Genomic DNA, 144,179 nt, shown 5'->3' with positions numbered 1-144,179 from the left:
ATCACCAGAGAAAACCAAAACCGATGCACGTGAACTCAGCATAAAGGGAAAGATGAAAGATAATTTCAGTAATACACACTCTGTAGAATTAGTACCAGTATATTCCCTTTAGTTACGGTGGATGCCTTTGTTGTTTCATTCATTGTCCTTGTCTAACGTGGCTCCGAGTCTCCAACAATCTGAGCTTAGTTCTCCTATCTACAAGCAACGATCCTACCCACATCTATTACACTATAACTGTACATTTCGAGTATCTTCCGTATTTACATATAATCATTTATGAGTAGAAGATATTCTCAAATCGCTGTGGAGAGTGGTAGTTCACAACCCCAGAGAAATATCCTAAAATAGTTTTGGCTAATGGATTCGATTCAGAACTTACAACAGTCAACAGCTTTCTATAAGCTGCCATGTCTAATGAGGAAACTTCACCCGTTTAATAATGATGCTAGAGTAGAGATAAAAGAGAACAGAACGTTGGACGGTTGGACCGGAATCCCAGTTCCATTTGCTTGTGATTGTTGGGTCGTTGATTAGATCAAGCATTAAGGTGGTGTTCATTGAATCTAAATCGTTTGTAAATTGTCATTTGGGTGCCCAGGTGGGCATATTAACTTTTTAATTTTTATATTATAATAAATTATAAATATATAATATGGATCCAATTATAATATAAAAATATGATACTGAAAAAATTTATGACCAATCAAGTGGTATTGATCAAAATTCATGGGAGTGCTTTAATTGATTAAATCTCTTCCTACCGTATCTTTCTTCAATTATAATATAAACATCCCCTTATTGTTTCTATTAGACTTAAACCTTCCCTGTCAAAATCATAAACCGTTTTTTGTAACTGAAGAATTAAAATGACTAATACAGCCCTGTATTAAATTTAGAGAAAAAACCCCATCACCTTCAACATTAGAATAGTGAAAACTTGACTGATGTTTATATTATTGCTGGGTTTCTCTTACCAAAGATGGATTATTATCAGTTCTTTTACTAGGAAATCATATGGAAAAATCAGAAATTGTTCTGATTTTTTTTTTTAGTTTTCAAAAAAATAAAAAATCAGTTCTTTATGTATGAGGAAATCGGAATATGTTCTGGGTGTGACTATATTTTGATTGTTTTTGTAAATTTTGCCTAAAAAGAAAGTTGGGGAATTAGCTGTATATCCGCATCTATAGAGTGCTAGTCAGTCTGACCATGGATGATGTCAATCGGCATCTTTGGTCATTATCTTGTCTTTCTTTTTACATTTTTTATAGAAGAAGGTGTAGGAAAGGAGAGGTTTTTGCTCACATTAGACATAAGTCACACACTGAAATGAAAAGGGGAAAGTTTTCTCTAAGGACAAAATTGAACTTTTTAGAAAACTTAAACCACACATAATTTCATATGCTAAAAGAAATGAATGGAGCAACCAAACGGATGGAAGGTTTTTATGTGATGACATCACTCATAGTGGAGGTTCCAATTTAAAAAATTTGAAGATGTTTCAGTATTTAAGTGAAATGTTAGGGGTAGGGTGTTACCTGTATTCGAAAATCTAATCGGTTGAATTTGGATATGACGTGATTTGTTTTGATAAATATTCGAATTTGATTGATTATTTAATTATTATATATAATATTTAAAAATTTTATATAAATTATATAAATAATTTATATATTTATATATTTTATATAAATAAAATATTTATTTTATATATTTATTAATTACTTAAAATAATTAACTAGTTAAAAATTGAATATTCAAATATTAAATTAAATTTAAATTTAAATATTAATTTTTAATATTCATCCGATCGAATCTAATTCGAATAACAAATTTTTGAATCAGATTCGAATTCGATTAATTTACACCCGTAATTTGGAGAGGTTTATTCTTTTATCCAATATGATAGATCAGGTGGTATTGATCAAAATTGATGGGAGTGATTTGATTGAACAAACTCTTCCCACCGTGTCTTTCTTTTTTTGGTAACACTGCCGTGTCTTTCAGATATCATAAATTTTTCGATATTATAAATGATTGGTTCAGTTAATCAATTTGCTTTTCCGGTTTTTTATTCTCATGGAATTGTGGGAACTTTTATTTGTATTTTATGGGCGACGTGGCTTTGTTATCAACTGTCTAAAGAGCATTCCTTCCTTTTTTCAAAAGTTGATCATACATGTCGTGTTTGCAGACACCGTATCATCGGAACTCCTGTTGGGCTTCCAGAGAAAGCCGGTAACCAACTGCCGTTAACTGACGGCATAAAATAATCCAAACGGTGTTTGCATGCCGTTAGATTTCCGTCAAGTGTAAGTGCCAGTCTGTGTACTTTACGACTTTATGTTGCAGAAGATGCCAAGAAGCCCAGTCCCAGACAGAAAAATAAGGGAAAAAAATAAAATAATAATTTAAAACTATTTTAATATTTCCCTTATTCCTTTTAATGTTTTTATACTTGGCTAGTTAACTGAGCACTTCATTGATTATTCCTCTGTGATCCTTTATTTTATTAATTGTAGTTTTATTTTATCTCACTAATTTTGGTGGATTCTTGAGCTCAGCTTCTACTCCAACACAAGATCCTTAGCTTCATTCCTACAACAAATGCGCTTTTAACAGATCTCTTTAAGCTTCCTTGGTGTTTTCTGTGTTTTGGTTTCTCAAAGCTCTGCTTCTCCCTCTTTTGAGTGTCAGTTAATAGCTCTGCTCTTGAAGGTATCAGCTGGTTCAAAACCCAACTCGACTCTCAGCACCTTTACAAAATCCAAACTTGGCGTCCTTTTCCCTCCCCCTTCCCCACTCCCACTTCTCTTCAGCTTCTTGTGTTTATTGGCTGGTTTTAAACCGTAGAACAAAATTCAAGTGGTCTTGCTTTTTCATATTTCCTATAAGAAGTTTTCTTTTCTTTTTTTCTTTTTTTTTAATTGTTCTTTCTATATATGCATTTTCGTCCACCTTGCACCATCTGAGATGTGGGTATCGTCCTGCTTTGAAGTTCAGAGTCTGTTTGTCACTTGTTTTCCTTGCCTAGCTCAGCCTTAGCTTCCGACCTTACTTCAGTTATCTTTAATTTGTTGCTCACTTACTTGCTGCCGAATCAATAAGTAGATTTGAGACCATCTTCTCTGGCTGTTAGAGGTATACTTTGGTGGTAATCCAAGGACAGAGACGAGAAGGGCTAGGTCTTGTTTGGATATAAGTTGTAAGTTAAACCCACTTTGGTGCCTACTTGGTTTCCACGCTGCAGTGAAGCTGTTTTGGAGTTGGAGGTGGGTTTCAGGGATTATTATGGGGTGTGTATCTCTGGTGTTTGGGGTGGTTTCCTTGTTATCTTTGGTTGTGTCAGTGAGTGGTATTGGTGCTAACTGGGGTACACAGTCAACCCACCCTTTGCCGCCTGAAACGGTTGTGAGGCTGCTCAGGGATAATGGATTTCAGAAGGTGAAGCTCTTTGATGCAGATTCAGGGGCACTGAAAGCTCTTGGTAAGAGTGGGATTGAGGTGATGGTGGGGATACCCAATGACATGTTGGCCACTATTGCTGGCAGTATGAAGGCAGCTGAGAAATGGGTGTCCAAGAATATCTCTTCCCCCATCTCCAACTATGGTGTAAACATCAGGTGAACTTCTGAACTTTCATATCTTCTCCTTTTTCTTTCTTGCCTTCTATTTCTCTTTTTTGTTTTTGGATGGCTTTGAAATGGGTTGAAGTGATTTATGTGATTCAGCATTCCTTAGAGAATAGTTCTTATTGTGAGTTCATGTCCATAAAATCTACATTATCTATTGTAGAGAAAGAGTTGCAATTAGCTTGAATCCTTCTTGAAAGAGTTATGGTTTAATTAGAAAAACATAGAACTGATATTCTTTATATGCCGTTAATGTTTGTGAAATAAGTTACTTATTATCCCAAAAAGAATCTTTGTGAAATAGGTTATACTTTGTGGGTAGAAGGATAATGGAAGTATAACTTTAGTTGCCATTGGCAGACTTTTTCCCATTCTCTACTCTGGTGCTTGATTTTTGTTCACTAATTGATAGGGTTTTTTTAGGAATTTTAGAAATTTATTGCGTTTGGATATGATTATTGGTATGGAATGTCTTTGATGTCTGCCACTTACTTGTGTTCACGTGTTACTTTTTCTTTTCCTGTAGTTCAGGCTTTTCCTGTCAATTAGCTGTTGGAGATTGGGCTTAAACGGGAATCATCATCATCATCATCCCCAAGCCTTATCCCAATTATATGGGGTCGGCTACATGAATCCTCTTTCACCATTCCTGCCAATCCCAATCCCGGGTAAAGGAGGGTTTAATCAAGTTGGCAGTTGGCATTTAAAACTTTGCCAAACTCTAATGATCATGGGCCTAGACAGGAATATCTACCATAAATTGGTATTAACTTGGTTGATTTTCCTCTTATGATAGTCCAAGTATTTTAGAGCGTCAAATTAAATATTCTATCTGGGGGGCCATTGCTTGGTGTGATGGTGAAATCTCAGGTTGACAAGTGTGGAACATGGATTTGAGCTATAAGCAGCCACATTGTGGCAGAAAAAATGCCAAATGTTAGGTCTATATCCAGTCGACCCCTCCCAAGACCCCATATAGCTGGGACCAACATTGGGTAACGGCCATCTGAGAATCGGTCTTAACTAATTTATTTGAAATTCTTTGACTGTAGAATGTAAATTGGTTTTAAAAATGCAGGAAAAAAGTTGCAGAATCTAGCCCTAGGTGCTGGCAAGATTTATAGCAAATATACATGATTAATTAAGCTCTACAGATTTTTTCCATGTCATATGCACTTTGCTTTATATGTATTTTCCATTAGTATTTTTCTACATCAGAGTATACAAAATATGGGCAAGCCATCTAGCACTAATTGCATTACTTTTCTGTAGGTTTAGCTGTTAGATTCAAAGTTGTCATATCTGCACCATCACTGTGGGGAAAAAACACATGGGTTTAAGGGGAGTAAAGAGAGAGATATAGGAAATAAGGAGAAAATAATCCCTAATTTTGGGTGTTTTATATTATTGCCTTCCAAAATTCCCTTTCCATATGTTAAGGGAAGGTGTTGTATACGAATTTCTAAAAGTAGAGCAAGTCATTGCAATATATGATGCATATTGAGTATTGACAATACACAACAATACACATCAATACATCGCATGTTTCTTAGGGAAGTTGCTTGAGGGGGTATGTTTCCCCCTCCTCTCTATCTTTCCACCTCCCTCCACCCCTGGAAAAAAGAATAAAAACTTCATGCTGATGTGGAATTCCCTTCTTTATAACATTTGAGTATTTTTTTAATACTATTCACTACTTTTGAGTGTTTGTGCCCTTTGGGTTCCTAATGCAGGAAAATAGATCATGAGAAAAAGCTTTTGCATTTGTTGAGTCCTGAAGCATATTCTAAAACGATGCTTGTTTATTGTTATAAAATGTGCTGGAATATTTTAAAGGAAGATAAAATTACCATATCAAAGGGTTGTATTTGGTGATTACAATTAGCATCACAGTTTTGATGTACTTCTACTGCATGAGTATGTTAAGTGTTTCTATTTCTGGTCTAAGTTGTGTTGCCAGAACCAAATTAAACTATTTTCAAAAGATAGTTAGGTAATGCAGAATACTATTCCAAGTATAAAAATAACATTGTATTAATTACACTCTCTTTCTTGAGTCTGCTAGATGATGTACCAAGTACACTTTCTAATTCTCAGGCCTTCTGTATAAACATAAATTTCTTAGGTTCATAACACTGAGGCTTGTTTATAGAATTAATACCACGTAACTTTAGCAAAGTAGCATCATACTTGTGTTGGTTACTTTTACAATTAAATGACTTGGATATCCAACTCCGTGCTTTCAGTCCATTTGGAGATAAGACATGGTATGGTCATACATTTACTAGCAATATGCAAGTTTATTCTTGCCATTTTACTTGGTTTATTCATAAATTTACTAGTAATATCATACATCAACTACGCATTTAAATTTTATTTGCGGAAAAGCCATGGAGTCGTTGAGATGGCAATAGAAGATCTTCTGTGGCTGAATCTGCTTTTAGTTGGGATGTTGAGATGGGTTATGCTTCATACTGGATTATAGTCTTATGTTTCACAAAACATTAATGTATTGGAATCTTATATCTTATTTCATAGGATCTAAATACCTGATGCTAGAGTTTTAATATATATCCTATCAGTGCCTGATGATAGCAGTCCCATCCTAAACTTATATACTAAGGTCAGCTCAGCCCTTAATGTCTTGAAGAGGATGACAAGCAAGAAAAACTGAAAAACCAAACCGAAAATTTTGGTTAACCATTTCGGTATTTTTTGAAAAATTGAAGCTACCGGTTCAGTTTCGCTTAACCAATATAAAAAACTGGCGGTTAACTGAACCGACTGGTATATATTATACATATATTTATGTATATTATATATTTTATTATTTATAATATATAACATATTTATTTATTATTTATAAAATGGAACTTTATATGTATTTCTAATTTTTATTATATATTTATTTAAAATATATTTTATAAAGTTAAAAAATTAAAAACACCGACGGTTAACCGAACTGATCAACTGTTTAACTGATCTGCTTTGGTTCGGTTTTGGTTACCAGTTTTCCAAAAACCGGTACTACCGGTCTGTTTGGAATTTAGGTTCACGGTTCAGTTGCACCGCTCATGACATCATGATACTGAGGAAAGCTGTTGTCGTAATCATGTTTCTTTTCTAGTTTTCTTATTGAACTTTTTAAGTGTAGGTTGATAGAAAAGTAGGATAACTATTCAATAGACATGTTCTAAAACATAAGTGATTTACCCAAGCTCTGCCATGGCTAAATTGGCTGCATTTTGAGTAATTTTGCAGAAAAAACTTCATGTGGGAAAACTTGGCAACCTTAAGACTGGGGATGTTTAGTTCGCAAATTTTCTGTTGTTTATGCTTCAATTTTGATTCTTTGTAAATGCTTGGAATTTCATTTTAAACTATTGGCTTGATGAGTCACTGGTTATACTCTAGGATGACTTCTTGATCTATTTGGGTAATTATAATCAGTCTTATTTGGTACTGTTGTTTTTTTTCCTGCTGCTTTGTGCAATGGCTAAATCTCTAGCTGGCAAGTCTGAAAACTTCGGTTCTGAGAACAGCCACTTTGCAAAAAATGGCATAGGTGGGCCCCTTGTCCATTCTACCCCTTCCAAGACCCCAGAGCCAGGGCCAACAATGGTTAATGGCCTAATTGTTCTTATTATTTAGACTGTATTGTGAGTAGAAGGGCTTGTCTGTGATCATTTTGTTGGACCTCGTTTTGGCGTTAAGAAGACCAATTAGTCAAGGGAACCCCTCTCAAGTATGGGCTTCAGGTAATGTTATCAGGGTTACAATGTCATCTAAAATGATGCTATACTGCTTCATGACCATTAGTTCCGTCATATCCCACCTCAACTCAAAGATCTTGGTGCTATATCTGAACATTGATTTGTGGTGGAAAAGTAGCAACTTTTCCCTATTTGTTCTGTCTTTTCTTTTTACAGGTGAACACCTGGAATAAATTTCTATTCTGATGATTTGAATATGATGTTCTTGATCTTTTTACTATGAAATGTTGTTTTTAATCCTCTCCTTACCTCCTAGTCTTTCTGTTTGCTTTCAAAGGTATGTTGCAGTTGGAAATGAACCTTTCCTACAGACATACAATGGCAGCTTCCTTACAACAACCTTCCCTGCTCTCCAAAACATCCAGTCAGCCCTCATAAAAGCTGGCCTGAGCAACCAGGTGAAGGTCACTGTCCCTCTGAATGCTGATGTATACCAAAGCTCAACTGGGGCGCCCTCAGGTGGGGATTTCCGGACTGATATCCATGACCTGATGCTCACCATTGTGAAGTTTTTGAGTGATAATGGAGGTCCTTTTACTGTCAACATCTACCCCTTCTTGGGCCTCTATACGGACTCTGCCTTCCCTGTGGACTATGCCTTCTTCGACAGCGACTCTGCCCGTGTAAATGATAATGGGAATGCCTACTACAACATGTTCGATGCAAACCTTGACACCCTTGTATGGGCCCTGCAGAAGAATGGGTATGGTAATTTACCCGTCATAGTTGGAGAAATTGGCTGGCCTACTGATGGAGACAAGAATGCAAACCTGGGATATGCCCAGAAGTTCAACCAGGGATTCATGGATCACATATCAGCTGGAAAAGGGACACCAATGAGACCAGGGCCTGTTGACGCCTACCTATTTAGCTTGATTGATGAGGATGCCAAGAGCATCGCACCAGGCAATTTTGAGCGGCACTGGGGAATATTTTACTATGATGGGTTGCCTAAGTACCAGATTAATCTTAGGACGACCAACTCTGGAGCCTTGGTTCCTGCTAAGAACGTCCAGTATCTGGAAAAGAAGTGGTGTGTTATGTCACCTTCGGTCAGCCTCGATGATCCACAAGTGGCGCCCAGTGTGAGCTATGCATGCTCATTAGGTGACTGCACTAGCCTTGGCTATGGAACTTCATGTGCAGAATTGGATGCACGCGGGAACATTTCATATGCATTTAACAACTATTACCAGAAGAATAATCAGCTTGAAGGTGCCTGCAAATTTCCAAATCAACTTTCAATGATCACAAAAGCAGATCCATCAACAGGAAATTGTAAATTTGCGACCATGATCCAACCTTATACTGGAGGTAGTGAGCAGAGAACTGGGTGCCTCCGAAACAAGGTTAATTTGGTTTTGTTTATGTTCCTTGTTTTGTTGACAATTCTGTAATGTTTTAGTTTCCAATTTATGAGGAATTTCACTTTCTTGATTCTTTCAGGTGTTTCATTTTTTCACTTTGTTTTATTTGTTTTTGGGAAGCAAAATAAAGTGGTCTCCACCACTTTATATAAAAGAGAATAGAAATTGGTGGGTTTTTGGTTTGAGAGTGTGGAAGGAAGCAAGATGAGGTGGTCAACTGGTCATCATTTTATGGCTTTGTTGTAAATGGGGGCAGGTAATTTGTTTAGCATGAGAGTTGACCAATTCACTCGTGCTTCGGCATTAGTGAATCTCGTGGATAACTTTGAGATCGGATCTACTCCTCACACAGGGCGTCTCACACCGACCTCAGGCGCATTCCACCATGCATGGGGTATTTATATGTTATTATTCGCGGGAGATATTCTCAGTGCATGTGAGGCCGGTGTGAGGACATCATTCCCCTTCAATAATGACACTTTCATGGATAAAAGAGCGTTGTTTAATTTTACTTAGAAAAAAAATAAAAAAGCATTTGTTTCGACAAGTGCATTTCTTCAGGGTGCTGTTTGGCAAGTCTTTTTTGGGTTCGTCTTTAGAGATAAAGACTGTTTGGCATATGGCTAAGTTTATCAGGCTTTTAAAAATGCATTTGGAAGTTATTTATCACAGGGAAAGACCAAAGAACTTCATTTGAAGCCTTCCAAAATTTGACATATTTGGTCTTTTCGGGCCTTTATGTGCATGTATATTCTTGTTTTATCAACTTTTGGTTAATAAAAACAAAAATTTTCGGTCTTTTGTGCTTGTTGAAACTCAACAGACTACCTAGAATGACTTGTCAAATTCCACTTAGGTAAATGACTTTATGAAAAACGAAATAAGCCTATATCTATACTACTTTAATAGCATTCATTGAATCTTATTCTTGACTAGAATATCCCTATTTTTGAATTTGGTATCTCCAATTTTGAGGGCATAACATGTAATTTGAACTATTACATTTCTCATCATTCAATTTACTCTCATTAAGTCTCATATTTAGGGTATTAACTCCCATTCATCAACTCTTATATTACTTGACCATATTAAAAAAACTAAGTGTGACAAAGAATAATTGTTTTTATTGGTGATAAATTAAATTTAAAATCAACCCAAAACTGAGTTGTTTTATTATTTGATAACAAGTCAACGATTCAACATTTCAGGTTAAATGTGTAAACCCTTGATGTCATAATTAAATAATAATAAAAATTAAAAAAGATGAAAACAAACAAAATATAAAAAATACAAAAAATGTAGAAGACATTTGGACACATTTTTAATATTGTATATTTATCATATTAAACAAAAATAAGTGTGATAAATAAGAATAGAATTATAAAAAATTTTAGAAACATATTATTTAATATCATAATTATCAGCATCATTAAAAATTGTCACACGTGTACACTATTTACTAGTAAAAGAAAACTGAGGCACCTGCTAGAGAATTGATGCAAAATTTAAAATATCAAGGTTTTTAAAACCGAACCGATCAAGGGTCTGGTTCTTGGGTCAAACAGTTTGACCGTTTGAACCGAATGGACTGCCCACTAAAACCGTTGAATGGTTTGAATGGTTTGACCGGATGGGTCAGCGATTTATTAACCAAATCAACAGTTTTTGACGATATAATAGTTTTGACCAATCACCTAACCGGTTCCCGGGTTTTTAGGTCTGACCGTCCGATTCGATCCGGTTTTGAAAACCATGCAAAATATCCACTGCTAATTAATGATTGCAAATGAGACAAAAACAAGTTTTGTATAGGACTTATAAGGTAAGAGTGTAAATGATAGTTTGTAACAGATTCATATTTATACCACAAACAAACAGTGTCATTCTAATTGATGGGCCACCACTTGGCCGATGGGGAATTATCTTAACCAGGAATTAAAACTGGTACAGCCACGTAGCGACATTTGGTTCAGAACGGACGGAATCCTCCCGGCGAGACGACGAAGGCCACACCTCAGCTCTCCTTCCAGTCTTGCGAATGGCTTTTATCACCCCTGAAAATTGTAAATGAAAACCCATTCAACCGCTGCTTCAGAATAAGCTTTTCAACCCAGAAATTTGATTGCAAAAATCCCAGCGCAATTTGTAAATCAATGGTTTCAATTGCACTGTTTGTTTTGGATGAAGTTGAAAATTATGCATGTCTAACTTGAACCTAATTTTTTTCTAGTACATTAGCTTCTGGCTTTCCAGAGTGGGTCTCATATGCATAGCCTATAAGTTATATTTGGCGACAAATAAAAAAAATCCAGAAAACCCAAATAGGCTGCCAACCAGTCATTTGAAGGGGTGTCCCCTTGAGCTTGTTTAAAAGGTCTATTTGGAGCGCTGCTGCTACGCACGAGACATGACAACTGCACATTGGGAATTTTCCTTGTCATTCATGGGGAGATGTTCCCTATACATGGTGGTGGTACTCTGTGGGTATGGATATATGTGGAAACAACTTGTGGGTAGTAGATCCCGAGTCACTTTAAAGCAATGCAACCAGCTTAGCTGAATCTTCCGTTCATCCTCCCAAATGGGCCCTTTCAACAGGTATCCCAAGGGAGTTCAGATCTGTTCTTCACACTGATCGACCTCACAACATGTTCCAGCTGTACATCGAGAACATCTCCTATACTTTATATGTTATTATTCATGGGAGATGTTCTTAATACACAATGGTATGTGGCTGTGAGATCGGTGTAAAGAGTTGTGCGAGGAGCAGATCCCAATTCATTCCAAGGGCTCACAATCATCTTTGGGTTCGATGTTCTCAATTTCAATCCGAGCTCTTTGAAAAATAAAACAAACGGCCCATTTGGGAAGGCTTCAGTATATATATTTTTTTCAGCTTTCTGATTTTTTCACCAAACATAGTGCTAAATATCTATCAGCTGGTCATGTAGAAAAACCTTTGATCTTCCACAAGGCCTTGCGGACGGCCTTTTCACAAGCTTTGCAATGGAGACGTACCTTCAGCACGATCATCTGAAGAACATAGCACAAACCAAAACCAAACATTATTGGCTAAAGCTAGCAAATTGCCAACTACAAATTAAAACAGAAGAGAAAAATTAGTAACCTCCATTGGAAGAAAATAAGAGAAAAAGATGCAAGTATCGTGAAAGTGAAATGGGTTTTATAAGATCGACAAAAATCAATTTAATTTGCATAAAGTAGCGCAGATGACTAGATGATAGCGTGAAGAAGGCAAAAGTGCATGAAATGAAATGATACAAACCAATTTATGTCATAAAGTAGTGCAAATAAGCGTGAAGAAAGTTAAAGTGCATGAAATGATGTACAATAACAGAAATAATGTATTTTTACAGAGCTTGATACTTTGACAAATGATAACCAAAGATGGGTAACTATCGATGTTCAGCAGAAAATAAATAACCATGCATCATTAAAATTAATAATTAAGGTTCAAAATTTTAATATGATATTAGGCATATTGTATTCTATCCTATCATTAGTTTTTCGAAATTGTAAATAGAGGGTGTTTTAGAATTTTGGCATTTTCAGGGAGTAGGCAAGCCTAAAACGACCCCCTGAAACATTTTTAAGAAAAATTAGAATAAAAAAAGTTATAAAGTATCGAAACACCCAATACATCTGTTTATCCATACTTTAAACCATGGGAATAATATAAAACTAGCATTGCTCCAGTTTTATACTATTGCAAGGTTTCTTTCCTCTTTTTATTTTTTTTTTCTTTTGAAAAAATACTGCAAGATTTCTGAAATGATCAAAATTTAGCATTTCTTTGTGTAAAATTTGGATGTTCTTTCGGCTTTTGACAAGTAAATTCTTCTTGCATTTGCTCTTTTTTCTTAGTGCATCTATGTGTGCTATTAGTTGGTTCTTGGATCTCTGTTTTTCTTTTCCTCTCTTGATTGCAATGTTTAGCTTTTTATAAAAGTTTATCAAAAGAATCTAATCGTAAAGGTTTAAACCAGTGAAACTCAAGGAAGAGTTCGGTCTTTCAAATCCTATAGAGCAGATATGATCCTTAGAGTATATGCCTTTTCTGCAATGTCAGATGCGAGATCAACCCTTGGAACTAAGATTAGTGGGTAGGTGCCTAATGATCACACAAGCTATTTTTAATGCAAAGATTACGCTTGAAAGAAAAGACCCAATTTCTGACCCTTGGAATTAAGATTATGCTTTAGAACTAGTTTATGGTAGCTTTCATCGAAAAAATTGGAAGGGCACAATCACTCAAATCTCTCAGCTATGTCTGTGGAAAAAGGATTTGACTTTAGAGGGGGAAATTAAAAGTGACAAAAAAAAAATGATAGTTGGTTTTGATTTTAGCCAATGATTCATAAATAATATTAGATGATATCAATTCACATGTCACTTAATGGCTGGTTAATGATACAGACATATTTTTAAAGTTTAGATATTGAATTATCGCATTTTAAAGTTTGGGGACCAAAGTAACACTAGGCCTAAAGTATAATAAGGGCAAATTACTTAAACTATATCCTATTGTTTTAGTATTGTCTTAAATGCCGTTTCTAACAATAGTCGTCATTAAACCATAATGGAAACACAAGAAAAGTCGTTTTTACCCTTGTGTTAAGAAAGGGCGCCAAATAGTATATTACTATTTTGACCCTATATTTAATAGGCGTGGAGTGGAGAACATCATTGCTTGCAATGACAACTGCTGCAACTTCCGTCCGGTGGTGCGACGGTGAGTCATCATCGTTGTCTCTCCAAATTAGAATTTAGAAATCCTGTCGTCAGTATTGCCAATCTTGAATGGTCTGTTCACACGGCCTTATCTCCGTCGGGATTTGGATTGTTCAAATAGAAGGCGTCGCTGCCTTCTTCTCCGGTGTTTTGGCTACTGTCCTATGGCAAATACTATGCTCCACCATGGTTTGACAAGGGACGAGTACTACATCGCAGTTGACATCATACAATCGATCCTGGGACATGGTTCAAACAAAAGGCATCATTACCCTCTTCTATGGCATTTTGGCTACTGTTTGCGGCAAACACTATATACTCCACGATTTGATGAGGGATGGGTACTGTATCCCAGCTAGAATCATACGATCAATCTTGGGACACAGTCTGATGTGGGACAAGTAGGAATGAGTGAGGAAGGGATAACTAGAGAGAGAAATGATAGAGAGGAGAAGAAAGTGAGATACGCATTTAAATCCGCTACTACAAATTGCAAAGGTAGTGATGAAATAGGGGGAACGGAAAGAGAGAGGACGAAGGGGAGAGAAGAACAGAATCGAGAGGGAAGGATAAGAGATAATGGTAGGGAGAAAAACATAAGAAAAATGAACAAAGAAATGCTTGTCGATGGTGATGACGGAGAAGACTAAGAGGAAGGAGAGAGAGAGAGAGAGAGAGAGAGGAGGATGATGGAAGGTTAATCGCCACCACTGATTTGAGTAGAGAAGATGGTGATCTTCACTTAAAAGAAAATCAAAGATGGATAGACCCTTGCTAACAACAACATTTAGAAATAGTCTATATTGCATCTGGTTTGTTAGACAATTTATGCCATTAGCTCCAATCAGAGTTATGTACATGAACATTTATTTGTAAATGAATAAAGTATATTATTATTTCATGTTTATATTGATGTGTTTTCTGTGTATTATCTCTTAAATTAGACATTTATGAGATTCGTGTTAATTTAGAATGTTCTCAGTTATTGGATGGATTTGGGGAGTTTATCTTGACAATGTTAACAATGGTGTACTGCCAAATAGTTGGAGCAGCTTGTCCTACCTACTAGGGTTACATCTAAAGTATAGGCAGTGGGTGTTTTGAAGAAACACTGAGTCAAACCAATTTCTAGTTATGCTCTGGGCCTTAGAAATAGATAAACAAAACTGGAAAGCTACACTTTACCTTAGACTTGATTATGATACTGGGCTAGGTGTTTGACTGAGCTGTTTTTGATATGCCAACTAATGAGATCCATCAAGGGTCAAATATCTGGGCATGTTGAGTCATTTTGGGAAATCACTTGAGTGGGTGATTATAGTGATAGGATTGGCCCATTTGTCGGACAAAGTAAATATTAGGGTTTGCACTCTCTTTGATGGAAACCTAAATTGCCAATAATGGATTTCACTTGTGTTTGAAATTTGGTTTTGCAAAATATACTTATGTACTATATTATTATTTTATAAAAAAAGTTTGCAAAATGTTTTAATCCAAGATCAATCTGAGAAGAGAGTGTGTCATTGCACCTTACAACCGGGGGAGAGGCCATTCCCTGTCGGATAGTATTATGATCATTATGGTTTAAGAGTTTAAGTGTAAGAGACCATTATAGGGACGATTACCTAATGAGCTTTATCCCACATAAATTCATTATTCTTAGGTCTTTATAGGGTGGTTGAATCCAATGATTATTTAGGTGTAAATGTTGGGCTTAGACTGAACCCATGTTAATTTGCTCAGGGGTTCACTGCCCTAAGTAGTGAATTTGGCCCAATCTCTTTCAAAGGTGGGACCGAACCCTCATGGACTTATGTGAGACATTTTTGGAATCCCACACCATACAATATTAGGTCCAAAGTGGCTATGCAACACTTAGGAACGTGAGCCTTTAAGAGAAATGGGCCTAAGGCTCATTAGTAATATGATTAATTAAGCTATCACATTACAAATTGGGTTTGGATTTGGGTATAAAACATCTATGCTTTCAAGAGGATAATGTTTATGAAGAAGATAGGTTTTGATCCAAATTAGATTTGGATCACCTCCTAATTAGATTGGGAGTCTTGCTCCATAAAGAGATAAAGAGAGAAGAGAGTGAACCAATCTTGTATGCTTCACATTTTTGCTTTCTCTTCTTCTCGCTTATCTCTCAAGAAACCCATCATGACCTAGCCTTTTCAAGTACTAATTTCTATTAGTTTTTGCAAAAACATGGAAGAAATTTAGGCTCACTCATCTCATTCGATCTAAGTCAGTTGGATAGCAGATTTATTGAAATTAGAGTTGTTGAATTGGTTTCTCTTGTACACTGCGACATCTTTAGTTGGAGGTTGATTTTGGGATTGGTATTGAGCATGAACTTTCACCTTGGGAGCTGCGATTTGTGGTCTCCATATCAGGTATAATCTCCTTTCAATTTGGTTTCAAATCTGGTATGGTTTAGTGCAAGATCAATAAAAAAAAATTAGTTTTCAAATTAATTGGGAAATCGGTTCTTGAAAGGGTTAGAATTTTTTTTTTTAAATTTCACCAGCCATTTAACATGGTTCAACCATCCTTATGATTGTTCTAATCCTTCTAACTTGGTTTTGAGGCTTCATGGAGGAATCATCAAGATGATTTGTAGGGAATGCTACACAATTTGCACCCCAAGGGACGTGCAGTAATTGTCAAAGGGTATTTTGGGTATAATTTAGCATTAAATCAAGCATGTGAAGTCATGTGTAAACAGTCTGTGATAGAGATTTTAGGAAGGGAGCTGTGCGGTAATTGTCAAAAACAATAGGGATACTTTAAGACAATACTAAAATAGTAGAAGTATAGTTAGTTAATTTCCTAAACAATAGGGATAGTTTAAGACAATAGGGACTCACTCCATTCATCCAAGATTGTTAAGTGGTGGGTCAAGGAATTCATAACTACGACTCTAAAGTATAACTTCGAGATGGCATTAGGGCATCTTCGAGGGGAGGTGGATTGGTGGTGGGCTTGATATTAAGGATAATAACTCATGAGAGTTCTCAATCCATAATAATGGTCCACGTGCAACTTTGCTTTATTTTCTCTCTCCACCAATCAATTCATGCAAAACAACCGTAGTACACCTTGACTAATCAACACAAGCCTTTGTTACCTTAATGTTTAACAATATCTTAATCATCTTTATTTGTAATTGTAATTTATAAGTGCTGCCAATTGTATATGGTATCATTATTATATAAATACCATATGTTCAAAGCTCTCTATTTGTTTTGTCTTGGTATCAGAGTCTTCTCGGACTCACGTGCACTATGTCATCAACCTCCACAGCCACTTCCACCGCCAACACCAATGGTAGATCCATCTCCACCTTTGTAATCCTGAACTTACCTCCTAAAGTTACTCATTTCTTTCCAATCAAACTTGACAATACAAACTATATTTATATGGCATTCTCAATTAATTATATTATTGAAGTAGGGATGCAAATAGATTGGATCGGATTTGGTATGGGAATATTCGATTTGATCCGTTAAGAAAATCTGACTGATTTGAATTCGATAAAGATCTATTGGATTTTCAAAAGCATGATTTAAATTCGAATTTGAATGTATTATCAGATATCCGATTCGATTAGAATTATATTTATATTATGTAATATAAATAATATATTATATTATTTTTATAATATAATAATATATTAAATATAAAATATAATATATAATATATGATACATAATTATATAAATAATATGTAGAATATACATATTTAACATCTAAATAATATATAGTATATCATATTTCATAATTAATGGATCAGGTTGGGTCACAGTAGATCCGATCAGCCAATATCCGAATTCGATCTGTTAAGTTAATAGATCGACTTTTCCAATCCGATCCGATCAAGAGGGATATTCAAATCTGCCTCTTAACGGATTAGATGTGATCCGACTTATTTGCAGCCCTAACTCCCCCCCCCCCCCCGGCACACACACTCTCTTTTTCTTTTATTGTTAATCCTGATTTTCTACTTTGGGAGCAACAAGATCAATTGTTCCTCATTGGATACCTTCTTCACTCACAAAAAAGTACTTGCCTAGGTTATTAGGCACTCCTCAAAAGCAAACAATTTGGGATGCTTTATGTTCATTGTTTGCTTCTAAATCCCATTAATGGATTATGCAGCTACGGCTTGAATTGTCTCACTTGAAAAGACCAACCAATCTATTGATGATTGCCTTTAGAAAGCAAGACTACTTGCAGATAGTCTTTCCTTAATTGGTTTCTAACTTTGAATTCATTCAAGCAATCATCAAAGGGCTTGGTCTAGACTCTGAAGCACTCGTCACCACATTTTTGGTTCGTTTTGAACCATATACATTTGAAGAGGTTCAAGCCTTGCTTTTAAGCCATGAATTACGCCTTGAGCACTCTAGGACTCTTTTTTGGATCATACCAGACTCAAGCCCATTATGCATCCAATACATGGTGTTCCTCATTCAATAAGAAAGGTGCTCCCACTCCCAAACAAAAACAAGGTGACAACAAGGCCAGTAAGCTCAATCCATATTATGTTGTTAAGTGTCAAATGTGCCCCAAAGTGAACCATACGGCCTACAAATGTAGGGCATGGTTTGACAAGAATTTCAAGCTTGAAACTTTAACTCCATCAGCCTATGTTGCATCTACAGGACCTCATAATAACAACAGTTGGTTTCCTGACTCCGATGCAAGCCATCACATGACACCTATTTATCTACTCTCTCTTCACTCTAATTATTTGGGTTCAGATCAAATCAAGATAAGCAAAGGTGTAGGTTTGCATATTAAACATCCATTTCTACATCTTCTAATTCTCTTATTTTGAAAGATGTGCTTCATGTTCCTCACATCATGAAAAATCTTCTCTCAATCCATAAATTCACTAAGAATAAGAATTGTTTCTTTGAATTTCAGCCTCATGGTTTTCTTGTGAAGGATCACGTGACAAAGAATGTGCTCCTTGAAGGCCCAAGTAAGAATGTAGGTTTCATTGGAGAGTGTATGTCCATTGACAAGTGGCATCAGTGCTTACGACATCCTTCTCCAAGACTCGTTCAACATGTGGTTGATCACAATAAGTTGCCTCTCTCAACTAATAAACGACTATCTTTCTGCCATGTGTGTCCTCTTGGCAAGGCACATAAGCTACCATTCCCATCTAGTTTTCCTTAGTATGGTTCTCCTATAGAACTGTTTTTCACAGACCTTTGGGGACCATCCTTAGTAGCTTCTTCTCATGGATTTAAATGCTTTATTATCTTTGTAGATGCCTATAGTCAATTTTGTTGGATTTATCCTTTGGTTAATAAATCTGATGTATTGGATATTAGAATTGTTTCAATTACTTTAAAATGGCTCAGTTGAATAGTGTTACTGCCAAATTGTAGAAACGAGGCTGACATTATTATCCTAATCTTTGTTGCATCACTCAATGTTACTGGCGGAAGCCTTTTCACGCGGTTGTGTATTTGGCCAATTGTCTTCCCATACTTGTGCTACAAACGAAATCACAATTTGAGGTGTTCTTGTTTACCATACACTAGGCTGCACAACTCCAACAAACTTCAATATTGATCTTAACAGTGCATATTTCTTGGTTAGTGTGACGAACAAAAAGGTTATCATTGCTATCATAGTGCCACTGGACGTACATATATTTCACGACATATTCTTTTTGATGAAGCTTCTTTTCCTAGAATTCCCATTGGTTGTTCATCTCGGCCATGTCCTCAGCCCACACGCATTAGGGTCCACCCCTTATTATTTACCCAGCTAGTTCGTGCAATGACTCCATGTATCATCTCTCTCAAGTGGACCAACATCACTCTCCTAAGCTTCAATCAGCACGTGATCATGGTATTCTTCCTTACATGGGAACTCTTAACCAATCCACGTGAATGATTTTTTTTGGTGGGCCCTCATTGTCCATTCATGGCACGAGTCCATCTTCTCATACATCTCCATTGTTTAATTCTTCTAATGGGTTTTTTATTGAATCTACTTCAATACCATCTAATCTAATTCCAGTAGTGGACCCCATTGAGGAACCAACAACAATTGCTACTTTATCTCCCATTACCGATGTTCCCTCCGTGAGCATACACCTTATGGTGACTAGGAGCAAAAATGACTTATTTAAACTCAAAGTCTATCTTGTTGTTATTGATCACCTATTAAACCACTTGTTTTTCCGAGGCCAACAAGGATGAAAATTGGAGACAAGCCATGGGAGCCAAATTTGGTGCATTACATCGGAACAATACTTGGAAACTTGTACCCTACAAATCCAAGATTAATGTAGTGGGTTGTAAGTGGGTCTTTCTTTTAGTGGCCAAAGAATTTCATCAATGAGAGGGGTGGATTTCAAGAAGACTTTCAACCTAGTAATTAAACCAACTACTATTAGAGTGATTCTTTCACTTACTCTCTCATGTAAGTGGCATATTTGTCAAGTTGACATTCAAAATGCCTTTTTGCATGGTGACTTTCATGAAACCATCTACATGAAGCAGCTACTAGGGTTTATTCATCTTGATTTCCCATATCGTGTTTACAAGTTACAAAATTGTTACATGAGCTAAAGCAAGCCTCATGGGATTGGTACCACAAACTCATGGGCTTTCTTATATAGGATGGCTTTGTTGCATTGAGGTCTGATGTCTTTCTCTTCATTAAACAATAGGATAGCCACATCCTCTTAGTTCTCATTTATGTAGATGACATGCTTGTCACTGGATCTAACCCGGGTCCATCACTTCTCTCATTCACTTCATGACTCTGCTTTTGCGGTTAAGGACTTGGGTGATCTTCGTCACTTTCTTGGTTTAAAAGTCCATCGCAATTGTGATGGCCTTTTTCTTTCCCAACGATGATATACCATGGATCTCTTATGTTGTGCCAAGATGGATGGTGCCAAACCCGCATTCACCCCCATGTCTTCTTCTTGCAAACTTAGTAAGTTCTTTAATTAGTGATCATGTCTCTGATCTCTCATTATTTCATAGTGTTATAGGTACCTTGCAATATCTTACATTCACAATGCCAAACATTGCCTTTGTTGTAAGCAAATTATGTCAATTCTTGCATAATCTTTTCTTAGAATATTAGATGGCAGTAGGGCGGATCTTACGATATCTAAAAGGTATTCTCTCCTTTGGCCTTCACTTTTCTCCATTAGATACATTATGGTTACATGCCATTTTTTATGTAGATTGGACCAGGTGCCCAGATGACGACATTCTCAATGTGGATTTTGCATATTCATGGGATGTGACCTCATCTCTTGGGCATCTTGTAATCAATCTATAATTTCCCATTTTACAACTGAATTAGAATATTAGTGATTAGCCACTTGTGCCTTTGAATTGGTCTGGCTCCACTTTCTTTTTATTGAACTTAGAGTCTCCTTTAGCCTGCCACCTATTCTTTGGTGTGACAACTTGGGTGCCACTTATCTCATTACCAACCCAATGTTCCACGATCGCATCAAGAAAGGACCAGACTTTAATGCTCTTACTAAGCTGCTTTTGCTTACTACTTTCCAAGTTGAAGGTTGTTGCAACTCCCTTCAACTTGCAGGAGGGTATTAAGCATAGCAGCTCATGAGAGTCCTCATTCCATAATAATGGTCTACGCACAACTTTGCTTCATTCTCTCTCTCCATTGATCAACTAATGCAAAGTAGCCGTAACACACCTTGACTCATCATGATAAGCCATAAGCCTCTATTTTCTCAATATGTAACAATATCCTAGGTCATCTTTGTTTGTAATTATAACCCATAAGTATTACTTGGTATTTGTAACTACACAAACAAACCAAATGCTACCTATATAGTATCATTATTATATGAATAACATATGCTTAAAGCTCAAAACCATCGAGCTAGAGTTTTTTGGAGGAAGAAAATGATAAATAATGTCTTCTTCTAAAGGGTGATTTTGGGATTTTGAATGTTTTAAATTGTATGTGGCATTACATGTGTCAATAACTAGTAGAATGCTAAAGCAGGGCCTATAATGGTAGTCATGGGAGTTTAGATAACATAGTGGCATGTTTTGAAGTTTGGGTATTAAAGTGTCAATTTGGAAGGAGTATAAATACAAATATGTAAAGTGGAAAACCTAGCATTTTGTATTATTTTGTATGCATTTGTACTGTACATATTTGTATTTGTACTCCTTACAAAATGAGCCAAAGTAAGATTACTCCAAAGTGTAGGGTACTAAAATGCAATTTCCCCTAATTAAATATTTGACAGAATTACATATAGATATCCTATACTTTGAGGGTAGTGACACATAAGGGCCTCAAGTTTCAACTATAACAACCAAGGCCAAGTGTTTAGTTATTGTAAGCACTAGATGTCATGTGTCTCTTAAAACATTTTAAAATTCCAAAAGTACCCTTTTCTTCAACCTCTTGTCCAATTAGAGCAATGGTGGTTGGTTGAGCTTCTTTTTCTTTAAAAACTTGATGAATATGGTCAACACTAGTTGCTTGTAATGTATCGACAATTCTTATTCAACTTCTCGTCTTTCTAGTCAAAACAACCATGATGTATCTCTTTAACTTCAAGATAATCTTGATAGAGGGTTTGCAACACGGGTAATATTTTAAATTTTGTTAAAAAACCCACTCTTGGCATGATGTTGTTGTATTGGTTTATAAATCTTCTTAGTTGTTCATATATGGATGAAATCACAATGGAGTGATGTTAGAAATAGGTTTACAATCACAGCATAATCCACGGTTTTCAAGTTTAGAAGTATGCATTTTGATTATCATCCGTCAATTAGATTGAATTTGAAAGGGGAGAAGTCAGTCTTGAAAACTTGCAAGGAAAAAACAAAGAAGTTAATCCATTTGGTATCATTTCATAGTCTATTCAACTGTAGGAAAAAAAGAAATTAGAGCATCGACTTGTTGTAAGATAAGGTTGAATGGTATCCAATGATTTGAATTCGAATTCAAAATTGATCCTATTAAGGGTGATCTGATATAATCTGATTAAGTTTCATATATATATATATATATATATATATATATATATATATATATATATTGCTTAAATATACATTATATCTATTACCAAGTTGGTTTGAATGTTGTATTTTCACTAAATTTTCATAGGCTCAAGTTTTGTACAAATAATTTTCAATTCATTTTGTCTATAAAAATATAGTATTAAAGTCATTTTTAATTCATTTATTAATAATATATAATATTTTGATAATTTTTAATCTAATTTATTATCTAATTCAATTTAAATCCGCTTGGCAAGCCTTTTCATCAAAGGATGTCCCTTACATTTGGGTAGGTATTCTAAAGTGCAAAAATGTGATAAAAAGAAGGAGCTTTATGGCTTATTGGAGATGGTTGGTCTGTGGACTTTCTACATGCCTTGTGGATTGCACAAGGGGTCCTTCTTTCTTAGCTATTATCATCATCTTTTGATTTGGGCAGTGGCAAATTATATTGATCTCACCACAAAATGTTGGAGATTGAACCACATCTTTCAACATCTGTCTATTGCAGTAAGAAACTTAGGGGTCGTTGGTCACTGGGATTTTGGTTCCTATTAACCAAGAATCCCTTGTTATTTTTTTTCAAATTTATGTGGGGACTAGGGAAAGTTTGTTTTCCTGCGTAAATAACTTTCCCACCTGAGGGAAAAGTTGCCAACACTTAAATGAGAAAAAAATGCCCCTTCTAATAATAGATTTTTATGGCTAAAATGGTCTGGTCATTGCGCTATTTACTTGGGAAATAAAAGAATATGGGTAAATGCACTTAGTTGGGTAAGTGTTTCCCAGGAAAAACTTACCCAGGTGATTGCATTTACCTGGGTGAGTAACCTTCCGAAGAGCGAATGGGGCCTTAGTGGAACAAGTTGAACTCTTCCACCCAACTGTTCAGGCTTCCGACTGGTTGGTCTAGGTGTTCATACATTTAGGTCAATTCACCACTTCATCATTTACAATACAAACTTTTGGCATCAATTTCATCGTGCGGCTCCACATCGAGTTTCCTACATAGAGACATGAACTAGAAACATTATGCAAGTAGAAACTTGTCCCTCCCTTGACTGAGATATTTGTGTGGAAATCTTTATTTAATATGTTGCCTATAAAGGACAACCTTGAAAAACACTCTTATTTGGTTGATAATACTTGCCCTATTTGTTCGGAACATTCAGAAATAGCTTTACACATTCTTCTTCAATGCTTATTAGTGCAAACAATATGGTTTGGCTCAAGCTTACAATTTTGGCCCAATCAGTGCCATTATAATGACATTGCTGATTATATTTATTTGTGGCGGTCACAAGATAGAGATTCTCACAATGGCGACGACGGTTGGCTCCTTCGAGTTTCCTTCTAATATGCAACATTTGGCTTGCCCAAAATTCACTCATATTCAATAATGTAGTGTTGACCCTACTTAAGTTATCCATCATTTGCACTCCCACTTGAACACTATTCTCTCATCCATGGAAACCTCCTCATTGACTACCTCTCCCCTACTCCAAGTGCCCACTTTGTCTCATGATTGGTTATGACCTCCTCTAGGCTTATTGAAGATCAATGTTGATGCTGCTATAGGGGCAACTTTGGCCTTTGTTGGTCTAATTGTTCGAGATCACTTGGGCAACTTTCTCTTTGCTCAAGCTTGAAAAATTGTAAGTGTGATCCATTATTTGTAGGCGCCTCAACCTTCTTAGAGGGTCTATGTATTGCTCAGGCTTTGCTTCGTTCCCATTGCATTCTTAAAGGTGATGCTCTAACTATTGTCAACCTTCTGTCAAGGGAAGACAGAGACCCACGGGTGAAAACTTCACAAGGTGATAGTCACCTCTAAGGATTTTTTATCACTTATGCCTCTTTGATCGGTTAGATATGTCCATCGAAGCACAAACAACTCCACTCATTGTATTGTTACACATGGTCTGTGCTTGAGTCAATATTGTAGTTGAACTTTTCCTCTTGAGTTTCTCTTGTAAACAATTTATATACCAAGTAAAGTTGAATGGATTTGCCTTCAAGGCTATTAAATCCTCTATAAATCTAGTGAATATGATGGAATTTGAATTCAAATGTAAAGGAATCAAATTTGAATATACATAATGGTGTGCGATCTGGTGCTCCCTACTGGAGGACAGCTTGGACATTTGTCTGACGAGGTCGATTGGTTGGGTTTAAAGAAACTAGTTAGAGTACCTAGGGTGGGCACTCCAATGTTGAAGTTAGCGAAGAGCTTTGAGAGAGATAGAAAGTGAGAGACCAAAAGAGTTCTGAGAGCTAAGTCATGCGTACCTCCTTTGGATGAAGAGGCACCTATATATAGGTGTAGGTGTTGAAGTTAGTGAAGAGCTTTGAGAGAAATAGAAAGCGAGAGACCAAAAGAGTTATGAGAGCTAAGTCATGCGTACCTCCTTTGGATGAAGAGGCACCTATATATAGGTGTAGGTAGTTGTGAGCTTCATGTAACGCGTCCGAGATCACCGTGATGACTTGGCTTACCAAGCCATCTTGTTGGGAGGTGGTTTACACAGATAGCAATAAGGGTTGTTTGGTTATCTGTGAAGTGGGCAGCGCGGAAGTAAGCCTCCTTGGTTGGGATCGTGATCCCGAAGGACTCGAAGACAATAAGTTGAACGAATGAAAATTGGTCACCACGTCATGTGCACCACTACCTCAATCTCGATTATGTCGGTTAGTCTTCAGAGGGAGGTTGCCTCTCTTGTTAGGGTTCGTGGTTAGATCCACTGGGGCGCATATGCCTCCCAAAGCCATCTATAGCTGAGATGTCAAGGTGATGCTAGGCATTTGAAGATGTTCCGAGGTGAATCCAGTTGGCTAGGTGCAGACATGTCGTTACCTACGTGACACTTAAGTGTTATACAACGGTTTGATAGTGCCACATGGTGTAATATCAGTATTGGGCCAAATCGTTCCTCATCAATTGCCCCCACTCCCGAGTTTGAGGTGACAGGCGCGATGAGGGAGTAGTCTAATCCAAGGTGATTTTGGCCCAAGTTCTGACATTGACTATGGTCCGGACGATAGTTCGAGATTGAATCAATTCACTCGGTTTGGTTAAACTAACAAGTCATGTCCCTGGAACTCGCGAATTTCATGCGAACATTAAGTCCAACAGATGTAAAAATGTGCTAAGTTCTTTTTGCTTCGAAATATGAACCATCATGCCCTTCAGGACCATTGGATCCGATTGATCTCAACCATTCATAGCCTGAGTTAGTCATCTATAAATAGGGTCCTTGGGGCTCCATTTCACTTGTCCTTGAGTTTAGGGTTGTTCACAAACAATGCCAAACCAACCAATCTAGCCCAACCTAACCCGATTTAGCTAGTTTTTATTCACCATCTGTCAGTTTTGGGTTGTAAAGATGGGTAAATTGGTAATTTGGTTTGGTTTCGGTTTTCATGTGGTTTTCACACATGAAAACCGAAATCGAATTGAACCAAGTTATCTAACTAGGTTATCTCTATCCTAATTATTTCTGGTTACTTATTTAGTTACTTATTTTTAGCATTAATTTTTTAGTTATTTCTTTCTAGTTACTTATTAACTTAGTAACCTATTCTTTCTTGTCTTTAGGATTGGCATTAATGGCAAGCATTGCAAGGCAAGCAAAATCCCTAGTCCCTACTCCCTACACACCTTTAGAAAGATTGGCTTCTTGCATTTTTGGAAAGATTAAAGGTCCTTAGAGAGTAGGGAACCTTTACACCAAATAGGCAAATAGGATTCCTTTCTTTCCTTGAATAGAGGTTCTCTACCCTCTAAGCATTGCAAGCCATAGTCTTCTTCCAAATTTCATTCTTCTTTGACTCTTTCTTTCCTGGTCCGCCTCCTCATTAATTCACTTGGCTCTCCCATCTTCTCAAATCTCAACTCTCATTCTCCCAACTCTCAAGTTTCAACTTCTCAAGACGTAAGCATCACATTCATAGGTTAGTATTTTTTATTTAACATTTTAAAAATTTAATGCATGTTAAGAGTTTATATATTTTATTTGTGTTTTTTTAAGCTTTAATAAAAGATGGTTATTTATGATATATTTGCAAAAAAAAAAATCTCAGTTTTGTATGAAAATCCTAATCTATTTAAATATATATTTTGATTTGAACTTATATATATATATATATATATATATATATATATATATATATATATATATATATATATATATATTATAAAACTATTAAATATAGATATTTTGGTTTTGCATAAAAGTCGGAATATCTAAAAAATATATTTTTTTGAAAAAAAATCTGTTAAATATAGATATTTCAGTTTTAAATAATAAATATATATTTGAAATATATCAAATATATATTTCTAGAAAATATAGATTCCAATATATTTGTATATATATGGCTGAAAATTGAAATGATGTTCAATAACTTCACTGTGGTGCATTTGTAGGTTTTTTTAGTAGTTAAATCGACCCAAACCGACTAGGTGGGTTTTGCTTAATAGAGGGTTGGTTTCGGTTTACTCTTTAGGTAACCCAACCAGGTCGGGTCGGTTCAAAAAACTAATAAACCGACCCAACCTAAACCGTGAACCGCCAACCTAAGTTTGAAGAGGAGTTAGTGCATTTGAGGTCTTTTCGTCTTTGGTGAGTCGTTCCACCCCCCCCCCCCCAACTTGTTTTTCCTTCTTTTAGATTATGTTTGATATTGAGTTTGGGGTAGAGAGGGATCATGTTGACCAGTTCAAGGAGGGGACCTTAGCTCAAGAACGACGAGGTTTCCATAAAGGGGCCTCATCCTCTTGCCAACCACACAAGACTAAATCTGAGTTCAGTCCCACAGAATTGATCACTGGGGATGCTTACAAGCTCAAAGCTCAGTATAGGATCCTAGATCAGTTCAGTTATTCCCTTCCTTTGGGGTTGTATCCCTGGGAACACTATGAGGACAATGTCACTGTCTTCGAGGAGGCTCTAAATGTAGGTCTCTGGTGCCCTCTTCATCCATTCATCCTGAGGTGCTAAATTACTATAATATCACCTTGGGCTAGCTTCACTTGAACACTATTAGGGCCCTGGTTGGCACCATTTTTTTCTTGGCTTCCCCTAAATGTTTAGACCTTTGCCAACACATGCTAGTTGAAAATGAATCCAATTGAGAAGTATAGTTACTATTTGTCCTACCACTCTGGTTGTAAGCTGCTAGGCAGATTCCCTTCCAAGGTCCATGACTAGAAGAGGAAGTATTTCTTCTTGGATCTCAATGTCGGATGGTCGTTCTCTATGACATGGAGGGAAGGCACCAGGGATGTCGGGGAGGAGATCTTAAGTGAGTGCTTGCAGGTGAGTGAATTCTTTGTTGAGGAGAAGCTGATCCTGTTCTAGTTGAGTCCTTCGGGTAGGTGATGCTAGACTTAGGCATTCTATTTCTTTGATTTTCCAACTCTACATTCTGGTTCACTCAGTTTTCTTGTGCAGGAGACATGTCGGGCGTACCTACATCTGTGTTTTTCCAAGCCATGAAGAGGAAGAAGAGGAAGGTGGCTCCTTAGGTGTCCCCTCACATTGTTGCTCCCAAGCTTACTAGGCAGAGCACTACTAAGGCTGTGTTGGTGGTTGACCTAGTAGAGGAAGATCAGTTAAAAGGGAATGCATCAGGGTTTGGTGTTTTTTGGGCTACCAAGGAGGAGCAACCACCCCACGAGGCAGAGGTGATTGCCACATTAGAGGCGGAGGCTAGGGTCATGGAGAGGCACTCCCTAATGGACTTTTAGACGGATTTGGAGAAGAGCCAGTATACCTTCTTTCCTAAAGAGATTGAGGAGATTCTTGAGTCATGCCCCGTCCAGATTGCTAGAAGAGCCAGCACTACCTCATGGTGGTAAGGGTTTAACTGCCTCCTTTATACTTAGCATGCTTATCATTCCTTACTGATTCCCGATCTTTCTTCTTCTTTCTCAGGAAAACACCATAACACACACCTTGCTAGGGCAAGCCGAGGCGGATATGGAGAAGGCGGAGGCCTTGGAGAATGAGGTAGAAGAGTGTAGAGCTCGCCTTGAACGGGCCATCAAACTTATCACCGACTTGAAAGCTGAGCTTGTACAAGAGTGAGGTAAGAGCAGTAATTTAGCAGCAATGATCAAAAAGTTGTCTAGTGAGCTAGAACAAAAACGTTGCGAGTTGGAAGGAAAAAGAAGCCAAGCTCGTGGAGCAAAGGTCAAAGTTTGCTGAAGACGCTTGTGCTGCTAAGGTCCATGCAGTTCTAGAATTCCAAGCTTCTCCAGAATTTCAAAAGGACAGAGAAGAGTTTGGTATCAGTGCCTTTCACTAAGTATTCAAGCTATGTCGGATGCTCGTGGCCTCAGTATGTCCGCAATTCTACCTAGGGAAGCTGAAGTGCTCGGCATGCACCAATGAGAGGATGACCAAGGTTGACCAGGAGCTCGACTTCGAGGAGGGGTAGGACGACAAAGCTGAAGGCGATGCAGGGGATGGTGTCAGCATTGAGAGAGTGAACTCTAAGGGCAACAATGAGCCCCAAAATGTTTGATCTCATTGCCTCTTTTCTTGGACCTCCCGTACATATGCTATGTATCCTGAGCCTCCAAGCTTGGTTCATATTTTTCCCGACGTGTCGAGTTCCCCTTTGTGCCTTTTTATTTTCCAACTTAGAAAATTGGCTAAGCCAAAACGTTTGCTGAGGTGTCGAGGTGTTTAAGTGATGCCAAGGTGCACACAACATAGGTTAGTCACCTATTGCTGACATGTTGTGAATAGGTCGGCATGAGGTTTCCTTCGAGCTGAGAGGGGTTAGGATTCTTGTTCAGTTTTAGTTGAAGCACATAGCACGGGCCAGCTCGACCAGGTCTCCAAAGTGGGTGGTCAGGTTGCCGAGGTGGCATCAGGGCCTTGCCCCTTTTGGTGTTGAGAGATGTGTAATTCTTTGTCTTTATTGTGAGAGTCTGGGAATGTTGACTAGACAACCTACTACTGCGTTGTGGGGAGGATATGTTTCTGTGGCAAGGAGACCTTTTTTGGGGCGACTTGCTTCTCTTTTTGTGCTTGCTGCTAGCACCTTGATCATCATCTGACCTCCTTCTCTTCCTGCTCAGCTTGTTCTTGGAACTAAGTGCCTCTTCAACTTTGATGTGCTTGCCTACCTCTTTGAAGAAGTCCTCTATGTTGGTCGGAGGGTTCAACTTGACTTTCCAACGCAGGACAAGATGATGGATGCCATTAATTTCTATGTGAGCTGAAAGGCGGAGTTGAGGTTTGGAACTTGCAACATCTCTAGATTGAATCACTTGATGTAGTCTCTTAGTGAGTCATTGCTGCATTGTACCACATTCATCAGGCTTGTGGCAGACTTAGGGCAACACTTATTGGTGGCAAAGTGTGTGATGAAGAGATCTGCGAACTGCTTCCAAGATTAGATTGAGCCTGCAGCCAGCCCGGAATTCCACATCTGGGTTGTACCTCGAAAGGTGGTCGAGAAGGCCATGCATAGACTCGCATATGAGGCCCCATATAGCTGCATCAAGGCTTGAAAGCTTTCAACATGGTCCACCAAGTCACCGGTGCCATCATACGACTCAAGAGTGGGGGCCTTGAAGTCCTTGGGTCTAGGGGCTGCAAGAATCTTGACTGACAACGGAGATGTGTGGGAGACATACAGGGCGGACGATGTGGCAGTCTGATTGACTTGTTCCTTTTTTTTGCTTTTTCCATATCTTTTGGAGCGGAGCATCTTTTCCTAGGGTCACGATGGGTGCGTCTATGACATCTCCTTCGATACCCCTCAGTAGAGCCAGTGTTGGTCAGTCCAACCAAGGAGGTAGCCTGGTTGATTTCTTCACTTGGGACGTAGGTGGATTCCTAGGCTTCCGAGGTGCTAGTCCTCTCCAGGTCAGCAATCTCAGGTGCTCGCATGTTGTTGGTGCTTGGGATGTTGTGGCTTTTGTTCTGATCGTCGGGTTACTGGTTCAAGCTCATTGTCAACACAGGGATCTGACCATGATCTGCTGAAGCTGTTGTGGTGGCTACGACATTTGGAGGGCGGGCATGTAGTGTTGCTATGGCTTTCCAAGTTTTGCATCTGTAGGTCAATGCCGCAGTTGTATTGCACCAACTCCTAAAACTGCTAGTCGTTGACCCCAATAGGAACCATGGATGGCTCGACCTACGGGGAAGTCACAATTGAAATGGGCAATGAAGGGAGGCTCGGCCTTGGCAACATTGTGATGGTGGGTAGTGTTAGGGGGATGGAGATCTGCCCTATCTGGATGTTCTGAGTTGTCGCATTTTGGATAGACTGGCTCTGCCCCCAGTTGAGGTGCCTTGAATATGAATGTTGTTGAAATTGTTGATGTTGTTGTTGCTAAGTAAGGCTATTGCTTAATGCTTAGAAAGTTGGTGAGAAATTAGCTTTTGTGCAGCGATTCCCATAGATGACACCAATTGATGGTGTGCAATTTGGTGCTCCCTGCTGGATGACAACTCGGACGCTTGTTTGATGAGGTTGGCTGGCTAGCTTGCAAGAAGACAATTAGAGTACGTAGGGTGAGAATCTGATGCTTAAGTTAGCAAAGAACTTTAAGAGAGATAGAAAGTGAAAAATAAATCTTGTGTACCTTTTCTGGTTGAAGGGGGTGCCTATATACATGCACAGGTAATTCTGGGCTTCACGTAACACATTCCAGATTCCCAAGAGGATGTGGCTTACTGGCCTGCCTCTCTCGAAGGTGGCTTACACGAATAGCGATAAGGTTTATTTGGTTATCTCTAAAACAGGCGGTGTGTGAGTCAGTCTCCTTGGTTGGGCGTCGTGATCCCAGAGGATTGGAGACGATAAATCATATGAACGGAAATTAGTCACCACGTCATATGGGCCACCACCTTGATCTCGATCAAGTCAGTTAGTCTTCGGAGCGAGGTTGCCCCTCTTGCCGGCGTCTGTGGTAAGATCCGCTGAGGCGTATGCGTCTCCAAAAGCCATCCTTAGCCAAGATGTCGAGGTGATGAGGGGCATCCCAATGCTTCGACGTGAATCCAGTTAGCTATGTGTAGACATGTCGCTGCCTACGTCACACCGAGATGCTATACAATGGTTAGATAGTGCTACGTGGTTGAGGGCCAAATCATCCCTCATGAATGGAAAGCTTGCGGCCCTAGTTACGGAATACCAATCGAAAGCACGGCAAGGATTAAAGCTCAAATTTGGAGTTGAGGGACGGCAGCGTAGTTACTTATGGCATTTATTCTTAAATAAATCAAGAAAGAAAGGGATTTTGGTAAATTAATCACTGACGGTTTATTTGGACTTTAGTGTTTATTTTTGTAAGTTCAAGGTACTTGTTTGTGAGAATTCGAAAGCTGAGGGCCTTAAGTGTTATTTTCTCATGTTTGATGCATAACTGATTAACTGAGAGGAGCGCTCGAAGAAGACTGGCGGACAGTGCCATTACAGATACAGGCAGCCATGGCAATGGCATCCCCCGCCGCAATTCAGAGATCAACTACACCGGCAGTAGCAGGAACGATCATCCCTTCTTCACCTCTTCAAAGGCTCTCTACCTTCAAAGACCGAACTCCAGCTCCCATTCCTCATTCCTCTTCTTCCCCCCTCGATGCCTTCTCTTCTGATCCCGTCTTCTCCGCCTTACTCTCCCCAGACTTTGATTCTACCCGATTCTCCACTCAAGCACTCAGCTCTGGCTCAGCCGCCGCCCGTGCCGAGAAGCTCGAAGAAGGCATCCGTCTCCTTGAGAAGCAACTCCGCTCCGAGGTCCTTTCCCGCCATGACGACCTCCTCTCCCAATTATCTTCCCTCAAGGACGTTGAAAGCGCTCTCTCCGTCGTTCGATCCGGAATTTCTAACCTCCAGTCCTCTGTTCGCCGCGTCCGCCAGGAGATCTCCGATCCGTACCGTCAGATCCGTCTCAAGACCGTCCAGCTCTCCAACATTCACCATACCGCCGAGCTCTTGCAGTCCACTGTCAGGGTTCTTCGGTTGTCGAAGAAATTGAAAGACTTGATAGCAGTTTCCGCCACCGAGCCTGAGAAATTGGACCTATCCAAGGCTGCTCAGTTGCATCGGGAGATCCAGATCTTGTCCGAGGAGAATTCGCTTGCCGGAATTGATGTTGTTGATGAGGAAATGATTTGGCTAGCAGAGACCGGAAACAAGCTGAGATCCGAGGCAATGAAGGTCTTGGAGAGGGGGATGGAAGGGCTTAATCAGGCTGAAGTGGGGAGCGGTTTGCAGGTTTTCTATAATCTTGGAGAATTGAGGTCTACTGTGGATGCTTTGATTACTAAGTATAAGAATCAAGGTGTGAAGAGTGTGAATACGGCTATGGATTTGAAGGCTATATCTGCTTCTTCGGGGAACTTTGGGCCTGGAGGGGTACAGAGGACTGGGACCCCTCAGCTTGGTGGAGGAGCAAAGGCAAAGGAAGCGCTTTGGCAAAGGATGAATACTTGTATGGATCAGATGCATTCCATTATTGTCGCAATTTGGCACCTACAGAGGGTTCTGTCCAAGAAACGGGACCCGTTCACGCACGTATTGCTCCTCGACGAGGTCATACAGGTGAGCTTTGATTCTTTCACTTCGCAGGTTAAGAGGGTGTTGCTTTGATCGTAATTGTTTTTTCTGTTTTTCCTCTTTATGGAAGCCTACCGTTTGCATAATAACTTTAGAGGTTTTCTAAACTGAATCAGCTGAACGAGACCTAATGGAATGAATGTAATGTGATGAACTCGCTGCATTTCAGTGATTTTCCTTTAGTAAGATGTCAAGGAAAAATAATATTCACCAATCTTTTTCTTGATGTGTTATTCCCACCGAGAGCCCTTAACTTCTTGTAGTACCATTCAGTAATAAGTAACAAACAAATTCAATGTCATGCTTTATATATGTGGCTTCATGGTGAGAGTGCTTGGATTTATTTCAAGTTCTGGTGTCTTATGAGCTAACTACAAATCCTTTCCAAATATCAATCACTTGAATGCAAGATTAGAAAATATTATTGAAATTCTTTTGGTGGAAAAACCCGTTATCTGTTCCTCTTACTTACAACTCAGAGGTTATATATGCATTCTCCTCAGACCTTCATATCTGCAATTCAGATACCAGTTTGTCATTATGCTTAGGTGGCATCTGACTTGTGAATTAAATCTTTAAAGAAGAGTATGATTGTCACTTCTGTAGAAGATGATGGTATCATTGAATAGGCATCTGATATTCTGATTTGGTTCCAACTTTAGAAGGTTCCATAGTTAGGAGTCTCACTCTACTGCAAAGTAATTCTAGGTACAGGGCTGCTAATTTTAGATTAGTGGAAGTTGCATCATGAAGAAGGATTTCAGTCCTAGTAAGGTTGCACCACTACATTATGTCCCGCCTTTTGATTCCAGTACTGTATTGATAGAACTTGAAAATCTCCAAGAGAATTTCTTTGGAACTGCAATGGCAAGCTCATAAGTCATAAATGAACTTTTAGTGGACTGGAAATCATCTGTGAATAAAAGAAAACATTTAAGGGCCCCATGGGAAGGAGTTGATCTGTTACAAGTTGAAGGGATAGAAGAGCTAGGGACAGATCAAAGAGAAGATGGTTTGAGGTGGTAAGAAATTATTAAAAGGTTCATATCTCAGTGCCTTTTCCCATTCTCATTAATGGTATGGCAATGGGATTTCTTCCAATCTCTAAGGGTTTGAGGCAAGGGGATCTATTTTCCCCTTTCCTTTTTGTCTTAGCAGTGGAGATGCTGAACTTACTTATAAAGAGAGGTGAACAGGTTGGGTTTGATAGGGGGCTTTCAGGGTGGGGTAAATGGCCCTTTGATCTCTCATATTCAATTTGCTGATGATACTCTTATCTTTCTTGATGCTTCAGTGGATCAGGTTTTGAATTTTAGAGCATTTATGAAGAACTTTGAGTTTTCGATAGGCTTAAAAGTTAATCTTTCAAAGAGTATGGTAGGAGATTTGAGTAGGGAGTTTGTAAGAGAGTGTTTGGCTGCATTAAATTTTAGAGTGGGAGAGCTTCCCATCATTTTTTTTTTGGGGTCTTCCAGTTGGGGGAAGGGCTTCTTATGCTTCTTTGTGGGATCCAATTATTGAAAGAATTGATAAAAGGTTGGTGGGTGGAAGGCAAAGCATATTTCTTTTGGGGGAAAGGATTACTCTTATTAAGAGTGTGCTATCGAGCATTCCTACTTATTATTTGTCAATTTTGAAGATCCTGGGTGTTTGCTGGAATGAAGCTACCAAAAAGAAGAAGAAGAAGAAGAAGAAGAAGAAGAAGAAGAAGAAGGAGAGTTGAGAATGGCGGCCATCATCTCTCAGCCGGCTCTACTCTATTATTAATAAGTGTATTACATAATGTTACACAAATAGACTAGAATGTCCTTGATTAGTGATGGGACACCTAGACAAATAAAAACACTAAATAAGATTAGGCCCAATAACAAAAGACTAAAGACCCAATAGAGATAAATAAACATATTAAGACAGCCGAACCAACACTTCCCCTCAAGCTAAGCATGGATGTCAATCATGTTTAGCTTGCCAAGTAAGTCCAAGAATTTTACTGTAGCTAGCCCTTTAGTTAAAACATCTGCGATCTGCATCTCAGAGGGAGTATAAGGAATGCATAGTTCTCTCGAGACTATTCTTTCTCTGACAAAGTGGTGGTCTATCTCAATATGTTTCGTTCTATCATGTTGCATTGGGTTATTTGCAATGTTGATGGCAGCCTTGTTGTCACAGTACAACCTGAGAGGGCACTCGATCTTTATTCCAAGTTCACCAAGAAGAATCTTAAGCCACAGAAGTTCAACAACACCATGAGCCATAGTTCGAAATTCAACCTTTGCACTTGATCTAGCAACCACATTTTTTACTCCTCCATGTAACTAGATTTCCTCCAACAAAGGTGCAGTACCTGGAAGTGGACTTCCTGTCCCCAACAGAGCCAGCCCAATCTACATCAGTATATGCTTCAACTTCAATCTTATTGTGTTTTTTGAACCGAACCCCTTTCCCCGGGCAAGACTTCAAATATTTGAGAATCCTTTCCACAACTTTCATGTGAGGGACTTTAGGAGTGTGCATGAACTGACTGACAACATGTACAGTATAAGCAATGTCAGGGCGAGTGAGGGACAGATAGATCAACTTCCCCACTAGCTTTTGGTATATTTCCTTATCAAGGTAGTCCTCTCCTACTGATTCCTGTAGGCCATGGTTCTGTTCTATTGGAGTATCTGCTGGCCTACACCCCATCATGCCTGTCTCTTGTAGAAGATCAAGGACATATTTCCGCTGACATATGTAGATGCCCTCTTTTGATCTAGCAACTTCAATCCCAAGGAAGTATCTCAGCTGACCCTGGTCTTTGATCTCAAATTCAGCAGCCAAGAACTCATTTAGTCTTTTAATCTCTTCCTGATCATCCCCTGTAATCACCATATCATCCACATAGACAATAAGTGCTGTAAGTTTTCCATTTCTCTTCCTTATGAACAAGGTATGATCTGCCCCACTTTGAGTACAACCATCTTTCTTCGTGGCCCCACAAAGCTTCTCAAACCAAGCTCGAGGCGACTACTTAAGACCATATAGTGCTTTTCTCAGTTTGCACACCTTTCTGCCAAACCCATAACCTGGTGGAGGATCCATGAATACCTCTTCATGTAGGTCGCTATTTAGGAAGGCATTCTTCATGTCCAACTGATGTAGCTCCCATGAGAAATTTGCAGCTAATGACAATAGAACTCGGATTGTGTTGAGTTTTGCTACTGGAGCAAAGGTTTCTTTGTAGTCAATCCCTTCTTTTCGAGTAAACCCTTTTGCTACAAGTCTGGCCTTGTACCTTTCAATGGACCCGTCCTCCCTATGCTTTACAGTGAACACCCACTTGCATCCAACAGTGCTTTTCCCTTCCGGTAGATCCACTAATTCCCAAGTCTTTGCTTTCATTAAGGCTTTCATTTCTTCATCCATAGCCTCTTTCCATCTTGGGTTGGATACTGCCTATGAATACCTAGTAGGAACATGCACAGAAGAGAGAGCAGACACAAAAGAACAATAACGGGGAGACAAATGTGAGTAAGACACAAAATCAGCAATGGGGTGTCGGATAGTACAAGAACGGGTAGGCTTACGAAGGGTAATAGGAAGATCCAAGTTAGAGGGATGTGTGATAGGATTACCTGGGGTTGTTGAGACAGGTTGATCCGAGTCCAATTGGTTGCTGTCATGAGTTGGATGACCCTTTTTCCTTTTGTTGTAGGTGATTCTTATATCTTTCTGCTGCCTTCTGGAGTCTTCAGTAACATCTGCAACATCACTAGTAGTAGCTGGTGCAATGAGAGCCTCATTAGATTCACCCGGGATACCACAACTAGGAGGATCAGGAGGAGAAGGTGGAAGGTCCGAGGCAGAAAGAGGCACAAAGAAGGAGGGAACAGAAGAATCCTCTTCCATCCCGCTAGTCTCCCCTTGAAGAGGATTCTGGGAAGAATGAAAATAGGATTGAGACAAAAAAAAACCACATCCTTTTTGACATTTTTTCTTGGTGACTGAATCATAACACTTGTAACCCTTCTATGTAGGAGAGTACCCCAAAAAGATTCGTTTCGTAGCCCTAGGATCCAGTTTGGTCTTCTTTGGATCCTTTACATGTATAAAACATACACAACCGAAGACTCTCGGTGGAAGAGAAAAGTCTGGAAGATGAGGGCAAAGGACAAAGAAAGGAGTTTTCATCCCCAATACCTTGGATGGCATTCGATTTATCAGGTATGATGCAGTAAGGATTGCTTGCGACCAATAGTTTTGGGGAACCTTATGCTGAAATAGTAAGGCTCGAGTAGTCTCCAATAGGTGTCTATTTTTGCGCTCAGCAACCCCATTTTGTTGGGGGGTACTAGCACAAGATGACTGATGGATCATTCTAGCATCCTCCATAAACAGTTCCAAGGACCTTTCAAAGTATTCAACTGCATTATCAAACCTGAATTGTTTAATTTTCTTGCCAAATTGTGTTTCAATAGTTTTGTAAAACGCCATTGTTACCCGTGGCACTTCATCGCGTCCTTTTAACAAGTAGATCCATGTGCATCGAGAGTAGTGATCAATAAAACTGATAAAGTACCGAAAGCCATCAACAAAAATAATGGGTGAAGGGCACCAAACATTAGAGTGGACTAAATCAAAAGAAGCTTGAATTTCATTACTAGAAATTGGATAAACAGTTCTACATTGTTTTGATAACTGACAAACTTCACAAACTAAATTTTGACTTGAAACACCTTTGCATAATTCCAGAAACAACACTTCTAATGATGAAAAAGGTAAATGACCTAGCCTAGCATGCCATAGATATCACCTAGCTATTGACTCTACATGGACTGACTACTAGTAACAGATGTTTGTAAGGCCGAACTGATGTCTGCACCAAGGTAGTAGAGGCCTCCACACTCATTACTGCTCCCAATCGTTCTCTTTGTCAATCTGTCCTGAAAGACACAATGAGTAGGAAAAAAAGTTATGCTACAATTCAAATTCTTGGTAAGCTTTGAAACATATAAAAGATTTGAAGAAAGATTGGGAACATGCAGGACATATTTGAGTGAGAGGTCTTTGCTTAGGTCAACCACCCCTTTCCCAGAGATGGTAGAGAGGGAACCATCAGCAACCCTCATCTTATCTTGGCCAGACAGTAAATGATAGGAAGAAAATAGAGAAGACATATGTGTCATGTGGTCAGTTGCACCGGAATCAATAATCCAAGAAGCAGGATCTATAGAACTAGTTGCACTAAAAGCAGAGGCAGTATCTGATCTGGCAAGGGAGGTGGAAGCAAGAGAATTGGTCCTTAGACGGGCTAGTGCCCGACTAAGTACCTCTACCTCATCAGCAGTGAAACCCAAGGACCCGTGTCTGGGGGAATTAGCAATCTGTCCATGGAAGAGGAAGTAACTGTGGATGAGTGTTTTGAGCCATCACCACTGTGACTGGCAACCAGATTCCCACTTGCAGCTTGACCCTTCTGATGCTTCTTATCTTTCTTCAAAGCAGCTGGTTTCAGATGTGGATAGAGAACCCAACAAGTTTCTTTCACATGCCTTTCCCCTCCACAGTGGGTGCACTTCAGATGTCTTTTGTCCGAGTACTTATTCCCTTTTTGATTTGTAGAAATTAGGGCCGAATGTTCCACAGACTGTTCAGCTGGCTTAATTTGAGTATCAATTTGCATATCTTTTCTCCTAACCTCTTCATTCCTCACGAGGTAGTAGACATGATGTAAGTCTGGCATTTCATCCCTTCCCAGAATTTGGGACCTTATGCTCTCATATATTGGATATAGGCCAGCCAAAAATTTAAATGCTCTGCCCTCTTCAATTTGTTTGTCATGCCTTTCCTTGTCTCTGGCATTCTCCCAATCAAGAATGTGGTGATGATCTAGCTCTTCCCATAGTCCTTCTAAGGTAGCACAATATGTTGCAACAGTCATATCCCCTTGCCTCAAGGCAGCAATGTCTTGATTCAATCTATAAATTCTGGCATTATTTTTTTCTTTGCCCATAAGTTTTAGACACTTTCTCCCATATCTTGGCAGCAGTGGATAAATGTTGAACAGTCCTAGCTACCCTTGGAGTCATTGAAGCAAGTAGCCAGGACATAACTGTAGTATTCTCCTTACGCCAAACTGCATAATCAACACTACCCACTTCAGGTTCCTTCTTCTGCCCGTCCAAATAACCAATGAGTTCCCGGGATGTGATGAAGAGCATGGCTGAAACAGACCATTCTCTGAAGTTATACTCATCCAACAACACATTAGTAATCTGCAGGCTGTGCAGATTTGGATTCTCCAGATTAGGGGACCTCCCACTAGTCCTAACATTTCTAGAAGACACTTCCCCGAATATAGAAAACATATTCTCCTACTTGCGAAGATCAAAACTGTAAACACAATATACAGAGAACTGTTTCAGACTTACGGAACTTGCTGCACTGCAAACTTTGTCCAGAGAACCCGTAACAGAGCTGAAACCACGAGCACCACATTGCTGCACTGTGCTCTAATTACTGCTGTCGCAGACTGTAATCAGTCCAGACTTCTGCTGTGCTCTAATCACTGCTGTCGCAGCCTGTAATCTCTGCCACAACCAGTTCTAGGACTGCCGAGATCAGTCCTCCCACCTAGATCTGTTCCACACAGATCTCTCTTAGCCGAATGGCTACAATCTGCTGTACTGAGTCTATTAGGGCATCAACTTTTGGGACTAACTCCCTTTGGGCCCTACAACCAAGGGAGACCCTAGATGTTGGTCCTGCTGTGTTCTACGACCAACCCTAGGGTTTCTTTGCAGCAACCAAGATAGAAAAGAGGAAGAAAGAGAGTTGGATACGACTAGAAGATGAAGCGGTGGCTGTAACCAGGTGAAAGATTAGAGCTCTGATACCATGCTTGCTGGAATGAAGCTGTCGAAGGGAAAGGGAAGAAGAAGAAGAAGAAGAAGGAGAGTTGAGAATGGCGGCCATCATCTCTCTGCCGGCCCTACTCTATTATTAATAAGTGTATTACATAATGTTACACAAATAGACTAGAATGCCCCTGATTAGTGATGGGATACCTAGACAAATAAAAACACTAAATAAGATTAGGCCCAATAACAAAAGACTAAAGACCCAACAGAGATAAATGAACATATTAAGACAGCCGAACCAACACTGGGGATGGTGGCAGAAAGAACTGAGAAGATTAGGACCTTAATCTTGAATCAATAAGCTCATTTGCAATCAAGACAGAATCCAGCATTTGTCTCCCTGGTACAAAAGCAAACCGATTATTAGAAATAACACTGCTTAGCACCTACTTCGTTCTCACTGGTAACACTTTCCGAGAACCTTGTAGAAGCTATTTAGAAGGCTGATGGGCCTAAAGTCCCTAATATTTGTGGCCCCTTCCACTTTAGGGAGTAAGGAGATGAAGGTAGCATTAAGACTTCATAATGCAAATCTCAGGATCCATACACAACATGGGGTTGTTCGGTTTGGAAAGGTATTCTAAAATCTTTTCCTATGATGTATGAGGGAGTGAGATTAAAAGTGGGAAGTGGAAATAGGCTGAAATTCTGGAAAGATTCCTGGTGCATGGACAGACCTTTAGCTGAGGCGTTTCCCATTCTGTTCCAATGTACAGTTAATCAAGAAATATCAGTGGCAGAGTCTTATGTGATTTCTAACAACTCAGTGATCTGGAACCCTCAGTTCAGAAGAGATTTATTTGATTGGGAAATAGAAGGTGTGATGCAACTTCTGCAGATTTTACAGGAGCAGATGATAGACATTACAGGTGAAGATGAATGGAGCTGGTCTTGGAGTAAGGATGACTGCTTCTCAGTCAAATCCCTTACCTTGAAGCTTAGTAGTACGGGCATTACTGAGTTCCCCTATCAGCAAGTATGGAAGTCCTGTGCTCCCTCGAAATCTGTATTCCTTGTTTGGACTATGGTGCTGAACAAATGTCTCTCAAGACTCAACCTGGACAGAAGGGGCATTCAGCTCCCTTCTCTGATGGGTGGGTTGTGTGCCTTGTTGCCTGAGTCCACAGACCATCTGTGCTTACATTGTCCTATCTCCTCAAAAGTCTGGTACCATTTCATTGGAGTGGCTGGTCTTAATTGGGTTATGCCAAAGTCAGTTAAAGATCTGCTGCTTTGCTGGAATCTCCAAGGTTTGAAGAAAAAAGGAAGTTTAATTTGGAGAACTATTCCTGTGGCAGTGATGTGGGTAGTTTGGTCTGAAAGGCTTTTGGAGGAGATAGTACAGCAGGCGGTCAGCAAGCTGATTTCTTGGGTGTCTGTTACACCTGATTTTAAAGAGCTAAAAGTTCCTGTATTAGTTAAGTCTACTTCGATTTGGGACCTGTAACTTGTCCTGAAATCTGAGCAGCTACTTGTGGCTTCCTCTTTTGTTGTACTGAGTTCTTTTTTATTCAATAAAGTTCTTACTTTACCTTTCAAAAAAAAATATGGGGTAGTAAGATTGGTTGGGAATCAATCTTCATTAGTCAGGGCATGTGAGAGGCGGGGGGGTGTGGAGATTGATGCTTTGGTTGATAGGGGTGTGGAAGTGGGCAAGAGCTTAGGGCTGGTCTTTTGGGGAGGAGAGGAGTTTGCCAAAAAGGCTTTTGAAGGTTTTGAAAAAAATAAGAGAGATGGTGCTTGGAATTTTGAGGTGGTGTCTGGCCTCAAGGTTAATTTGAATAAATATCAGATTATCCCTGTAGGTCTTGTTACAAATCTAGAAGTTTGTGCAGAAGTTATGGCTTGTCAGACTGCCCATCTTCTGGTCAAGTACTTGGGGCTCCCTCTTGGAGCTAAATATACTTCCTCTCAGATTTGGAATCCAGTGGTTGAAAGAATGGAGAAGAAATTGGCTTCCTGGAAAGCTAAATACCTTTCCTTTGGGGGGAGAGTGATTTTGATTTTTCTAATTTACCTACTTACTACCTCTCCCTATTTCCTATTTCTTCCAAAGTGGCTAACAGATTGGAGCAACTATAGAAAAACTTTCTCTGGAGAGGTTGGGAAGGGGAGAAGAAGGTTCATGTTGTAAACTGGGATCAAGTGTCTTCCTAAGGAAGTTGGAGGGTTGGGAATAAGAAAATTGAAGAAATTCAATTTTGCCCTCCTGTGTAAATGGCTTTGGAGATTTGCAAATGAAAGAAATGTTTGGTGAAGAAATTTGATTGTGGGCAAATATGGAGTGGACTGGGGTGATTGGAGATCCAATTCTCCTTTTTCAAGAGGGATAAGCTCCATTTGGACAGGTATAATGAAGAACGCTAATTTATTTGAGGAAGGAATCGGTTACAACTTGGGAAATGGGGAAAGAATCAAAATTTGGAAAGACTCTTGGTGTTCTGAAGTGTGTCTGAAAGATGCCTTTCCTCTCTTGTATCCAATTTCTGTAAATCAGGACTCCTTGGTGGCTGAAAATTTCAATGTGGATGGTAACTCTTTCAGTTGGAACCTAACTTGTAAGAGGCGCCTCTTTGACTGGGAAATTGAGGAGTATGCAATTCTGTTGGGCCTGCTCCAGAACCAGAGGATTGACCCAAACATGGAGGATGCTTGGAGATGGAAATGGGAAGCTGATGGCATGTTTTCTGTTAAGTCTATGTTCAGTAAGTTGATAAGTTCAGGTCAGGAAAGCTTTCCGGCTAGGCAGATTTGGAGCTCAATCAGTCCTAAAGTGAAGTTTTTGCTCTGGACAATGGCTTTAAATAAGTGTCTATCCAAAGTTAATCTAGTGAAATGTGGCATTCAGATTTCGGACATGTCATGTGGCTTATGCGGTGGGGTAGTAGAAACTACTAAACATCTGGCCTTACATTGCCCACTCTCGAATTATATTTGGAGGCATTTTCTTCAAGCTTTGGAAATCAGCTGGGTAATGCCAAATTCTGTGAAGGATGCTGTTGTGTTGCCAGATTGAGGGTCTCAGCAAGAAAAGTATTTTGGTTTGGAAGACTATCCCGGCTGCTGTGCTTTGGACTATCTGGATTGAAAGAAATAACAGAATTTTTCAGGGCAAAGCTAAATCTTCAGAGGAAATGGTGCAGAAAGCTGTGGGTAAACTTCTGTCCTGGGTGTCGGCAACGGAGGTGTTTAAAAATCAGAATTTGAGTCTGTTGTTTAGATCTCATAACTGGTTGTATCTGTAATTTGTGGTGGCTCTAGGCAGCCTCTAATTGCCTAGGCTCCTTTGTACTGACTGGTTCTTGTTTTAATAAATTACCTTACCTTTTCAAAAAAAAAAAATGAGAGATGAAAGCTCGAAGAAGAATGCAGCTGGGGTAGGAGGAGAGGCATGGAATGAAGGAGTCAGAGGAGATGGGCAAGATGAAATGATCAATGAGGAATTTTAAATTGTTTGGTCTCGGGGTAGCTCCCATCTATTTCCCTCTGTTCTGTGATTTTAAAAATATGTGCTAATTGTTTTTTTCTGTTGAAAGGCGGGTGTTGTCTTAACACCCTGTTCGTTTGTTTGTACCCAAGTTTTTACTTTCAATAAAATTTTATTTCTTACCTTTCAAAAAAAAAAGATTGGTTGGGAATCAAGGGAATGCCATCAACATATGGGGTGTGTGTGTGTGGAAAGGAATTATGCCTTTAAAGCAAGAATTTTAAAATCTTACAAGATTTGAAGTTGGGGATTAAGTGAATATTAGATTTTGGGAAGATGAATCATGTGATGTTCAGAGGCTTTATGACATCTGCCCATGGCTGTATAGGCTTACCGATCGTTAAGTGTGAACTGTGAATTAATCAATGTTTTGGGAAGAGACATGAGAGGGGAGCAGCTAGTGGGGTGTCCAAAATTTGGATGGCCATTGCTGGGCTAGGAAATGGAAGAATGCATTATGTTATTAAGCAGACTACAAGAGTTTAAAATTTCAAGTGGCGAAAAGGATGAAATTTGGTGGAAGGAATGTAGCATTGGCAGATTTGCAGTGAAGTCCTTTTCAAATAGTGAAAAGGATGAAGCTTTTGCATGGCTGGTGGCTATGGAAGGCCAGAGGTTTCAGTTTGGCTGGTAGGTATTACATGTGTGAAGAAGAGGATTCAGTAAGTCAATTATCCATTTCCTGTGAGGTGGCCTATTTCAGTTGGCATTTCTTTTCAGATCTCTTTGGGGTGAGGTATTGTCAGCCTAGTTCCACAGGTGAACTTTTTCCAAGATGTCTGAGGCTTCAAGACCGCAACAAAACCAAAATTGGTTGGAGTTGCATCCCCTTCACAATCTGTTGGGAAATATAGAAGGAGCGTAATAGACTATGTGCAGGGAAGTGTTGAAGTTTTGGTAGAGTGATGGGTCATGGGTGATAATTTTAGGAAGTTTTAGATATACCTAACATTGTTATTTTGAGTCTTTTTGAGTAATTGTAATCAAGGTGTTGTTTCACACCTTCTTCAGTTGTACTCAATCTTTTCCTTTTTAATAAATTTTTTTTTTTCTATTGTTACCAAAGAAAAAAAAATTAACAACGGATATGGCATTGAACAGAACGGAATGATGAAACAAGATTCATATAGCTGACCCCATATGGTTGGGATGATGATAATGATGATGATATATCCTAGCAGTCTGTGTTTTATAAATCTCACTGTGGTGCTACTAGAATGGTAGCTTGCATTTTTGGGGAAGAGCATGATTATGTTGGCAAGTGATGCTATTCCAGATCCAGTAATTATTGAGCTTGACATGGCAATAGCATTGACTTGGTTTGTAACTCTAAAAATGCCCCCATGTAGGCCTAGTTCATCCTAAATCTAAATTGAATCTGTTGCCAAGCTCTATAAATACTTGTTCTTTACTTTATTGTCCTTGTTCATACTTGTCATACGTTTGATATTAAAATACCTGTTTGCTAAAATTCTCCAGCCAGCCTATTTCATCCTTAGTATCCATATGATTGTCAGTCAAGTCACTGGCCCCTGATCATACATGTCCTACAATACTTTGGTATTAAAGCATGTTTTTTGCTAAAATTCTGCAGTGTTCTATATCATCCTTGCTATCCATATGATTACCAAAGGGATAATGTTCCAAGCCACTTCCCTTCCCTTGATTAGTCCTTTAAATTGCCATGCTTGTGTTTGTTTTGTTTTCCTTACTACATAAATTTGGCTAGTTATTGATCATATTACTTGAGGGAGCAAGGGCCTTGCTTTGTGTAGTGGTAAAATCTCAGACCTACAAGCATTAGAATGCAAGTTGGAGTCTGAGGGTAGCCACTTCAGGTAAATAACTGCTGAAGGTTAGGTCCCTGTCCAGTTCATCCTTCACAAGGTGAGGCTAGGTGCAGGGGGCGCCTTGTCGCCTAGGCGATGGATTTTTTTGAGTAAAAATCACATATCCTAGGGTAGTTCCCTAGGTTCCATAACCAACTTTCTTTAATAACTATCCATAATTTTCATAGGAAAATTGTAAACTTCATGTTTAAGTCTAGAAAATCAACATATTTATGAGAAGAAAAAGAAGAAAGGAAAGAAAATTCAAAAAATATAGGGGCTGAACCCCTATTTTTGTTATAGGAAAAGAAGAAAAGAAAAGGTGGAAGAAGAAATGTATTGATTAGACAAAATTTTAAGTTCTTCCCTTACTTATTGGTTCAGATTTTTAAGTCATTGAGAGTTCAGTACAGCAGTTAGCAATGTTTGTGTTGATTAAACCCTAAAAAATAAGAAAATAATAAAAAAAAATTAGTTTATAAACACAAAAAATAATATTTTTTTTAATAATGTCTATTTTATAATTATAATCTAAAAAAAAAAACAATATAGAAGTATTTTATTACACAGTATGCAAAACTGCTTGGTGACTGGGCAAGGTGAGCCTCCAAGGGTACCTTGTCACCTTGACAACTATGACCATCACTAACATTGGGTAGTGACCTTTGTTTTGTCTTATTGAGCAATTAATGTTCTCATCATAACCCTACAGGCTCAAAACTCAGGATTAGAAATTTATTGTTGGTACTTGTACAATCTCAAAACTTTTTTTTATTTTTTATTTTAATATTTTTCTCTCTATTACTCAAAAGAAACTTGTAATAACATCTGCCATCTCAGACGTTCTCTTTTTTTTTTTTTTTTCAGTTCACAATTTGTGCAAAGCATCTTGTTTCACTCCAATAACTTGGTTTGCACAGAATAGCAGCATCTACCAAATGTTCTAATGAAGTAAATGTTTTTCATTGGTTATGAGTGAAACTTATTGTTCTGCATTGTAGGATCTAAGGAATCACTCTAACTTCAACTGTTTTGTTTTCAGGATAGTGATCCAATGTTAACAGATCGAGTTTGGGAAACACTTGTGAAATCATTTGCTGGTCAAATGAAGTCTGTATTTACTGCATCAAGTTTTGTTAAAGAAATATTTACTATGGGATACCCAAAGCTGATCTCGATGATTGAGAATCTTCTCGAAAGAATTTCACATGACACTGATGTCAAAGGGGTTTTACCAGCTATTAGTTCAGAAGGAAAAGAACAAATGGTTGCTGCCATTGACATATTCCAGACAGCTTTCTTGGCTCTCTGCTTGGGGCGCTTGTCAGATCTTGTCAATAGTGTGTTTCCAGTGTCCACTCGGGGTAGTGTTCCCTCCAAAGATCAAATCTCAAGAATTGTTTTACGCATCCAGGAGGAGATTGAAGCAGTTAAGTTGGATGGGCACTTGACTCTTCTTGTCTTGCATGAAATTGGAAAAGTTTTGCACTTGCTAGCAGAAAGAGCTGAGTACCAGGTATGTGAGTACTTTGTCCAACAGGGAACTTATAATTGCATCTCTTTTCATGGAAGTTATGTCATTGGTTCTGCACTACCTGCAGTTAAATTAATCCTGTGTTATTTGCAGTTGGGGAGGCTTTTGGTGTAGGTTGTTTTGGGATTCAAGGCAGTTGTGTCATTTAGTGCCTTTAGCTGCTGGGGTTGTTCATTCTTGTCAAAGGCATGTGGTCTTAGGGCCTTGATTTTTTTTCAAGGGGCTTTTTCTGTACAATTTTCTTTCTGTATTTTTTCTCTCCGTTTTCCCTTTCTATGGGGCTTTTGTGTTTTTCTTTTTCTCTCATGTTGGCTTGGAACTTGAAATCCCGAATTCCCCCATGAATAAGACTTCGCACCATGATCACTTTATTGAGAGCCACTAACAAAAGAATACATCCATATGAAAGGGAATTTGATTTTCACTTTGTTCTGTCTGTATGTATCCACAAATTTCATAAGAAATATAACATGCGTGACTACAAGTACAAATAGTCTCAATAGATAGACAAATGGAACCATTTGCATTAAATCATAGTTCAAAGCATCATGGTATTTTCCATTTCTTTAGAGGGAAAGTGAGGGGTTGTTGAGGCATTTAAAAGCTCATTTGTGTGTCATATACCTGCTAAATCAAGTTCCTTTTGTTTAAAGCGTGATTTACTGATGAAATATTGTACTGTAAAACTTTCTTAAAGTATGAATATTTCATTTTCTTTCTGAAACATACAAATCTGGGTAAGTGTGGGTATGATCCTTGCTGATATGAGATCTCCTTTTCAAGCTTGGTGCCTAAGGCAGTTAAGTGCTTTTTTAAAAAGGGGAAGTATTTTATGGGGTCTAATGCCTTTTGCCATCTGTCGGTGTTTATTGGAGGAGTGAAATACAGATTATTTTATTTTATTTTATTTTTTACACAAGGAACCATCCAGAGGAGAGAGTCAGAGAAAATTGAGAGGTTCTATTTTTGCTCATAGTTCTGACTTTCATGATTTTATCTTATCAGCTCTTCTTTTATTATTTTTAACTGGCATGCTATTATCTTCTAGGGAGTGGATGTTGTATAAGCTGTTAATATTGTGCATGAGTCATTTTCTTAAGGACCATGTAAGCTTTTCTAATTGGATTGTTGCTCCTTTTTAATATTTGACATAGTCATACATGACATATGCTTATAAAAAAGGAATTACCTTCTCAAATTAGTATTTTAGGACTTGTACTGGACATTGATATGTAAACCCTTGCAGGATCCTAGGTTGAATCTGCCATGTGGTCACAAGTTTTGGGGGGGGGGGATGAAAAAAAGTGGGGTATGATTTGGCCATATTCATTTCTAGATAAAGGGGGCATGCCCCTTATAATGAGACAGCAGCTACAAGTTTAAAAAAAAAAAAGGAAAACACCACCAAGTTTTGACTTTCATCATAATAAACTATGGTTTCTTCTTTTCACTGGGAATATGCTTGGCTTGTTGCAAAAGACATGTACCCAAAAAGTCTCTGAAAAAGTTGCATAACACTGTTAAGTGCAACAATTTGTTCAAAAAGCTTTGGTGCATTTTTAACATTGTTCAATGTTTAATGCCTAATAGAACCTTTTTTCTTGTAAAATATCAAGATAACTTTATTGATATTTAAAAAAAAATGTTAGTTTCCAAAAAAAAAAAAAAACAGCCACAGTGGTGGTTAACTACGATTAACCACTTAACCTACACTAAGGCATTCATTGCTGAATTTAGAACCCCCTTTCCCTTGATGGACTAGTCCCCTAAAAAGATGATTCTTCATTGTTCCTTGCTTTGGTAGAGAATCTGCCAAAGCATTTGCAGGCCTTGGTATCCAAACCTCTATGGCATAGAGAGCACTCAAATATCTTTTACCTCCCTTATTGCGTAATGCGTATCCATTTTTCCATTGGCCTTCTTGATTTCTTTTTAGCCACCTTGTTAACACTTTTGGATGCCCTTTAATTATGATGTTCCTTAGATTAATGGAGTTAGCTCTTCTTGCTCCTTCTAACACTGCCCATAGTTCTGCTCTAGTTAAATCTCCATTCCTGGCAGGTCCAGTAAAAAGTGCTAGGATATGCCCCTTCTCATCTCTAAAGGCACCCCTATCCCAGATTGATCTAGATTACCTAAGCTGCACCCATCAAAATTCAACCTGATGAGACCTGCCACAGGATTCTCCCATTCAATTGTCATTGAAATTCTCCTTGATGAAGATTCAGCCACTGACCTTTGAAGATCAACTTTGTAAGAACTGCTCTCCTTCTAGTTTTGGGGCCAGCTGATGGTATAGGTGGTCCAACGGCCAATGTGATTTAGGTGTCTCACCATGGTGTCTTCGAAGAAATTTCTGATACATTCCTTATTGCTTCCTCTATAATATGACAATTAGGGATATTACTAGTAGACAATCAAGACTACAATCAGCCTTAAACCCTAATAGATTTCAGATTAAGAAAAGTAGAAGAAAAGGAAGAGAAAGGAAGAAAAGAGAGGAGAAGAACTGGAGAAACAAAGGTTGAAAGAAGGAACAGATTCAGAAGAATCTGCCGCCGTCACTCTCTTAGTATTTATAGGTTATGTTCAGTACATAGGGAAAATGACAGATCTGCCCTTAGTACTTACATGACAAATAAAACAAATAAAAAACTGAAATAAATAACAACTGAAATAACAAACTGACCACCAACTGACACTACCATGACTGAAACAAATAATTACACATACTGTCCTACAAACACAGTGGGGACCACAGTTGTGGGGCCCACATCAGTGTTCTCTACACTCCCCCTCAAGTTGGGAATAGATATTTATCATTCCCAACTTGGATAGGTCTGCCTCTAACTTCTTCCTTGGTATTGCCTTGGTGAGGATATCTACGAGCTGCATGTTGGATGTGATATACGGGAGACACACTTCTTGTGATGAGACCCTCTCTCGCACAAAATGTCGATCAACTTCAATGTGTTTAGTTCTGTCATGCTGCACCGGATTGTGGGCTATATTAATAGCCGCCTGATTATCACAATACAACATCAAGGGCTTCTCATAATCAATACCCAACTCTTCAAGTAGTGATCTCAGCCATAGGATTTCAGCCACTCCGTTAGCCATTCACCTGTACTCAGCTTCATCACTAGAGCGGGAAACAACACTCTGCTTCTTACTCCTCCAAGAGACAAGGTTACCTCCCACAAGGGCACAATATCCAGAGGTAGACTTCCTGTCATCAGCACTCCCAGCCCAATCGCCATCTGTATAGACTTCCACCTTCATGTGATTATTGTTCTTGAACAGTATACCTCTACCTGGGCATCTCTTCAAGTATGCTAATATTCTCTCTACCGCAAGAAGATGAGTAGTTCTAGGGGAATGCATGTACTGGCTGACAACACTAACTGCATAACTGATATCTGGCCGAGTAGGGCAGAGATATAGGAGCTTTCCAACCAACCGTTGGAACATAACTTTGTCTTCAAGAGGCTCCCTGCCCTCTGCACTAATCTTGTGATTCTGTTCAATGGGTGTATTAGCAGGCTTAACACCTAACATTCCAGTTTTCGCCAACAGATCTAGAACATATTTTCTCTGAGAGATAAAGATCCCTTGTTTAGATCTAGCAACCTCAATACTCAAAAAGTACTGTAGTGTACCAAGATCTTTCACCTCAAACTCTTGATGAAGGAGCTGCTTGAGGGACTCAATCTCACTACTATTATTTCCTGTCACTACAATATCATCCACATACATAGCAAGGAAGGTCAGAGAGAGGCCACCCTCTTAATGAACATTGTATGATCTGACTGGGCCTGTACATAACCGAATTTTCCAAGGGCTAGTTTGAATCTATCAAACTAGGCTCTAGGTGACTGCTTCAAGCCATACAATGCCTTGTTCAGTCGGAAAACCTTCTTACCTGTCTCTGTATCATAGAATCCAGGAGGCAACTGCATGTAGACCTCTTCTTGTAAGTCTTCATTCAGAAAAGCATTTTTAACATCCATCTGGAACAGGGACCAAGAATGGCTTGCTGCAAGGGATAACAGAACTCGGATGGTGGTCATCTTGGCTACTAGGGCAAAGGTCTCCAAGTAGTCTATACCATAAGTCTGGGTGAACCCCTTTGCAACCAGCCGGGCTTTGTACCTTTTAATGGAGCCATCAGCATTATGCTTCACAATAAATACCCATCTACATCCAACCGGTTTCTTTCCTTTGGGTAGGTCTACTAGCGCCCAAGTATTATTTTTCAACAGGGCATCCATTTCAACTTGCATTGCATCTTTCCACTCTGGAACTGATAAGGCTTCTTGCACTGTTCTTGGAATAGGGACATTGGCAATGGAAGTGAGATAGGACCGGTAAGAGGGAGATAGGAGATCATAGGATAAAAACTAGGAAATGCAGTGAGCTATAGATGTGGTGCAATGTCGTTTCCCTTTGCGGACGGCAATAGGGAGGTCAAGGTCATCTGTAGGAGGTAAAGGAACAATGGAAGGTGTCTCAGTGGGCTCTGGGACTGTAATACTTGGATCTGGAGCTGCAGAAGAAATTGGAGCTAGCTTGGACTACCGATGACTGGGATCAACCTGCCTGCATCGCCTGTTATAGACTCTCAACTCCTGATCCCTCTGACCACCCTCACCATTACAGCCTTCATCACCCAATGGAATAGGTAATGGAACAGCCCCACTCCCACTACGCTCCCCCTGAGGAAAAAGACCCAAATCCCCACTTTCATTGCTCTCCCCCTGAGGAGAAACCCTAGGATAAAAGGGTGTCTCCTCAAAGAAGGTGACATCCATGGAGACAAATTTCTTCCCCGAAACAGGATCATAGCAGCAATAACCCTTTTGAGTTTGTGCATAGCCGAGGAAAATGCATTTGGAGGCCTTAGGGTCAAACTTGGAATGATGGGGCTCGAGAAGCTGAACGAAACAGGTACAACCAAAGGTTTTAAGGGGAACGGTAAGCAACTCCTCGTCTGGGTATAGAAGGGAAAAATGGGTTTTTATATCAAGAACCCGGGAAGGAACCCGATTAATGAGATATACTACCGTGAGGATGGCATCACCTTAGAAGCGAATAGGTACATTGGAGGTAAACATAATGCTTCTAGCCACCTCCAAGATGTGTCTATTCTTCCTTTCGACAACTCCGTTTTGCTGTGGTGTATGAGGGCAAATGCTCTGGTGAATAACTCCATGATGAAGGAGGTAATGGCTTAGCAAAGTATTCCTTTGCATTATCAGATCTAAGAACTTTGATCTTGGCCCCAAACTGGGTTAGAATCACCTGATGGAAGTTTTGGGTTAGAACAGGAACCTCATCTCGAGAACGCATAAGGTAGACCCAAGAAAAACGGGTATGATCATCAACAAACAATAGAAAATATCTGTACCCACCCATAGAAGGGATGTGATATGGCCCCCAAACATCAGTATGCACAATATCAAAAGAATAATTACTCCTTTTATTACACAAAGAATAAGATGTTCTACAATGTTTGGCAAGCTCACAACTCTCACATCTCAAATAAAGCAGGAACAAACTCTTCAAGGACCGGAAAGATAAATGACCTAATCGGTTATGCCAAAGCATAATCGGACTCACAAACTGAGAAACAAAGGACTTCTTATCCACTGGCTTTTCCTAACGAGAACTCTCTCTGAGCAGATAGATCCCATTCGTCTCATGGCTAGTCCCAATCACCTTCCTCGTCTCCAAGTCCTGAAAAACACATCGGTCAGGGAAAAAGGTTACTGAATAGTTCATATGTTTGGTAATACTACTGACTGAAAGCAGGTTAGTATCAAGCTTAGGAACATGCAAGACCGAAGATAAAGAGATAGTATCCGATAACTTGATGTCACCCTTGCCAGAAATGGGAACAAGAGAGCCATCAGCAATGGATACTCTATCTCTACCGGAGGACAAGTGATAAGTAGTGAACAATGATGGCAAGCTAGTCATATGGTCGGATGCACCTGAATCTATTACCCAACAGTGTTTGGTTATTGAGATGGCTGAGCTGAACTCCCAACTTCCTTTTCCAATTGTATTAGGGCAGCCCGAACTGCAACTAAGGTCTCTAGGGGTGTGCCTTTTGTGCCTGACGAGGATGCTGAATCAATTTTCACAGCCACATGAGCATTACCCTTCTTTTTTCTCAGTTTTGTTTGGACCAAATGAGGATGCAGCTTCCAACAAGTATCTTTTGTGTGCTTGGGTTTCTTGCAATGTTCACATACCAGGTCCCGTTTATCTTACTTCTTCCTGTCCCTTTCTGGATCACCCCCTGACTTAGGTTTAACAGCTGTTAGGGCTGGGGAAAGAGGTTGAGGTTGCATCATGACTTTCCGTCTGGTCTCTTCACATTATCTCTGGTCAGTATCTGTTGCCGCACAATGTCATATTCTGAATTCAGGGCAGCTAGAAATTCAAATACCCTATTTGTCTCGACTTGCTTTTTGTGAGTTTGTGCATCTCTGGGACTCTCCCACTCAAGAGTCTCTAGGTGATCAATCTCATGCCACAGGGATTTCAAGGTAGAGAAGTAGACAGAAACTGGTTTCTCTCCTTGTTTAAGACTATTCACTTCACACTTCAGTTCATAGGCTCTGGCAACATTAAGGGGTTGGGAATAGGTTTCTTTCATAACATCCCATATCTCCTTGGCTGTCTTGGCCCACAAGTAATTTCGGCTGATATGTGGCTGCATAGAATTACACAGCCATGCCATAACCAAGTAGTTCTCTTGAACCCACTTGGTGTACATCGGGTCCTCCTTGGAAGGTTCTTTCACATCTCCCAAGAGGTAGCCCAGTTTTCCCCTTCCCCCAATAGCCATCATGGCTGATTGGGCCCATTCTAAGTAGTTTGACCCGTCAAATCTCACAGTTGTAATCTGAAACCCAGTTTCAGATATACTACCATAACTGCTGTTCCCAAAACTACCTTCTCCCTGATTTTTAAACTCCATCTTTGGTCAAGAATCAATAGGTACGAACTGTTAGGGTCACTACAACAGAAAACAGCACTTGGACAGTCGATCACAATCAGAAATCAGTATGGAATCAATGCAGGTCTGATTTGAAACCAATCTGTAATCACGGTATATGCATGAAACTAGTGCAGGTCTGATTTGAAACCAATCGGCAACCACAGTATATGCATGAAACCAGTATAAATCTGATTTGAAACCAATCGACAATCACAGTACCAAGCAGTCCGTACAAGTTTTCACCCCCTAAAAGAGCTCGAAACCAAAAATAGGTCTAAAACTAGCTTAGAGAGCAATCTGAGATGCTGGAACAGAATTAGGGTTTCAATCGTAGGTCTGAAATAAGTGCTCAGCCGCACTTTCCAAGCAGTTTGTACAGTTAGGTTTTGTCATAGGGTCAATGTGAAACCCTAAAACTGATCACCTCTGGGAGAAAACCCTAAAACAAGCACTTTTCAAGAGGATAACAAGAGTTCGGCCCAACAGAAAGGTTTGCCGCAAGGTTAATGTCAAATCCTAGAACAGAGATAAAACCCTAAAACAGTTCGGACGCTCCTTCTAGATAGGTCCAACCTATCTTGACTGATAGCAGTCTCTAGAAAATAAATAAGACTTACCCAGAGAATGTTGTTCGCTACCTTCCAAAGTTGCCTGAACCCTAGCCTTCTCTGGTTCTTCCTAATTACCAACACTCTGCAAGCCGTGGCAAGTCTTCAACAGCTGCAAACCTCTTCTGGTAACCTCCAAGAATCAGCCAACGTATACTTCTTCATAAACTTCCAGCCCTAGATAGTTCTCATGTGGTCGGCTGGACTAGACTCACATGAGAAACCCTAGATAGATAGGCTCTGATACCAAGTAGACGATCAAGACTACAATCAGCCTTGAACTCTAATAGATTTCAGATTAGGAAAAGTAGAAGAAAAGGAAGAGAATGGAAGAAAAGAGGGAAGAAGAACTGGAGAAACAAAGGTTGAAAGAAGGGACAGATTCAGAAGAATCTGCGGCCGCCACTCTCTTAGTATTTATAGGTTATGTTCAGTACATAGGGAAAAGGACAGATCTGCCCTTAGTACTTACATGACAAATAAAGCAAATAAAAAACTGAAATAAATAACAACTGAAATAACAAACTGACCACCAACTGACACTACCATGACTGAAACAAATAATTACACATACTGTCCTACGAACACAGTGGGGACCACAGCTGTGGGGCCCACATCAGTGTTCTCTATATTACTCAAATGCTGAACCTGTCTATTTGGAGTCTTTGGAGGATGGACTGGGTATTCACATTTGGCTTTTACTTGCATGAAGTGGCATTTGAAGTACCATCACCCCAAGCAACGGTTCTTCTTCTTTTATATGCCCAAGTCCTTTTCCAAATACAGTCCTATTCACGTTCATCTAATTATAAGATTTGTGAGTGAAATACATGCATCGAGTTGGATGTCATACATTTTTTGTTAAGTGTCTTTAGTAGTAGGGTTTGACTATGATATGGGAAAGATATGATATCTGAAAAACTTCTGACCAGTCAACTGGAATCATAAACGTGGTAGCCAATCAGGTGTTATTTATCAAAATCATGGGTAATGTAATAAAAAGCCATATCTTCCCCTACTATATCTTTTCCGCATCATATATTTTCCCTTAGTAGTATTTTGTTGTAATGTAATAAAAAGCCATCAACCTCACTCTCAGATATATCATGGTTTGAAATTAATATTTATAAAACCTATCAATTTAATATTGTTTTTCCAGCAAAGCTGATATGCACTTTATAATGACAGATATCTGCTGGTCCTGAAGCTCGTCAAGTGACTGGTCCTGCAACTCCATCACAACTTAAAAACTTCACTTTCTATCAACATCTGCAAGAAGTTCATGCACGCATTTCATCCACAATAATGGGGCTACCAGCTATTGCTTCAGAGGTCTTGTCTCCTTCCCTCGGTGTTATTTATGGAGTTGCTCATGATTCTGTGACATCCTTATTCCAAGCTATGCTTGACCGTCTTGAGGTTTGCATTTTGCAAATCCATGAGCAGAACTTTAGTGTGCATGGCATGGATGCTGCAATGGACAATAATGCATCATCTTACATAGAAGAGTTGCAGAAGTGTGTAGTTCACTTCCGCAGTGAGTTCCTGTCTAGGCTATTACCTTCCTCTTCAACTAATGTTATCAGCACAGGTACAGAGACAATATGTACACGTCTACTGAGGAGTATGGCATCACGGGTTCTAATATTCTTCATTCGCCATGCTTCTCTTGTACGGCCTCTTTCGGAGTCAGGCAAGCTTAGGATGGCAAGGGACATGGCTGAGCTGGAATTGGCAGTTGGTCAGAACTTGTTTCCAGTGGAACAGCTTGGTGCACCATATCGAGCACTTCGTGCATTTCGTCCTGTTATTTTCTTAGAAACATCTCAACTGGGGGCTTCTCCTCTTCTTCAAGATTTGCCACCCAGTGTGATACTCCACCACTTGTATTCTCGAGGTCCTGAAGAATTACAGTCACCAATGCAACGGAACAAACTCACGCCTTTGCAGTATTCATTGTGGCTGGATTCTCAAGGAGAGGATCAGATATGGAAAGGCATCAAAGCAACACTTGATGATTATGCTGCAAAGGTTAGGGCTAGAGGAGACAAGGAATTCAGTCCTGTATATCCTCTTATGCTTCGACTAGGATCATTACTAACAGAAAATGCTTTTGTCTACCAAAAATCTTGATGGCCAATGTAGCTCTTGGAGCCTTGTGCTTTCTGGAAACCAGACCAACTTTTGGCAGTCCAACTACTGTTTTAGAAAGAAGTTTTGCAGATAAGATGGCCAAAGCTTCCAATTGAACCTTTCATCTTTTACTGCAATGTTGCTCTGCAGAGTAGTCAAGAGATTAGTCATTTTTCCTGTATCTTTGTGATACTTCATGATTGGGATCAACTGATTTTGTTTCTTCTTGATTTAGCAAGTAGATTTGTAAGGTCTATTGATCCCCTATCAAATGAGGCATAATGAAATCCATGTCTGATCAAACTACAAGTCTACGGAGTGGAGATCTTCCCTCTTTGTTTCCCCTTTTTACCACCCACTTTTTTATTATTATTTCAGTACGGTTTTCTTTTTTGATACCATGTCAAACTCTTGGTTGTTATACATAAAATATATTCTTTCAACTTTTCTTTTCCTGTTGTTCAAGATCTTTTTCAACTAGAGTGCTGGAATTGAATCAGTTAGAACTTGGTACTTGGTAAATGTGTAGATATCGGTTATCTTCTTCATTCATGTTTCTATTCCAAAACCATTTAGCGCTTGCTATTTGATTTGCAAATTTTCTAGAAATAAGCATTTAAAATAATGTTAAAACTGTAGAATTAGTTCCAGTAATGATTTCCGAAGAATCCTTTTATGTAATTTAACTCAGATAGCTGGTTTAAAAGTCGCGATGCAAACGGCTGAGTGATCGGAAACACTAAAAGTTCTTTCATTTGCTGGCAAATTGTAGAAGAAAGAATAATTTGATTTTTAATATTGGTAGTGGATGGGAGATCAATCATTAGCGAAGAGGACATGGCAAAAATGTTTGTTGACTACTTTAAACCTATCCAAGGTTCAAAATATTAGCATGATACTACATAGAGGGCATATCTTATTAGTATATGAAGGAAACAAAAGTTGAACCAAACTGAAAAATTCAAATTCTGTTAACCAAGGTTTTAAAACTGAACTGGACAACGAACAGGTCAGGATCTGGTTCCCGATTCGAATGGTCTGACCGTTTGAACCTGTTTTGACAAAAAAAAACTGGTCAAACTGTTGAACGCTTCGAATGGTTCGACCACCCGAGTCAGAAGTTTGTTGACCAAACCAATGGTTTTGGGGGAAATAACGGCTCTGGGGTAAAATGGAACCGGTGACCTACTGTTCCCAGTTTTCTGGTCCGGTTTTGAAAACCATGTTAACTAAATTGATTGGTTCGGTGTTTATAATTTTGAATTGTTGTAGGTTTGCAATTTATTTCAGAATTCTGAGGTGGAGTGCAGTCTACTTATCCCTTGTTTCTTTGTTAGCTTAAAAGAAAAACTGGTGGTTAACCGAATCTACTAGTGTATTATATATATTATATATACACTATATATATAAATATAAATATATTATTTTATTATTTATTTATAATAATCTATTTATTATAATCTTGTTCGGTTATTCCCAATGGCCAAAATTAGTCGGCGCTTTTAGTGCAAGATATGAGAGATTAAACATCGATCTTATATTAGAAAGTTGAGATACACGCACCGATCTTACTTTTTGTTTAATATGATAAATATATGATATTATACATGTGCATGAATGCTTTTTTTTGTAAAATTTATGTATTTTTTATTTATTTATGATATTAAAGGCTAACAAATTTAACCCAAAAGTTGAACTATTTATTATTGATTTTTATATTTCATTTTAGGTCAGTTCTAAATTATGTATTTCATTTTCATTATCAATAAAAATAATTCTTTTGATTACACTTTTTTTTTAATTTGATTAGTAAAAATATTATAAATGTATTTAATTTTTTCTACATTTTTCATAGTTTTATATATTTATTTCTATTTTAAAAATTTTATTACCTAACTATGACTTTTTCATAGGTTGATCAATTTGATCTGGATGGTTGAGTTGCTTAGACACCAATTGGATAAAGAATGGTTTTATTTTTGTTCAAGTTTTAAAATATATGGGTTTATATTGTTAAAAATATTGACATAGATCTAATTAGTAGCATTTATTAGTGAAAAATAACTAAAAAATATAGGATTTAATAAAAGAAAATGAAATTTAATACCTTAAGTATAAGACTTAATGAGAGGGGATTAAATGAGGCGGAAAGTAATAATTAAAGTTACATTTTCAACTCTTACAATTAGAAATGGATTAAATACACAAATATTGCCATTTTAGTAACGATTAAAACTAACACTAAAGCTATAATAAAATGACTTTTATACTATTTCTCAAACAAAGAAACAAAGGATAATTTTAGTCCAAAAAAAGTTGTACATTGCATCCACACTTTTATATATAATATCGATAATTGGCAACGAGGATGGTGATCATGTCGCTGGCATTGCTCTCACTCTTTCCAAATGCCTAGCTATAATTGTGCCAAGGCTATGGCTTTTCGTTAATGTTGTGTTTGGTTTGCAAGAAAAAAAAGGGAAATCAGGAAGAAACTTTCCTTCCTTTCCTTGTCTTTTCCTTTAAACCAAACACAATCTTAGGAATTTTGGAAGGAATGTTTTTCCTTCCTTTTCCCTACCTTTTCGTTCAAACCAAATATAACCTAAAGAAAATTCTTTGGAATTATTCCAAAATTTATGGGTGATCAATGATGCTTCACCATGGTACATACATGCTATGGTTGTGGTTGTGAACTAATCCCATTCAATTCAGTGTCTTTTGTTAGACCTGATGCTAATTCCTTGAGCATTTTTTGTGATTGGATACCCTACCCATATATCACTATAGCCACATGTTGATATTTGCACATTGCCATTCACGGAGAGATGTTCCTGATGTACAACATTAGTGTCCTGTGGGTAGGATTCTTGCGAGTAGGAAATTCAGATTGGCATTTTCCTTGAACTTACTCTTATATCTGATTTTGCTACTTGTACACTAGATATCATTGATTAAAGAAAATGACCTAGGGTATCCTATATCTCATAAATAAAGCACTTTGATAGAATTGCTTTTGTAAAAGTTCTTTCATAAAAGTACTTTGATAAAAGTACTTTCATAAAAATGCTTTTGTAAAATTATTTTCGTAAAAGTACTTTTGTAAAAGTGCTTTTGTAAAAGTGATTGTATAAAAGTACTTTCATAAAAGTGCTCTCATGAAAGTACTTTCATATAAGTGCTTTCATGTAAAAGTACTTTTATAAAATTATTTTCGTAAAAGTGCTTTTATAAAAGTAGTTTTATAAAAGTGCTTTCATAAAAGTAACAATGTTGTTGCTAAAAGTAACAATATTGAAAGCGCATAATTGGTATTTTAAAAATTTAATGAGGACAATTCTAGGATAACGAATTTGAATAAGTGCTTATTGTATAAGCACTTAAAAAAGTTGGAAATCTGGGCTTAAAAAATAAGCCCTTATTTTTAAAATAAGCACTTATTTCCGTCTTATTTCCCAAACACCAATAAGTGCTTAATGGTGTGATCCCTCCCAAATAAGCACTCCCAAACATGGCCTTAATAACTTATACGATATTATTAATTAGACCATATAAATAAACATAAGACCAACTTGGTAAAATTCACAAATTCACAAATCATTATACAAATTTGACAAAAATAACGTAAATATAAAAACCAAAAACCATTTTTGTTTATTTCAAATCACACAGTCATTGAGCAGAGAGAGACGGTTATAAGAATGAGAGAGTGTGAGGGAGATCAAGAGACAGAGGGAGTGGGAGAAAAACTAAAAAACCCTTTTTGTTTATTTTCAAATCACCCAAACATTAAGGGCGGTTTTGATATAGGCTTTTTATTGTATGCAATATTGTTTAAAAATCCCATATTGGCAATAACCACATAGACCTTTGATGATATGGTGGGGGTTTTTATAATTTGAAATGTAGATAGGCTATGAAAATTATTTGGGAGAATATATGGTGTATAGTGTGGGTTTTTGATATTTTGAATGTTTATAGCTCTATAGTAGAAATCAGAAATTTGCATTGAGCCTGTCCGTATTTTTTCGAATTTTTTATTAATTTTTGAACCAATCAGTCTAATTTTAAATGTTGGTTATCTTAAGATTATAAATTATTAAATTTCCTTCAAAGCATTGTTAAAAAGACACAAGGAGATTTAAGTAATTTCACCAAGAAATAAAAATTTGTAGTTTTGATAGATAAAGAAAGCTAATTACGTCTTTTTACAATGAACAGGTCTGGTCTATCTATCGCTTGAAGCCGTTATCCTTTCTCCCGCTTCTGTTCTTTGTTTTCACTTGGCCTGATCGAGTGTCGTACACCTTCAGGCTTCAGATGACCGAAAAAGAGAAAAGTCAGATGAGAATACGAAGAAGAGTTTCTTTTCGTGGTTTTTCAGTTCTAGGTTTCTTTTAGGTTCCAGGAATCTGTAGAGGCTTGCCATTTCTCTCAGCTTAGCAAATTTTGGCAGAGATTCTGGAATTATTTCATTGATTTTCAGTCCAGAGAAATTTTGTTCCAGAAGGGACTTGTTTGAGTTCTTCTTTCTTCCGTTTTACTTAATTCGAGGAATTCTGGGGATTTTGATCTGTGTCGATTCATGCTTGTGTTTCGAGGCTTTGTACGAGGGTTGCTTGAATTTTGAAGAGAATGACTTTGAATTTCGTCTGCGGAGAAACTTAAATTTGGGAAGACTGAAGAATGCTCGTTTTAAATCGTCATTTTTCTTTCGGTGAGTGATTTCATGGTTCCTTTTTGGGATTATGTGAAAATTAGAGTGCAGAGGTTGCTGGATATTACGAGTCCGCAAGGCTGAAAAATGTGTCGTTTTATTTATGTCCTTAATGAGCACTTCCATGGTCTTAGCCGAGAGTTTCATTGCTTGTAAACGGAGTGCGTTCCAAACGACACTACCGTCCCGCAATACATCGAACTCTGTGGTTCTATTGGCTGGTGGAAGGAGACGGCTTCGTGGGTTGATTCCGAATGCGAGGAATGGGCACTCAGGGAAAAGAACTTGGTGGCAGAAGTTCTTTATTGATGAAGACGGGAATTGGTTTGGTTTCAAGGAGGACGATTTGCTTCAGGATCCTGAGAGTTCAGGAGAAAACAAACTGTCGGAGGGGGAAAAGTTCGAAGCCTGGAAGAGGAGAGCTGAGGCAATTACAGAGCTGAGGGAGGCACAGGAAGATATGAGGAATGCAGCGAGTCGAGAATGGGAAGATTGGCTGGTGGAGGGAACACCTGAGGATGACAGTTCTTCTTGGGTTCAGGATTGGTCTGATGGGCTCCGGGAATCGAGGGATGATATCCCGGTCGATCAGAGTGAGGTGATACCTGAGAAAGGCTTTGTTGACTCTGTAAGGGACTTGGTTCTTGGGAAAGAAGATGATGACTTGCTATACGAAGACCGTGTTTTTCAGTATGCCTCATCAAATTCGGTAAGTCATTCGAAAATCTCAGTATACCTCATCAAGTTCGGTAAGGAGAACATGGTAGAAGATCTGAATTACATAGTGATGAATATGCAATAAAAATAATGACTTTAATAGTTAAATACGTTGCACAAATATGGTGAAAGCGTAAAAAATTGGAAAGTCCCTGTGATTTGGCCAGGCAAGCAAAAAATTGGATTCATAGGTTCGGAATTATATATTTTAAATACAGGAAAAAAGTTTTGTTCTTTTTTTGTTTTTTTTGTTTTTTTTTTTGTTTTTTTTTTTTCCAGATGGGTCAAGCATTTTTATTTGTTTCATGAACCTCTTTCTATGCCCTGTGGATGGTTAGCACATTCAAGCTCAAAAGACCATCTTCAGGCAATCCTCTGAACTTATTGAAATATAGTTAGTTATCTGCTCTGTTGTCAATATACTAGAAATTTGCTTCCCTTAGCCAAGTCAGTTGGATATTTTTATATGCTTTTTCCAATGTTTATTTGAATTAGTTACAGGAAACATAAAGTTACCTTTTTATAATAGGAAGCCTAAATGGGTTAAAAAAATGCTAATTCCTCAGCTGATACTCTAGCTAAACAAGGGGTGTAAAGGGATCAGCTTTTTTGGGTACAATTATAAAATTAAGGAAAAGTCTTTTGGGGAGAGATAAGAGGGTTTATTTCCATTGTATGATTCTTTATACTGTACCTATTGTTCACCTTTTATCTATTAATGAATTTTCACAAGTTATTGATAAAAAAACTTAAATATTAGTATATCTAGACCTATTTTTCAGCTTACTCCCTGTCGTGACCAATTCTGAAACTACTAGTCTGCAAATGAATAATAATCTTCTTCTCTTTTCCTTTTCTTTTTTGGTGATCCATAATTCCATTTCTTTCTTCTGTTAAATTCTCTGATTTCTGTTATCACTTCTATTAAGTAGACTAGAGTAGACTTATTCATTTTCTGTGTTTCTTCCAGGCAAAATTTTTGGCAGTATTGGTGGTTATACCATGGACATTGGATTTTTTGGTTCATGACTACGTTCTCATGCCATTTTTAGATAGGTAAATTTTGGGCATGCTTCTTAACCCACTTCTTGATCAAGTTATTTCTTTTGTCCAGAACAATTGTAGTACCAAAAACATGGGAAACACTCTTTTCTCACCAGGTCCATATATTTATATTCCTGATGATTTTGGGTAAGATATTGCATTATCCTGATAAAAATCCCTTTTTGGTTGATGCAAGAAATATTCTAGCAGGGATACTGACAGCTGAGTTTTGCAGTTGTTCTTAAATTTATTGAACTACTGGTGGGAACTTGAAAGTAATACCATCATATTATCATTATTATTATTATTAGTTAGATGCTATGACAAAGAAACAGATATTAGGAGATGGAGTTCTCCATGAATAGCTTAGAAACTAGACTTTCATAAAACTGCCATCTTAAATCTCTTTCATCTTCCATGATATTTCCTTGGCCTTCCTATATGCTTAAGTCTTCTATTTGGTTGAGGAGTGCATATCTATTTTCTTCAATCCTCGCAAAAGTTTCCTTGTTCCAAGTCTTTAACCTCCCCTTCAGTTCTTGGAGTTTTTTGACAAATTTATACCTATTTTTCACAAATGCCACTTCCATTTCATTCCGCCATATCTTGATTGAATCAAGGTTCTAAATATCGATACGCCCGATACGCCGGTAGGGGCATATCGGGCAGTATCGGTGCTTTTTTTTTATTTTTTTTTCAAAACCGGTTTAGGGGGGGGCGGTTTAAGGCTCCTCCAGGGGGCAGTATCAATACACCCTCTGTAGGGGCGTATTGTGGTGCTCCCGAAACGATACGTATCGGCCGATACGTGTTGATACTTTGAACCTTGGATTGAATTCAAAAATTTTGGATGGGTAATCTATATTTTCAAATATAAAATGGGTGCAGACCTCTTTCCATCCTTTTTTTGGGTATTTCTAGTCAAGCATCGAACATGTAGTTCTATAGAGAGGTATGAAGCTAGATTTTTTTTTTTTTTTTTTTTTTTGTGACAAGATTCTCTCAAATGTATGGAGAGAATTAAAATGAAACTTTTGTGCTGGTTACAAAGCTGAACTCAATACAAGTCCTTTATCTCTTGTTGCAAACTTTGTTTAGCCAATTAATTAGTTAGATATAAAGAATTCTTTCCTAAATGGGTATCTTGAAGAGGAAGTATACATGGTTCAACCACTAGGGTTCCTAAATGGGTATCCCACCAATGTTGACAGTACCATTGACTGACCCTAGGAAGTATAGACAATGTGTTGGTAAATTGATTTATCTCACTATTACTCAGCCCAATATCTTCTTTAATGTTGGAGTGTTGAGCCAATTTATGAAAAACCCAAAAATGGTTTATCAGGATGGTGTTAAGAGGGTGTTGAGATATTTGAAGGGTGCTCTAGGCCGTGAGTACAACTGCAAGGTGATGAGACATCACCAACATGATCTTATAGTAAAACCAAAGAAGTACTACATCAGTCAAAATATTACACAAAAAGAATATTAACTACTTGACTCCAGCTCAAGGAGAGACCAAAAACTAGCACCAAGATCTTCCTTTGAGATTCCTTCATATTCTGGAAGTACAAGCATCCAATCCATTATCCTTTTCCCACATAAAAGAGTGATTTGATCCCTTCCTCGTGCCTTATCTTAAAAAATTCTTCTATTTCTTTCCTTCCAAATCTCTCAAAGTACAGCAAAAGGGATGCAGCTTCGCACTATCCTTGCCTAGATATTTCCTCTCATTTTAGGCTAACAAGCAAAATATCTATTGGTGATCTTGGCTCCACCATATTTGCCTTAAATAACCCAAAGATAAAACCCCAAATGAATTTCAAGAAGGGGCAGCCAAAACATAGATGTAAAACATTCTCTTCAGCATCTTCACACAAGTAGCATCTAGCTGCCAATTGAAACCCTCTACTTTGAATGTGGTCCAACGTCAAAATACTATCCAGATCTACAAGGGCAGCAAATGCTTCCACCTTGGGTGGATAAGGTTTCCCCGAACTCTTTTCACCTCCAATCTTTGAACTTGATTCCTTTAATTGTAGGTACAATTACTTCGTTTTTATTTCTTTAATTTGTTACTAGTCATTTGATCATATGTAGAAGCCTTAACTTTTACATTTTTCATCAAGTAATATAATGTGTTATGGATAGGTATGTGAAGACTGTTCCACTTGCAGCAGAAATGCTTGATGTGCGAAGAAATCAAAAACTTGAAATGATAAAGGCATTAAAAGTTGAGAAAGCAAGATTCCGATTTGAAGTAGAGATTGGTAAATCTCCTCCTCTTTCTGATGAGGAAGCTTGGTTGGAGTTGCGACATAAAGCGTAAGATTAAGATTTCTGATGCCCACTTGTTTTATTATTTACTTATTTTTGTTAATGCTGTCTGCGTGTATGTGATGGTTTAAAATGTTCCTAATTTCCCTAATATTTCCCCAACATATTTCCATTTCCATGGGCAGTGACATGAAATTTTACTAGAATCGATGTATTCCCAATGAACACTACCGGCATTATGTGGAGTACAAGAGACAGTTTCAATGGCATATTTCCATTACAACTTCCATGGGTAGCAACATTAAATTTTACTGGAATTGGCATACTCCCCAGTGAACACTACTAGCACTATGTGGAGTACAAGAGATAGTATTATAATATAAGTCGGTGACAATATTGTAGATATGTGGAGTAACAATGTTATTGCCAGCCTAACTTGTTTACCACTTTGGGCTATCTCAATATTCATTTCAAACATGAAGTTAAATATTAGTTTTTGTTTGTGTAATAGATTATTTGATTAATCTATTACAACCATTTACATTTTTTATGAATTTAAATTCTGCTTTAATTCATTGTAACACGAATCTCTTAATTTTAAGGTTTACAAGGCAACTTTCAGAACATATTCTTTTGTCTATAACCTTAGTTTCTTAGCTTTGTTTAATGATTTGGAACAAGATAATAATTTAAAAATGTGTGCCTATGCTTCTTTTATCATTTCATAAAATGTCATTCTATATTTTGCATATTTTACAATGTTTCCACTCTGCCTATAATTTTACAATATTTCCATACAATATTTCTGACATTTCGAACATGTTTATTATATTTGGTGTGTGTGTTTGTGTATATTGGGGTGGGGGTAAGTGATGAACATGCTTTGAAGATGAGTGCAGTTATATCAGATACACAGAATTCCTTTATATAATTAGTTTTTTCCTCAAAAAAGATTTTAAATTTAAACTTTTTTTTTTTTGTCAAGAATCCTTGACAATATAGTGAATATATGTTCATGCTAGACTTATGGTAAGATTCAGTCCTATTTTAGCGAGACTAATTGTTGCAAACTTTTAGTTATTGGAATGATGGGATATTTATATCTTTTCCATGTTTTAAACAGTCCTATAATAAAACAAGTGTTGGGGCAATACACACAGGAGATTCTTTCAATTCTTATGCTCCTCTTCTCTTCCTCTTCACTCCTCATCACCTATGACAGATAATGTGGTATCAGAGTCATCTCTGTCGTAAATCTGATTTAATTCCACTCCCTTTTCCTTTTCTTCCTTAGCATTTATTTTTGATGCTGCTTTGAAAAAAAACTGTCACTGCTGGACTGATTGGACAACAAGAAATAGTTTATTTATTTATTTATTTCTTGGTCATAAGATGAAGAGGACAAATTCTTTGGTCGCCTATCTCATTCAATAGAGATTGAAGGGTATATAGTGCGTTTGAGAAGAGTAGGGAAGAGAAAAGAAAGAATGGACACCAACTTTGAAAAGGTTCCAAGTAGTTTTGTGGTGCCCATATAGTTATTATGGCCTCGTTCATTTGCAGGTTTTTAGCAGGGGGTAAGTTGGTCAACCGGTAATTCACCACAACACCCACATTCATTTTCCACTATATTGGGTCCCACAGTAAATGAGGATACTTGAGGGGTTCAGTTACTCGAGCTGGCTCGCGAGCCTCACGAGTCGATCTCTAGTAGGCTCGAGCTCAACTCGTTTAATAATCGAGCCAATGAATTGGGCTCGAGCTCGGTTGAAATCGAGCTGAGCTGAGCTTTTCATGAGCCGAGCTCAAGCAGCTCATGAAAAGCTCAACTCGTTGCCACCCCTAGTAAAAGCAAATGAGGTTTATATATTAGGGTGTCATAAAGATGGATAAAAAGACAAATATACCCTCATGTAGACTTTTTTTATCAGCATATACCCTCATGTGCATTTGTGTTAGAAAATACAACATTAAACACAACATTGCAAGTTTGCAACATTCCCTCTCAAGTTGGGTCATATATGTCATTTTTTCCCAACCTGTTACAAAGAAAAATGAGCCAAGTTCTTGATAGTAAATACATCACCCTAGTTTCTTATTCCTCTCATGTGATACTATGATTGTGAGATATGTTAATAGCAGCCTTGTTGTCACAACAGAGTGACATAAGACTGGGTGTAGTAACAGTACAACTTGTTGTCACAAATTACATTCAACGACTCACCAAAACATATTACCATCCACTACTTTACTTGTTTTCAGTGGGGCTGCTAACTTAGTACCTAACCTCATGTAGGAGGTTTAACCACACTAGCTCACAAGAAGTATGCGCCATGGATCTATATTTAGCTTCAACATTGCTTGTTTCTACTAGTATATGTTTCTTGATCTTCTATGTCACTAAATTCCCTCCAAGAAAGGTACAATACTCTATATTGAATCTTTTGTCAAATATTGAGCCAGTCCAATCTGTGTTTGTATAACCTTCTATTTCGAGGCTCCCTCCAAGCTTGTAAAACAACCCATGGCCCAAAGCTCCTTCTAGATATTGCACAATTTTTATTACTGCATTCCAATCCGGAACTCGTGGGTTTTGCATAAACTTGCTATCTACACTGATTGTAAAAGAGAAATCTAATCGGGTAATAGTTAGATAGTTCAACTTATCCATAACCTTCTATACCTCCTAGGATCATCAAATTCCTCACTTGCATTAGTACTTAATTTGACATTAGGCTCCATGGGTGTTTCATAGGGGTGCAACTTGGGCGGGCCCAGCCCGAGCCTGAGCCCGAACTGGCCCAGCCTGGAATTTTACATGGGCTGAGCTTGGATTTTTGGTCCTCGGGCTGGGCTCAGGCCTAGCCCTTGGGTAGCTCGAACCCGACCCAACTATATACATTTATATATATATGTGTGTGTGTGTGTGTGTGTGTGTGTATGTGTAAATGTTGCATACATATTTACATATAGATACTTATTTGTATATATAACATTTGTATACATATTTTGCATGCATATTTACATGTATACATAAATATATGTATATTTATGTGATAAAATGGTTGCAAAAAGGGGAAGGAGAGACCTGGCAACTGAAGAATGATTTCAGAAGGTTCAAAGAACAGATATGTTCTGGGCACATTTGTAATTCTGTCTTGGGTCAACTTCTATGCTGATTTCTTTGTAACTTCTTGTTGTATATTAAAATATCTTAATTAATGAAAATTTTCAGAGTTATTGATAAAAAAAATATGTATATATATTTGCGTAAATACATTTGTATATGTATAATTTTAGAGTGGGTTCATTGACTAACCGGAGCCTGGCCCGGGCATGAGCCCAACTTGAGTGCATCAAATTACAGTGCGGGCTAGGCTTAGGTTGATGAAAGTCGGGCTTGACCTTGGGCTTGGTCTGGGCTCGGGCCTTAAGCCCAAGTTTTAGGGTCGGGCCTGGGTTGACCATAAACCCGGCCCAACCCGCCCGACTTGCACCCCTAGTGTTTCAGCTGGTTTAGCGCCCAACAATCTTGTCTCTTCTAACATGTCAAGCACATACTTCCTTTGGCACAAATTAATACCATGCTTTAACCTTGCAACCTCTATTCCCCAAAAATACTTTATTTTGCTAAGATCTTTTGTTTGGAAATGATCATGCAGAAAGACCTTCAATTTGTCAATCTCTAGACCATCATTGTCAGTTATAACAATGTCATTTACATATACCACCAATAAAATCTTCCTAGCTTCAGAATCATGGTTGAATACTGAGTGGTCAACTTGACATTGCTTCATATAAGGACAGCCTTCAACTTTTGGAGTTGCTACACATAATAGCTTGTGGGCCTTCGGACTTTTGTTCTTCTGCCCTCATTCTTTCTCTGAAACTTTGCTTGTCACAGCTCTCTGGCTCGTTGCAATATCTTGAGAGTTGCCTCTCTTTCACGATCAATAATTCCTATTTCTTGCCATCCTCTTCTATTTCCCTTCTCTCCATCTCATATGTACGAATAAAACTAATTTATTCCCATGTTATGAGCGTTTTGGTCATTTTTAATTGGTATTTCCTTTTCTCATTGCACATCAAAAAGCATTTCTGTGTGGTGTTCACATGTGTACATGTTTATGTATTTGTGCACACATTAATAGCCAAAGGCATGCAATTAGTTATTTCAAATATTCTATAGATTTATCTTTAATTATTATGATATTACCTTTAAAATAATTTTATTATGATAGACGCTTAGAGAGAGGAGAGAGAGTGAAACATGACGGCCCAAATGTTTCTGCTTCTAACTTGCATGACACCCTGTTCAAATATGGAAGGATGTCATGTTTGAATGGTTTTGGGCACTAAAAACTTTCCAATGCATTTTATATATTGGGATTCCAACTACTTGAGTTCAAAGCATTATGCTTCTGAAAATGTTTGTATATGAATTTTCTGTATGGACTTTAGTTTATCCTCTTTAATTGCAAACCTTTGATTTTCAAAAGTTGATGTAATAGCTAAGAATTTGTTACATAAGTTATGAACTAGGGACTGTTCCTTAGATCTCTTCTGATGTTACCAGGTTAGAGTTGAGAGATGAATGGAGGTTAGAGAACCGGAGAGCATTTGCCAATATATGGTCGGATATGGTTTTTGGGATTACATTATTCATTCTTTTATACTTTAATCAGAGCAAAGTAAGTTATAATTCACTTTCCAACTTTGCCTTTTTTCTCTCTGACTTTATAGGGTGTCCTATCTCTTTTTAATATTTTAATTGTTCTTCTTGTTTTACTGTTTAGTATTCTTATTCTTGGAGTTGTTGTCTTTCTTCCATGTTACTATTTTTGGAATAAGTTTCATTATCCATCAAAGAATGACATGTGCACATATGTACATATATTTTTGCATATATATGTGCATATTTTCTGTAGCCTAATCAGGACTAATAGGCACTGGGGACTACATTTGAGAAGAGATATTGTCTTTAATTTGGGGTTACACTGGTAGTAGGGCGTGTCTGATAGTGAGATGAGGGCCCATGGACTATATCATTTCATCTATGGTGGATTCTTTATCTAAGGAGGGAATTGAGAGGGGAGAGTTGTATTGGAGTCCAATCCGTTTGCATTAGTTTTGCAGGCTATTGTATTGGTTGATATGTTACAACTTATACCTATTGAAATTCAAAAGCCCCAAACAGAAAGGCAAGAAGAGAAAAAGAAGGCAAAAGCAGAAAATAGTATTAATATTCCAATGTAACAGTTGTGATCTCCTGGTCTGGAAGTTATTTATCATATGCTTTATTTATTTCAGCTGATAATACATTTCTTGATTCTGATAATGATAAAAGATATTTGGAGGAAAACTAGCCTCTGATTTCTTGGCAAGATAGATTGCATGAAACAGCCCAAAAAGTGGAGGATTTAAACATCTTCTGTTTATTGTAGGCCTTTTTGGTTCTGCTTTTGTTGTTGATTTCTTTGGGTGTCCATTTAATGTCAAATCACCACTTAAGGGCAATTCTGTCCATGTTTTCTAGAGATGCTTTGTATCTGGCAGTTGCAGAACACACCTGTAATAATTCAAAAAATAAAATAAAAATAGAAAGAGAAAGAAAGAAAGAAGAGTTTCAGCAGAAGCTTTAGGTAGAAGATGAGAGAATGGAAGAGAAGAGAAGAGAGAAGAGAGTAGTTTGATTTCTCTCCTTTGTCTCTCTCATTTGATTTATATATGCTGAAATAAAAATGTGTAAAGTTAGAAGAGTGCCCTTAGTTGGGTGGTTGACTTAAGCATAAACAAAAAGAAATAAAAAACAGGCCCATAAAGAAGGCCCACTACAGCAGAAATTAAGCTATTTAAAACAAAGAAAACTAAGGACCCGTTTGATTCACAGGAATAGGGGTCTGGAACTGGAATTGGAATGGGCTATTTCTCTACATTATGCAAAGTGGTTAAAGAATATTTTCACCATCTAATGAATCGATTTTGTGTTTCATATTTGATGTTTATTAACCTTTAGGGGTTCAAGGGCAGGTTAATAAACTGTTGCAGGCATGACCAGCTGTTCCTTTTGACTCAAAAGGTTAAATCCTTTGGAGACTAACACCATTTTGAAATCTTTTGGAAAATCCTAATATCATGATTTGTTTGTGGGCATGCGAATTGCGGTGCTTGTATGATTAAAGTTGTATGTAAAGACTATGTTGTGAAATTAAATTCACTTAAAGCACTAGATGTTTCATTCCTCTCACACGTCTTTCTTTTTGCAGGTAGCACTGCTGAAGTTTACGGGATATAAATTAATAAATAATATTTCAGATACTGGGAAGGCATTTCTTATTATCCTTATCACAGACATTTTTCTGGGGTAATGTTTCCTCTACTTTTGTAGTAAGTGCTTTAAAACACAGCCCTGATGTTGAACTGCCTCTGGGTCAATAGGTCAGCAGTTCAGTCATTCCAGGTCAACAGGTCAACCTGTCATGCCATTATTCTAAAAAAATAAAAAATAATTCAAAAAACTGGAAACCGGTTGAATGGGTCATACATATCAGTTCAACTGTCCGAGAACAGAGGTTGTTGACGAAGTGTATTTTTTTTTATTTTGTAATATAGCAGGTTAGATGTTGACCCAAACCAGGATTGTGATTTGTGACCGGGTTACATGGTCCAACAATGATGGGTTGAAAACATGGTTAATAGATAGTACTGTTGAACAGTTTTGCACTGTTAAATAAATTATTCACGCAAAGGTACAGTTGTATGAGTTAAAACCACGTGTGAAATAGTTATATGAACCAACTCCCATAATCATGTCTATGCTGTTTATGACTTGTTCATTGAGATTAGATTGTGCTTCGAAGCATGTCTTTTGTCTTCCTTATTCATTTCTTTTATGGTGAACTTACAGTGTTTTGATGTTTAAGATTGTGTTAAATGATTTTTTCTCTCCAAAACCTGCATCTTTCAACACCCATTTTGTAGGATCTCTTATCCTATTTCAAGATTTTCCCCATATAATCATCCTACTTTTGCTTGCTTTGAATCTGAATTGATATAATTGATGCAAAGAGAGAAGAGTAGAGAATAGAGAAGAAGAGAAGAAAAAAAAGGGAAGAATGTGGGGGAAGCAAAAAGGTGTGCTGCCACTAACTTCACTTGTATTTATATCGATAGAATAAAAAGATGTAGAATGACCAAACGACCCTGCTGCCATATAAAGGAATAAAGAACATAAAAAAATGTGCTGTAACATCATCAAAACAGACTAATAAGCTAATAAAAAGCTTATAAACAACTCCTCAATACTTTGTCTTCATATTTTGTAGTATTCAAAATTGCAGTTTCAGGAAGTTCCATGATCTCTTTAATTCTGTTCAATCTCTCTTAACATCAACTTGCATTTTTTTTTTCATTTTTAATTCCTTAAAGAGAATAATTTCTTTGTTGAAGGTGGGTAAAGTGCTTCCTCTGCATATTAAGTTTGAATATCTCATAGTATCTCCACATTATCAGTTACCAATGGTGTTTTCCATACTTCACCTTCTACAGATAGCTCCTTGTTGTCAGATGGCTATGGGGCCTCCCATCTGATAATAATTTAGTGGCAGAGAAGGATTATTTCATGTGCAAACTATGCTTTCATTTTTAATTTACCTATCTAAAGTTGCCATGTTTCTTATGTAACTGTAAAAATGCAGGTATCATTCTGAATCAGGTTGGCAAACTTTGTTGGAAATAATTGTTGAGCATTATGGGTTTGAGGTTGATCAGTCTGTGATAACTATTTTTGTATGCCTTGTTCCAGTTGTTATCGATGCATGTGTGAAGCTTTGGGTATGTCTTAAACTTGAAAATCGTAAAGTTGTGTATAAACAACGTAGCTGCTTTTTTCACAGTCCTTGTGCATGAATATGCATGCAAGCATTTTTATATATGGACTGGTATATGTTGAATCTCATGCTGCTATTTGTTGATTATGGATAGCATGCTACCTATGCCCTTGATCCCCTATGAAGTATTAACATTTTTCAGCTGCTACCTATGACTTCTATAGTTGGCATAAAATTGTTAAGGATGAATCCCTAGTTCATGTTGAGGCTTGAACCTTGTAAACCCTTTTGCCACTAATCTAGCTTTGTATCTTTCTATTGTACCATTAGTCTTATGCTTCACTGTAAACACCCACTTACACCCCACTGGTTCTTTTCTTTTAGGAAGATCTACCAACTCTCAAGTGTCGCTCTTGTGCAAGACATTAATTTTTTCCTTCATTACATTTGTCCATTTAGGTGTGGATAAAGCTTCTACCACATTCTTAGGAATAGAAATGTTGTCAGTGGAGGTAAGAAAAATACGATATGAAGGTGAAATATGATCATAAGAAACAAAGTGAGAGATAGGATGATTAGTAGTACAAGATCTAACACCCTTTCTCTTAGTCTTAGCAATAGGAGCATCAAGATCATCAATAGTAGGGGGATCAATATTAAGAGGGTTGTTGAAAGCTATTATTTTTCCTAAGTATAGTAGGCAGGGGTACTATTGTACTTTTACCTTTTTATTTTTTTAGTTGTTGTTGCCCTAGTATATATAACAAATAGCTGGCACCGCCTGCCAGCATGCCTTTTGACTCTCAAATATTTCTTCTCTCTTCTGCTCTCTCCGCTCTTTCTTCCTCTCTTCTTTTCTCCATCACTGTACTGGTAACATGGTATCAAAGCGGGACCATTAGATCTGAAAAGGAGAGATCACCCAGACTTCCAGATCTGTCGCCACCATCTACAGTTCGAGTGATTGAAGATTTGCCGCCATCATCTACAGTTCTCACGCCTGAAGTAATCTTTATTCTTCCCTCTTTTTTTTTTTTTTTCTGGCCATGTGCCAGCAGAACCTGTATTAGTCTGCTGATTGAATGTGAGGTGACCAGCACCTTTGTATTTCCTTTTTTATGGGGTTGACTGACCCCTGGAAAATTCTATAGGTCAATAAAGACCTTTATGTGCTGTGATAGCAGCTTTTATGCTGAACCGTAAGGTCAAGGTGACCTGTACTTGCTGTAATAGCATCCGTGTTTGATGCGTAAATCCAGAATTGATGTCAGCCCTGTAACTGCATTGGTGTTTATCAAAAAGGGGGCCTGTTAGTGCTGTAACAGCACCTGTGTTTTTTCAAAGAAAAAGGGGTCTCCCTTTTCTCCCTTGGTGTTAGCCTTTTTTTAAGGTTTTGCCCCACTCTTAAGAGTTTTTTTTTTTTCTGAATCTGTTACCATGAGCAATGAAGATTCTGCTACGTCCGGTGTTTCCTCAATGCAGAATGGAATGAGTGGGGGTGTGGACCTATCTTTTCCCATGGCTGTTATTCTCTCAACGGTTTAAATTATTTGGAATGGTCAAGAAGGATTAAGTTGTACATTACTGCAAGGGGAAAAATAGGTTATATAAATGGGAGAATCAAAGAACCAAATTTTGGGAGTGCTAAATATGACATATGGAACTAGGAAAACAGCATGGTCATGTCCTAGCTTTTAGTGTCTATGCAACCTCAAATAAGAAGGAACTTTATGTGGGCTGAAACGACAAATGAAATCTGAGAACAGGCAAAATCAACTTATTCTAAGCTGCGTACTATGCAAAGATTTATCAGTTACAGGCATAATCGTCCACTTGTAAACAGGGGGAGAGGTGTCTTTCTGTGTACTACTCAGACTTGACCTCTGTTTAGAAGGAGTTAGATCATTATCAGAGTATGGATTGGAAGTGTGATGAAGATGCAAAATTATACAAGAAACTTGTATCTTAGCAAAGAGTGTTTGCTTTTCTACATGGCTTGAATCCGACATATATCCATCAGAGTTCAGATCCTAGGTAGCAAGGATCTTCCCTCCGTCTAGGAAGTTTATGCTCTTATACAATCAAAAGAAAATAGAAGGAACTTGATGAACAGTTCTGGAGGGGATGTAGTTGGGTTGGCAGCAAACGGAAGTTGATTACAGGTGGTGGGAATACCTTTAAGAGAGGAGACTCTAAAAAGGGGGCGGATGACAAAGACAAACCGTGTTGTACTCGTTGCCAGAAACCCCGACACAGTCGAGATACATGCTAGGATCTTCATGGGAAGCCAAAATGGGTCAAGATTTGAATAAGAAGCAAGGTTCAGATCTGAATAAAAAGTCTGGACAGCAAAGTACAAGAAAGAACATTGTGGCAAACATGGCCTCTTAGGAAAATCGGCCTCCCATTACTATTGTGACACTGACTCACATCTCTGGATCTAACCCAAGGGAGGATATTATTAATTCCTTCCGTGACCATTTAGAGCTCTATGGTAGAGCAATTCGTCAGATGGATGCCCCTCCCTCAACTTCATTTGCGTCTACATCAGGTAACTCTACCACAACTTTCCATGTTGCATCTCATACCCCTGACACTCCTCGGACCATTTATTTTGGAGTGTCTAAACACATGACTGGTACGTCTTTTTACTTTCAAACCTACTCTTCCTTTTGGCCTTACCCTCTCTGATGTTTTACATGTCCCGAAATTTCCCATTAATTTGTTCTCTGTTAGTAGTATTACTAATTCCATAAATTGCTTAGTAACATTTTTTCCTTCTTACTGTGTGATCCAGGATCTGGCCTTGGGGAAGACGATTGGTAGAGGATATATGGTCGATGGACTTTACATGTTGGAGAATAAGGATGGTCTTCAAGTCATAGAGTCTAAGAGTCAAGTCTATTTATGGCATTGTCGTCTTAGTCATTTATCTTTTGAGTCTTTAAAAGTAGTGTTTCCAGAATTGTTTAAGTCAATGTCAGTTTCAGATTTTTCTTGTCAAACTTGCCAATTGAGTAAGCAATGTAGAACTCATTTTCCTTAAAAAATTAATAAATCTGAATTTCCTTTTCACATTGTTCATTCTGATGTGTGGGGCCCTGTTACTTTACCATCTGAGAGTGGCTACAAGTATTTTATTACCATTATTGATGATTATTCTAGATATACATGGGTATATCCCATGCGGACCAAGGATGAAGTACTAAAAATTATCCAAGATTTTCAGCGGAGGATCTTCACCCAATTTCAAACTGAAACCCAGATTTTTCAATCAGATAATGCCAAAGATTATTTTCATAGTGATCTCACGGAATTTTTTGCTTCACGTGGTTCATTTCACCGTAACTCTTGTGCCCGAACGCCACAACAAAATGGTATTGTCGAAAGAAAGAACCGGCACCTCCTTGAAGTGGCTCGGGGTTTACTAATCCATATGAATGTCCCGAAACAATTTTGGCTTGAGGCTGTCCTTTGTGCTACCTATCTCATCAACCGTATGCTCTCTCGTTGGTTAGAGTACAAAGCCCCACATCAGCTCCTTTTTCCTAAGTTTCCCCTTTTTTCCATTCCTCGTGTGTTTGGTTGTCGTTGTTTTGTCCAAAATCTGCCACCTACTCGTGGAAAATTAGACCCTCGTACTATTCCTTGCATCTTCTTAGGGTATTCTTTCACTCAGAAGGGATACCGTTTTTTTAATCCTATTTCTCGAAAGTTTTATGTATCCATGGATGTCTCTTTCTTTGAGAGCGAGCCTTTTTTCTTTGTTTCTCCTCAGGGGGAGTGTAGGAATGAGGAGAAATTGGTTCATCTCCCTCCTATTCCTGATCCTCTTCCTTTTTGTGTCTTCTTTCGTTGTCACAAAGGCCAACCAAGTTCAAGAGCTGTGGAGAACCTCTCTGGGGGCAGATCATACTCACTCAGGTATTTTGGTTCCTATCAATGTCCCTGACCCTATTGCTATTAATACCTCTTATGCTAATGACCTTGACCTTCCTATTGCTCATAGGAAAGGTGTTAGATCTTGCACCACTAAACACCCCATTTCCCACTTTGTTTCCTATGAAAACATTTCACCCTCTTTTCGGGCCTTTCTCACTTCCATTGACAGTGTTCCTATCCCCAAGAATGTGGCAGAAGCTCTTTCAGTACCTGAATGGACAGATGCTATGAAGGAAGAAATTAATGCTTTACATAAGAATAGCACATGGGAACTAGTAGATCTTCCTAAGGGAAAAGATCCAGTTGGATGTAAATGGGTGTTCATAGTCAAACATAGGGTTGATGGCACGGTGGAGCGGTATAAAACTCGTTTAGTGGCAAAGGGGTTTACACAAGTGTATGGAGTTGATTATGCTAAGACTTTTGCACCCGTTGCCAAGATGAATTTCATTAGAGTCATTTTCTCCATTGCTGCTAATCTTGACTGGGATCTACATCAACTTGATATCAAGAATGCATTCCTGAATGGTGACCTTAAAGAGGAAGTTTACATGGTACAATCCCCTGGTTTTCAGGCTCAAGGTAATGAACAGAAAGTGTGTAGGTTGAAGAAGTCATTATATGGGCTGAAACAATCACTGAGAGCCTGGTTTAGCAGGTTCCATGCAGTGGTTCAGTAGAAATGATACAAGCGATGCCAATCTAATCACACATTGTTTGTGAAAAGAGGGGAAGGAAAAATTGCTGCTTTGATAGTATATGTTGATGATATAATTACCACTGGCGATTAGAAGGATGAAATCCAAAAGTTGAAGATTTTTTTCTTGCTACACAGTTTGAAGGAAATGATCTAGGTCCCCTAAGATACTTCCTTGGAATTGAAGTTGCCCGCTCACAAAAGGGTATCTTCATTTCCCAAAGGAAGTATGTCCTAGATCTACTCCAGGATAGAGGAAAATTGGGAGTGAAGCCAATTGATTCCCCTATTGATCCTAACCACAAATTAGGTGATTGCCAAGCTGAACCTATCAAGGATGTGAAACAGTTTCAGAGACTTATAGGAAGATTGTTATATCTTTCTATGACCCGCCTCGGCATTCTTATGCAGACGGTGTTCTTAGCCGGTTCATGCATGCTCCCAAGACCACTCACCTTGAAGCAGCAGAAAGAGTTCTCAGATATCTTAAGAAGTTCCCAGGTGCTGGCTTGTTGTTTCAAAAGCACGGACATTTGAAAGTTGAAGTGTACACTGTTGCAGATTGGGCAAGATCCCTGAATGATAGAAAGTCAACTAGTGGCTACTGTACCTTTATAGGAGGAAATCTAGTTACTTGGAGAAGCAAAAAGCAGAATGTGGTTGCTAGATCCAATGCTGAAGCTGAATATCGGGCAATGGCTCATGGAGTGGTTGAAATTATGTGGCTAAAAAATCTGTTGAGTGAGTTGGGTTTTCCAGTAGACAAACCTATGACCCTATTCTGTGATAACAAAGCAACCATAAACATTGTTGATAATCCAGTGCTACATGATAGAACTAAACACATCAAAGTCAACAAACACTTTATCAGAGAGAAGGTTGTCACAGGGGAAGTTTGCACTCCTTATGTCAGCTCTAAGGATCAACTTGCAGACATCTTTACGAAAGGGCTACACCAATCACGACATCATGATTTATGTGACAAGTTGGGCATGATTGACATCTATGTCCCAACTTGACTATTGTACTTTTACCTTTTTATTTTTTTAGTTGTCGCCCTAGTATATATAACAAATAGCTGGCGCCGCCAGCATGCCTTTTGACTCTCAAATATTTCTTCTCTCTTCTGCTCTCTCTTCTCTTTCTTCCTTTCTTCTTTTCTCCTTCATCACTGCACTGATAACAAGGGTCAGGCATATCAAGAGGAATAAGAGTACCTGACTGAGGAGGATTGCCTCTGATGATATTGGTAGCATAGTTTTAGGCTCCACGCTCTTGAACTCTATTTGCCCTTGCAAAGGCAAGAAAAATACGAAATGGAGGATGATCAAGAAGAGGAAGCTGAACTTGAGTGTGTTTTTCCTCAACCCTACTCTCATCACTATCAAAAAAGGTACATCCATGGAGATAGTATTTGTGGGAAGTAGAATCAAAGCACAAATAGTTCTTTAAAGACAAAGGGTAACCCAAAAAGACACAAGGGATAGCACGAGGGTCAAGCTTACCACAACTAGTAGACAAGTCATGAACAAAGCAACAACATCCAAATACACATTAGAATAGAGCACAAAGGGGCCTTGGGAAACAAAAGTTGATGTGAGACCTTATACTCTAGTAACCAAGACAACATATGATTGATAATATATGTAGTACACATAACAACATCCATCTAGAAACATTTTAGAACATGCATATGTAATAATAATCCACAAGCAACCTCAAGAAGACAACGATTTATCCTCTTAGCAACACTGTTTTGTTGAGGTATTTTAACATAGGAACTTTGATGAAGAGATCCACACGAAGCAAAGAACTCCATGAGATCATTGTGAAAATATTCCTTTGCGTTGTCTAACTATAAAATATGAATCGTAGTCTAGAATTAAGTAAAAACCATGCATTGAAAATTGTTGAGCAAGAGCAAGAGAAGAGAGGAAGAGAAGAGAGGATAGGCGAGAGGAATGAAAGCCCCAAAAAAGTACTGCAAGCGTGTGCAGTAGTTATTATTTATACTAGTCTAGTCGTACAACATAAAATATGGGGAAATTACAACAGTACCCTTGCGGTACTAAACTTGTGTACAACACCTGTCAACACTCCCCCTCTTGTTGGAGCATAGATATCAATCATGCCCAATTTGTCATAGAGATCATGATGTTTGGAATATTTTAGCCCTTTTGTAAAGATGTCTGCAAGTTGGTTCTCAGAGGTGACATTGGGAGTACATACTTCGCCTGTGATGACTCTCTCTGATAAAATGCTTGTCAACTTCGATGTGTTTTGTTCTATCATGTAGCACTAGATTGGCAACAATGCTTATAGTTGCTTTGTTATCACAGAATAGAGTCATAGGTTTGTCCATTGGGAAACCCAACTCACTCAACAAATTCTTTATCCACATACCTTCAGCTACTCCATGGGCCATAGCACGATATTCAGCTTCAACGCTGGATCTAGCCACCACGTTTTGCTTTTTACTCCTCTATGTAACAAGGTTCCTTCCTGTAAAGGTGCAGTAGCCACTAGTTGACTTTCTGTCACATTGAGATCCAGCCCAATCTGCATCTGTCACATTGAGATCCAGCCACTAGTAGACTTTCCTACAGACGGCGCCATGAGAAGCAACATGGAAAGCTGTGGCAGGGTTACCTGACGTAGATGAAAATGAGATGGATGGAGGAATTCATAATATCCTCCCTCGGGTAAGATCCGGTGAGATGTGTCTGAGTCACAGTAGAAATGGGGGGTTGATTCTCTCGAGTAACCATGTTGGCAATGTGGTATTTCTTTGTACCTTGCTGTTCGGAGCTTTTATTCACATCTGAACCTTGCTTCTTAGTCAGATCTTGAGCCCATTTTGGTTTCCCATGAAGATCCCAACAGGTATCTTTGGTGTGTCAGGGTTTTTGGCAATGAGTGCACCACAATTTGTCCTTATCTTCTGTTTTTTTCTAGAGATCTCCTTTCCTGGAAGAAGATCCCACACTAGTAGAGACACCCCTTTTTGCTGCCAACACAACTGCATCCCCACCAGGGTTGTTCATCAAATTCCATCTACTCTCTTCAGATTGTACAAGAGCATAGACTTCCTGAACTGATGGGAGATCCTTGGAGTTGAGAATCTGTACTCTAATAGATTCATACATAGAATTCAGACCATGTAAGAAGGCAAACACTCTTTGCTGGGAAACAAGTTTCTTGTACATTTTGGCATCCTCATTACACCTCCAATCCACATTCTGATAATGGTCCAACTCCTTCCAGACATAAGTCAAGTCAGAGTAATATACTGATAAACATCTCTCCCCCTGTCTACAAGTAGATGATGCTGCTTGTAGTTGATAGATCTTGGCATAGTGTCGCAATTCTGAATATGTAGATTTTGCTTATTCTCAGATCTCATTTGCGGTTTCGGCCCACATGAAATTCTTCCTTATTTGAGGTTGCATGGAGACCAAGAGCCAAGACATAACCATACTGTTCTCCTGATTCCATCTAACATATTCAACATTCCCAGAGGGTGGTTCTTTGATTCTCCCATTAATATAGCCTATCTTCCCCCTTGCAGTGATGTATAACTTGATCCCTCTTGACCACTCTAGGTAATTTAAACCATCAAGAGGGACAACAGCCATAGGAAAGGATAGGTCACCCCCACCCATTCCATTCAGCATTGAGGAAACTCTAGATGTGGCTGAATCTTCACTACTCATGATTTCGGGTTTAAGAGAAGACAACAACCAAAGGAGTAGTACCTTACAGAGCTGCTACAGAAACAGGTCCTTATGACCTTCAGTCCACGAAAGAAAGAACACTTGTTGTTTCAGCACACAACCAGGTCCTTCTGACCTATAGTTTCACTGGGAGCCAAGATCAAACACTGTTGTTGCAGCACTTGAACAGGTCTGTATGACCTACGATTTTGTAGGAATCAAAAAAAACAACACTACAGTTGCATTATATAACCAAGTTTGTATGACCTATGATGTTACAGAAGTCATATGACCCCCAAACAGAATGGAAAATACAAGGTGAAGTTCACAACACACCTAATCGGCAGACCTGGTAGCCGAACAGTCAATGGAAAATACAATACCAACTTCAGGGCATCAATAGTCCATCAAATGGTGCAAAGAAATACAAAAAAAAAAAAGTTGAATACCAGGGCACCCGAACAGTAGATGAACAATACCTTCTTGAACATCAGATGATAGCCTCTCTATAAACCAGAACTTCCTCTACAAACATCAGATGATAGCCTCTCTACAGTCGAACAGACAATGGATACAACTTCTGGGCTGGAAGATGAAAAGTCTCTATAACTAGAACCCTTTTCTGCGCTGGAAGATGAAAAATCAGACAGGCATCTTCTTGCATAAGGTTGAACTGAGCACAACAGATTAGCAGTTCGATAGATACAACTCTGGGAGATGAAGAGACTAACTGCTTGACATTGAACACAACAGATTTTCTTGACACCACCCTTCAGGCCTAGATGACTTGCTCTGATACCATGTTGAGCAAGAGCAAGAGAAGAGAGGAGGAAGAGAGGAAGAAGAGAGGATAGGCGAGAGGACTGAAAGCCCCAAAAAAGTACTACAGGCGTGTGCAGTAGTTATTATTTATACTAGTCTGGTTGTACAACATAAAATATGGGGAAATTACAACAGTACCCTTGTAGTACTAAACCTGTGTACAACAACATCTGTCAACAAAAATCTTTCACAAGCTTCGACACTTCATTTCTAGATTGCATGGGAAAATTCCAGGTATATTTAGAGTAGTCATCAATCAATGCAATGAAATACTTATAGCCAGTTTCAAAAGGTGGAGTAACAAGTCTCCAAACAACAAAATAAACAATGTGAAAAGGAAGTTCAGATATTTTATTTCTTAAAGGAAAATAACTTCTAAAAATGTTTGCTTGATTGACATGTCAGACACTACAACTCATTTTATGACATGCTTAAATAATTCTGAAAGCACAACCTTTAACCATTCAAAAGAAAAATGACCAAGACGACTATCCCATAAGTAGGCTTAACTCTCACTAGATGGACTTAAATGACTTTGTAACCACAAGACTAGCTCTATTCTCCAAAATGTAGAGACCATCCACCATACTTCCTTTATCAGTTGTCCTTCTGGAGGTCAAATCCTGGAACCACACAAGAAGGAAAAATGTTACTAAGCAATTCAAAGAGTGAGTAATGTTGCTGATGGAAAGTAAATTAATAGGCATCTTTGGAACATGCAACTCTTTAGAGAAGGTAAGGCCAAAGGGAAGGGAGATGGTTCCTTGATCGGCTATGGTAGAGAATGACCCATCAGTTAGTCTCACCTTATCTCTCTTAGAGAGGAGGCTATATGCCTGAAACAGACTTGACTTAGCAATCATGTTATTTGAAGCTTCGGAGTCAATTATCCAAGGAGATTAGGATGTATGAGATGACACATGGAAGGCAGTGGCAAAGTTACTTGATGTAGATGCAAAAGAGGTAGGAGTAGGGCCAAAATCCACCTGACGAGGTGTCCTACCATATAACTCCAAATGGTCACAACAAGAATTGATAATCTATTCCTTGGGGTCAGAACCAGAGGGACATTCCTAAGATACCGTGGGACAAGTCTCTTGAGAGGCCACACTTGCTAAATTATATTTCTTCTGATTCTACTAAACTAGCTTCTTAGTCTAATTAGATGCTGATTTTATACTTAATTCCCGAGCCACATGGGCTTCCCATGGAGATCCCATTGAGTGCACCAAAGTTTGTCTTTGTCATCCACCATCTTTTGGAAGCCACCCTTCTTAAAAGAACTCCCTCTTTTTCTGCTTGTACCTCCTTTGACTACTAGGGCAACCAGCTCCCCTTCTAAAAAATTCACCACACTTCTACTCTCTTCAGATTGGATTAAGGCATAGGCCTCTTGGATTGAAGGTAAGTTCTTACTTCCCAAAATTTGTACTCTGATAAATTCCTAAGTAGGATTCAGTCCCAAGAGATACCGGGAGACAAGGGACTTGTAAGCTTTTGCATTTTCATCACATTTCCAATTCACACTTTGATAATGGTCCAACTCTTTCCAGATCAATGTCAAATCTAAGTAATATACTGAGAGACTCCTCTCCCCCTTATTACAAGTGGATGATTCAGCTTGCAATTGGTATATCTTTGCATAGTGCCTTTGCTCTGAATATGTAGATTTTTCTTGGGATAAGGTTTTGACGAGTTAAGTAGAAACAAATTCAATTCCCCCCTCCCTTTTCATGAATAGCTAACTCCATCAATTTTTGGCTTTGGTGTTAACCAGTAGTATCTGGAAGCTTTTGGAATTGGAACCACCAGCTCCGTTCCCCAACTTTCTTCCATCAATACAAACAGAAGAGTACCTATTATGGTGGTTTATTACTCACTTGCATGCTTGTTTGCAACGAAGCAAGGATGAATTTCTAATTTTGAGATTAGGATCCTTCTAAAAGGAATTGTTGCTAATTTTTGGAAATCTTCATTATGTTATTATTGTTACTGAAACCTAAACTTCATTTTGTACAACCGTGCCTGCAAAACTTATTTTGTTTTCCTTTATTGTTTTTGCTACAGTTATTCAAATTCCTTCCAAGATTGTCTCCAAAAGTATCAAACATTTTCAGGGAAATGAAGCGACATTAGTTCTCTTGTTTGGAATTTTTTCTCTCCATCCAAGGAACCACCTGGCCAGGTTTTTATATTATTAAGGCTATATTTCTTCCCCTTGATCTTTTCTTTCAACTTATGTTACATGGTTTTCTAAAGGCTTGTAAGTACGACATAATCAATTTAATGTATTGAATGTTATAGGGTTGAAGTGAAGGTCAAAAGGTTAAAGCTATTTTATGCAAGAGCCTGTTGTCATTCAGAAATCCTTGTGTTTTTCATCTGCCATTCATTGTAATATTATGATTTGAAAAATTCGTAGTTTTGAATTCCATGTTATTAATTATGCATGAGAGACAACAAATTGCCTTGTCAAAATTTACATTTACTATTACATAATTTACAAATTAAGTACATAATGATATAATGGTATTCTCTCACTAACATGTATGAAAAAATAATAGGGAATATAAATATTTCTTTCCAGCATATAGTCACAAAGGAGCCATGAGAAAACTGCATTGCTATCAAGTGTATCCAAAACCCTTTAATATCCATTCAAGGAATCATTTAATGTGAAACAGAGTATGAAAAGAGTTGTGAATAAATTGTAATGTGTTTTTGGATGATAAATGAGCTGTTCTTAATGTGAATAAATTGTAATGGTTTCATCACAATTTCTTCAGGTCCGATTGGTAAAGATATCCTAGTTCAAGCTTTAATTTGATGTCGCTTAATTAGCTCATTTTATCACTTTCTTTATCAGAAAATGCAAGCTGCTTCTTTGGAAGACCTAGGTAAGCAGCTATACATATATTGGAGAGACAAAGACGTTTCCAAGTTGAAAAGGATTTCTAAGGGAAGACTTGGGAACACGGCCAAGTTTGAAGAAATGCTTGCAGAACCATTGTCTGCAAAATCTCTGCTTTTGCTGAGTCAGTAACGAATGCTGGTGAAAGATAAATGTTTGCAGAAATGTTGGGGCCGGGGAGCGAAGAGATACTCTCTAGTCTCTATGTAACTTATTGACAGAAGAAAGGGCACTAAAGTCATGATAGTGCAGGGACTGTTCTAAAGAGTGAAGCCACATGACCTACAAAGCTGTAAATTCCCTAGTGCTGTAAGTTCAATTCAGAGGATCATGACCTACAAGGCTACAGCATAGAAATATAACTGAGGGTTCACGCCACAGAAAAGGGTTTCCACCCAAAATTCATCAATCATCACATGGGTGTTATCGTTTAATAGAAAATAATTAATATTTCTCCATTATTGTTGTTTTGTCCATATGTTACAGATATTCAGCAAACTAAGAATATATATATGATTGCAGTCACACTCCAGGCTAATTTTTAAGGCGCCAAACGAATATAGAATCACTGAAAGCAAAAGACCCATTAAATTGTATTGGATGGATGGTAGATCATCAAGATTATTCTGATTTCTGATTGAATAGAGGGCAGAGGTGCTCAATTAGCAGTACAAAGAATCATGATCAAACAGATTTAATTAATTGGGTTTGTACAGTAAAATATAGATGATGCTTATTAGCCCCATGATCTTCAAATCAAATCTCAAAAGCAGGCACACACATTCACACAACCAGTAGCTACAAGCCTACAGCAAATGCATTACAAACTGTCTTTATACCTACCCATGCATTTTCTTTATGGTCGTGATAAGAACCATACATTATTTCTGATGCATACCTAAACATACCCTGCAGGGTAAGAGTAAAAGAAACAATTACAAGAAATTAAAACACAACAAAACATAGTTACATAATATAGAGTTGCATTACTTTAATAGCTTAGTAATTGGATTTTTTTAAGCCAGCTCAGTAATTGGATTTAATTAAGAAATTGATTTAACTTGTGTATCTGAATTATTAATTAATGATTATCAGTAAATTATGACAAAATAAGCTATCGGTACAATATATTTTTCGTAAACTATTATTAATTATCAGTAAATTATCAATATATTTACTATAAATGTACAATAATTAACAATGTATAAATATTTTGGAAATTTATTCTTGGTAATTTCTTTTGGTAAATTTTGTAATCAGTAATTGGAATTTTTAAGCCAGCTCAGTATTTGGATTTAATTAAGAAATTGATTTAACTTGTGTATCTGAATTATTAATTAGTATCAGTAAAATATGACAAAATAAGCTATCAGTAAAATATTTTTTTGTAAACTATCACTAATTATCAGTAAATTATCAATGTGTTTATTGTAAACTTACAATAATTAACAATATATAATTGTTTTGGAAATTTATTATTGTTAATTCCTCTAAATTAGTTTTGGTAAATTTTGTAATTAATTGTGATGTTCATGGTTTTAAAAAACAACCCAGAAACGGAACCGTTTTGACCACTGGTTTCTGGGTCGACGGTTCGACCGTTTGGTTCGAACGGATGGCCCGTTCTAACAAACAAATTTAAAAAATAAAAAAATAAATAATTAAAAAAATAGTCAAAAACCATTGAACGGGTCGACGGGTTGACGATTTGACCGCTCGGGTCAATGGGTTGTTGACTTTTTCAAAGGTTTTTGGCCAAAAACTGGGTTTGGGGTAAAACGGAACCGGTTGCCTGGATAGGTTACAACCCCCTTCATTCTGACACGTGGACTTCTCATTTTTCTGGAAATCTAGACACATTGCATTTTCTGAGAAGTTATTGTTAAAAGCCCACAATCCACTACCACCATTCAAACAAGTGGCCTTTTCATTTTCTAGAAAACTAGACACATGGCAATTTCTAAGAAATTCCTAATAAACATGAATGAGAAAGGACTTCAAGTTCTTGCCAAGAAACAACTTCTCCCGGGCTTGAAAGGTACGCATTTAGATTCATGCATTCTTTGTTTTGCTGGTAAACAACAGAGATTTTTTTTTTCAAAGAAATCCTCCTCATAGAAAGCAAAGTGTTTTAAAATTGGTTCATTCTATTGTATGTGACATGAAAGCCAAGTCCCTTGGCAGTGCCTCTTATTTTATTACATTCATTGACGATGCATCTAGTAAAGTATGGGCATATACCATGAAACATAAAAATGATATTGAAAATATTTAAACATTTTTATGCTAAAGTTGAAAGAAAAACAGGAAAATTTCTAAAATGCATCCGTACAAACAATGGAAGTGAATATATTGGTCCATTTGAGGAATACTGTAAAAGCAATGGTATTCGGTATGAACAGTCAGTTCCCAAGACTCCACAACATAATGGTGTGGCTGAAAGGATGAACAACACTATTGAGGAAAGGGTTAGGTGTATGCTTTCACATGCTAAATTGCCAAAATTTTTTTTGGGGGAGGCAGTGCATACTACTTGTTACTTAATTAACTTGTCTCCTTCAATTGTTTTGGATGGAGATGTACTAGAAAATGTATGGATAGGGAGAGATGTACTTACTGGTGTTTAGTTGCAAGGTATTTGTGCATATTTTCAAAGATGAAAGGTCTAAGCTTGATGGAAAGTCCAAGCAATGCATTTTCTTGGGTTATGCAGATGAGAAATTTGGGTATAGGTTATGGGATCCAGTTGATAAAAAACTAATAAGTAGTAGAGGTGTGATCTTCCTTGAAGATCAAATAGTTGAGCTTGAGAAAACTGCAAAGTCACAATCAAATCCTAAAAGCTTTACTGATTTGGATCCGGTTCCCTCTTCTATTGTGCATGGTGAAAACAGAGAAGATTTACAAGATAATGTGGTTGATGATGATATTACTTCAAGTGGCAACCTAGGTGAAGTTGATCATGAAGAGGGGGAGTAGCCCATAGAAGCTCCTTAAGTACATCAAAAGCAACCTCAAACTCAAGAAGAAGAACCACAATTGAGAAGATCTATTAGGGAATGAGTGCTATCAGAGAAATATTCTCCTCATGAGTATGTTATGCTTAGTGATGCAAGTGAACCACAACGTTATGAGGAAGCTGTAGAAAGCAAAGAAAAAGAAAAATGGTTGAAAACTATGCAAGAAGAGTTATATTCGTTGCATAAGAACTGCATTTATGACTTGGTGGATTTACCAAAAGGCAAAAAGGCACTTAAGAACAGATGGGTATTTAGATTGAAAATAGAAGAAAAAGGCTTGCAGTTAGGGTACAAAGCAAGGTTGGTTGTGAAAGGTTTTGGTCAGAAAAAGGGCATTGATTTTGATGAAATTTTCTCTCTAGTTGTGAAGATGTCATCAATCAGAGTAGTATTGGGCCTATTAGCAAGTATGAATTTAGAGATTGAACAACTTGATGTCAAAACTGCATTTCTTCATGGTGATTTGGAAGAAGACATCTACATGGAACAACCAAAAGGGTTTGAAGTCAAGGGAAAAGAACACATAGTTGGTAAACTAAGTTAGAGCTTGTACAGGTTAAAACAAGCACCTAGGCAGTGGTACAAGAAATTTGAATCCTTCATGATGGACAATGGGTATAAGAAAATAGTTATAGATCATTGTATATTCATTAATAAATTTTCTAATGATGATTTTATCATTCTCTTTCTCTATGTTGATGATATGTTGATTGTTGGGTAGGACATAAGCAAGATTAACAGGTTGAAGAAAGAGTTAGGTAAATGTTTTGCTATGAAAGACTTGGGTGTGATAGAAAAGCTGGAAAGCTATGGCTATCACAAGAAAGGTACATTGAGAAAGTATTGGAAAATTTCAATATGGACAAAGCCAAGTCAGCTAGCACTCCACTTGCAAGTCACTTCAAGTTAAGTCTTGAACAAAGTCCTTCAAGTGAAAGAAAATGAAGAAATGATAAATGTGCCATACTCTTCAGTCATAGGAAGCTTGATGTATGCTATGGTTTGCACTAGGTCTGACATTGCACATGCAGTTGATGTGGTTAGCAGATTTCTTGTCAATCCAAACAAAGAGCATTGGAAAGCAGTTAAGTGGATTTTCAGGTATCTCAGGGACACTTCTGAATTATGTTTATGCTTTTGGGGACACTGACTCTAGGAAGTCCACATCAGGTTTCTTACTTACTTTTGCAGGGGGAGCAGTGTCTTGGCAATCCAAACTACAGAAATGTGTTGCTTTATCCAGTATAGAAGTTGAATACATTATTGCAATTGAAGCTTGTAAGGAAATTTTATGGATGAAGAGATTCTTTGTTGTTCTTTGTGACAGTCAGAGTGCTATCCACTTAGCTAAAAATCCAACTTTTCATTTCAAGTCAAAGCACATTGATGTTAGGTATCATTGGACTAGAGATTTTCTTGAGGAGAAGTAATTGCAGCTAGAGAAGATCCATATGGAAAGGAATGGTTCAGATATGATGACTAAATGTTTACCCAAGAACAAATTTGATTTCTGTAGAAGCTTGGCAAGTTTTGAATATGAAGAAGACATCCTCATGAATCGGAGGGGGAGATTTGTTGGTTTGTCCTCCTCATGAGGTGGGACCCACAAATCATAAAGACAAATGAAATAAAGTGAAAGGACAAAAAGGGAAAATCAACAAAAAGAGCCATTTGTATTATTTGGTTTGTCTTGCAAGCCAATATGTTGTTGGTGTCCAACGAATTGGGAGAGCTCACACTCTCCACTCTCACAACTTTAGTAGCTCTCTAGGAGACAATAGATAACAGACAAGGGGTTTTGAGAATAAGTTTTTTGGGAAGAAGAAGGATATTTACAAGGACTGAAACGAGGAAGAGAAATCCATTTTTTAGCATCTCTTCTTGCTTCCATTGCTATATTTCCACCTTTGGTGAGAGATTTCTTATTTTCTATTTGCTCCATTAATGTTTTTGTTGTTGGAGCACGAGTTTTTCTTGATGTTCATCATTGAGTTCTCACTGGATAGAAAAACATTGTATCTCATTCTCATTGCTGATAGTGGATGATTTAGACTTCGGTCCCGTTGTTTTTACCCTCACATTAAGGGGTTTTCTACGTAAAAACTTGGTGTCTACTGTTGCTTGCTTTGTTTTTTTTTTATAATTTATTTTTATTACTACATACTTGTTTTTATTGTTTTGGATATCCATGATTTGCACAAAGAAAAGTGCAAGTGATTTTTCCCAACAAAGAACAAATTGGTAATATTGAAAGTGAAGGAAGAGATTAGAAACCCAAGCTGATATCTTTCGGCAGGGGAAGATGACCGCCATGGATGGAGGTATCTGAAGGAGGCCACCGACATCACACAACAGACCCCGACCAGTGAGAAGTAGGCCGGGAACATCTTGCTCTGCAAGTTCTCAAACTGGTGTCTCGGGAGATTCTTGAACATGATAATTCAGCCGATGAAGGTAACCCAAAGAGCTACACCAGAAAGTGGTTGAGAAACACAAGAGATAAACGATCTTTAGAGTGATGGTGAGCTTGGATGAATATCCGCCATCTGATTTTGATCCAAAGGCTTCCGGAGAGAAGAGGACGCCGAAAGCCAGGGATGCTACAGCCACTAGAAATCGAGTTAACCAAGCCATCCCTCTCTACCTTTCTCCCTTTGTTCGTTAGTAATTTAATTGGAAGTAAATATAAATTTTGCACCTTGTTCAATTTTGTATCTAGGGTTACAAATCTTGGCCTGAGATAACATTTTACATTACTTCAGGCTTGCACCTTTGTGCAGGGCCCGACCATTCAAATTTTTACAAACCTTCAACCTGAGTCTGCCCAAGTTGCACCCTGTTTGTATCTATTTTGTAACTATGTTTTGCACTCCTTGCTAGTATAAAATTTGTAGTTTTTGTTTCATTTGCACTCACTCGGAGTGCTATTTGCTCCACCTTCCTGTATCAATTATTTTTTTTTTTTGAAAATCCCAAAGGCTAAATTCATTCATCAAGCATCTCACTTCGAATAACATAATGTAGAAAAGAGGGAATAGAAGACCACGCCTGTTACAAGATAAATCAAATTTAGCTAAATAGTGAGAAGCTCTTTGATGATTTCATCATCCATGATGGAGTTACGAAAACTTCTGGATAGGTATCTTATCTGAACTGAATTCTTTCTGGTTAAAGAATCTATTTTTGGTTACTCTGAAATAATTAGGAGATTCTCTAGAAGAAATACGTGGTTCAGCTTCTGGTGGCAACATGCTATTAGGTGGAGCTCTTTCTTATGGGATCAAATCAATATGTTCTGAGAAGAAATATTTGAATATCAATCTCATCGATCTTATAAATATCATACTAAATCCTATCAATCAAATCACTTTTTCGAGAAGTATGAGACATTTAAGTTGTACAAGTAAAGAGATCTATTCATTGATAAGAAGAAGAAAAAACGTGAATGGTGATTGAATTGATGATAAAATAGAATCCTGAATCACAAACAGTGATTCGATTGATGAAGAAGAAAGAGAATTCTTAGTTCAGTTCTCCACCTAAACAACAGAAAAAAGGACTCTCATATGAAGTGGAGACCACATCATCTTGCTTTTTCCGCACTCCCAATCAAATAACCTTTGACCTACCTCCCTTCTCTTTCATATAAGGTGGAGATCACATCATTTTACTTTTCACAAATAAATAAAACAAAATCAAATCTGAAAAAAAAAAGCACTCACATGCATCTTCACTAATTTAAATGAAATTTACACTACAAGAAAAAGTTACAATCCCGAGTAAGACACAATGTGAATTGTCTACTTCTAGGAAGATGAAGACCTCCAATAGATAATTGCCAATATACAAGGGATAATTCTCTTAAGAATTTAATTAAGAGGAGAATTACAACTTAAATAAACCTTGAAATATAACCGACTTATAAAGACTTGATCTCCACTATAACCCACTTTTCCCACTTAATTCATGCAACCACATTCTACCGAATTGGGATCTTCTGCCAACAAACTAAAACACATTCCAACTCTCTACCAACTTGATCTAACACTATACATCTGAACTTGAGACTAGGATCCACTATAAACTATTATTCTTTGATTAATTTTTCTCATTAACTTGTAATCAGGCCATTACTTTTAGGGTCATTTATTTAGATGCTCCCTATAGTTTCCATATATTTACCAAAGACTTCATTTAATATTCCCTTCATCTAAGAAAAACAGTCATAAGTAAAGAGTTGGGAACTCCTGCCAATAAAATATGTAACATGATCTGACACGGCACATCTTATCATGAGACTGAGACCCACCATGTATGAGATGTTCGGATTCATATCATATTGAAAGAGTGTTGGAACATATTTTGGGGGCAGGAGATCCTAGACTCATAAGTAAAACAGCTGCAAACTATAAGGGTATCTTAGTAATATGCAGACCATAGGATAGGAGGTGATAATTACATAGATGAAACTATAGAGGACCTTAAGTTTATAGTATAAAAATTGGATCTAATAAGATTTGAACACACCTCACCTCTAGGTGAAAAGGCATCAAGCCCACCACTACATGTTTGATGCTTCACCTAGTTGTCAAAATTAGATGAACTCTGAATTAGCATTTCGAAATTTTCTTTTCTTTAAATATATCCATGGAAAAATTAAAAAAAAAAGTAATGTTAATACATTTTTGAATATTAATAAGAATTATACTAGTTTCCCCAAGAATTAGGATAGACACATATTTTTAATTCTTCTGTCATTTCCAATATTTCTCAAGTGTGTTCCAATTGTTTACACTTTACATAAAATATCAAAGTATTATGTGTATATTCCTTATTTATAATAATCAAAGACTCAAATTTAATATTATTAATGTATTTTTTTGGAACTTTTTGTGAACACCAGCCTAGTTCACAAGACTGAATTATTATTATTATTAGTTTTTCCGTCTTTGTCCCAATGTTTTCAAAACTGGACTGGCTCGGATGGTTGGACTGGAAAAACTAGTTAGGAACGGTTACCTGATCAGTTCCGTTTTATCCTAAAATCGTTATTTGGCCAAAAGCTGTTGATTTGGTCAGTGAATCGCTGACCCAGGCGGTCAAACTGTTTGACCCTGAAACGGTTTTTGGTTTTTTAAAATTTTTAATTTTTTTTTATTTTTTGTCAGAGAAGGCCATTCGTTTAAACCAGACGATCAGACCATTCAACCCATGAACCAGACCCTAGAACGATTCTCTGTCCAGATCGATTTTAAAAACCATGCTTTGTCCCATAGATGCATTACCCATGCGTTATGCAGCCCAAAACACAGAAACAAGCAGACAAAAATAGATTAAAAAAAAAGAAAGGAGGGAAGAAAATTAAACAAAACACAATGAATGGGCAAAATTCAATTTGATAGAGGAAATTCTAAAGCAATCTTGGTGGTCCAATGGGCTGGCTAATTGGATAGAATTGAATTAGGACCATGCTTAAAATGATTCAAACGGCTTCAGCAATTATTTCAGATCATACACAAGGCTCAGTTTGGAAAGAGTACAAACACAAATATGTACAGTACAAAAACCTAGTATTTTGTACTTATAGATCTTATAATTGCACTGTGTATGCCAAACTGAGCCTATAAATTGCAAATTGCAACAGAAGACTACCCAAAATTATATTTCTCAAATGAAAGAATTGATGTAATTGAAGTGGAACAGAAATCTCTGATCTCTCTTAATTTCTAGAACTCTTTCATTGTCTTGCATCAATAAAAAGGCTCGTTATTTTAATTAAACCCAAGAAAATATAGTGCAATTACTAGTCACAAATTTGATTTTGATCATTCATGACTCAACAAACCTCTACCTATTGAAGCTCATACAATTCTCACCCTTTAACCCACCCACCATCCCATATGTAAACCATTACAACAACAACTCGAGCAGAGAGTCCTTTAAAACCTTTGCTCCGCCCTTGCGCTCCTTAGTCCTCCCACCCACGCTTTCACATCTCGACCACTCACCAGTAGTACTCACCATGATGGAAATCCACCCACCACAACCACAAGGGCTCAAACAGGAGGATGAACATATTTTTCGCAGTCGGCTTCCGGCAGTTCCGGTGCCGGAAAACATGACTCTGCCAGACTTTGTGCTTCATGAGGCTGAATTATACACCAACAAGGTAGCATTTGTCGAGGCTGTAACTGGGAAGGCGTACACATATGGCCAGGTGACCCGAGACACACGAAGGTTTGCTAAGGCTTTGAGGTCTCTTGGCCTGAGGAAGGGGCAGGTGGTGGTGGTTGTTCTCCCTAATGTGGCGGAGTACGCCATTGTTGCTCTTGGGATTATGATGGCCGGGGGAGTCTTCTCCGGCGCAAACCCATTGGCCCATGCATCAGAGATAAGGAAGCAGGTTGAGGATGCTGATGCTAAGCTCCTAGTTACAAGTGGATCCACCTACGAGAAGGTGATGATGTTGATTTGTTATTAATTAGTAGTAATCCTTGGTCCTTGTTTCAGAGTTCAGACAATCTTGCTCTAAATCAACGTTCTATCAAAGCCCATAATTGTAAAAGATATTGGTTTATGGACCTATTCATGAAATCATGATCAACTGGCACTGGGTGGCCAATTGGTCAGCCCAGAACAGACCGCCTGGCTCTGAATTGGACCAACCCATCCTACTATTACTGGGCCTTGAATTCCAGTCCATAAATTAATATATGGCTTTTGAAAGGCCAATGAGCCTGAGGAGGGCTGTTCATGGGACCGATCAATCCGAAACTAACTTGACGTGAGTTGGTCGCTTTTTAATTATTTTTTATTGGTTGCGGTTTATGTATTATGTTAACTGAGAGGTTGGGTTGGTTGTGTGTGATTGATTTGATTATAGTTATATATTAATAATTTATATTTTAAATTTAAATTTTTTAATATGAAAAAGTGAAAAAAAAACACTTTTGTAATCATATACAGTAAATGGTTTTCATAATACCATTTAATATATGATTTTTACTTTGTAAATAGGGATGGAAATTTCACATGAATTTTCGGGTGCCCGACTTGTTCCAACCCTAATAGGACCCGTTTATCAAAACCCTATAAGGTTTGAGATTTTAAATTAAAACCCTATAGGGTTGGGGATGGGTTTGGGTTTTGACTTTAGGGTATCCATACTCAAGATGCATAAATATGTACATATTATAAATTTATAAATTTTAAGTATTAAGATAATTATTCTATTATTAATAGTTTATTTGTAAAAATTTTTTGGGATTAAGTAAATTTGGATTTGATAGATTGTTTATTTCATTTACTTATAAAATGCTAATTTTAAATATTATTTTTTTTAATTTATAGTTGGAATTGTTAATTATATATATGTATAGAATGTTTTGATGTACCCATCCAAAGGTGGATCTTGATCATTTGTAAATGGACACTTGATAAATGGGCCAGCCCATCCTTTGTAATTTGTAAATGGTCCCACTGTCTTCTGTTAAATAAGTAGACCGTCTGATTGAAGACTGTCTCAAAATCTAATTGTGCTAAATGCACCTCCAACAGGTGAAGAGTCTGGGCTTGCCAATGATAGCGATGGGCGAAGAACGTATCGAAAATGTCATCTGTTGGGAGGATTTACTTGAGGCAGCCGACCGTGCCGGTTCCGATGCCGCCGACGAGACAATCAAGCAGACTGATCTCTGTGCCCTTCCGTTCTCGTCAGGTACCACAGGGACTTCAAAGGGTGTAATGCTCTCGCACAGGAACCTAGTAGCCAACTTGTGCTCCACACTCTTCAGTGTTGGGCCTGAAATGGTGGGCCAGATCACTACGCTGGGCCTCATGCCATTTTTTCATATATACGGGATCACTGGAATATGTTGCGCCACCCTTAGGAATAAGGGAACAGTTGTGGTGATGGGAAGGTTCGATCTCAGGACGTTCTTGAATGCGTTGATCAACCATGAGATCACGTTTGCTCCGATTGTGCCGCCCATCATGTTGGCATTGGTTAAGGATCCAGTGGTTGATGAATTCGATCTCCGGCAGCTCAAGCTCAGGGCTGTCATGACTGCGGCAGCTCCTCTTGCACCGGAGCTGCTCGCAGCATTTGAGCACAAGTTCCCCGACGTCCAAGTCCAAGAGGTAAACAGAACCGACTCGGGTTATACTGTCCACGTGATCCCTGTGAATTGGGAAGTCTTCCCTTGCATAATACTATGTAGGAGGATGAGATGTTCTTCATGCAATGTTATGTGGATAGACATGGACAGGAGATCCGAACCATTCTTTTTTACTTCTTTTCTCCTCATATTACTACTTTACTACCGTAATAAAACCGGGTTGGTAAGTTTTCAGGTCAAATGGGCAAACTGGACGGGTTCACAGGACTATTTGAACCCACTGTTTTTGCCTTTTGGCCCAAATGACTCATATTAAGTCAGCAATTTGGACAGGCCTAACTTGAGCCTGGACCAATTCAACCCACAATTTTATACAGGTTGGATTGGATTTTTCTTTTTTCTTTTTTCTTTTTTTTATTTTTTATTTTTTGTCTTTGGGCTGAACCTCAGCTTAAAAGTTTGGGCTGGGTAAGGAATTAGCCATTAAGGCTCAGTTTGGAAAGAGTACAAATGTAAATATATACAGCATAAATACACATAAAATAATACAAATACATATTTGCATTTGTACTCCTTCCAAACTCAGCCCAAATATAAAGTCCGAATTGATTTTATCTCAACCCAACCCCAAACCGATCTATATCACATATTTACATGCATACATATATATTAATAAAAACATATTTATGTTTAAATTCAGAGTGGACTGGGCTCAGGTTAAAATGTCAGACTTGATATTAGGTTTAGGCTGGACTAGAGACTTAGGCCCGATTGAACTTAAACCCGACCCAGCCTGCCCAGAGAGAGATGGGTTACATTCATGCATGATGGTTCTAATGGAGATGGTTGCTTTGTTGGAATGTGTGCTTCATTACCATTAGGCCTATGGACTGACAGAGCACAGCTGCATTACGCTTACCCATGGAGATCCTAACAAAGGCCAAAGCATAGCAAAGAGAAACTCGGTGGGATTCATTCTCCCAAACCTGGAGATGAAGTTCATTGATCCCAACAGCGGCCTGTCACTCCCCGTAAACATCCCCGGTGAAGTCTGTGTCAGAAGCCAATGTGTAATGCAAGGTAAGCCACTACAAACAATACCTTATACATGTGATGTGATGTGATGTGATCCAAGATCAAATGGCCACTCTCATCTTACTAGAAACTGAACCGGTCAGACCGTCAAGGACCCGCAACCAGGGTCCAGGACTAAGTGAAAGTGGTCCGAATGGACCAACAAGCGGGCCAACCACTACATGTGACCCTGTCTATAACCATGCCGGTTAGAGAGCAGACTCCTAGTTACAAGCTGTAACAAATAGAACAATTGTGGTTGAGAGAGTCCCACACTCCTATTTAGTGAAGTGAAGTGAAGTATGGATGCAGGTTACTATAAAAGGGAGGAGGAGACAGAACGGACAATCGACGCAGAAGGATGGCTTCATACAGGAGATGTTGGGTACATAGACGAAGATGGGGATGTGTTTATCGTGGATCGCATAAAGGAGCTGATCAAGTACAAGGGCTTCCAAGTAAGATACCCTCTTATATTTGGACTTTTTATATTTATCTGTCAAAGGGATCACAAAAGTTTGAATGTGTTAAGGGCCCGTTTGGTTTATGGGAATAGGGGTCTGGAATCAAAATTGGAATGGGTTGTTTCAATTCCAACTGTTTGGTTGGATGGATAGAATTGGAATTTTATTCCTGTTCTTGGAGAAATGGCATTTTTCCATTTGAGGGAATGATCATTCCCTTCCCCTCCCTTGGGAATGAAATTCCACTCCAGTTGATTTCAAATCCCATTCTAATTCCTATCTGAACCAATCAGACTATGGGAATAAACCATGCTCATTCCAATTTCAACAGAATACAAGATGGCAATGTGTGGCTGCAATTCAAGGTGGATAGAGTCAGGGGCGGAGCCAGGGGGGATCCATGTTCCCCCTATCGCCCAAAAAATCCCTACTATTCTATATAAAATTTCCCCTCCCCACTCCATACCCCAATGGGTTGGCCCCCCTACGACCATCCATATTTATTCTTCATCCCCCTCATCCCAATCTCCCTTAAGTTTTGGCCCCCCTCATAAAAATTTCCTAGCTCCCCCATCACTTTCATATCCATTGTTAAATTATAGATGCTTAAATCATTTCTTGTCACTTTCGCCTAAGTTACTTTCAATCTACCCCTAATTCTTCTAAACCTTTCAACTTGTAACAGATAACTTTTTCCAACAGGTTTAACACTTGGGTAATGTATGACAAACAATTCAGAAAACTAGAATTCTGCAATGACAATGATCGGGTTTACGAAAATTCTGATTTTGTAAAACAAATCAAAACACTTTTCATCTTCTGGGCCAGGGCAGAGCCAAGTATATTGGTGGGGGCTCCTTGGCCCCCCAAACTTTCATTTACATAGCTAGTAAGTGAAGGATCACTCCATAATGCTCTTCTAATTCCTAAAATTAAAAAATATATATATTTATTTTTCTTTAAAAAAATCTATAATAAACCCAAACATTTCCACCCCATTTTTCTTTAAAACCTACCTCTTGTACTCCCTATTTCACTTTCTTATTTAATTCCCCTCAAACAACAACAACAAAAAAAGAAAAAAAAAAGAAAGAAAGAAAATCCATGAAGAAGGAGATGAAAGTAAACTTTTCAGGCTCAGTTTGGAAAAAGTATAAATACAAATATATACAGTATAAATATATATAAAATAATACAAAATATAAGATTTTGCATTCTATGTACATATTTGTATTTGTACTTCTTCCTCAAGTGCAAATATGATTTGGGCCCAAATGGGTCCACATGTTCCTCGGCGGCTTATTGTCAAAGTATTCTATTTGTTTCATCACCAAGCAAGTAGAAAAAGCATTTCAATCTACAAAACTACAGTAAATAGTAAATATTTGTGCCTCTTTTACGACCAAAACTTAGTTTTCATGGACAAAATGCAGCCCATGCGGGGAAACCTGTTAGATATTCACCCCTCCTTTTGACATTTGAAAGAATCCTTTTGTCCACATCAACACTAAACCCTAATAATTTATGTCATGTCCAAATATTTATTATTGCATATGGGCATGCATATGAGAGAGATGCAAATTTGTCAAGGGCAATAATGAGTATCACCTAACGTCTTAAAAAGCTAAACCATAGGACTAACCAGAGGACAATATAACAAGGAAGGGTAATTGTTTGATGATCGTTTATCCAAACAAATAATAAATTAAAGTTTGTTTCAGTAAATTTCAGCAACAATAAGTGAGAAGAGCAAAGAAAGCCTCAAAAAATACACTTATTAGAATGGAATATAGGCAATTGGTTCTATTTTATTCAAAACCTGATTTTGTATAGTCGGACCGTTTGGCTTGGGAATCGCGGATTTTCTTATCTTTCAATCAAGGTTTTTGAACGGCCGTTGACTTGGATAGTCAGACTGTTTGGCTTAGGAACCATCTAGGCAATTGTTTGATAAAAAGTCATTGAAAAAGTCAATAACCCATTGATCTGGGTGGTTAAACCGTTGACCTGTCGATCTGTTCAACAGTTTTTGACTGTTTTTTTTATTTTTAATTTGCTTATCAGAATGAGCCGTCGATTTGAATCAGACAGTCGGATCATCAACCCAAAAACCAGTGTCCAGAACGATTCCATTTCTGAGTCATTTTTTAAAACGTTACTTTCAATTTTCAATACATGTGCATGATTGTATGTTTATGGGAATGGATTTGCTATTCAAGCTATTTTGGAAAACCCTTAAACGACCTATAGATTTTTTGACAAATGGGTTTGGAGTATATTACTCTGTTCAATGATCCAAGAGATCCTCCTCTCTGCAAATGAAGCCTCTTTTATGGGCAGATCTTAAAATGTTAATGTTGTCTGTTGGGAAAGCCACCTAATACATGGTTGGTATATGGCGTATGGGTTGGAGGACTAAACATGCAGCCAATCCAGAGGGTCCCCTGCTTGGTGACTGCATTGGATCCACAACACCGCCCATCCCCATGATAGAAATGGGGGAGGCTTTGTAGGGCATAACTCTACATGACTGACCCAAGTAGGAAATTGGGTTGGAATTGCTTTTTTACATCTATAGAGAAGTTAAATTACATTTTACTTTGGGAATTGCTTCTGAGTTAAAAATGTTCCCATTCGACTTGCAGGTACCTCCTGCAGAGCTAGAAGCCATTCTCCTTTCTCATCCTTCGGTTGAAGATGCAGCAGTGTTCCCGTAAGTATATTCATCTTTGTTACTTTTTCTGTCCTTGTCATAATGATATTGTTGTTGTTAGGAGCAAATTTGTTAGATGATGAGCTATTTAGAGGACACAAATGATGTAGGAATCTAGTAGGTGGTAGCTTAGTTGGGGTTCCAAAGGGTCCCCCTACCTTCTACAGTTCTACCCATGGACAGGTTTCTGATTTCAACAATTTAGGGTCTGTTTGGTTTGTAGTAATAAGGAAATGGAATTGGAATTAAAACCAATTTTTTAGTTGGACGGAATTAGAATCCAAATCTTATTCTTAGTGGGATGGTCATTCCCTCCCCCCTCCTTCTTGGGAATGAAATCTCATTCCAGCTAATTTTAATTCTTTTTTATTTTAATTTCTGTCTGAATCAGATAGATTATAGGAATAGACTATTCCGATTTCGATTGAAAGAAATTTGAACTCCGAGTACTCCAACTATAAATCAAACGGATCATGATTTCATCCAAGAAAAAGGTCTGTGAATATTTGTGGATAGGCTGGCCTGAACTAGAGTATTCTAAGGACAAGAAGTGAAGAAACAGGCAGTAAGAAATAAGAACGAGTGTAGGCTTAACGTTTACCAACCAAAAATCGAATAGTATTGAATTTGAACAGTGACTGTGAGAGTGGAAATGGGTGGAAGGAAGAATCCCGCTTCTGAGTTATGACCCAAAATCTCAAATCCACGGATTTGAATTTTGAAGTGAATCCTGCCCCCTAGAACATTGAGATGTGCAAAAACTAGGGAAGACCTAAAATCCATTGGGTTTCGAATTTTAGTTTTCTACGGCAACGGCGTTGAACCCAGATACTAAAATCTGAGAATTTATAGATTTCCAACCCCAACCCCTACTTTAATTCCACAGTTGTGGCATTGAAAAAAAAAATTGTCTTAACAGTTCCAAGCCTTAACCTCCTAGTATATGCAGTAGCAATAGAAACCTGTAATTATAATGCCAATGAGCTGAAATGAGCTGAGTGTAACTTCTGATTTGCTTTTGCTTCAGTTTTGACTTTATATGCCTTCTATTGTTTTATTTGCGTGGAGTAAAATACTGAAATAGGAAGTAAAATGATGTACTCTCCATCACATATGAAAGAGAATGGAGAAAGCAAGGAGATAGTTTGTTTGGGAGGAACAAGGTAGAAAGTAAATTGATGTCGTCCCTGTTTTATTTGTAAAGTTTTCACTACAAATAATATAATAATACAATTTTTGTGTCAGGTAGAATGAAAAAACTTATTTTTTTTATTGTTTGTCATAAAAAATATTTTTGTTTCTTTTCAAAAAAAATCAAGTCTAAGGAAAATTATTGATTTTCCCACCTCTCAAATTTGTCATTGTTTTTAACATTGACAGGTGAAGGAATCTAATACAATTCAAGAAGTTAGGTGGGTGGGTGATAAATAAGGGTTTTATAAAGTAAATAAATATTTGTGAGATGGGATAGACCATAATTTTCACCAAGTTTTTTCTATTTATCTTAGCCAAAATAACTAATATTTTGGTTTAACATATTTCAGTTCCCCCCGTCCAAAGAGTGGATTTTGACCTCATGAAATGAATCATACAAGGTAGGGAGGTAGGGAGATGTTCCCAATGCACGGCTGCTAGGGCTGTGAGGAAGGATTTTGCCTGGGAAGTTCTTTGACATGATACGTCAATCCATTCAATCCCTGGCTCCAGATTTCCTGCCGTGAATTGGGAACATCTCCCCCTGCATAATACTATGCAGAGGTTGAGATGTTCTTCATGTGTGACTGCGATGAACATGGGCAGAGTATGTATGGGCAAGAGATCCGGACTCTTCAATCCCCGGTCTGCATTTTTTGTTAAAAAACAAAAAACATTGAAGGGAATTATTCTTCTACCCCACATTGATATCTATGATAATGTGTCATGCCCAAGAATGTTTTCATTAACCAAAGTTTTTCCTTTCTCAATAGGCTTAAATTAAAAGCATCCAAGAAAAGAAAATGGTTGCATGCCCACTAAAGATAAAATGTTAGGCTATATTTGGTACTTTGTTTTGAGAACTTTTCCCTCTCAATGTATTATGTCCATCGCCTTTTGGCGTTTCTTTTTTTCAAACCAAAAACAGCCTTACTATCAAAACTTTAAGTGGGAGTGGGGGCAGTATTAGTTAGTTGTTTTTATTGCATACTTTCATACTTTGGTTAATGATTAATTAAAGATTTCATTATCATCATCATCATCAGATTTCTTTCTGGGTGTTTATTAAACGCAGGTTGCCCGATGAAGATGCTGGGGAAATTCCAGCTGCCTGTGTTGTAATGAATCCAAATGCAAAGGAGAGTGAAGAAGAGATCATGAACTATGTTGCATCTAACGTAGCCTCTTATAAGAAGGTGAGGCTGGTTCACTTCGTGGATTCCATCCCTAAATCACCCTCAGGCAAGATTATGAGAAGGTTCCTTCGAGAGAAGATGGAGAAAAAGGAGACCAACTCCTCTTCTTCCCACACTGCCTAACATTTCACATATCTCGTTAATTTCTTAATTAATTACCTAATGTTGTTTTTCCTTTGATCAACATTTCATGCATATTACTGCACATTATATCTCAAAGATCTCTCTCTCTCTCTCGTTCACATCTCTGCCCAGCCGCCCCACCACACATCCTTCCGTGCATTGGAAACATCTTTCGATGATATCATTATAAAAAAATATTCCCAATGCACGGCGGTGATGTGCTGTGGGGCGTTGTGAGGGGGAAATATGATGTCCTCTCTTTCTCTCTCCAATCAAAATTAGAGAGTAACCAACGTATAGCTGCCATGTTGTCATCGTATTACCTAATTGAGACCCTAAGTGGGGCCACAGTCTGGTGGAAATAATGCATGCTTAAATGACTCGAGCAGTTAGGGTTTGGTGCATGTTACAATAAAGGAGGAATGGAAGCCACTGTTGCAACTGTCTCATTATTCCATCCCTACCAGCTCTCATATTGCTAGTTTGTGATTGGAACGAGTCTTTAGTGATGACAGTATAGCTTTAAATGCCACAAAATTTGGTTTCAAATTTCAAAGCTTAAAAAGCTATGGTTGATCCTCATCAATCTCACCCAACCCACAAATGTAGGAAGTTGTGTGTGTTTACATGTCTGTTTGCGGTTGTGCAGCACCCATGTGAGGAGACCGGATCTGCTTCTCACACATGGCGCTTCACACCGATTTCACAGACACATCCCACTATGAATTAGAAGCATCTTTCTTACTTGTGTTTTTATTTATAAGAAATGTTTTCAATGCATGGTTGGATGTGCCTGTAAAGTCATTGTGAGGAGAGGATCCCAATTCCCATATGAATAATTGGGGTGTGTGGAGAGAGAGATAATACGTACTTGTTTTAAAATATAGAGTATAAGGATGGAATCCTAAATAGGAAGGGGATAAGGCATGGGGGAATTAAAATTGTGATCAACCAAAGGTCCCCTTTGAAAAGTTGGAAGTTCAGAAAGCTCACATGGAATGGCTTAAGCAATAAATGAAATTGGGACATTAGATTATTCGAGCTCAATTCAGCAGAAAAACAAAAAGTTTGAGTTCGAGCTCGATTTGATTAGAAATACTAGGTCAAATTCAACTCCACTCAAGCTCAAATATTTCAACTATAGACTCAAGTCTAGCTTTATAGTGTCTATTGAGCAAAGCTTACTTAGACTTTAAATTTGAACTCGAATTCAAGCTTGAGCTCAATACTTGCCTTCGTTGTTACCACAAAAAATACATCAAAATTGCCCATTCTCATTAAACTAAGGAGAATAAATAAATAAATAAAATATATAATAAAACAATATATTTGAGCTCAGATCGATTAGCAATATAATGAAACTATACATTTGTTACTTGCTATAGAGCATTCTAAATTTGGTGAATATGTCAAAATTCAAATCGTGGCAGTATTCTTAGAGAAAAAAAAAAAGAATTTGGGTAGAATTTAAAAATTAAATAATAATAAATTCATAAAGAACATTAGTTATAGTCTTCTAATTAACCAGTAAGATTCAAAATTTCATCACATTTTGTCTCGTACCAGCCGATACGCGAAATATTAAGAGTTTCGGGGTGAGACCTGGGTGTAACCAAGCGTTTAACCAACCCCCTGAACATATTTTGAAAAAAAAAATCTAAAATAAATATAAATATATATATATATATATATATATATATATATATATATAAAAAGGAGTGACATCCAATTTGGCGCATCGGACTGTATCGATATTCGTACCAGTAACAGTATATATAAGGAAATCTAGAATCAAACCTGAGAACCAAAAGTTGTAAAATCAATTGTTTTATAGTGTTTGTTTATAATTATTGATTAATAACAAATAAAATCTTTGGCCAAGATTATTAGTTATTAGAGGGCATATTTTCCTCTATTTTTCAACCCGAAACTTTTTGTTAGGAAATATCCGAATTAAATTAACCCGCTAACCGGTTCAGTTGATCAGTTTTCTGGTTTTTATTGTAATTTTCATGCAAAAGAAATGTTTTTTCTTCTTTCCAATCAAAGAAAGCAGTCAATTAATATTTCATCACCAACAAAATAAAGGTCCATGATAACATTTCAACAATATTAATTTTCATGGGCACCCCTACCCCCAAGAAGTCATTCATTGTAACATCTCCCCTCTCCATTAAATTCCTCCTCTCCATCTCAACCCCTTTTGAGTCTCTCTAATAAATAAAAGGTATAAATTAGATGGATTAGATCAACTTAAAGGCCACTTGAAATCAACCCAAAATATGAACTCTAACCTAATCCAAACTGATGTAAAACTCAAATTTATCAACCTAAATTGATGAGGGACATTTTAGTCATCTCGCATAACTACTGACATGTGGACGTTGTTGACAACATAGCGTCCAACTCAGCAAGATAGTTTGACAAACCAACACATGGCAACCAACATCAGGTGTGTGGCCGAGCTCGCCCCAACATCAACTCGTCCAAAACCGTTCTGCATGACGTACCCTCATGAACACCATTACCACGACCATAGGAACAGCTCACTGAACCGTACGCCACAAGACTCGGGGGTGACATGTAAGCGCCGCACGAATCTAACAACTGATAGTCCAGCACACCCCAAACTACATAAATAACTCCGAAGAAAACTCAGAGGCATTGCCTAAGGGCACCTAAACCTCAGATAGCTATAAAAAGACCCCAAGATCACTTTGAAAGGTATGCGCACTAAAGCTCTTGAACTCTCTTATACGTTCTCACAGAAAACTCCATTCTAACTTAAGCATCAGAGTATTCTCCTGGGTAAAACCTACCTAGGCACTCTAACATTTCTTTCTTTACAACACTTCACCTAGTTGGACGCACAGAGTACAGCTTGGCACCGCCAGGTCAGACCCAATTTGAGCCCAGTCATCATACACGAGGGAGTGAGCAGATTGCACGTCACCAATTGGTGCCATCTGTGGGAAACACAACGAAAAGCTAGTGTTCCCTTCTTTTATTCTATTATTCTTTCTCTAGGAAAACCATTTCCGATGGCATCTTCAAACAATCCCTCTGCAAATAATAATATCAATGGCCAAATCCCGACCATCACAATTGGTTAGATTGATGTTCCTTTACCACCGGCCGGAGTGCAAGACAACACCAACATGCCACCTCCAGCCACAGATCCTATAGCAGCCCCAGCGATAGTCAACATTCAGCAATTCAACGATATGGTAAGATGCATACAGATCATGGCTGAACAACTCAGATCATGGGAGAACCGATTCACCTTTATCATCGAACAACAGCAGCAACAGCGACCAGAACAACAGCAACACCAACAACCGCAATTCCTACAGGTGCAGCAAAGTAGCCAACATATGCCCAGAAACAACCAACATCAGCAGCTAAATAGCCGGAAAGTCCCACATGCAACTAGGAAGCACCTAGGAATAGTTAGCAGATACCACCTCGAGATGGTGGCTTGAACCAGGAAGACGCACCTCGTCCGCAAATTCGTAGTCAGATTCAAGTCTTTGATAGGTACAATGATCAAGAGAATGCTAATGTAGCAGTTCGACATGGTCAAGTCCCAGCGGAGAGCCGATCTGAGGCTCCAGTTGAGACTGACATTACCAGTTCAACTGAAGCTACTAAGAAAAAGCACAGGAAATGTACATATCATGCTAGAAGGAAGATCCAGCTCGTCCGTGCTAGTAGCGAATCTCAACATGGGGAAAACAGCGTCACAACTAGCAAGTTAGTTTCTCTTTTTGAACCACACAGCTTGACATGCAAAACCCCATTGGCCCTTGAAATCTTAAAAGCTCAAAATTTTTGAGCTCCAACCTTAGAGTCCGACAATGATAAGACAAATCTGGTAGATCACGCAAGTAGCTTCCAAGCCCTTATGCTCCTCCATGGGGAAAACGACGATAGCATGTGCATTGTGTTCCCCATGACACTAAAGAAAGAGGCTTGGCTTTGGTACTCTAGACTAACCCCAGGCTCCATAAAGATTTGGGATCAGTTCGCCAAGCTCTTTATCAATCAATTCGCAATTAGCAAGAGACGCTCCAAATCAGTGACCTACTTATTCAGCGTTGTCCAAAAACCAAACGAAACTCCCAGGGAGTACATTAGGAGATTCAATATGGAGTGTTTGCAAATCTTGGACCTGGATCCCACCATACAGCTCATAGCAACAAAGAAAGGAGTGAAACATCGCAAGCTTAAGTGGGAGCTCAAGTTAAATTCACCAGCCACCATGGACAAATTTCTTGATGTTGCAAATCGGTTCATCAAAGTGGAAGAAGTTGTGGGATCAAATGTGATCAAGCTAGAAAAAGGAAAAGAACTGAAAATTAAGATAGCACAAGAAGAACTAGGAGGATAAATAAGTTACCAAGAAGTAGGTCGCACCAAGGAACCAAAAAAGCAAGTCGCCGATAAGGGGGACAAGCAAACAACCAGTGTCTCCACCAGCGAACACCAAGACGTTTACCCCATTGAATGCTAAGATGAAGGAGATCCTGATGCAATTACAATCCAATGACTATGTGAAATGGCCTCCTAAGATGAGGGGGGATCCCACCATCCGAAATCCATATAATTACTGCCATTTTCACAAAAAACATTGGACACAACACTGAGCATTGTTGGAATTTGAAGAACAAAATAGAGGACCTCATTAAAAGAGGCTATCTAAGGTGCTTCATCAAAGATGAACAAAAAGTTAAAGCAGGGACGAGTAGGGAAGCGCCACAGACCAACAAACAACAGGAACAGGCTCCCTAGAGTCAGCAAACACAAGAAAGGTAGGTCCACGGGACCATAAACATGATCACTAGGGGCTCAATAGTAGCAGGCTGCACCACATCAGATGGAAGGAATGCGGTAAGAGAATTAGAGCAGGAGGACAGCCAACCAACCAAGCGCCCCCAAAAGGAGGAAATAATCTACTTTACAGAAGATGACATCCAAAGAATTCAATACCCACATGACGACGCCCTAGTGGTTAAATTATTAATAAACGATTTCAGGGTGAAGAGGATTTTAGTGGATTCAGGTAGCTCGACAGACATTTTGTTTGCAAAAGCCTTCAAAAGAATGGAACTCAGCAAAACCGACCTAAAGCTTGTGGACATACCAGGATTTAGTGGTGAGGTAGTTCGCCCTATTGGTAAGGTAAGAGTGCTAGTTGAGGCGGGTCGCCACCCCACATGACGTGCTTCGAGCATGGTTTTCTAGTGGTCACCACTTCCTCACTATACAACGCGACCTTGGAGCAACCCATTTTACATGCATTGCGAGTTGTGGTTTCAACATACTGCCTCACGCTGAAGTTCTTGATGGAAATAGGTATAGGCATGCTATGGGGAAACCAACTAGAATCCCAGAAGTGCTACATAGCGTCCTTGAAAGCTAAGGGTAAGATTGCCACAGATACCAACCTAGAACCACCATCGGAGAATACAGAAGAAAGAGCTCACCCAACTGAAAAAACCGTTGGGTGTAGATCTCCAACATAGAACCTGAGAAAATGCTCTAGATCAGAGCTCGCCTGAAAGAACCGTTGCGATCAGAACTAGTAAGTTTCTTATTAAATAATTTAGATGCTTTCGCCTAGTCAGCAACTGAGATGCTTGGAATAGATCCTAGTCTGATAACTCATAAGATTAATGTTGACCCTACAATTAGACCCATCCAGTAGAGGAAGAAAAACCCCACCCTGGAAAGCTGGAACATAGTGCACGAGGAAGTGGAAAAGTTGCTAGCAACGGACTTCACAAAAGAAGTCCAATACCCGAGCTGGATAGCAAATCCAGTCTTGGTAAAGAAAGCGAATGGCAAGTGGCGGGTGTGCATCGACTTTATGGACCTGAAACAAGCTTTCCCAAAAGACAGCTTTCCCCTACCTAGCATAGATTGCCTGGTGGATGTGACCTCAGGATTTGAGCTACTTAGTTTCATGGACGCTTACTTGGGATATAACCAGATCCTAATGGATCCGAAAGACCAAGAAAAGATCACCTTCATTATTGAAATAGGCTTGTATTGCTACAAGGTCATGCCTTTTGGTTTAAAAAAAGATGGGGTGACCTTCCAGCACTTAGTCAACTCTATTTTCTCCGATTTAATGGGTGATAAAGTGGAACGTTACATGGATGATATTGTTGTAAAAACACTTTTTTCAAAGAATTTGATTTCTGATTTAAACCTTGTGTTGGGTGTTTTAAGGAAACATAATTTAAAATTAAACCCGAATAAGTGTGCTTTCAGTGTGACCTCAGGAAAGTTCCTAAGTTACATTGTTAGCCAATGAGGCATAGAGGCCAATCCCAAGAAAATCCAGGCTATACTAGACATGAGACTGCCTAGCTCGGTTAAAGAAACCCAAAAACGACTGGACGAGTAGCAGCTTTGAACCGATTTATGTCCAAATTGGCTGGGAAGTGTTTTCCCTTCTTCAAAGATATAAAGAAAAATCAAGACTTTGAGTGGACTAAGGAGTGCCAATTCTTGTTTGATGAGATAAAACAGTACCTCAACTTGCCACCCCTGCTGACCAGGTCCGAGGCTGGAGACGAGCTTAAACTTTACCTCTCTGCAAGTGACGAGGTAATTAGCTCAGTCCTTCTAAGGGAGAGTATCTTTTCTCCCTTCCAGGAATCCTATTCCCAGTTTTAGAAAAAATTGCATTTTTCAATTATCGTTCTTGCACCAAACCGGACCAAATCTAAAACCAAAAGAAAGGGAGAGTAATACCTGATATGGAATCCACACGTATAGCTCCCAACGTAGGTGTTCACGCCCAAAGAGAGTACCAAAACCCACATCCACTGAAAATGGCGTAGTTTGAGATAAAACAAGTTCGGCAATGCAGTCCTTCAGCAAGAACTGCAATCCAACGGCTTGGATTGAGCAAGGGAGGTGAGCACGAATTTGTTTTGATGTTTTCTTGCAAAAATCAAAACCAAGAACCGGTCTTTATCAGTTCAAGAATGGAGATCAAATAAAGATTAGGGCGGCAAGAGCAAAAGGGAGAGAGAGAACTGAGAGCAGTGTTGTAAACTAGAGAATTCGCCCTCCCCTTTTTATAACCTTTAAAGAGATGGTTTCCTATTCTAATTAGGAGTTTCCTTATCCAAATCTTTATTTGGATCTGAACTCTTTAAGTGGATAAGACTTATCTTCTTATCCTTATCTGTTGATCCAAACCCAAATTTGTTCGTATTGATTAACCCAATTACTCTTTGGGCTTTAGGCCCATTAAGTAGGTGGTTCACATCCCTTTATTAATTGATGGCTAACTTGGCTCTCTTTGTATGGTGCGGGATCCTAACATTGACCCCATAAAAGTCCACATGGGTTTAGCTCAGCTTTTGTAATAAAGCCTGGCCGAATTCACTACTGATGCAGTGAACTCCTAAGTCCATCACTATGGGCTCTTAATGGGCCAAACATTTATACTAAATAGTCCTTAGGTCCAACCATCCTATTAAGGCCCAAAGACAATGGATTTAAGTGAAATATAGCCCATCAGGTATAAAAGCCCTAAATAGTCTTACACTTAATTTCTCAACCCTTAATGATCAAACACTACCTAACAAGAGAAAACATCTCTCTTGACTGCAAGGTACAGAGTTGCACCCTCTACTCGGATGAATCTTAGGAATTAAAATCTTTTGCAAAACTTTTTCATAAAACATAATATACATATATTTTTATATAAATATATTTTGTAAAACAAATCTCAAACAAGTTTGAAATCAACTATCGGCAGTTTAGGTTTCCATCAGAGAGAGTGCAATCCCTGATCATTCACTTTGTCTGACAAATGGGCTGATTATGTCATTATAATCACCCATTCAAGTGAATTCTCAGACTGTCCCAACATACCCATGTTTTGACCTCCAAAGGATCTCACTAATTAACATATCAAATACAGCCAAATCTGACACTCAGTACAGTACCATAATCAAGTCTAGGGGATATGTGTAACTTTCCAATTTTGCCCATCAATCTCCAAGGTCCAGGGCATAATTGAAAATTGATTCGGGTTCGGTGTTTCAAACAAACACACACTACATGTGCTTCGAGTCTGACCATGACAACTGAGACAAGCCACCCCAACTAACTTGGCAGTACATTAGTGTAAGCCTTGATAGGATAAATTTCCCCAAGTCTATCCAACGGCTTAGAACATTTTAAACTAACACAAGTCTCATAAATGTCCAATTTAATGATAATTATATAGAAATTCACTAGATATAACATGAATCAATTATGTACTATTGTTCATTTACAATAAATGTCAAATGTACATCAATCTGATTGGAGCTAAGGATATACACTGCCTAACAACCTCCCCACGGCAAAGCTAGCTAATTAAAAGAGACATGTAGCAATATTACTAATTATAAGAAAAAGAGGTGAATCCCACTATTTTTGAGTGTTATATGGAAGCTCTCAAAGAAAACCTAGCGTTAACAATCAAGAGAAATTAAAAACACTTGTACAAAACATAGACATAAACATCATAAAAGATAACCGGGAGAAAGGTCTATCTCTGCTTTGCTTTGCTTTACTTTCCTTTCCTTAGACACACTCTTCAAGTCAATCATAAGGTCGGTGCATGCCTTTCCAGCCCCACCCTCTTCCTTTTTTAGGAAAACAAAAGCCTTAAAATCAGCTTCAAACATTACATGGTTACAAATTCTTCTAGGATAAGGAAGGATGCTAGTAATCTCAAATCTTAACACTGTTAATTCCGCTACGCGTGCAACCAGCTAATTAGCCACGTGGATAAAAGATTCTACTACTAGGTAGAACCAATAAAACTTCAAAGTGCATGCGAGAGGGAGAGAGTTCAACTTCTTTTTTGCTATTAAATGGTGAGAGTTATTAATTCTTATTTGATAGCCGGGAAGGCTTTCTCTCTAACTCTACCACTTCACCAGACCGGACTGACACGATCCGTCGCCGTTCTAAGATACACCCTTAACCAGACAAGAAGTTGGAAATGGATGATAGAGCATGATATGATCATGGAGACTTGGGTCAGTGATCAGTAGTTGCACACATGGTTGAATTTGAGCAGTCTGCAAATTTCCAACCTTTGAATGATGGACCCACTATGGAAAGTGTTGACTTCGTACCTTTGTAGTTGCTCAGTCGTCAAGGATCTTTATGCATGCAGTTGCAGACTTGCAGTGCAACCCAAGCCAAAAGAAAGAGAGCCAGCCGGATCACAACTGATAACCCAAAATGAAGATCAAAACATGCAATAAGTTGCTTTTGTCTTTTAATTAAACATTTTCTTCTTCTTCTTCATGAATAGGGAGTGCCCCTTTATCAAATATTAATGGGTTTTCCCTCTCTGTACGTAAATGTTTTCGTGGAAATTAGTTAATTAATATGGGTTCAATTTTATCTTCACATGCAGGTGTTATGTAGCGCATAAATCCTACCAAGTGTTTGAGTTAATTACCCATTCAAAGTGAACAAGATATAATAAACAGTGCTCGATCGACCATCGTCCACACTCCACAGTTCACAGAGAATGGACAAAAGAAGAGAAAGCTACTGTCAATGTCGAGAGATTGGTCTGGCTGCTGTACATGCATGCTCAGTTTCCGTATTTGGGAAAAGGGTTCAACTCTAGCTATAATTCCATTTAATTGGTAACTGGTAAGGGTGTACCTTTGCATATTCCTATTTCCTAGTCCTAGCTATGCCAACCTTCATTCCTTGATTCCTTCCTGCAATTGGATCACCGAAGTCCAACAATCCAATCCGATTAAAGAGGCTCTCTCAGTTTTTTATTTTTTATTTTTCTTCTGTTTTCAGGGTACGAGGGCTCTCCAATCTCCATGACAACGAGTCGGAGAGTCACATGTTATTCCCTAATACAAAAAATATGAATGATGATAGATAGTCAGGGAAAATTAAGCATTTTGAAAGTAGCAGATTTTGTTTTTGTTTTTTTTTTTTTCGTTTGGTTTGTGGGTGTTGCTGTTTTTTCATGGGGCTACACAATCGAAACCGGATTGAGGTGGGTGTGAGTGGTGCAAGGACCATTCTGTCAGGATGAAATCCGGATTCTATTGGGGTTTCAGATTTCCTCACCATTCAGATAATTGATCCTCACAGCGGCATCTCTCTACTTGTATGCTTTCTTTTATGAGGAGATGTTCCCAATGAATGCAGTTAAGTGGGGTGTAAAGACCATTTTCTGAGTAAATCTGTAATCCAAAATAGGGTCCTCGCACACAAAATAGGGTCAGATAATTGGTCCAAAATAGCAAGTTGCAACCGCATGTCGGGGGAACATCTATCATATTTGTATGTTTTCATTCCATTGGAGTTTGGAAATCCAAATTCTACACAATAGGGCAAGGGTAGCCCATCTCCCATCTCCTTCAGGCCTAGACCCCCTACCCCAGTGTAAGGGTGTCAATGGACCGGTTTTGGATTGGACCCCGTCCAGTCCAAAATCAATTTGGATGGGTTGGACGGATCAATAAGACACATCCGATTGGACTAATCCGATCCAAAATATTTATTAGATTGGGTTGAACTGGGTTGGGCCTGATCTGAACGTAATACATTTATATTGGACTGGGTTTGATTAAGCCAATATCTTGTCCATTGATAAAAGATAAGAATATAGGTGTCAATGGATCAAATTTGGATTGAACCCAATCTAAATCAAAATGAATTTGAACAAATTGGACGGTCCAGACGTTGAATTAGACCAGTCCAAAATACTTATTGGATTGAATTGGACCTAGTCCATTTATAATGGATTCACATTGGACTAGATCAGATTGGACCAAATCCATAACAATTGACACCCCTACCCCAGTGGAGTGGCAGCGAGATTTGAATTCAGATTAGCTGAATGCTTTAACCAATGATGAGGTTCTACGCCATTAATAAATTGATGGGCCCCACTGTAAAAAGATGCAGGCCCCATATATTTAATACTGGCAATGGAACCTTATCATTGGCTCCACAACCCGCTGAACAACTAAAGCATTCAGCTAAACCTTGTTTGCGAGTTTTGATCCCAAGTTAACAATTGAGTCACCATTAGTTAGACAGACTGGGTCTTAAAAGTGTTAGATTTGGTTAAACAAATTTATCCAAAACGTAGGGAAGGCAATGGGACAGGTTTTGTAAATTATAGATTCTACCCACCTCCCTAACCTCCCAATCCGTATCTGCCCCAAAATCCACATAAAGTTGGATTTTGAGAATCAAAATCCTCCCCCATTACATGAAAATGCAAAACTCTTCCCACATTCAATGGTAAGGCAGATTGTAATTTTCTATTACTTTTTATTATATATAAGCAATAAATAAGTAGAATAACACAAATAAATAACAAAATTTTTAATTATTTGATTAAGCCATATAAAAAACACATAAATTACTAATTATTCTACACATAAAAATCAAAATATTATTAAACTCCACCAAATATATAAAATTTATATACTTTCTAATAAGATGCAGGTGAATAGGGGGTAGATACCCATCGGGTAGGGTAGAAATTACCATCCCTAAAAATAAATGTATTAAACTATTAATAATAAATATAAATTCTAAAAAAAAAAATCTATGCGGCTGTAAGGACCAGATACTGGAAGGTAAACTGTAAACTGTTTGAAAGCTACCTGCACATGAAAGGGGATAGAAAAGAGTCATTGCCATGCTCCCATGTCCCAAACAGCCAAAGTTTAGTGCAACGTTTGCTTAAGTTTATTTTGACGAAAAGTAACTTTAAAAGATCATCTGTAACAATTTTCTAACCTTTATTATGCTTTAAATTTTTTAATTGGGCCAAATTGAATGGTCGAACAGGTCAGTAACCACTCAACCCGTGATCCAGTAACAAAAAACGGTTTTCCGTCAATTGGATATTTGGACCAAATTGACAAAAAGTAACCACTCAACAAGCTGTCAATTCCCTCTTTTTTCATTGATAAATTAAAAAATAAATAAGTACAAAACATCGCAATCATACGACTGTCTAATGTCATGACTCATGAGATGTACGATAAACAAAAGAACTGACCAAAATATCAACTTCAATTAGATTCAGAACAATAAACTATCGGTACTGGGCTTTTACATCACATTTCCACACATTGGACAGCCATCAACAACAGAACATTACACCTAGAAGGGCCACAGATCACCCCAAAGAGACCTACGAGCCTGTCGATGTAGGGTAGGATTCTTACTCCGTGTGATAACCACACGCTCAAAGGACCCCTCTGAGCCATCACGTTTGGTCGATCGACAGACATCCATTGCCACTTGTTTGCCCCTCCGAACAGGAGTGAAAATAATCCGGCCCCAACCACTCCCTAGATCAGCATGGGCTGCTTCCTGATCTTCCTCCTCTTCATGTTCATCCATCCCATCTATCTCTGTAATATCTGAGTCATAAGAAACTGGGTCTTCTTCGTATGGAATATCCTCATCCTCTGACTCGAATTGGTCCTCTGTCATGACATGAATAGTATGCAGGGTTAGCATGCATCCATACTTCATTCACTCATTTTGACAATCCAGAGAGAGAGAGAGAGAGAGAGCTGTGATAACCTGAAGATTAAAGAGAAGACTAGCAATTGACATGAAACAGGCACATACCAAAGTCAATCTCAAGATCTTCAGGATTACGTTTAGCGTGTTGTTCCTTCGAAGTATCAAATTTCATGCCATCAAGTGGCCAAGGCTCCCTGTTACAAAATGATCAACCAAAACCAAAATATAAATAGAGTCAGCTTTCAACAGCCAAGCTTTTTTTTTTTTTGGATCAGCAACAGAAAAATCTTTTATTAATTAGAAGAAAGATTTAAAATAATATGAGTAGCCTCAGCTACCCTATGAACAGCCAAGCTTTTTTATCATTTATCAAGAAAAAAAAAGCCAAGCTTTTTTCTCCTATTTCTCCTTTTTATGACTAAGCAAAGAAGACATTGATACTTCAGCTAAAAAGTTGATGGAATTTTACATCGATATAATACTTGTTGTAATCATCTTTCTTTTTTTTTATTTTTAAATATGCTCATGTCAAGTAGGATAACCTAATCAGTCTCTATATATGTTTTGCTAATGTCTATGGTAGTGATCCATGTTATGATCATGGACTGACAACCGGAGCATATCCTTGGATTAACTGTAGTTGATGAACAAGCATGGTCTGAGGAGCTAATATCAATTTATAAATCAGGAAGAAATCAAAAGGTATTACACATTTGCAGGTCCTTAATTAAGTAAAAAGTAAAACAGGGGAAAGGAAACTTGAATAACACAAAGTCTAAAATACAGTCATGCATGAAATAAGTTGGTCAAGATGACTCATTGAAGTCCCTGAGCAGGGACATCATTCTTCCAGTTCTGGTGTATCGCATGACCAATTCAGATAAAGAAGGAAAATACATATGTTTTAAACCTTAGCAACAAGAAAAAAATCGCTCTTACCAAAGGGATAATAAAAATGTGAAGATAAATTGTTGTTTTCAAGTATCCAGATAAATGGAAGCCAGTTTTTTATCGTTCAGGACATGCTTGACATGCAAGGTGGCAACTGGTTGGTTGATCAGGTCTGTGGCTGGTTGTAGCAGAAACTTGGGATCAAATTCTGCCTGCATCTGGGTGGAGGTTATGGGTTTGAGGATCGGTCTAGCCCGCATTGTGTGGCCCCATAGAGCAAAAAACAGACATGCTTGACATATTAAGTAGTAATTATATTTCTGAACAAGGCTGATCTGCAATATCTGCATTACGTATCCGTGTCAAACTACCAACTTATATAAGGAGAAAAATTCTGACCAATTTTCCTTTTTCACTAGATATATCATTAGTATTAGAAAGCTGGGAACATGATTGAGGAAACAATTCTCCAGCTAGACATAAGTTGGAACTTCCACAACCAGATTCCACCTTATATTTCTTGATTATTAAGGCAATGCCTTGTATTCTCATGCAATCAATCAGCCATTTGGCATACTAGGCATGTATATCTCTCAGTGAACCATGTTATAGTACAGGATACACAAGTACATGAATTTTATTGAAAGAGATGAAGACATTCAATTCTAGGTTAAGTCCAAAATTACTTGCCGTGGCCGTTGTCCTCGTCTTAGAGCAACAAAACAGAATTTCTCATCTTCAAATCCACGCAAAGGTTCACCCTTGGACCGCTGGACATCAAACATAGACAAGAGAGAAGGTAATTAGATTGATTGTTTTTCTTATATCTAGAGGAAGGTAAAAATGATACTATCACAAGGTTTATTCCATGTACTGAAAACAGATAGAAAATAGATAAAACAAAGGTAAACCAACATGCAATTTGCAAATTGAAACTCTCAACTCAATCACGGTCAAATCAATTTTCAATTACCTATTTTAGAGTTAGACTAGTCTCTTTGTTTTTGTTTTTAAAAGGTGATAAAATATGTCATTAAACTCTCACCCGTTATCAAGCTTTGCTCTAAGCTGGACAGGTTCCTACTTTCAAATGATCTAGAACATTGGGGGAATCTGAACTCTAGAGCACTCCCGAGGAAGACTTCTGATCACTGGCCTATTGTACTTTGTGAGGAGATGCGAAATGCGGGTCCAGCTCCATTTAGATTTGAGAACATGTGGTTAGAGCAGTCGGGGTTCATTAAGAAGGTTGAAGGGTGGTGTGATATGGGATGAGGTTTCATAAGAAGCTCCAATATCTGAAAAGAAGAATCAAGGAATGGAATCTACTGGAATTTGGGAGATTGGAGGAAAGAAAACAGAATGTGATCACACAGATTGAGGACTTGGACAGTAAAGAAGGGAGAGAAGGCCTAACTGAAGAGGATAAAGAACAAAGATGGAGATTGTGGAAACAATTAGAGGATTATATTTTTCAGGAGAAAATAAGCTGGAGATAGAAGACAAGATGCAAGTGGTTAGAAGAGGGGGACATGAACACTAAGTTCTTTCATGCTTTGGCATGTGGCAAAAGGAGGAAAAATTTTATTACTAGATTGGCGATTGAAGGGGAAATAGTCACAAGCCAGAGAGAAATTGCGGAAGCATTTGCAGGTCATTTTAGGAATATATATAGGTCACTGAATAATAGAGTATGGTTGGAAGGTTTGGAATGGCCAACACTGAAGAGAGAAGATAGGGATTGGTTGGAAAAGAAATTTGAGTTGGAAGAAATAAAAGAGGCGGTATTTTCAATGGATAGATCAAAAGCACCAGGCCCAGATGGTTTTACGATGGCTTTCTACCAGGATTGTTGGGAGATTCTAAAGGAGGATATATTGTTGGTATTCGATGAATTCCATACTAGAGGAGTAATTAACCCTGGGCTAAATTCCACATTCATTGCTTTAGTTCCCAATAAAAGTGATGCAAGGCATCCAAAGGACTATAGGCCAATCAGTCTAGTTAACAGCCTCTATAAGATCGTCACTAAGGTGGTGTCAATTAGAATCAGAAAGGTGCTACCAACTATCATTTCGAACAATCAAGGAGCTTTTGTGAGGGGGAGACAAATAATAGATCAAATACTTGTAGCAAATGAGAGTTTAGAGGACTACAAGAGATCCAGGAGAAGAGGTGTTGTCTGCAAACTAGATCTAGAAAAGGCTTATGATTTGGTTGATTGGTCTTTCTTATTGGAGGTGATGATTAACTTTGGGTTTGGAGACATCTAGTGCAAATGGGTGACGGGATGCATTAGGAATTGTCATTATTCCATCTTGGTGAACGGGACAATGGTGGACTATTTCCCAGCTTTGAGGGGGATTAGACAAGGAGACCCCCTATCCCCCTTCTTGTTTACATTGGTAGCTGAAGTGTTGGGAGGATTGATAATCAAAGAAGATTCTAGGGAGCTCATAAGAAGGTGGAGAGTTGGAAGGGATAATGTACCACTTACACATCTAAAATTTGCAGATGATACGATTCTGTTTTGTGAAGGAGGGGATATCAATTGGATTAAAAATTTGAAACTCACTATACAACTCTTTGAACAAATGTGAAATCTTAGGGTGAACTTTGAAAAAAGTTGTATAGTTGGAGCCAATATGGGGGAAGGGGAAATTGGTGAGTATGTAGATATTTTGGGATGTATAGTGTTTCACTAGCCATTAAACTACCTAGGCTTACCTTTGGGGGATAATCCTCAGAGAGGTGATTTCTGGGCCCCTGTTGTGGAGAAATTCAAAAAGAGACTTGCCCAACTAGAAGAGAAACTTTTTGTCTCTTGGAGGAAGAAACACCTTAATCAGGTCTACTTTGGCTAACCTTCCTATATATTTTTTGTCAATTTTTAGGATATCGGTTAAGGTGGCTAATAGGTTGGAAAAGCTAATGATGGATTTTCTATGGGAGTCGAGAGAGGAGAAGAGGAACCATAGGGTTAAGTGGGAGGTGGTCTATATAGGTAAAAAGGAAGGAGGGTTGGGAGTTGGTAATATTAGGACTAGGAATCTAGCATTACTAGGGAAATGGTTGTGGAGATTCTCATTAGAGAAAGAAAGGTTGTGAGTTAAGGTGGTGGGAAGTATACATGGGCTAGCAAATGGGATTCAGGAATTCTAGCAAGGACTACAAGAGCTTCCCCTTGGAGAGCTATTCAAGCCATCTTGCCTTTATTCTCTCCATGGATCAAGTATGATTTGCATTCTGGTAACCTTATCAAATTCTAGGAACATGTTTGGGTTGGGGATTCCCCTTCGAAAGATCAATTTACAAGCCTTTTTGCTATTTCTTCCCTCAAGAATGAACCAGTCTCATCCTTCCTTGTTCCTTCCAATTCACCTTCTAGGTTTGGTTTGAATTTAAGTTTGAGAAGAGGTGTTAGGGACACAGAGTTCGCCTGTACTATAGCCTTACTATCTATCCTTGAAGGGGTATTCATTGAGCCTTATAAAACAAATAGCATAATCTGGACGCTCACTCCCACGGGTTCCTACACTTGTGCCTCCTTTTTCAAAGCACTGTTACCCTCTCATCCTATTGGTTCTTCTTTCCCTGCTAAAGAAGTGTGGTGTCGACCTATACCTCCTAAGGTTGGGAGTTTTTGTTGGGAATCCTTCCTAGGAAGAGTTAATACAGGGGATCTACTCCAAAGGAAAAGACCAACAGCTACTTGTCTCCTCACTAGTGTGTTCTCTGTAAGTCCGATGGTGAGTCTGAATACCACTTACTAATATCTTGTTGGTTTGTTAAAGCTATTTGGGTATGGTTTACTTCTCTGTTTGCATGCAGGTGGATCCCCCCTTTGAATGTTCCAAGCTTGTTTTCTTCCATGCCTAATTGGCCAACTAAAGATCATGTGGAGGTGTGGTAGAGCTGCAGTTTGTTGGACAGTGTGGGAGGAGAGAAATTTAAGGATTTTCTCAGATAAAGAGAGAAGTGTGGAAGAAATCATGGAGATCATCCACATTAGGATGATACAATGGTTGAGAACATTGGAACTGTTCAAAGTGTTCTCAGTTGCTGAGCTGTTAAGGAATTGGAGGGAGATTACAAATTCAGGCTTAAGTAGAAAGATCTTAAAAGCTTGCTGGACTCCTCCACCTCTTGGGTTCACCGAACTGAACTTTGATGGCAGCAGCATAGGAAACCCAAGGCCTTCCAGAATTGGGGGTGTGGTAAGGGATGAAACATGGAACTTGTTAGCCATGTACTCTGGGCTAATTGGGATGGGAGACTCATTGAGGGTTGAGATGTTAGGAGCTATTGAAGGGATACAAAGGGTGAAGGAAATGAATATCAAAAAGGTGATTATAGAAGGTGATTCTGAAACTGTGGTGAAACGGCTAAAAGAGGACAATGCTATGATGTGGAAATACAGCAATGAAAAGAGGAAGTATAAGTGGCTAACCAAGGACATGAAAATTCAATGTACATGGATAAAGAGAAGTGCAAATGCATTGGCTGATGATCTAGCTAGGCAAGGGGTAAATAGAGACACATTATTTTGGGCCGTTTTGTAATCACTGCATGGTCAGAAAGTTTCTTGGGTAGCTGGAGTAAAGACTTTTTATCTCCCTCTGTAATCCTGATTTTATATCATTAATAAAATTTCACTGTTATTGATCAAAAAAAAAAAAAAGCTGAAGAAAAGGGAGAGGTTCCCTAGATACAGCCACAATATCACAAATACTCGTTTAGTAAATCATGGATCTCACAATTTTCTCTCTTTTTTTTAATCTTTTCCTTTTAATTTTAACTAGTTAGAATAATTCATTAATCCATTAAACTGGAACCAAATAATATGTATAAAGATCAGACAAAATGGACTTGAGCTACAAACTTGCCTAATTATATTAGAGCTTTTGTGAACTTAGACAAGAAAGTTCTAACAATGTTTATAACCATCTTGGGGGGTTCTAGAACAGGCTTATAACATTCATAGTTTCACCAATGGTCATAGCTTTATCTAGACTCAGCTCTTATGTATGGATCAGATACAAAGTCCCCAAATCCCAAAATACCAGCATCACTAGGATAGGTTAGAGAAGCTTAGCAACAGAACAAACAATGACCCCACTATTATAATAGCTGCTGCAAGTTGAGGCCATTACACAAGACACCTATAAAAACTAATGATGAAGCACTTTTTTTCAGGCCAAAGTTTGAAACAAGAACTCACCTTGCATATTTACCATAGGATAGTTCTAAACAAGAACTCACCTTGTATGCACGTTGTGATGATGTCCTCTCTAAACGCTGAACAAAATGACAATATTTGCTGCTATTCTCCAATGGACAAGGTCCATCATGTGGGCACTGCAATTGGAACACTGTTAAAACATGGCAGCTCACCAAAGGCATAACTAAAAGTAAAAATAAATAAACAAGAAGAAAACATTAAGATAATGTTGATATGAAACTCACAGGAGCTACTACAAATGCACCACTTTTGAGACCCACCAAGTCCTTTGAAGCCTCATTACATGCATCATCAGATTTGCGGCATTTCTTATGAGCCATAAACAAATAATTAATACATCAGATAAAAGATCCTTGTGAAGCATAACAACTCAAGTTACAGGAGCAGGTTGCAAAAAATTTAGCAGTCCTATCACATATTTAGATTAATCCTAAACAATCATTGTACCCTAAGAATAATTAGAGGGGAACAATCAACTTACCCTCTTTGTCATCCATAAGATATGAGATCGCATTTGAGATATGATGTTAAATCCATGTGGTGTTCCTGGCTCAATCAAGACCTAGCCAAGATTTGGCACTTATTAAAGAAAACAAGAAAACAAGGAAATATCATCCAAGGCAAAAGTTTAACAAGAGTCCACCATTACTAAAAGTAAGTCATCTCATCCAAAAGAAACATAGACCAACTTCTAAAATATTGTACAATGTTTATTCCTCCACAGTCCACATTCCTTCCACACCAGGTATCACGTCAACAAAATCTTACGCATGCTTCCAAAGTTCAAGGAGTTAAATTACATGTACCATGAACATATAAGGAATATGTGTGGTCTTTCAAACAAGTTATAATTAAAGATTTTCTTTTTGATTGGAAACGGTAACTTTTATTAAGGATATCAATTAATTATCATACATTGTCAACCACTCAGACACTGAGTGTTGACCAAAACAACTTCAAGAATTAGGGAACAGCCCAAAAAAAAGTTTTCCCTGAAGGTCCCTTGCTTTGCCAATCTATCTGCCACAGAGTTGGCTGACCTCTTTACCCATTTGAAAGCTACCCCAACTTCCCTTGCCAAGCATATTATTTCCCTTATTTGCTGTCTAAAATTCCATACACCCACCATCATTGTTTGCAGCCACCCATTTAACAGTTTAGAATCCCCCATCTCTCAAAGAGTCTCCCACTCCTATGGGGCCGTATAGCGTCACCATTCTGCCCTCCCCATCCCTGAAGACTCCCCCAGCTCCGAAGGGTCCTGGATTACCCATGAAGCTTCCATCGAAGTTTAATTTTACCCTTTGTTTGCAAAGAGTAGTCATACAAGACTACAGATATCTTTTAGATTTTGAACAGAAAATAAAAGAAAAATAGAAGAGAAGAGGAGAAGAGAAGAGAGATGGAGAGGGAGAACTCGTGGAAGGGTTTTAGAAAGAAGAGAGTGGATGGTGTTTTAAAACAGCCGCCCCACCCTTTAAATTTATATACACAGTTTAATAATTGTAATAGGACTTAATGCTTACATGGTAAGATAAGATTAAAACTAATCCTACTAGGAAAGCTAATCCTAATCAAATACTTAATTAAATCTAAATACAACTCAGGCTGTCACACGAGGACACTAATGTGGGGTTCATAGTTTCCTACACTCCCCCTCAAGTTGGGAGTAGATGTTTGTCATTCCCAACTTGCATAGATCTTCCTCTAACTTCTTTCTTGAAACAGCCTTGGTGAGAAGGTCTACAAGTTACATGTTGAAGGTGATGTAGGGAAGTGGAAGGCATACTTCTTGAGATGTAACCCTTTCTCTGATAAAATGCCGGTCCACTTCAATATGTTTAGTTTTTGTCGTGTTGTACTAGATTATGAACTATATTAATGGCAGTTTGATTATCACAGTACAACATTAGGGGTTTCTCATAAACAATACCCAATTCCTCAAATAATGATCTTAACCATAGAATCTCAGCCACACCATTTGACATGGACCTATATTCAGCTTCAACACTGGAACGAGAAACAACAATTTGTTTCTTGCTCTTCCAAGAGACCATATTACCTCCTACAAAGGCACAATATCCAAAGGTAGATCTCCGATCATCAACACACCCAGCCCAATCAGCATCTGTGTAGACTTCTATCTTCATGTGGTCATTATTCTTGAACAAAATGCCACTGCCTGGGGAGAGGTAAAGATAGAGAAGTTTTCCAAATAATAGTCAAAGATAGAGAAGCTTTCCAAATAACAGTCAAAGATAGAGAAGTTTCCAACTAATAGTCAAACAAAATGCCTCACACTGACTGCATAACTGATGTCGGATCGTGTGAGGCAAAGATAGAGAAGTTTTCCAACTAACCGTTGGAACATAGCTTTATCTTGAAGAGGTTCTCCACCCTCTGCACTAATCATGTGGTTCTGTTCAATAGGTGTGTCAACAAGCTTAAATCCCAACTTTCTTGTTTCTTCTAGCAGATCAAGCTACCTCAATGCCCAAGAAGTATCATAGTTCCCCCAGATCTTTTACCTCAAACTCTTGATGAAGGAGTTGCTTAAAAACAAGGTGTGGTCTGACTGGGCCTCCACATATCCAAACCTTTCAAGGGCTCATCTAAATCTGTCGAACCAAGCTCTAGGGACTATTTTAATCCATGTAAGGCTTTGTTCAACCAACAAACATTTTTTTTCTATCTCCGTACCATAAAATCCAAGAGGCAACTGCATGTAAGCTTATTCCTACAAGTCTCCGTTGAGGAAGGCATTTTTAACATCCACCTAATACAATGGCCAAGAGTAACTAGCTGCAAGAGATAATAGGACTCCGATAGTGGTCATCTTTTCTACTGGTGCAAAAGTTTCTAAGTAATCAATACCATATGTCTGAGTAAATCCTTTTGCAACAAATCGGGCCTTATACCTTTCAACAGAATCATCAACATTACGTTTCACAGTGAATACCCGTCTACATCCAACCGGTTTCTTTCCTTTAGGCTGGTCAATTATCTCCTAGGTATTGTTTCTAATGAGGGCATCTATTTCTACTTTTATTTCATCTTTCAATTCTGGTCCTACCAATGCTTCCTATATTGTTCTGGGAATGGGAATATCAGCAATCGATGGAAAAAAAGACTTGTAGGAGGGAGACAAATGATCATAGGACAAGAACTGAGAAACGTAGTGAAATGTGGATGTCGTGCAACGGTGTTTGCCTTTACAGACTGCTATGGGGAGGTCAAGGTCATTTAATGAAGGTGAAGGCTTCATGGTGGGATGTCTCTCATCTGTAGTATCTGTGGTACCTGGATCTGGATCTATAGAAGGAACTGGGGCTACTATGGTACCTAGATCTAGATCTACAGAGGGGGCTAGGACTGGCCTAGATTGCTAATGTCCGAAATCAACCTATCTCCATTGTCTATGATAGACTCTCACATCCCTGCGCCTTTGACAACCTTCCCCACTACACCCCTCTTCACTTGATGGGATTGATAAATGAACTTTTGATGAGCTAATCCCAACCTCACTATTCTCCCCCTAAGGAGAAACCCTTGGATAATAGGGTTTATCCTCAAAGAATGTGACATCCATTGAGACAAATCTTTTTCCAAAAGTGGGTTCATAACAGCAATAGACCTTCTGAGTTTGTGCATAACCAAGGAAAATACATTTGGAGACCTTGGGATCAAATTTGGAACGATAAGGGCCAAGGATCTAAATCAAACAAGTGCAACCAAAGGTTTTAAGGGGAATGGTAAAAATTCTTTATTATGGTATAAAAGGGTAAATGGAGGTTTCATGTCAAGAACCCATGAGAGAATCCGATTGATGAGATAAATTGCTATAAGAACAGCATCCCCCCAGAAACGTATAGGCACATTTGAGGTAAACATAATGCCTCTGGCTACCTCTAATATGTGTCTATTTTTTCTTTCAGCAACCCCATTCTGCTATGTTGTATGTGGGCAGGTACTCTGATGGATAATCCCATGGTCAAGTAGGTAGGAGGCTAATGGGTTTGCAAAATATTCTTTTGCATTATCGGATCTAGAAATTTTAATTTTGACTACAAATTGGGTTAAAATCATTTGACGAAAGATCCGGGTTAATGTTGGAACCTCATCTCGAGAACACATAGGGTAAACCCAAGAAAACCGAGTATAACCATCAACAAATAACAGGAAATATCTATACCCCCCATGGTAGTGGTATGATAATGTACATCATTCTAATTAGAGCAAAGGGCATACACTATCTAACACCAATCACCTTGTCTCCAGATCCTGAAAAACACATCGATCAGGAAAAAAGGTTATTGAACAATTCTGTTTTTTTTGTAATGCTACTAATTGAAAGCAAGTTAGTATTAAGCTTAGGAACATTCAAGATGGAGGATAGGGAGATGGCATCTGACAACTTGATGTCTCCTTTGCCAAAAATAGGAACAAGGGATCCATCAGCAATGGACACTTTGTCTTTGTCAGAAGATAAATGATAGGTAGAGAAAAGTGATGACAAGTCAGTCATATGGTCAGATGCTCCTGAATTTATTATTCTAAGAATGTTTTGTATTACCTGTAACTGAAGCATGATAAGCTGAGGCCCGATTACCAAATTGAGTAAAGGATGAGGTTGAAGGAGCTAATGGTGGCTGAGGAGATGGTACTGAGTTACTAACTTCACTTTCCGATTGTGTCAGAGCAACTCGGACAGTAGCTAGGGTGTCTAGAGGAGTGCCTCTTGAGGCCGTTGAGGCTACACTATCAGTGTTAACAACTATATTGGCATTCCCCTTTTTTATTTCTGAGTTTTGTTGGAACTAGATATGGATGCAACTCCCAATAAGTGTCTTTAGTGTGTTTAGGTTTCTTGCAATGTTCACAAACTAGGTCCTTTTTAGCCTCTTTCTTCATATCCCTTTCCTTATCACCCCCAGACTTGGGTTTAACTATTGCCAAGGCAGATTCGAAAGGTTGCTACTGCAACATAACCTTTCTCCTAGTCTCTTCACTGTGCACTAGGGAATAGGCTTGAGATAGAGTCACACTCACTCTCGTCAACAACTACTGTCTTACAATATCATACTCAAATTTTAGACCAACCAGGAACTCAAATACTCTGTTAGTTTCAACTTGCTTTTTGTAAGTTTGTGCATCTTTCTGACTCTCCCATTCAATTGTCTCGAAGTGGTCAATTTCATGCCACAGAGATTGTAGGGTTGAAAAATAAATAGAGACTTGTTTCTCTCCTTGTCTGAGATTTCTAACCTCACATTTCAGCTCAAGGACCCTAGCAACATTAAGGGGTTGATAGTAGGTTTCTTTCACAACATCCCATATTTCTTTAGTTGTTTTTGTCCATAAGTAATTTCGGCTAATGTGTGGCTGCATGGAGTTGCACGACCATGTCATCACCAAATAATTTTCTTGAATCCACTTAGCATAAGTGGGATCCTCAGTTGATTCCTTCACATCCCCCAACAAATAATTCAGTTTTCCTCTTCCCCAATGGCCATCATGGCTGATTGGGCCCACTCTAAGTAGTTTGAACCATCAAACTTTACAGTTGTAATCTGGAAGGTGTTTTTAGCCATTCTACCTGAACCAGTCCGAAAAACACCATCCCCTTGGCTTTTAAACTCCATTATTGATCAGAAGTTAATTAAAAAAAACTCTTCCTAATTATTGTACCAATCGGCCTACTAGGTCTGCAGCAAGTAATAGTGGGTCTAGATGGAGGGTTCTGATTCAGTAAAAGAAACCCTAACTTCTGTGACAGTCAACCTATTGAGACTGATAGCAGTAAAAAAAAAAAAAACTGTAACAGTCCTGCTGAAACAGCTCTACTGGATATTCTAGAAGAGCAAAGAAAACGAGGGAGACAAGTCTGATTACCTCCCTGAAGCAATAACAGCCCTGAAACTTGAGGATTTTCTCTTAAACCCGAAAAAGGAATACAGAAAGGAGAGATTTTTCTTAACCGTACCTCTTGTATCAAGGTATCCTTGCTGCCGATCTCAAGAAAGATTGAAAACCTATCAGAAAATTCTGAAAAACTCTGATCTTGATAGAAAAAACTTCTGGAGTTTTAATTCTCTCTCTCAATCTTGAAGAGAAAAAGCTGATCTTGAACCAGAAATCTTCTGAAATTCTGATTGCCACCTCTAGTCTTGATCAAGAACTGATCTTGATCCTCTAGTCTTGAAGGGAAAAAACTGATCTTGAACAGAAATCCTCTGAAATTCTGATTGCCACCTCTAGTACTGATCAAGGACTGATCTTGATCCTTTTCTCTTCCTCTAATTCTTCCTAGTTATCAAAGATACGATCCAATCTTTGGACTGCTGCTGTAGATAACCTCCAAGAATCAGCCAAAGAGAGCTCTCTATTCTTCCAGCCCTAGGCAATTCTCATGTGGTTGGCTGGATCAAACTCACATGAGAAGCCCTAGATCTTGCTTTGATACCAAGTAGGCGTACAAGACAACAGACATCTTTTAGATTTTGAACAGAAAATAAAAGAAAAATAGAAGAGAAGAGGAGAAAAGAAGAAGAGAGATGGAGAGGGAGAACTCGTGGAAGGGTTTTAGAAAGAAGAGAGTGATTGGTGTTTTAAAACAGCCCCCCTCCCCCCTTTAAATTTATATACATTGTTTCATAATTGTAATAGGACTTAATGCTTACATGGTAAGATAAGATAAGATTAAAGCTAATCCTACCAGGAAAGCTAATCCTAATCAAAGACTTGATTAAATTTAAATACAACTCAGGCTGTCACACGAGTACACTAATGTGGGGTCCACAGTTTCCTACACAAAGTCTGAATACTTTATTTGCAAAATTATGTCATTTCAAATGTTATTTAGTAATCAAAAGCAATAATATGCTTATGCAAAATATTCTCAATATTTTCATAATATCTTCCTTTCTATAAAGTTGGAAAATTAAGGATGGTCTCCATTTCAAAGCAAGGAATTTCAAAGTCCTTAAATTTAGCTAGCAATGCATGGGTAGAGAAATTCACTTCAAGCACCTAAACAAGATGAAAACGTAGCAATAGAATTTTTTTCAACCCCCACACCAGTTCTAAAAAGAAATTAGATCCTTTATTGTCCCTTGGGATGCAAAGAAGCATTGCACTTGAAGATTATATAACAATATAAGTTCAGACAATAAAATGCAATAAAAATAAACAATCCACGTGGAGCAGCGTAAGGACACATCATATACTTGGATAGTTGGATAACATGGTACAGAAAAAGTGAAACAATAAAATAAATAAAGTAATTCGGGGCATTAAATACTTTTAAGCCTGAAGATTATACCAGCACATCTCGTGTAAGATCCCAAAGTTGGCGAACCATAGTAATTCTGTCCTTCAGTGATGGCACCTCCCCAAGCACATAGGACTTCAGCATAATGAAGAAAAAAGGGAAGGATGTAAGATTTTATTGGTTGTAAAGAAAAGGTAATAGTGAATTGAAATTTAAAACCACCTATGAACCAAAATTTATTTTTAATCATAAAAACATAACAGAATTTGCAGCAAAAAACAAGCACAATCTGGTGGCATAAACAATGGAAGAAAGAAGATTAAGGAGTCAACCATAGAACAATGTCTATGGAGAACAAATGTGACATTGTCAATGCAACAATATATAATGACAACCACTGCCACAAAGAAACAATTTGCAACTGCCTCATTTTAAAAGTTCACTCATTTCTTTTTCTTTATATTAAAAAAGAAAAGTTCTGTTAAAAAGAACAGGTAACAATAGCTAAACAAGGCTGGTGATATAATACCTCACTCAAATAGAGATCCTATAAAACTTATGAACTCTATTCCAGACAAGAAGAATACAAAATACAGAGGAACACTCCAATTAGAAACAAACCAGAAAACAGCCTCCCTTTCTCCAATACAATCAGAAGCTCCACAGCATCTCTAACGTAGTCCAAAATGAATCGCCAAATTCATTTCTTTGAATGTTAGCAATCTCCGAATGAACTTTGACATAATTCATGATCACTATTCCAATCATTGAGCATAATTTTCTCAACTTTCCCTTGAATCTTCAAATATTCTTCTGATCCTGTCCTTCCAAATGTGCTAACAACAATAAATGGCATATGGAACACAACTCCAGAAAAAACTTTGCTTTCTTGCTACCTTGAATGGAAAGTTTGATGCAGTTCAAATATGAAGAGATAATGTAAGAAAAATTTGCTCAAAGAAATAGGAAAAGGAAGAAGAGAATCGGATAGAACTTTACTAATCAGAGATGGATTACAATACGAGACAACAAGATGGGGACTCACTCACCCAAAGAGTTGGGGATTCACTCACCCCAAGAAGAGGAGACTCACTCACCCAAAGGGTTGGGGATTCACTCACCCAAAGAAGAGGGGACTCACTCACCCAAAGAGAGGACTCTCTCAACTCTCAAAGAAAGCTCTAGGCTCCTCCAAACAAAGGAAAGAACTTGATGCCTCTAGCTTGAGATTACAAAACTTTATATAGAGAATAAAACTAGCTGTTGGAACATTAAATGAAAAGCTAGTTGGTGGAACATTAAATGCAAAACTAATTGTTAGAGCATTGAATGAGAAACTAGCTGTTAAAAGTTATTGGAGCTTTTAATGAACTAGCTGTTAAAAATCCACTAACAATTAAGCATATGATTTTATGCTTCTTGGAGCATGATTATGGACTGCATCAAGGTTATATTGAAAAAATTTTGTTGGATTGTCTAGGCTGCCAACCTCTAATATTAAAGAATGAGAACAAGAAGCTCCAAAGAAATCTGGGAAACTAAGTGAATTTCTAAATTCAAAGAGGGAACAACAGAGTTTTACTTTTCTATTTTTTTGGGATTCAGAGTAGTATTTACGCCTTTAAGGCAAAATAAGTTACTTTATTTCATAATCAACAACATTTTTTTTGTGATTGGAAACGGTGACTTTCATTAAGGATATCAAATTACATCTTGTACTGTCAGCCACTCAAAACAAAGAGTGTTGACCCCAAACATGACATCAAAAATTACAGTACAGCCCAAAAAAAGTTTTCCCTAAAGGTCCCCTGTTTTGCCAAGCTATCTGCCACAGAATTTGCTGATCTCCTTGCCCATTTGAATGTCACTCCAACTTCCCTTGCCAAGCAGATTATTTCCCTTATTGGCTGTCTGAACCTCCATATACCCAAACTCTTTGTTTGCAGCCACCCTATTATCAATTTAGAGTCCCCTTTCACCTCCAAGTTCTGAAATTTCCATTGTTTTGCAAATCTCAGACCTTGTAGTAGAGCCAAAATTTCAACTCTCATAGAGTCTCCCACTCCTATGGGACCAGAATATAGTGCCACCGTTCTGCCCTCCCCATCCCTAAAGACTCCCCCAACTCCTGAAGGTCCAGGGTTACCCATGGAGCTTCCATCAAAATTTAATTTGCCCCTTTGTTGTGTTGCAGGTGTCCAAGAAGGCTGAGGGACAGGCTGTTTGGTTGAAGAGTTTGCCACTGCTGACCATCCTCTTTGTAAATCATCCACTAAAAAGTCTTTAAATAAGTCACTTACTCTCATTCAGTGTATGACTTTAATGGCAATGCAGTCAATAATTTGTTCTGTTGATCTTTGTGCCCCTTGGAATATTCTATTATTCTTTTCTTCCCATAAAGACCTCCACATCACTCTCCCCCTTTTCTTTGATAGGAGGAAGAAGCTTGGGTTGAAAAGACTTGTCACATCTGGAGGAGAGGTCCACCTGCAGCCAAATAAGGAAGAGAACCAATTCCACACACAAGAAGAAAAGAACAAGAAAGTAACAGATGTGTAACTGTCTCACCATTTCCCAAACAAAGGCAATAGACATGAGGGGAGAGGCAATGATTTCGCCTTCTTTTTTGTAAATTATCCAGAGCATTGATTTTCTGGAGCACCACCTCCCAACAAAAGGCTCTTATTTTTGGGGGTACAGGACTACACCAAACTTCCTTTGTAGGAAAGGAGACTCCTGGGTGTGAGGAATGAAGGAGGGCGGAGAAAAAAGAGGCACAGGTATAGGATCCAGAAGGGGACTCTGACCAAATTCTGCTGTCCTGGCAAGAGGGTCCAGGAATGCAGTGTTGAGAAGGGAAATTAGTTCATCTACTAAGCCCATTTCATGTTCCCTTAAGCCTCTCCTTAATCCTAGATCCCAAGAGTTTTCATTAACAAGCAATGTAGAAATCACTTTCCTTTTATTGAGAGACAAAGAAAAAATAGGTAGAAATCTGTCTTTGAGAGGAATGTCCCCAAGCCAAATATCCTCCCAGAACCGAACTTTGTTACCCATACAAGCATCATACCTAACCAGTTGAAGGAAAGACGGTAGCAAATTGTGAATTCCTTTCCAAGGAGAAGTCGTTGTTGCCCTAGGATCAAGGCCAGCGTCCCATCCGTTGTTTGCCATACCATGGATGCATACAATGACCTTATGCCATAAGTTGTCTTGTTCCAAGGGAAACCTCCACAACCATTTACCCAGTAATGCCAAATTCCTTAGTTTAATGTTTCCTACCCCTAGGCCTCCACTATCCCTACTCCTTGAAACCACCTCCCATTTTACCAAATGATCCTTTTTTGTATCCCTTGGCTCCCACAAGAAGTCTCACATCAGTTTCTCCAGTTTATTGGCCACTTTTAAGGGGATCCTAAAGGTTGAGAGGTAATAGACTAGCAAATTAGTCAATGTTCACTTTATTAGGGTTATTCTACCCCCTAGAGAAATGTAGTTTTTCTTCAACCAGCAAGCCTTTTTGTGAATCTTTCCAATACCGGATCCCAAAAGATGACAGAAGTCGGGTTCCCTCCCAAAGGTAGACCAAGGTACTATAAAGGCCATTCACCTACTTCACAACACAACAAGCTAGCTAAGCTTCCAACCTCTCCTCTCTCCTGACTTAACCTTGCTACACAACTTTTGCTCCAATTTACTTTGAGGTTGGAGACCTTTTCAAACAGGGATACCACCCTCTGTAAATTCGACAATTCCTCCTTTTCTCCTTTGCAAAAAAATTAGGATATCATCTGCAAATTGTAAATGGGTAATCACCACATTATTTCTTCCAACTCTCCAACCTCGTATCAAATTGTTGGCATCAGCCCTTGAGATCAAATCACTAAACACATCTGCTATTAGGGTGAAGAGGAAGAGGGACAGGGAATCACCTTGTCGAAGGCCCCTTTTGGCTGGAAAGAAATCTCTGGCAACTCCATTAACCAAAATGGAATAATGGCAGGAGGAAATACAACCCCTTATCCATTTGCACCATCTCGCTCCAAAACCTCTCAACCTTAACACTTCTAGAAGGAAGTCCTAATCCACCAAATCATAGGCTTTCTCCAAGTCCAATTTGCAAATTAGCCCTTTTTCCTTTCTTCATTTTTTAAACTCCCACACTCATTTGCAATAAGGATTTGGTCTATGATTTGTCTTCCAAACATAAAAGCCCCTTGATTTGGAGAGATTAAAGATGGAAGAACTTTTTTAATCCTCTTAGCTAACACCTTGGAGATAATTTTATACATGCTACCCACTAGGCTTATGGGTCTAAAATCTTTTGGGTTGGAGGCATCTAGGGTTTTAGGGATCAAAGTGATAAAGGTGGCATTTGCCCCTGAGTTAAATTTTCCCCACTCATAGAATTCCGCAAAAATTTCCACTAAGTCAGCACCCACAATTTCTCAACAATCTTGAAAAAAAACCATTGTAAAACCATCTAGGCCCAGGGCTTTGGATCTTTCCATAGAGAATATAGCTTCGTTTATTTCTTGGACTTCAAAAGCCTTCTCCAGGGATTCCATCAATACCCCTAGGACCTCTTCTCCAATCAAAATTTTCTAGGAGCTCTCTGAAGCCTCCCTGACTATTGAAAATACCTTTGAAGTGATCCACAAAAGCCTGTGCTATATCCTCCTCCCTAGTTAGGGTTTGCCCATTCCACACTAGCTAAACAATAGAGTTTCTTCTTTTTCTCCCATTTGCTACTAAGTGGAAAAAACTTGTATTTCCATCACCTTCCTTTAGCTACCTACATCTAGACTTCTACCTCCAACTAATCTCCTCTTTCCTCAATATCTCTTCCAGCTCATGCTTTAGTCTCCACCTATCAGATTTCTCTTCCTCTCTTATTGTCCTTTCCCCTTCCAGCTCATCTAATTCCTCTATTCTATGTGAGATGAGTGTCTTTCTTCCCTCCAAAGATCCAAAAACTTCCTTGTTCCACTCTTTGATCCTACCCTTCAACCTTTGTAGCCTTTTTTAAAATCTAAAACCCTTCCATCTAAATTCCACTTGGTCTTCTTCCCACCATTCTTTCACCTTTGATTTGAAATCCGGATGTAGCAACCACATGTTCTCAAACCTAAAAGGGCAGGGCCCTCCAACTTTTTCTTCCGAGATGTTGATAGGACAGTGATCTGAAGTAGTTCTAGATAAAGCCCTGACCATTAGACTCCGCCACCCTTCCTCCCAATCTAGAGAAAAGAGAAATTTGTCTAGCTTGCAACAAATAGGTATCTCTTGAAAATTAGACCAAGTGAACTTTGCTTGAAGAAGGGGCAGCTCTCTTAGTTCATTCGTATCTACAAAAAGATTGAATTTTCTCATGCTGGAGGTAATCCTATGGCTAGGATTATTTGTTTCATGAAGGAACCTAATCACATTAAAATTACCCCCCAAACACCATGGTCCCTCCCACAGACCCCTGATTGCTGCCAACTCTTCCCAAAAATCTTCTCTCTCCCTGTAAGAATTTGGCCTATAGACATTGGTTAGAACCAAAACATAACCATCTGTCTTTTCTTTTATCTTGATTGAGACTAAAAAGTTTCCTATCAGTTCTTCCATGCACTCAAAATTATCGTTCTTCCATTTGGTAATAATTCCCCTAGCAGTCCATATCTGTCTTATCCATCTCCTGTCCACATCCATCAATTTGGACTCTTGAATCAGCACAAAGTCTGGCTTCTCCTTTCTTAACAACTCTCTTGTTGCTCTTCTTTTATTTGCTCTTCCCAAACCTCTTACATTCCAGCTTAAAATCTTCATGTGGAAACAAACTAAACTCTATCCCCCTTTTTATTCACACCCTCTACTTTACCTTTTCCTATCTTTTCTTCCAACACTCCCTTTGTCATACACTACATCACACTGCAACCTCTCCACCTCAGTTAGCTTCTTCTTCCTTTTCTTGTTTAAGCCTCCTGTGATCTTGCTTCGACCCTTTTGCTCACTCAGCTTTTCCTTTCTGACCCTTTTTCTAACCCTACCTCTCCTATTATTTTTTTGTGACCCTTTTTTCCTTGTAGTCAAAGCTTCTAAATCCTTCCTCACCTCGTCTAGCCTACGAAGAGGACTGTCACCCTCCCCACCCTTTCTCCTCTCACTTTCTAGTCATGATCCTAAAGACCTCCAAAATCACCTCCCAGATTCTTTCACCTTCCTCCCCGTCAACTGTCGGCATCTTATCACTACCCACTACTTTTGTCGAAGCACTGGCACTGGCAGACTTGGATGTCGGGCTGGTCTCTTCTGTGAGCAAAGGACTAGAAGAAAGATTAGTACCCAGAAAAACCAAAGAAGATATCATACCTTGTGACTAAGAGGGAGACACACTAGGATCTGTTAAATTCTGGTTTCTGAGACTTAGCCTTTTGCCAGGGATGATACTCTTTGGATCAATACTTGGAGAAAAATTCAGGGGCATGGGGTCTGCCATTTCCTTGCCGAGAGCCAGTGGGAGTGTTCTACTGCAATCAGTTCCTTCTTGTCCTTAAACTTGTGTATTTTCTGGTTTTCCGTCCCTTTCTGACTGAGTTTCCCTCTCAACCGAAGGATTTGTTTGCATTATTAATAAGTGAAAAACCATAGGAATCCCACTTCATATCAGTGCAGGGTCTTTCCTAATGTAAATGACTTCAAAGTAATTCCCCAACCAAGTAATTTTTATGAAGATATTCTTGATGAATTACAAAGTGTTGAAACAGAGACACCTGAGTTGGGCCACAGAGATCATTCACATACATATGATCAACTATAAAGCCCAGAATGACCGTTGGCATTACCCAATGTTGGTACAAGTTATCTGGGGTCCAGATTTTACAATTGAACCAAACATGCCCCTTAACTACAAAGAGAGAAAACTATTCAAAAATCCATGGCTAAAAAACATGTTTAAGCAATAGTGTAATGATTAAAACATCACCAAGAAGTCATAACTAGTCTTTCAAAAAAAGACTAAACAAAAGGCTAATACTTCCCTGGCATTCAGTTAGAAGGTTTGTATTTATGAAATCACTGTTATCACATCATGTTCTTTATAATGAATGCACTTTTTATCTTCTTATTGATTGAAACAAAATCCAACTTACAGCAACAACAAGGTCATGCTCTCTATCAGACTTCTCAAGATTTTGAGTTAGTGCTTGAATGCTGTCATAGCTGTGAATAAGGGGCAAGTCCTTCAGATCTGTGCAAGCACCAACATAAATGTATTAGAAATTCATTTAAACCAGCTCACGTGGTCACAAATTCATGACAATGGCTACAGAAAGTTGGATCAGTATCCAAATAAACCACTGAAAGGAAAAATGAGATTAGTTAGTTGTCAAGGAGCTGCCTATGCAACAAAAATCACAAGGCAGGTGCCTCATTATAATACTATTGCTATGGCTGCATCATATTTGCAATTTAGAATGTATCTTGTACATTCTATTGACATTTATATATTAAATAATTAAATACTTATATTACATTATAAAGCTAATTTTGAAAAATGTTGAAACTAATGGATCTAAAATACCATCACTTCCATGTTTTGAGAGGAATTTTTTTTTAACAGAGATGAAATTTAACGTTATGAATAAGCAAGTCCTCAAATAACAAATGACAATCAGTCATCAGTGATTCAGAAAACTTTAAAATTTTGAAAGAAAAAATCAAACAATAGTCAAGAAGAAGCTCATAAATAATCATAACAATCAACATGATTCAATCAGAAAATGGTTCATTAAGTAACACTTGGTATTTTGTACTGAATCCAATATATGGGATGTAAGGTCCTCAGAAAATCAATATCTACTTCTTAGGGAAATGTCTAAGAAAAATGCCATATTGAATAAACAAGTGTTGTTACTTATTATGACAGCTTGTTTTTTTTTTTTTTGGAAAATGGTAAAGATACAACAAGACCCAGGCCACTATATCTGCCTGGGCACAATAAAGATTACAAGTACATCCAAGACTTGGAACAGAACAGAAAGGTTAAATTCTGGTTTTTAAATTCCTCATTCACCGACACCCAAAAGCATAGCTTCCCCACGGTTCTCTGCACAATTTCATCCAGGTTTTTAAACTTGCCGCAGAAGATTCTGTTATTCCTTTCAGTTCAAATGGACCAAAACACAGCTGCCGGGATGGAACTCCAAACAATCTTTCCTTTCTTGCTGATACCTTCAACTCTCCAACACATCAGCATCTCCTTCACTGATATTGGCATGGTCCAGCTGATCTCCAAAGCCTTTAGGAAATGCCCCCAGATCAAAGAGGATACCGGACAATGGATGCACAAGTGATCTGTAGTTTCCTCACTCTTTCCACACAAACTACAAGAGAGGTCCAGGATCTGAATACCTTGTCTCTCCACATTTGTCTTAGTCAGACATTTATCAAGGGCCATAGTCCAAACCAGAAAATTGATCTTGGAGGGAACAGTTGGCTTCCATATCTGCCAATCAGGGTGATTCTCATGACCTGAACCACACAATTTCAGAAAAAGGGATATGACTGAAAAGCTATATCTGCATTCCACTTCCAAACCCACTCATCCTCTGAGTTCGAATCAATCCACTGATTTTGAAGCAGCCCCAACAACTCCCCAAACTCTTCCACCTCCCAGTCAAACAAATTTCTCCTACATAGGGGAGTCCAAATGATAGAGTCACCAGAGGTGCTGAAATTTTCAGCAATTGAAGAATCTTGATTCATGGCAATTTGGAAAAGAGAAGGAAAAACATCAGCCAGTGGACCCACTTCACACCAAGGATCCTTCCAAATTTTGATTCTATCTCCCTTACCAGCTTTAAATCTGATCCCATCCAGAAAAAATTGAGTGTTCTTCAAAATACCTGCCCAGAGGGATCTTCTCCCATTGATACTAGGCACCTTTGATCTCCAACCACCCCCATTCCACACCATACTTTGCCGCAATAAGGCTTCTCCACCATGCATTCCTCTCCGATGCAAATCTCCATAACCACTTGATAAGGAGGGCAGAATTAAATTTCGTCAGCTTTCTTATTCCCAGCCCACCAGCTTCCTTAGGGAGACATACTTGATCCCACTTCACAATTTTCTTCTTCTTCTTCTTTTTATTGATCAAAAAAACTGTGAATTTTCTTTTCATCCTCCTAACCCCTCCACAAGAAATTCCTTTGGAGTTGCTCCAGTCTATTTGCAACTTTGCTTGGTATGGGGAAAAGAGATAGGAAATAGGTAGGAATATTAGAAAGAGTACTTTCAATCAAAGTAACCCTACCCCCCAAACGATAGATATTTTGCCTTCCACGAGGCCAGTTTCTTCTCCATTCTCTCAATAATTGAGCCCCAGATTGAGGAAGAAGAGACTTTAGCCCCGAGAGGCAGTCCCAAATATTTAACTAGGAGAGAATCAACTTGACAAGCCATCACATTTGCACATTCATTTAAGTTTGAAACCTGGCCCACTAGAATAATTTGGCTTTTATTCAAATCCACTTTCAGACCAGACACTACTTCAAACCAACTCAGGATCCCAAGCACTAATTCCAATTGAGTCACAGAAGCATCAACAAAACATAAGGTATCATCTGCAAATTGCAAGATTTTACCTTTTCCTTTCCAGGGGAGATTGCAAAACCATTCCATAAACCAAAATATGCAGCCTTTTTACAAACAATAGTGAGGATTTCCATGACACAGATAAATAGCAAAAGGGGCAGAGGATCTCCCTGCCTCAATCCCCTAGAGACCCCAAAGAAACCCGTGGATTCACCATTAGTCAAGATTGAAAATTTTGGTGTCGTAATGCAAACTCTTATCCAATTTCTCCATTTCTGACCAAGTTCATTCTGTCCAACACACGATCCAAACAATTCCAGTTGATGAAGTCATATGCTTTCTCAATATCAAGTTTACACATCACACCCGGAATTCCCTCTCTTCTTCTAGAATCAATTAGCTCATTAGCAAATAGAATTGAGTCCACCATCTGCCTCCCTGGAACAAATGCACTTTGACTATTGGAGATTACACTCCCTAATACTCCTTTCATTCTTTCTGCCAGGACATTAGCCAAGATTTTGTAAAAACTGTGCAGAAGGCTGATTGGCCTAAAATCCTTGATATTAACAGCCCCTTCAATTTTTGGAATGAGAGTAATAAAAGTGGCATTCAAACTTCTTTGCAGCGATGCATTTGAATGAAATGCCTGGAACACTTTCATCAAATCTTCTTTTACGAAGTTCCAGCACTTCAGGTAGAAAAGGTTTGTGAGTCAATCTAGCACAGGTGATTTATCTCCTAAATTTTTAATTGTTGCACAAACTTCCTCTTCAGAAAAAGGTCTCTCAAGCCATGCTTTTTGGTCTTCATCCAGCTGCCTGAAAGAGAGATGTGTAGGGAAGGGTCTAAACCTCCAACACTCCTTATAGAGCTTCTTATAAGAAGAGGTGGCAACTGATTTAATCTCTGCCCATGATTCCCCGCTCTTATCTTCCCATACCAGCTTGCTAATAGAAGACACTCTAGCACAGGCATTTGCCATTTTCTGAAAGAAGCGTGTATTTTTGTCACCTTCCTTAAGCCAAGTGATTTTAGCTCTTTGTCTCCATTTAATGTCCTCCCTCACAACCAATTTATCAAACCTGTTTTTAGCTTGGGTTCTTTTAGCCTCAACTCATCAGAAATTGGACCTATCTCTTCAGCTCTATCAATCTCTTCAATGAAACCTAGAAGAGCTTTCTTTTCAAAGCCCAGCTTTAACTTTTTCTCCAAACTCCAAATAGTTTCCTCTTAATAGCACCTAGTTTTTTTGCCAAAACAAAGGAACTTGATCCCTCCATCTGAGTATCATTCCATGCAGAATTCATCAAAGGAATCAGCTTTTCATCCTCATACCAAGCATTCTCCAATTTGAAGGGAGCTCTAATTTTCTCATAGTGACCACATATTAGTTGAATAGGGCGGCGGTGGTCAGAGATGGGTCTGGGAAGAGTAATTTGTCTAAAATCAGGAAAAACATCATCCCAGTTTGAAGAGACCAAGAATCTGTCCAGCCGCACAAGAGTGGGGTTTTCTTGGTTATTGGTCCAGGTGAATTTATTGCCTTGAATAGGTAGATCCATAAGTTCCATATTGTTTATAAAATCTACAAAAGAACCTCATCTGCCCCGTTCTTCCACTCCTCGTGTTCTTCTCTTCCACCGAGAGAGTTACATTAAAGTCACCACCTATGACCCAAGGATGGTCCAAAGAACCTCTCATATCTGATAACTCCTCCCAAAAGCTTGCACTGAGATTTGAAACTGTTGGACCATAAACATTGGTAATTTGGATAACATTACCATCTTGAGTCTTCATTACTAACAAGATTGAGAAATTTCCAGCTCTGCTAGAGATAAGCATACAAACCGATGGATCCCAAAGACACAGAAGCCTCCCCCCAGCACTTCCAGAAGCTGCCTTTGCATTCCATCTGACCTGACCATCCCCCCAAATACTTCTAATAATCGCAGCATCTAATTTCTCCAATTTTGTTTCTTGAAGCAAAGCAATCTTCGACTTCGACAACTTCAATGAATCACAAACCACCATTCTTCTTTTGCCCGATCCCAGGCCTCTTACATTCCAGCATCTGCCCCGTTCTTCCACTCCTCGTGTTCTTCTCTTCCACCAAGAGAGTTACATTAAAGTCACCACCTATGACCCAAGGATGGTCCAAAGAACCTCTCATATCTGATAACTCCTCCCAAAATCTTGCACTGAGATTTGAAACTGTTTGACCATCCCCCCAAATACTTCTAATAATCGCAGCATCTAATTTCTCCAATTTTGTTTCTTGAAGCAAAGCAATCTTCAACTTCGACAACTTCAATGAATCACAAACCACCATTCTTCTTTTGCCCGACCCCAGGCCTCTTACATTCCAGGAATTAATTCTTAAATCCATGAAACAAAAAGGAAAGAATAAAAAAAAACCCCGTCGCAAATTTCCTTCAGACCCAACTCAAGTTTTCTTTAAACCCCTTGCAAACCCTTCAGTACTCCCTGCCTTGTCAGTCAGGCCCCATGTCAGTCTCATCATTTCCCTACTTCTCTTTGAATTTGTCCCTCCTTTTTTTGCCACCATTTTTCCCCTCTCTATCAAAATTCTTTGCTCGATTTCTTCCAAAAATTTAATTGTTTCTGCTTCCATTCCCTCCATCGAAACCCCTAAATCCATCACTATTTTTTGTAACATACTTTTTCAAAGCAACATACTTTTCTGGTTAATTGCATGGTTCTATTCTGATGCAAATCCATGAACCTCAAACTTGACTTTTCAAAGAACTCAAAACGCTAACAAAAAAATTCCAAAAATTAATAGAAAATAAAGAAGACAAAGATTTATGTAGTTCAGCCATGCACCTAGATAACAAGAGAAATAAACCCATTTTTCACTATGAAAGAAAATGGAGAACAACACAAGCCTGCTCAAGTTTTCTTTCCCAAAATCCAACCCTTGTACACTAGTACACCCATTTTCACTTACCTCTCTCTAAAAGCTGAACAAAAAGAATGCCAAGACTAAAACCAGTCTCGACATGTAAAACCCACCCATACCCTGTAGAAAAAACCCTCATACAAGATAAACTAAATTTCTTTGTCAGTTCCCTGAAGAAATCCTATTTCGGTCAAATAGGGAACCCACCTTTGGAAAGCCAACCAAAAGCAACATAATACATCTTTGTCTATGAAAGTCAACTTATGCACCATGTTTGGATGACACAAAAAATAAGAGATGACTCAATTAACTTGCTCTCTAGTACTTATGGTGCATATAGACGCCCAGAAATGGTATAATCTTTCATAGGCAACACACCAACCTTGTGATCAAGAATGGCATCTTTTTGGAAGCTAGAAATGTACCGCTACACAAGATAAACAAATATAGACATTCCATGCCATAACTGCCAAATTATTATATGAAGGAACTTCTTATTCATCACAAGAAGCAATGAAGCATCCATACAATGATGAAGTATTGCATTTTTTTATACATCTTTGCAGTCATACTGCCTAACCCATTACATTATCATAATCGGTTCTCATTTTCATACTTCTTTTCTAAGATTTCCTTATCCTATTTACACATCACTATTAAGACGACATGTAATGTCATTAGTTACCTTGTAAAAGGCTCTGACCAGCACGTTGCATAGATTTGGACGGCTCTACTAAATTAATTCTCTCCAAAGAACGAGGCCAGATTTCTCGCAATGCCCTATACCATTCTTTAATTAATCAAAAGGAAAAAAACGGAACTTGAAAACTACCAGAAAATGTTGAACTCATATTGATATCGCGAAGAATCATCAGAAAATAATCGAACCAGCTTCTCACCACAGAACCGAACCAGTACCAGAGCCAAAATCCAATACTCTAGCTGGAGAAAATCCCGGCAATCTTCTACGAACCTACAACAGCACCATTTGAACTTACAAGAAATGAATTTGAATTCAAAACATTAACGAAGAAATAATTGTTTGTATTGTATTTTATTTTTTCATTTTACCTCTCTGAGAACTCTGTGACAGGCAGAGTATACGGCGGGCATCCGAGAAGCAACATACGCTACAGTCTCGTCGTCTCTGTACTTGAGACCAATGTCACCATAAGAAGTCTTGATCTTCCATCGTTTTGAGCGCTCCATGGACTTGAGAGGGTCTTCAACGAGTTCCTTTGAAGTGGAGGTGGCGAGCTGGAGATTAATGTCCTTGATTTCACTGAATGACTCAGACAAACTCAATACCTTTCTCTTCATATGGGGTTTCTCTTGTTCTGGGTCGAATTCGAATTCGAAATAACAACAGAATTGAAAATTATAAGAAAAAAAAAAAAAGAGAAAGAAAAAGAAAAAAAAAAATAGGAATCAAAGAACTAAAGGAAAAATGATAAAAACAAGGAGAAAGCCACAATGGGATGGAAAAGACGAAAGACCTCTAAGGATCTTTTTGATGGCCCTACGAAGTCGAACAGGAACGATATGTATCCGCTCTGATTGCTTTGCTGCGGATCGAAGAGTTTCGGGTGTGAAAACCTTATGAGCTGCTTCAGGGATCAAAGACGCCATTTTCAAATAGTTCGGGAAAACTACAGCAGGGGACTCGCCGGAACTGGGGGGTTTAGTGGTAGGGCTTTAGGAAAGGAGGTAAGAAGTAACGTGGGTCGAGTTGAGCTCGAGTGCTCGACCAGCAAATCAGTAATGTGGGTCAGCACGGCACGAATTGAAGGCGGCCCGTGCTTGGGCAGCACGGTCCCCCTCCGACTCCCAGGTCAGGGCCCGGAACAGTCCGTGGTCCGGTTCCCAGCCGTGTTGGGTAGAGCTATATCGGGCCAGATGAACCGGGCCCAAATCGGGCCTACTTTTTTCTTTTCCAATTTTCTTAAATAAAGAAAAAAAATAGAAACAAAATAAAAAATAAATATAATAGCATAAAATTAATGTGAAATTTGTGAAAATTTTATTTCATTTTAAATTTAATGTGTACAAAAAATAAAAAAATACATTGAAAAAATAATACAATGGAGTTGAATTAATAAAATGATAAAATTGAAAATAAAAATTACAAAGATATAAAAATATGGATTCAACACTTTTTCAAGTTCCATGTCCATCATCCACATTTGGTGAACTATCATTTGAGGTATCATGTCCTCCTTTGTCTTATAGCCTATTTTTGGCATCTAGTCAATCTTTCAAGTAGATACACATCTCCAAAAATTGATCATTCAAGTTGTTCTCCTCCACTTCCCTATCTCAAGTGAAATGCTATGTCTTTAAACAAATAGCTAGTGCCACATTTTTTTTCCAATGCTCTTTTCCCCTTTCTAGGAAGATTTCCTCAATCTCAAACATAGTCTAGACTTCATTATTCCCTATCTTACCAAAGTGAGACTTGACATTATTGGATTTTGATGAAGATGGATT

The 144,179-nt window shown here is 38.3% G+C and overlaps 5 protein-coding genes and 2 long non-coding RNA genes across 13 annotated transcripts; 5 read left to right on the top strand and 2 right to left on the bottom strand.

The window, feature by feature from the left end:
• Positions 1-2,363: 2,363 nt before the first annotated feature.
• LOC148844402 (O-Glycosyl hydrolases family 17 protein) lies at positions 2,364-8,848 on the top strand. Its single transcript, XM_088959830.1, has 2 exons — positions 2,364-3,626; positions 7,686-8,848. Exons 1-2 carry the CDS (start codon positions 3,295-3,297, stop codon positions 8,803-8,805), a joined length of 1,452 nt encoding a protein of 483 aa, XP_088815956.1. The 5' UTR covers positions 2,364-3,294; the 3' UTR covers positions 8,806-8,848.
• Positions 8,849-10,562: 1,714 nt separating this feature from the next.
• LOC148844401 (uncharacterized) lies at positions 10,563-12,004 on the bottom strand. Its single transcript, XR_016102843.1, has 3 exons — positions 11,903-12,004; positions 11,733-11,808; positions 10,563-10,829 (listed from the first exon to the last, which is right to left on the bottom strand). It is a non-coding gene; the product is annotated as an uncharacterized LOC148844401 (long non-coding RNA).
• A 19,799-nt stretch (positions 12,005-31,803) lies between these two features.
• Positions 31,804-57,111, top strand: LOC148844400 (Golgi transport complex protein-like protein). The gene is made up of 3 exons (XM_088959275.1): positions 31,804-33,145; positions 46,418-46,891; positions 55,715-57,111. Exons 1-3 carry the CDS (start codon positions 32,033-32,035, stop codon positions 56,657-56,659), a joined length of 2,532 nt encoding a protein of 843 aa, XP_088815401.1. The 5' UTR covers positions 31,804-32,032; the 3' UTR covers positions 56,660-57,111.
• Positions 57,112-60,874: 3,763 nt separating this feature from the next.
• Positions 60,875-85,853, top strand: LOC148844399 (CemA-like proton extrusion protein-like protein). 6 transcript variants are annotated; one of them, XM_088958980.1, is made up of 8 exons: positions 60,875-62,085; positions 63,064-63,149; positions 65,289-65,462; positions 69,991-70,105; positions 71,681-71,778; positions 73,112-73,247; positions 84,485-84,602; positions 85,284-85,853. In XM_088958980.1, exons 1-7 carry the CDS (start codon positions 61,480-61,482, stop codon positions 84,551-84,553), a joined length of 1,284 nt encoding a protein of 427 aa, XP_088815106.1. In that variant the 5' UTR covers positions 60,875-61,479; the 3' UTR covers positions 84,554-84,602; positions 85,284-85,853. The 6 variants fall into 6 exon arrangements, 4 of the variants coding, with proteins under 4 accessions (XP_088815106.1, XP_088815107.1, XP_088815105.1 ...); XM_088958981.1 differs by lacking the exon at positions 85,284-85,853 and adding an exon at positions 84,722-84,895; XR_016103527.1 differs by lacking the exon at positions 73,112-73,247.
• An 8,454-nt stretch (positions 85,854-94,307) lies between these two features.
• On the top strand, positions 94,308-103,325 carry ACOS5 (acyl-CoA synthetase 5). The gene is made up of 6 exons (XM_088959055.1): positions 94,308-94,805; positions 95,906-96,487; positions 97,347-97,545; positions 97,852-97,997; positions 100,649-100,716; positions 102,986-103,325. Exons 1-6 carry the CDS (start codon positions 94,371-94,373, stop codon positions 103,227-103,229), a joined length of 1,674 nt encoding a protein of 557 aa, XP_088815181.1. The 5' UTR covers positions 94,308-94,370; the 3' UTR covers positions 103,230-103,325.
• Positions 103,326-112,093: 8,768 nt separating this feature from the next.
• LOC148844397 (uncharacterized) lies at positions 112,094-113,196 on the top strand. Its single transcript, XR_016103772.1, has 3 exons — positions 112,094-112,516; positions 112,672-112,916; positions 113,076-113,196. It is a non-coding gene; the product is annotated as an uncharacterized LOC148844397 (long non-coding RNA).
• Positions 113,197-115,188: 1,992 nt separating this feature from the next.
• On the bottom strand, positions 115,189-143,550 carry LOC148844396 (uncharacterized). 2 transcript variants are annotated; one of them, XM_088958858.1, is made up of 12 exons: positions 143,189-143,550; positions 142,764-143,029; positions 142,592-142,665; positions 142,378-142,472; positions 136,324-136,421; positions 129,239-129,322; positions 122,399-122,479; positions 122,142-122,225; positions 121,938-122,033; positions 117,362-117,445; positions 115,842-115,974; positions 115,189-115,741 (listed from the first exon to the last, which is right to left on the bottom strand). In XM_088958858.1, exons 1-11 carry the CDS (start codon positions 143,319-143,321, stop codon positions 115,861-115,863), a joined length of 1,209 nt encoding a protein of 402 aa, XP_088814984.1. In that variant the 5' UTR covers positions 143,322-143,550; the 3' UTR covers positions 115,189-115,741; positions 115,842-115,860. The 2 variants fall into 2 exon arrangements, with proteins under 2 accessions (XP_088814984.1, XP_088814983.1); XM_088958857.1 differs by having other exon boundaries at positions 115,890-115,974.
• Positions 143,551-144,179: the final 629 nt, after the last annotated feature.

The sequence above is a fragment of the Nelumbo lutea genome, chromosome 8 (assembly GCF_056320005.1).
Source record: "Nelumbo lutea isolate HS-2025 chromosome 8, American lotus-T2T, whole genome shotgun sequence".
NCBI classification, from domain to species: domain Eukaryota; kingdom Viridiplantae; phylum Streptophyta; class Magnoliopsida; order Proteales; family Nelumbonaceae; genus Nelumbo; species Nelumbo lutea.
The sequence above is the reverse complement of the archived record's forward strand: the minus strand, read 5'-3'. Positions and strand labels throughout refer to the sequence as shown.

Bases quoted from the DNA above. Each gene is read 5' to 3' on its own strand.
- LOC148844402 (XM_088959830.1), top strand. From the start codon at position 3,295: ATGGGGTGTGTATCTCTGGTGTTTGGGGTGGTTTCCTTGTTATCTTTG. The intron at 3,627-7,685 runs GTGAACTTCTGA...TTGCTTTCAAAG, and splicing joins AACTATGGTGTAAACATCAG to GTATGTTGCAGTTGGAAATG.
- LOC148844396 (XM_088958857.1), bottom strand. From the start codon at position 143,321: ATGGCGTCTTTGATCCCTGAAGCAGCTCATAAGGTTTTCACACCCGAA. The intron at 129,323-136,323 runs GTAAGTTGGATT...ATTATGCTGAAG, and splicing joins AGCATGACCTTGTTGTTGCT to TCCTATGTGCTTGGGGAGGT. The intron at 117,446-121,937 runs GTGAGTTCTTGT...TTTGATGTCCAG, and splicing joins CATCACAACGTGCATACAAG to CGGTCCAAGGGTGAACCTTT.
- LOC148844399 (XM_088958980.1), top strand. From the start codon at position 61,480: ATGTCCTTAATGAGCACTTCCATGGTCTTAGCCGAGAGTTTCATTGCT. The intron at 63,150-65,288 runs GTAAATTTTGGG...TGTTATGGATAG, and splicing joins CTCATGCCATTTTTAGATAG to GTATGTGAAGACTGTTCCAC. The intron at 70,106-71,680 runs GTAAGTTATAAT...TTCTTTTTGCAG, and splicing joins TATACTTTAATCAGAGCAAA to GTAGCACTGCTGAAGTTTAC.
- ACOS5 (XM_088959055.1), top strand. From the start codon at position 94,371: ATGATGGAAATCCACCCACCACAACCACAAGGGCTCAAACAGGAGGAT. The intron at 94,806-95,905 runs GTGATGATGTTG...CACCTCCAACAG, and splicing joins GTGGATCCACCTACGAGAAG to GTGAAGAGTCTGGGCTTGCC. The intron at 97,998-100,648 runs GTAAGATACCCT...TTCGACTTGCAG, and splicing joins TCAAGTACAAGGGCTTCCAA to GTACCTCCTGCAGAGCTAGA.
- LOC148844400 (XM_088959275.1), top strand. From the start codon at position 32,033: ATGGCAATGGCATCCCCCGCCGCAATTCAGAGATCAACTACACCGGCA. The intron at 33,146-46,417 runs GTGAGCTTTGAT...TTTTGTTTTCAG, and splicing joins TCCTCGACGAGGTCATACAG to GATAGTGATCCAATGTTAAC. The intron at 46,892-55,714 runs GTATGTGAGTAC...TTATAATGACAG, and splicing joins CAGAAAGAGCTGAGTACCAG to ATATCTGCTGGTCCTGAAGC.